Genomic DNA, 144,179 nt, shown 5'->3' on the forward strand with positions numbered 1-144,179 from the left:
TCGTGGAGGCTATGTGATACACTGGCAAAGTTTGGTACAAACCGGTGGTAATATGTGCACAGCACAAGGAAACATCTTAATTCATGCAAGTTCTGTGGTCTCGGCCAATCTTTTACAGCTTCGATCTTTTCATTCGCAGTGCAGATGCCCTCTGTCGTTACATTGTGACCCAAATAATTTACTTCCTTTTTAAAGAGCGAGCATTTTTGGGACTTAGTTTCAGACCAGCGCCAGCTATTCTCTGGAAAATTCCTCCAAATTTTTAAGATGTTCGTCAAAGTTCTTGCCCAATACGATGATGTCGTCCAGGTACACCAAGCATGTTTTCCAATGTAGTCCTTTCAGTACCTGGCCCATGAGTCTCTCAAAAGTAGCTGGTGCATAACAAAGTCCAAAAGGCATCACTGTAAATTGCCAAAGATCATCACCGACACTGAAAGCTGTTTTCTCTTTGTCTTCCTCCTTCCAGTAGCCGCTTTTCAAGTCCAGTGTGGAAAACCATTTCGTACCAGATAGCGATTCCAGAGTATCGTCGATTCTTGGCAATGGGTAGCTATCCTTTTTCGTAACGTCATTTAACTTCCGGTAGTCCACGCAAAACCTCATTTTTCCATCCTTCTTACAGGTACTACCGATGAGCTCCATGGACTAGCTGATGGTTCCATGACGCCGCTGTCGCTCATTTCTTGTATGATTTGACTCACAACTTCCCGCTTCGCCAGTGGAACACTACGTGGAGCTTGACGGATCGGCCTGGCATCTCCAGTGTCAATTTGGTGTTTCACAACGTTGGTGCGGCCTGGTTTGGAAAAATCCTGGTTAAATATGTTTGCGTACTTTAGGAGCAGTTGTTTTGCCTTACTCTGATAGTCTTCCTCTAGCCCCTCCGTCCATGCCATGATGTCATCTGAAAGATTAGTTTTGCTAGTTGAAACGTCTTCCTGGAGCTGTTCACAATTGATTACTACTTCTGCCCCTTGGCATCTTCCCATAATAGCTCCTCTGGTCAGTTTGAGTGGTGACTTGAACTCATTGAGCACTCTTACCGGGATACGTCCATCTTGTTTTGTTATAGCCAGGGTTTTTCCTACAAGTACGTTCAGTGTTGATTTGTTTGCTGCTTCGACAACCCACAATTTGTTTGTCCCACAATCTCCATCAACCTTTGCTCAGATGACTGCTTCTGATTTTGGTGGTATTTGCTGACTTTCTTCCACCAGCACTCGCTTACTGCTGTAGTCTCTCCCGTAGCCGCAGGGCCGCAGAGAGCCGAGCCGGGCAGTTGCAACAGTTCGCGTTTACGGACACCCTAAAAAAAAAACTCAATCCAGTAAAAACAATAACATAACATACAGAAATTTTTCAATTCACATTGTCAGTTTTATTTCATATAAAATAAGATTTACTGGAGCACTTACATAAATGAAATGTTAGATTTCATTGTTTGACTTGCTTACATTAAGTTTTTCTAAATATGTACATTTTAAGAGCTTGAATCAGCCAAGGAAAACCTTCCGTGCTTTTTGGTCTGCGAATATGGAAATTACCGATTCAAAACTAATGCTGCGAGCAAGGCTGGGCTCCAACGCCAATGTTCCAAGGCTTGTTAAGCGATTTTCGCTCATAGTAGAACGTAAACAATTTTTCACGCAAGATAATAGACTAAAAGACCGCTCACCTTCAGCCACACTGACTGGAAGTGTGCAAAATATTCTTAATGCTATGCAGATATTCGGAAATAATACTTCCATCTTCAAGTCATGAAATTTGTTCAGAAGTTGAAATGGTGGCAGCGAATCGCATCCCAAATTTGCTAAGTGGATGGCTTTGAGATGAATGATTTCATCTATTAGATCCGTAGAAATATCGATACCGTAAATTGTGCAGAATGCCGCTGCCTTTTGTCTGAGCTCTTCTTCCAACAGATCCTGATACTTCCACAAAAAACTAAATTTAATAGCAATGTCATTTACGGCTTCGAAACGTCTTGTCATGTTACCAATCAAGCGGTCCAAAAGAACGTAAAAAACTTGCAGTTTGAATTGAGTTTCGGAATCACACTCAGGTGATTCGCCAGGTAATTCATCCAACTGGCGCTTTCTTATCACCCTTCTTTTTCTGCGAAGGTATTCACAACTCCTATACTCCCTGCCAGAACCTTACATTCTTGAAGTATGATCTACCATTGATGCCTGAACTTCTTCAACTCATCAATCAGGCTACGTATATTTTCTGTTTCCACGTCCAGTGTGGCATTTCTAGCTTGCAGTACCAGATTCCGGCGGCCACCGTGGTGTGATGGTAGCGTGCTCCGCCTGCCATACCGTATGCCCTGGGTTCGCACCCCGGGCAAAGCAACATCCAAATTTTAGAAATAAGGTTTTTCAATTAGAAAAAAATTTTTCTAAGCGGAGTCGCCCCCCGGCAGTGTTTGGCAAGCGCTCCGAGTGTATTTCTGCCTTGAAAAGCTCTCAGTGAAAACTCATCTGCCTTGCAGATGCCGTTCGGCATAAAACATGTAGGTCTCGTCTGGCCAATTTATAGGGAAAATCAAGAGGAGCACGACGCAAATTCGAAGAGAAGCTCGGCCTTAAATCTCTTCGGAGGTTATCGCGCCTAACATTTTTTTTTATAGTACCAGATTTCGATGGTTGATTACCGTCAACACTTTGAGCCAAATGGAGGCTAAGAGGATACACTCAAATTTCCCCATATATGCTTCAATACCTTTCAAATCCGTTACTGTTTCTGAACTCAGATTCAAAAGCTTGATTTCATCTATAGCTGTCAATATTTGGAGAATGTGAGTTGCGAAAGGTTTCACACTATCCACACGAGCAGACAATCGTATTTGTGACATGCTGTGCAAGGAGAAATTAGTTCTTTCCTTGAGAATTTCCCATCTCTGAGCGCTTGCGCTAAAGATATTATACAATTTCTGCATAATTCCGAAAAATGTGATGACTTCTGCATAACATTCAGCATCTTGCTGAATGACAAGCACAAGGTGTAAATATTGCTAGGGAGTTATCTCTCAGGATATGACTCTGCGCTCCTTTGCAATGACCGCTCATATTACTGCCATTATCATACCCTTGCCCACGGCAGTAATCCAGGGGAATATTGTGCTTTTTTAGAGTGCTGTGAATCAGATCAGCAATAGCTTCTCCTGTTTTTGCGTTACAATCGACAAACTCTAAGAAGCGTTCTTGGACTTTCTATTTTCCGGAGTCCCTGTCTAATAAAATATAACGCAATATAAAAACAGTCTGCTCAATATGTGCCGAATAAGGGGTTGCATACACTATTACTGTGTACTACTTGACGGACTTTCTCTCGCCTTTTATCTTTCTAATTACTTGACTTGCACAGATTTATATGAAACCATTTTGTATTCCATCAGACAAATAATGTGATTGGAGACGATTCTTTTTCGTTTGAGATTACCTCACCTTCTCCAAATGTTCATGCAATGGGGGCTTATGATGGCTGATCAGTTCCAAAATACCAAGAAAGTATCCATTTTTTGGATTTCCGATCAATGAATTACTTACTTACTTACTTAATTGGCGCTTAACCGTCTAAACTGTTATGTCCATCCAAAAAGGCGCGCTAGTCGCTCATTCGCTCCGCCAACCGGCGCCAATTGGTCACACCAAGGGAGTTTAAATCTTTTTCCACCTGGCCCTTCCAACGGAGTTTGGGCCACCCTCTACCTCTGCTTCGAAAGGCGGGTTCCGATAGAAACACTTTCTTGGCCGGAGTATCATCTTTCATTCGCATAACATGGCCTAGCCAGCGCAGCCGCTGCGTTTTAATTCGCTGGACTATGTCGATGTCTGCGTATATCTCATCATTAAATCTTCTTCGGTACTCGCCATCGCCAACGCGTAGAGGTCCATAAATCTTTCGAAGAACTTTTCTCTCGAACACTCCCAAAGACGCTTCATCTGCTGTTGTTATGGTCCATGCTTCTGCCCCATATAGCAGGACGGGTACGATAAGTGACTTGTAGAGTATAATTTTCGTTCGCCGAGAGAGTACTTTACTTTTCAATTGCCTACCTAGTCCAAAAAATAAAACAACATCAAGAATTCTGCGAAGTATCTCTCTCCAGCGAGCTGCTTCATTTTTAAGGGCTTCCGCTAAGAGAAAATCCACTGAACTTGCATTTCGAATTCTCATTTCATATTTGCGCCACTCTATATAGCAAGTTTTATGATTTTGACTATTTTCATGTTCAGGAATTTTTTCGTGTAATCTCTTTCAACCTTTCTCTTTAGAATAACCTGAAGATTTTGTCAAAGCTGATCGGGTATTTTCGGAAATTTTGCTGAAAAGCCGGCGTCGAAAACAAAAAAGCGCTTCTTTTGTTGCACTCCAACCGAGCCAATCACGCTTTACTTTTTCTCCATTTTTTTAGAGTAGTTTGGAGTATGATTTGAAGGAAAAGGCGACCACTTATGTCGTTTGGAAGTCGAAATAAAATGTGATTTTAAGTTAGTTGAAGCATTTTTGACAGATAGCGCTTATAAAATTGTGTCAAAAACGTTTATCTAACTTAAAATCACATTTTATTTCGACTATGACTATGCCCCATAATATTTGATCGGATGCTTATAATTTTAGTTAAAATATTTTCAATTTTAAAACAATTTTTTGTAGCAACAAAATATTGTGACGAATATTAGCAACACTAAGGGATACTATCATCTATAAGCCGATGCTAAGCAGTGAATTGTATGCACATCAATGGATCAATCATTATGTCTACACATATGTACGTACACGCGGCGGAGAAGAGACGCACAAACACATGCAGATATCTTTTCTGGGATGCTCCCAAAATTATGCAATTATAATTGTGGAAGTGTCACTCCCAAATACACGCGCATATGAGAAGCTATACACGTACATCTGTATTTATAATTTTATAGCAGTAACTAAGTAAATTCTGGAAGGGCCTAGAAGAATGCAAACGAGAAATCACAGAGTATAAAAGGCAGCAACAGTAGAGGCGCGACTATCAGTTTGATTTAAGACGCTATCTGGCGAGCAATAGTACTGTTATTGTGAAGAATTTTAATAAAGGCCATTTTGCATTATTGAATAGTGGAGAGCCGTGGATTGAATACAAGCGGCATTAAACTCGAACTTCAGGCACGACTACGAGATGCAATGGAAGAAGAAGGAATTAACGTGGAAGAGTATGTCTTTCATCACGATGTGGACGGGACAACAACAAAAATTGAAGAGAAAAACGAAACATCGCAGACAGTTACGAGCACAAACTTGAACACGATTTTGGCTGCAATATCTGCTCAAACATCGGCAGTGTCATCTCAACTGGCAGAACAGAAGACATATATGGCATCACAATTGGAATCACAGGAGACACGCATAACATCCAAGATGGAAACACAACTAGAATCCCAGGAGAACCGTATAATATCCAAGATGGAAGCACAAGAAACGCGTATTTCAGAAATGTCGACACAGATTACATCTAAGATGGAAGCACAGTTAGAAGAAGGGAAGCCATATATGGCTGAGCAGTTGAAAGCACAAGAATCTCGCATATCTTCGCAACTGTCAGAACAGGAAGAAAGGTTATCATCAAAACTGGAAGCGCAGGATGCAAAAATCGCTCAATTTCAGACAGAAGTCGATGATTGGAAGAGTCGTATGGAGCAGTTGCAATTAAATCGTCCAACTGTTTCAGCAAGCAATCCAAAGGTAAAAACTGCATCTTTTGACGGCTCTGTCCCTTTCCAGGTGTTTAAGATTCAGTTTGAGAAGACCGCAGCAGTGAACAACTGGAGTGCTGAAGATAAAGTTGCTGCACTATTCGTGGCATTGAAAGGATCTGCTGCTGAAATCCTACAGACTATTCCCGAGGGGCAGCGGAACATCTACGAAACATTGATGAGCTCTCTAGAGAGGCGATACGGAAGCGAACACAGGAAGCAGATATACCAAATAGAGTTGTAAAACCGTTACCAAAAAGCTAATGACACTTTGCAGGAGTTTGCTTCGGATGTTGAAAGATTGGGTCATCTCGCAAATGCAGACGCACCCTTGGAATACACCGAGAGGGTTAAGATTCAGAGCTTTATAAATGACATGCGGAATGTCGAAACAAAGCGAACTACATACGCAGACCCAAATCCAATCGCAGAAACGGTATCGCTTGCTCTGATTCAGGAAACAGCGTCGCTTCTGTGTAAGCTAGTTCTCAAAGCACGCCGTGTCGAAGTAGATAGGCCAGAGTGGGTAGACGCAATTGTAGAAGCTTTAAAAAGAACGCAACAGAAGAATAATGGTGCAATCAAATGTTTCAAGTGCGGTAACCCAGGTCACATTTCCCGTCATTGCAGCACCTGTCCTGGTAGTTCCAACTACGGTGGCCGTAAACGCAAAGCTGGAGGAGATTCAGATGTAAAAAAATTTGCCCCAGCTATTGAATATCCTGTGATATCTGTGTCGCAAATTGGAAGGAAATCAAGCAGTCTTAATGTCAGAGGGAATGTCGATGGCAAAGAACGTGTACTGAATGTAGATACGGACGCATCTCATTCCTTAATCCGATCTGATTTGGTCAATAGGAGAGTAAAGCCATTACCTGGAGCAAGGTTGCGTACGGTCACTGGCGAGTATAAGGAGAAGTGGTATGTGAGGTATTAATTGGGAAGGTCATGGTTCTACACAAATTCATTGTGGCGGAGATTGTTGATCAAGTCATATTGGGAGTGGACTTCTTAGTTGACCATGACATCAGGATCGATATGCGGAGGAAGATTATGCGCTATAAGAACCAGGATATACCACATAACTTTAGTTTGGAGAAAGGGTTCAGCAGTAATAGAGTAGTGGTGGAGAAGACTCGACAAAGACCACGAAAGTCAATGGTAAAGGTTGATGGATCGAATGGGGGCCAAATAAAGAGAAATCAAAAGTACCTGCGAGAGAAACACTGGCATTGACAAACCCTAATGGACGCACTAAAATGACTGAAAGAAAGGATGCAAGGGTGGTTTCAAGCCAGCGCGCACTATTGTTGTGAAACGTCAAGACGATACTGATGATGCAAAGTCAATCCGTCAAGATCAAGATTTGCGAAGTATTTCTTCATTGGCCAAACAACAGAGTACGAAGGAATGATCCAGGATAACGAGTAGTAAGATGAAGCGCAGGTACGATGAGAACAATAATTCGGAAGGTTTCTTGGAGGGAGACTTGCTACTCTTATACAACCCTCACCGGCGGAAAGGTGTTCCATCCAAATTTCGGTGCAGTTGGGACGGCCCGTACACAGTTGTGAAGAAGATCAGTGATACCATCCGCCGCATACAAACCATTGGGAAACCACGAAGTAGAAGAGTGGTACATTTGGAGATGCCGGCGGCGATTAGATCGAGAGATTTGTCTGATCGGGACGATCAGACTTAGGTGGAGGGCAGTGTGAAGAATATTAGCAACACTAAGGGATACTATCATATATAAGCCGATGCTAAGCAGTGACTTGTATGCACATAAATATATCAATCATTGTGTCTGCACATATGTACGTACACGGAGCGGAGAAGAGACGCACAAACACATGCAGATATCTTATCTGAAATGCTCCCGAAAGTATGCAATTATAATTGTGGAATTGTCGCTCATATATACACGTGCATCTGTAGTTATAATTATATAGCAGTAACTAAGTAAATTCTGGAAGAGCCTAGAAGTATGCAAACGAGAAATCACAGAGTATAAAAGCCAGCAACAGTAGAGGCGCGACAATCAATTTGATTTGAGACGCTATTTGGCGAGCAATAGTAGTGTTATAGTGAAGAACTTTAATAAAGGCCATTTTGCATTATTGAATAGTGGAGTTATTTATTCAACAGTTTAGTGATTCGAACGTTAGCAGAAGGGCAAATAAGAGGATTTGCACTAAATTTGTTACAATATGTATGTATCTATGAAATCCTAGTTAGAGTACGGTCAATACTGCTTTGCCTTGTCGGGCCCCCAAAAACCTTCCGGACCCCAGGGCAATTGTCCTGGCTGCCCTTCCCCCCTCTCCGCGGCCCTGCGTAGCCGTAAGTGGCACATCCATGTTCTTATATCGCATCGTCTTGCTTTGCATGTCGATCTTGTCCACTCCAATTATGATTTAATCAACAATCTCTGCCACTATAAAATTGTGTACTACCGTGACGTTCCCAATCTCTGCCACTATAAAATTGTGTAGTACCGTGATGTTCCCAATTGCGACTTCACATGATACTTCTCCTAGAACTGTGGTGTCTTCTCCAGTGGCTGTACGCAATCTTGCTCCATGCAATGGTCTTATTTTCTTGTTGACTAAATCCGCTCAGTAAACATTCCTTTCCATCCACATGTCCTCCGACAGTAAGATTGTTTGACCTTCGTCCAAATTGTGAGATAGAGATTATGGGGTATTCAATTGAGGGAGCCAGCTTTCGCCCCTTGCGGCTGACTCGCTTCAGTTTAACGACTGATTGGTCTTGGAGATTTGCTCATCTCTTTCAGCTCTGCGTTTACGACCACCCACCTTGTTGGAAGTGTTAGGGTTGGTGTTGCAATAACGCGCAATGTGCCCTGGCTTTTCGCACTTAAAGCATTTGACTGCCTGCATCATTATTCTTCTGCTGTGTACACTTCAATGCTTCCAAAATTGTGTCTACGCACTCTGGTCTTTCTACTTCCACACGACGAGCTTTATATGATGGTTTACTCAATAGGGGGGCAGTTTCCTGAGTCGATGCATGTGATACCGTTTCTGCGAATGTGGGTTTTGGGTTTGCATATGTGGCTCGCTTCGTTTCCACGTTCCTTATGCCATTTTTAAAACTCTGGATTTTTACCCTTTCAGTGCATTCCACGGGTGCGTCCGCATTTGCTAGATGAGCCAATCTTTCAACAATCGAGGTAAACTCCTGCAAAGTCTCGTTAGCTTTTTGGTAGCGGTTTTGCAATTCTATCTGGTTGATCTGTCTCCTGTGTTTGCTTCCGTACCGTCGTTCTACAGCAGCCATCAATGCTTCATAACTGTTCCGTTCGTACTTTGGGATGGTCTGTAAGATTTCCGCAGCTGGTCCTATTAAAGTCACGAAAAATGCAGCAACTTTATCTTCAGCATTTCAGTTGTTCACTGTTGCGGTCTTCTCAAATTGAAGCTTAAACACCTGGAAAGGAACATAACCGTCAAAGGATGGTGTTTTACCTTCGGATTACTCGCTGAAACTGCTGGGCGATTTAGTTGTAATTGCTCCATACGACCTTTTAAATCATCGACTTCTGCCTGAAATTGAGCTATTTTTGCATTCTGCGCTTCCAGCTTTGATGTTCCCTTGCTACCTGTGGTTCTAACTGCAAAGACATTTGTACCACCTGCAATGATAAGCGCTCCTCTTGTTCTTCCATCTTGGATGTCATGCATGTCTCCTGCGATTCCAGTTGGGATGCCATATATGTCTTCTGTTCTTCCAGTTGAGTTTCCATCTTGGATGTAATCTGTGTCGACATTTCTGAAATACGCGTTTCTTGTGCTTGAATCTTCGATGTTATGCGTGTATCTTGGGATTCTAGTTGTGTTTCCATCTTGGATGTTACTGTCGACATTTGTGCAGATATTGCAGCTAATATCGTGTTCAAGTCTGTGTTCGCCATTGTCTATGGTGTTTCATTTTTCTCCTCCAATTTCGTTGTTTCATCGCCATCAAGATGAAAGACATACTCTTTCACGTTAATTCCTTCTGCTTCCATTGCCTCTCGTAGTCGTGCCTGAAGTTCGAGTTCATTGCCCGTAGTATTCAGTCCACGGCTCTCCAACTCCTTCTTCAATTGCTGGATCATCAATTCACTCCACTTTGCCATGTCCTTGTTGTATTCAAAATCTTCGGAATTTATTCAACAATTCCTCTTCTGACACCAATTGTAACGAATTTAGGAAACTCCGCTTATTTCACACCTTCTACTAACGTTCGTATCGCTAAACTATTGAATATATAACTCCAATATTGAATAATGCAAAATGGTCTTTATTAAAGTACTTCACAATAACACTTATACTTCGCAAGCAATAGCGTCCTTAAATCAAACTGATTGCTCCTGCCTCAGCTGGTGCTGCCTTTATACTCTTCGGTTTCCTCATTCGCATATTTTTAGGCGTTTCTCCTTCTAGAATTTACTAGTTCGCTGAAGATTGTATACTTTTGTGAGTATCTCAGAAATATGCATGTGTATGTGTGAGAAATACTTTGCTGATGATTGCATACTTTTGTGAGTATTTCTCCGCTGCTGTATGTATATATGTGTAGACATAGTGATTGTGATTTGTTTATGTAGATACAAGTGACTGCTTAGTATCGTCTTAGAGATGATAGTATCCTTTAGTGTTGATAATATTCGTCACAGTATGTATTGATTGGTATAGTGAATGTTTGCATAGTTCATTTCCTGGTTTTTCATTCTCGAACTTTGATGATTGTGCAGTTATTAAGTAAGTGAGTTCTTAGTATTAAGACTAATGCTACTGGCCTAGATGGTATTCACCCCAAGTTTTTTAAGTGCATACTTTCCAAAATTTTACCATACGCCACTTTTGCCCTCAATATTATCCTGACCACATCTATTTTCCCACAATGCTGAAAGGTGACTTAAGTAGTCCCAATTAAAAAAACCAATGGGGAATATAGGCCCATTTGCAATACTGCACTGCAGTTTCTGTCTAAAGTCATCGAACGTTTATTGCATGTGCAAATAAATTCTTTCTTAAGTTGTAATTCTTTTATTAATACAACACAGTCTGGATTTAGAACCAACTGCAGCAGTACAACTGCTCTAATTAAGGTATCTGACGATATTCGACTGAACATAAATAAAGACCTTGTAAACTTTTGACGCTTTTGGATCATTCAAAAGCATTCGACACTGTCAACCATACCATCCTCGCCATGAAGAGCAAAAACTTGTTCAATTTCTCACAGGCAGCGTTACGTTTATTATTCTCATACCTAAGGCATATATTACACTACTTTATTTTCTTGTATTTTTTGTTTGAAAAACTAACTTTAACCTATCGAAAGTCGAAATACAAAAACAATTCGGCAGTAAGCTGAAGAGGGACAAATATGCGATCAAAATTAACTGGGTTGACGTTTAATTGTAAACTGAACGAAAATCAAATTGAAAAAATAATTATTACAGAAAGGAAAAATAATTTGAAATACAATTTAAAAAAAGGAAAAATGAAATTAAGATGGGAAGACAATTACGTCTACCATATTATTAATAAAGTTCAAAACGCGGAATTTATTTGGAACCACACGCTTCCTGCATATAAACTGAAATACAAAAAGCAACAATTTTGAATTGAGCTGGGGAAGGAAATGAATTCAATATTCACTCCCAATGTACCATTCCAATACGGTGAGGTTTCAAGATCAATTTTAATGTTATTTGAGAAGTAGAGAGGTATGTGGTGAGGGTCATCAGCCTATTGTGCCATCATCTCGTTCACAACACCTCGTCCAAGCAATCATCCCACATAATTTTCTTTGGCTTATGGGTTTGTGGGCACGTCTAATTTGGCTATTGCGAGCCAACTATTTGGCCTTGAGCCTGGAAATTGTAACTAAAATAATGGCTTAGAGAGGTATATATACTTTCGAGAAGATTGTGTTGCCCAGATTATCTGACATTTTATTGTCCACACTCATACTCTTGTGGCATTCCAAGTTGACTTATTTCCTAGGTATGCCTTGCGTCTTTTTGGCATGTAACATGTTTTTTAACGGTATCGAGGAATACATAAGATTAATATTTGATAAGATATGGTTTAGTCCCCGGTATAATGTATTTACTTCCCCGATATTCAGATGAAGTTACGCATAAGTGGTGCAACGTAAAATCGTACTTTAGTATAGAGAAGCAGCGGATAGAGAATGCCAGACGGAGCATGCGTTGATGAGAGGAGTCCCTGGAAATTTTATGGCTCCTTGAAGTTCCTGGTCGTCGTGAGCCAGCATACACCGTCGGTAAATAATTTCAATAAAAGAAGTTTGGAGGTAATGCATTTTTCTTTTCTCTATTGTTGTATAGAAGTTTGAGTAGGGTAGAGTAGAGCCCAATGTAGATCCGATCCATATGAGTTTCCTCCCCGCGATAGAGCCTGTCACAAGAGACGACTAAATCTCGTACATGGGAGTAAGTAACCGCTGTTCGGCTTTTTGATATCCTCATGAAGGCATTCAAAAAGCACAATGGAGCATACAAAATAATAGTAATGTCTTCTGGTAAATCTACAATCGCCCATATATTCAAATCCACCAGAGCCATATTTCAGAGCGGAGCTTCCCAAGGCAGCCGGTTCTATGCACCAAAGCTGGTGCATTACAAAGTCCAAAAGGCATCACTGTAAATTGCCAAAGATAATCACCGACACTGAAAGCTGTTTTCTCTTTGTCTTCCTCCTTCACCTCAACTTGCCAGTAGCCGCTTTTCAAGTCCAGTGTGGAAAACCATTTCGTACCAGATAGCAATTCCAGAGTATCGTCGATTCTTGGCAATGGGTAGCTATCCTTTTTCGTAACGTCATTTAACTTCCGGTAGTCCACGCAAAACCTCATTTTTCCATCCTTCTTACAAGTACTACCGGTGAGCTCCATGGACTAGCTGATGGTTCCATGACGCCGCTGTCGCTCATTTCTTGTACGATTTGACTCACAACTTCCCGCTTCGCCAGTGGAACACTACGTGGAGCTTGACGGATCAGGCTGGCATCTCCAGTGTCAATTTGGTGTTTCACAACGTTGGTGCGGCCTGGTTTGGAAAAATCCTGGTTAAATATATTTGCGTACTTTAGGAGCAGTTGTTTTGCCTTACTCTGATAGTCTTCCTCTAGCCCCTCCGTCCATGCCATGATGTCATCTGAAAAATTAATTTTGCTAGTTGAAACGTCTTCCTGGAGCTGTTCACAATTGATTACTACTTCAGCCCCTTGGCATCTTCCCAAAATAGCTCCTCTGGTCAGTTTGAGTGGTGACTTGAACTCATTGAGCACTCTTACCGGGATACGTCCATCTTGTTTTGTTATAGCCAGGGTTTTTCCTACAAGTACCGTCAGTGTTGATTTGTTTGCTGCTTCGACAACCCACAATTTGTTTGTCCCACAATCTCCATCAACCTTTGCTCAGATGACTGCTTCTGACTTTGGTGGTATTTGCTGACTTTCTTCCACCAGCTCTCGCTTACTGCTGTAGTCTCTCTCGTAGCCGCAGGTCCGCAGAGAGCCGAGCCGGGCAGTTGCAACAGTTCGCGTTTACGGACACCTTAAAAAATAAACTCAATCCAGTAAAAACAATAACATAACATACAGAAATTTTTCAATTCACATTGCCAGTTTTATTTCATATAAAATAAGATTTGCTGGAGCACTTAAATAAATGAAATGTTAGATTTCATTGTTTGACTTGCTTACATTAAGTTTTTCTAAATATGTACATTTTAAGAGCTTGAATCAGCCAAGGAAAACCTTCCGTGCTTTTTGGTCTGCGAATATGGAAATTACCGATTCAAAACTAATGCTGCGAGCAACGCTGGGCTCCAACGCCAATGTTTCAAGGCTTGTCAAGCGATTTTCGCTCATAGTAGAACGTAAAAAATTTTTCACGCAAGATAATAGACTAAAAGACCGCTCACCTTCAGCCACACTGACTGGAAGTGTGTAAAATATTCTTAATGCTATGCAGATATTCGGAAATAATACTTCCATCTTCAAGTCATGAAATTAGTTCAGAAGTTGAAATGGTGGCAGCGAATCACATCCCAAATTTGCTAAGTGGATGGCTTTGAGATGAATGATTTAATCTATTAGATCCGTAGAAATATCGATACCGTAAATCGTGCAGAATGCCGCTGCCTTTTCTCTGAGCTCTTCTTCCACCAGATCCTGATACTTCCACAAAAAACTAAATTTAATAGCAATGTCATTTACGGCTTCGAAACGTCTTGACATGTTACCAATCAAGCGGTCCAAAAGAACGTAAAAACTTGCAGTTTGAATTGAGTTTCGGAATCACACTCAGGTGATTCGCCAGGTAATTCATCAAACTGGCGCTTTCTTATCTTCCTTCTTTTTCTGCGAAGGTATTCACAACTCCTCTACTCCCTGTCAGAACCTTACATTCTTGAAGTATGATCTACCATTGATGCCTGAACTTCTTCAACTCATCAATCAGGCTACGTGTTCGGCCTGGGTGCGTCTGAAACCGGCAGTGGGTAGGCGCATACGGGTCGATCTCGGAATGGATGGATCACTCGAAATAAATAAAGAAGAACGCAAAAGAGGATTTCCTCGTTATAAAATAATGTTTAATTCCAAAGTGAAAAGAAAAATATACAATAGGTATAATGTTACCTTAACGTACAAAATGTTGGTGGTGATGATCCTGGGCGATGTGAACTGCTTGGCGGTCAATCGAGAAAGAGGCCGTCCCGTTGAGGACAACCGCTAAGCCGCGAAAAAGTCCTTTGGTGTTAAGGAGGGGAAAGGCCACACATACAACCACCCCCACATATACGTGCATGGGTGCTGACAACCTGCACACACACACGTGCATGTGTATGAAACGCATGCATGTGCATGCATGCACACAAATGCGACGTGAGTGTGGGTGGATGGAAATATTATTAAAACGTTATAGAGGGGCGCCGTCAATCAGGTAAAAGTTAGGCATTAGGCCTAAACATGCCGCCCCCCTTGCGGTGCGCAACGTCACAGTCCGCCAAGGATCACCGACCGTGAAGAAGAGGAAAAACAAAAAACTTATAACTATTTATATCTAACTTAACATAAACGCCGGTCAGTCCGCCGGCTTGGCGGCACGCAAGATGGTTTGCGCAATGTGTGAGCTTGGTTGCTGATGCCTCTGTCATTCGGCACTTTTCCCGTTATGGTTCAAGGCCTAAGCCAGGTTTGCCTAGAGCTAGGGAAAGCGAAAAGAAGTAAGAAGATATACGTGTTCATATTTCTTGCCGTTTATTACAAATTCATTGGAAATTCTATGCTTATGAATTTTGTATGAGGACAATTCAATAAAAAATAACTTATTGTAATGATACAAGATCTTAAACGCACACCTCCATTGTGCATTCATACAAGTGGCGAATTTTCGATAAAACGTTCACAATAGTGAACAGCGAGTGAATATTAATATGTAGTCTGATTTTCTGTATACACATTTAAAGGAAAATGTGCAATTCATGGCACTTCAATTTAATAACGGCGAACACAAGAAAAAGGAACTTTCTTCCATTCTCTGGCCCTTCGCGACAGCCGTCCTCCCTGTCAGCTATGATTTGACACGTAGGTATGGCAATGGAGGGATAGAAAGATTTTTCACTTGTACGAAGTCACAATGCACACCTCTTGTGACTGTGTACAACAGAATTCAATAAAAAATGAATAAAAAAAAGGATAAAAAGTTTAAAAATTCCTGTATTTCGGGCGTTACCGAACATTTTCATGTTAGGCCTTGGTTGTGCCCGAGAGTACCCAACCGAAGATGGTACTCTGAGCCAGCAAAGGGCCAAACGTGGTGGGCAGAATCCCTGGTAATATTATCTCCGCATATACATCTGTTCCTAGGATGAGGCGGATCGGCGCGGATGCATGGAACTGCGGATCCGCCAGACGGAGATGTGCGTACGGGGCTGCGATAGCGCTTTCGATGCTGGTCGTGGGTGTCATGTGCCGAAAATTGGATACGACCGCAGCATGCGTCGCAATCCTTTTGTTCTGTCCGTGCCTTCCTCGGATACGCAGCAGACATCCTGCTTGCCCGCCAATGCTGCCGGTACTAAGTTGGAGCTCCTGGGCGAGCTCATCCGCAATCACTGTGGTGGGGGAGCATCCATCGATTAAGGCGCGAACGAGGTGTAGCTGCCCCCCTGCTTCTATTTTCACGACCGCGGTGGGGGTGATCGCTACCGTCGGTATCATGGTGGCGGTGGCAGCTGAATGCGGGGCTAGGAGCCCTGCCCGGAAGGCGGACACGGTGGTGAGCTGCAGCGAGTTGGATCCGTGACTGCGATCTCGTGGTTGATGATGGGTGTGATGTCGTTGTTGCAGGCGAAGAAGCCTTGTCTCCGCTCTGCGATCTCGCGGTGGTTGTCTTCGTTGAGGGTCCTTAGTTTGCCGGCGAAGAGACCGAGTCTCCGCTCGGCCGTCACAAACATGGCGCTGGACTGTAGATGTGTTGTGCTGGAGTCGCTTCCTTTCATGCTGCAAAAGCGGTCGAAACGATTTGGCTGCTGGTGTTGTGTTCGGGCGAAGAGACCGAGTCTCCGCTCCGGTTCGGTGAATTCGACCTGGACGAAGAGGCCCAGTCTCCGTTCCAGCATCTGACGCATATAACGATATGGAGTCGTCAATCCGCTCACGGGGGGATTCCAGCTCCTCCTCAACTTGTACACTCCATGGCTTGGAGCGGGCTTCGTGGAGTAGCTGTTCCTCTTCATCAATCGAGGAGATGTGAAGCATCGTGTGATGTTTTTCGCCGCATTTTTTACATCGGCCTTGGCTTGGGCACGCGTTAGAGCGGTGGTCTAGAGCCAAGCAATTTCCACAGCAGCTACCGCGGATCACTAAGTAAAGACGCTCCTCGGGTTTTTTGGCCCGAAAGATGGGGCACAGGCGTATGGGATGTTGCTTAAAAGAAGCGCGGCATTCCGACGTATAACGCATGACGTTCCTGGCAGCGTTTCGTTGCATAGCGGCAAAGCGACCCATTTTTCTGAAAGAAATGCAATATGTTTGACTGGGTCGAGTCATTCTCGAAAATGCGGGGGCGGGTGGTCCCTAATTGTATTATTGGGGATTTGGGAAATTTTATTAGCGCGCGCATAAGGGGAAACATCTGTCGCTGCATAAAAAAAATATTCATATGTGGCGTGCATTATGCATGGCCTCTTTCCCCGCACGTTATGTGCCTGGGTCGTTAGTGCCTTATTTTGTTTATTTTGTGTCACCCGGTAGCGCTTTAGTTGGCCACGGGCACACTAGTACTGCAGAAAATGAGCATTTACGATTTTCGGTTCGCACATTCTGGTGCCGAACCGGGTAGAAAGTGTATAGCGTGGGTTCTTTTGAGTCGCTGTTATTTTGTGTTGTTGGTGCTAAAAACCAACAACTTTCCTTCCCGCCGCAAAAAAAATGTTTGGACAGCAAAATCGTATGCTATATAAAGAAGAAATAAAAGAAATGTTCGTTTTGGAAGAGGGGAGAGATTTATAAAATGTATAATTTTTTATTTGTTTGTATTGCCCTTCGCTTATTTGTTCAACCTTCCCCAAGTACGCTTGTAGTCCTGTTTTATTGGTGGCTTTTATCAAAAGGCACGGTTCCCGAAGGGTATTTGACTCCGATACCGATTTCTCAGAAACGGGTTTTTGGGTACCCGTTTGCCTCTTTTTATGCATCCCTAATATAATGTACATTTAAAACTCGGCATATATATGTACGTACGTTGGTATAAGTTTATAGACAGTCAGGGCACGGACTTTACCGCATTGGTATGTTTACTAATTTTACTGGCCCATTTTAATTTTCTACTACTACTACCACCGAGACCCAAAATCTACCAATATTTCAGCATTGTCGCATTGGGAACAACTACTGTGATCATCTTGTCACGTAATGAATTGCTGAGCACAACCAACTAATATTAGGCGGTTACAGTAACCACCCCAACGAAATTTGAACAGAGTTGTGCCGAAATTCAAAACGGAAATGACGGCGTGGGTTTTGTTTATGAAATGAATGTAGTAACTGAGCACGCAAATAATTTTCGGCGCTATTGTCATTTTAATTTTTTTTTTTTTGTGTGTGAATACTTCTCCGAATAATATGCCGAAATCGGTTATTTTGTGGCAATATTTTTGGTTCATTGGAGAATTGTTGTGGTAGTTAGACGTTTTGGTATGTAATTTATTTGGTGATTTGTTTATTTTACAATAAATTGGGAATTTTTTTTTTTTTTTTTGGCACAAATATAGACTGTGGTTATTGTTTTCTTGAGACTTCTCCTACCATTTTTCGTCGACCAACATTTTTCATTTTCAAAAAGGTCCGTGCACTGGTAGTTATACCAGACCAAGAAAGGCGAACATTCCTACGCACAAACGTACATCTCTCTGAATTGAAGTAAACGGTAAATGGATCGTTCGATTCATGGCGCCGTTTTCTTTTTTTTTTTTTTTGTTTTCATTCTTTTCGTTTTACGCGTGGTGGAGTACGCTTGCTGCGAAAATAGAATTCGTCGTACTCGTGGGCTTTACAAACGGCAAGAAGGAAAAAATTCCTTTTTTTTAATACAATAAAATTTTTGTGCGCTACGCTATACACAATTTGAATCGGTCAACAAAATAGCGTTAAAAGGAATTAATAAGGAACTACAAGTATTAAATAGCGAAACTGTGATGAACAATAATTTGTTTGGTGGATAGGTTATGTTTGGCGCTGGATTATCTGTCGGATTGGTGAATCTATTTTGTACTTTTGGGTAATAGGTACTTCGTTTAAATAATTAAATACTTCGCAAAGTTCTTGGAAAACTTTTTTTAGCAAAAGCTGTCTATTGCGCACAATCAGCAAGCGTTTTTTCATACCGAATATAGCCACTTAGTTTTGGACAATTGCTAAAATGAACCACGATAATTTCCTTGAAACTATGATCCGCGCATTGGATAGATATGTGTCAACTCAGCAGAAGGTGTCTTACAATTGTTTGTTGCACAATAAATCCTTTCAGTATGTATGTGAAACTTGTACAATACTAATCTGTGTGAAGTGCATCAAAGAGCATGCAAAACACGTTTACATAAAAATTGATAGCTTTGTACGTAAGGGAAAAAGTACTCTGCACTTGTTATTAGAAAGTAGTCGGGTAGGAGCACAATCTTTTCTAAATAGCATTAACATGGAATTAAATTATACACGATTCATTGAGGAAAATTGTACAGAGATAATGCAAAATATACGCAATTCATTTCGCCCACTCATAACGGCCTTAGAGGACCGCGAATGTTTTCTTTTGGAGTTTGTCGAACGCCTGCATAGTCATCGAATGAATGTGCTTTATGATCAGATGACAACACTCAAGGGAGCTTATTTCGGGTTGATCGATACAGCTGAAATGTTACAAAATCTAGGTGAAAAGGCTCCAGGAATGGACAATGTGGCGATTGCTATGAGACTTGTTGAAGCGCAAAATAGTATTAATGAGTTCTATGCAATATTTAATAGCAATCAACCACAAAAACGGACTATACAAATTTTATTCACCACAAGTCCCTGAGAACATACTATTTAACATAAACCATCAGGGGCTAGTTGCGCTGGATAATGATGGATCATATGCAATAAATGTGAATAAATTTCAGCAACCAGAAAATATAACAACAAATTTGAATTTATGCGAGAAGCTAGATGAGCCAAAGCGTAAGATAAAAGCATCTAAAAGCGGTCCAATGCTAAAAAAGTCTAATAAATATACTTTAGCTGGGAAAACCATTGTAAACGAAAAAAGTGTTGGTGCTGCAATAGCGCTAAGTAGTTTGAAAAAAAATTTCATCTCAAGTATGTGGCATTGGTGCTAGGGAAATCACTGCAAGTGAAAGTAGTTTCGGTTATGCAAAAATGCCAAGTCATTTGAAAAGATTTTTGGAAGTATGTGCTACTGGTGCTGGAAAACCCGTTGCAAATGAAATAAGTTTCGATGTTGCAATAACGCCAAGTAATTTAAAAAAATCGCCTATAGAAGTACGTGCCATTGTTGATGGTATTGGTCAAGCAGTACCAGGTTGGATGGATAAGGTGAAAACTTTTCGTTGCGATGTGCCGTCATTGGCGTGTGCCACTAAAGGCATAAACGATGGTCAAGTTAATCGCCCTTGGGGTGTATGCGTAAATAAATCGGGACATATATTTGTGACAGATCGACGTAATAACAATGTGCAGGCCTTTGCTGCTGATGGACGTTTCTTACACAGATTTGGTGGGAAGGGATCTGCTGATGGTGAATTTGATTCACCTATGGGCATATGCGCAGATAAAAGTGGTCGTCTTATTGTTGCTGATATGAATAGTCATCGCATACAAGTATTTTCATCGACTGGAAAGTTTTTGTTAACTTTTGGAGGTTTGGGTACAAAGGCGGGTGAGTTGAAACTTCCTTTTGATGTTGCTGTAAGTACAAATCTTCAAATAGCCGTTGCGGATAGTTCAAACTATCGCATACAACAATTTGAACAAAACGGTCGCTTTATAAGGCAAATTCATCTGGGCACTTATAACGCTACAGGTTGTGAAATTATCCCACGTGGAATATGCTATACACCCAAAGGAAGGATTATTGTAACGGATTGTGCAAATCATTGTTTGCATCCTGTGGACGTTGGGAGCAGAAAGATCCTATCAACTAAAGGTTCACAGGGCGTAGACAATTTACAATTCAATCGTCCTTCTGGTATTTGCTCCGACGATGAGGGAACAATAATTGTAGCTGATTCACAAAATCAACGCATCAAGGTGTTCAACTCAACTTTGGATTGTTTATGGAGTAACTAATTTTGAAATTCGTGTATGAATATCCCACCAGAAGTTTACTATGGAGAAAACAGTTAAATTGCAGTTATGCAAGTGGGCCTTTCTTGCATGGGATATACTCAATTCACTATTTTATTAAAAATTTTTATAACTATAAATATTGTACGTATACACAATATAAAACAAGTAATACGGGTGCGCCGAATTTCTCAATAAACACATGTATTTAAAACAAGTAAAAAAGAAAAAAAAAATGGGAGCTATTACTAGCTCCTTGAACAACGATATCCAGAACTTGTGCACCGCCAAGAAATGGTATGGCGTGCTACTCAACAAACTTATAATGAAATGGATTGCAAAAAGTCTCCAAAGCGTTCCCGAAAACGTCCTATTCGTGAATCCAAGTCCCAGTCTAGCCGATCATCTCAAGGGTAAGTATCATAAAAACCCTATTGTTGCTTTATTTCCTTTTTAAAAATACTGTCAATATACATATAAATCATATTAGCAAAGATATACGCATACCTGTCTAAAATAGTCAAACAAATTCCAGCAAAACAACGAACCTGTTGTTACGTATGGATCATGGTATGGATATAATTTAAACAGTTTATTAACTTAATAATCTTTTAAGGAATCAATAGATTATGCAAAGTTCATAAGCAGTTTATTAACTTAATAATCTTTTAAGGAATCAATAGATTATGCAAAGTTCATCACATATTCTTAAAAATGTAGACAGCTAATGCGAGAGTTTCGTATTTTATCACATGTTAAATTGACGGGATAAGAGGCCATTATAGGTTTCATTAGAAAGACTCCTAGAGCAAAAAGGTTATTGATTGAATATTTTTTTCTCATTAATAAAATATTGGTGGTTTTCGTTTAAACAGCTAAGATTCTACCTAAACTCTATTTTAAAGATTTAGCAAGAATCTTAAGTCAATACATCCGAATAATATTTAAACGTGATAAAATAGGAAATGCGGACCTACAACTCATTCCATTTTTTCCATAATTATTTTCGTTACTTAACTTCTTTTCTAATTGTTGGTATGTGCCTTGGGCCGTTGGCATGTGCGATCTGTGGCAGACCGTGGGTCTGCGTTAGGGTTATGGTGCCCTCGCTCGGAGTGAGCGAGTGAATTTGTGGGATATTTTTTTTCTTTTTTTTTTTGTATGAACGGAGGGATGTGGAGGAACGGGGGGATTGTTAAGCGAAGCTTTTGGTCCTCGCACAATCGATCTCCGTGGGAAGAAGGATCAGTTTCACCAAAGGTCATCTGACTTGAATCTTCTCGGTTATGAGGTCGACTACACGTACTCGGTTATCTTCGCCGGGGTGTACGTTGACGACTCTGTCTAACCTCCATTCGTTGCGAGATAAGTTGTCCTCTTTGATGACAACTATATCTCCCACGTGTATATTTTGTTTTGACTGTTTCCACTTCACTCGTTTTTGAAGTTCGGAAAGGTATTTGGTTTTCCATCGCCGGCAGAAGGTTTGATGGAGGGCCTTGAGCTTCTGCCATCTATTTATCATGGGGGCAGGACTTTCGTTCGCATCCGGTTCTGGCGGCGCCAGAAGATGGCTGCCAGTTAGGAAGTGTCCTGGGGTTAGTGGCTCCAGATCCGTTGGGTCATTGGACCCTGGACTGAGTGGGCGCGAGTTGAGGCACGCCTCAATCCTGCACAAAAGGGTTTGGAACTCCTCCATGGTGTACTTCTTTTTGAAGTGGCTTTTGAAGCTTTTCACTCCCGCTTCCCACAGGCCGCCCATATGTGGGGCGGCGGCGGGAATAAAATGCCAAGTTAATGCTTGATGGCTATACTTTGAGACTGTTTTGTCTCGGCTTTCGGCCAGAAAGGCTTTAAATTCGGATCGTAAAGATCTTGATCTTCGGACATCCTCTTCTCGCGATAAAACGCGAGAAGGCTGCGAGAAAGCATGGGGTGCTTAGGTCACTAGTGGCCTCTAAGTGAATGGCCTTAGTGGAGAAACAGACTAAAAGGCACACGTAGCCTTTTGACAGTCGACATCCTCTACCGCGGTAGCTTTTGATGTCGAAAGGCCCCGCAAAGTCTACCCCGGTGAAGGCGCGGCTAAAAGTAATCCGTTCGCAGGGAAGGGTACCCATAAGTTGGGACTGTGCCTGCTTTCGATGAATAATGCAGGTTTTGCAATTGTGGATGACGGCTCTGATCATGGTCTTGACATTCGGTATCCAGTATTGGGTTCGGATGAGACGGAGCATGAGCTGGTTCTCGCCATGAAGGGAGTCATGATGAGCCATCATAACTGTGAGGCGAGACAGCCTACAATTGTAAGGCAAGATGATCGGATGACGCTCGTTGTATGACATGTCTTTTGACGCCCCTAGACGCCCCCCTGTTCTCATAATATCATCTTTGTCGATATATGGGTTGAGTGACAGTATTTCACTCTTTCGGTCGATAGGTTCCCTGTTTTTCAATTTTAAATATTCTGTCCCATAAAACTGTTTCTGGCAGACTCGTATTAATGCTTGAGTCGTTGCCTTAATCTCATCGGCTGAGATTATACACGCTTTTTCGTGGAACGAGGCTTTTGTTCTTGGGTGAGTTCTTTTATAAAACCTCCTAACATAGGATAGAACCTTCAAAGCCCTGGGTAAATTTGAAAAACGGTCGAGAATATCTACATGATCTACCCTTGTCGTGGCATATGTTTGTGCCCTCTTCTCCTCAACGGACGTTTTGTATTCGGTCTCTTGTGCTGGCCAGTGGGAATTGTCTTCTTGCAGCCAAGAAGGTCCCTGCCACCACAACGAATTGTTCACCAACTCTGATGCAAGTAGTCCTCTGCTTCCTAGATCCGCTGGATTAGATTCCGAGTCCACGTGAAGCCAGTCCTTGCTACCGACCATATCGATGATCTTAGTGATTCGGTGTGCGACGAAGGTTGACCAGGAACAGGGCGGTTTTCTTATCCATGCGAGTACGATGGTTGAATCCGTCCAGAGGTGAACTTTTGCTAGCCCCAAATGAATGTTTCGGAATATTGATTCCATGATTTCTGCGAGCAGCACGGCGCCGCAAAGTTGTAAACGTGGTAGTGAGATGGTTTTCACTGGGGCTACTCGGGTTTTGGCTAGCAAGAGATTTGTGAAAATTTTATCGTCCCTTTTTACGCGCATGTAGATTGCTGCTGCATATGCCTTTTCCGATGCATCGCAAAACCATGTATTTCGATGTCGTCCTCGGGCGTAAAATTTACCCATCGCGGTATCCTAATGTTATCTATTTCGTTATAGTGTTGGGTGAAATTTTCCCACCGTTCTAAGGTAGTTGGGGAGACAGGTTCGTCCCACCCGGTGGCCTCTAACCAGATATGCTGCATTAGTATTTTTGCCACTATGATCATTGGTGCAAGCCAGCCTAAAGGGTTGAAAAGTTTGGCTATAGCGGATAGGATTACGCGTTTGGTGATGTTCTCGCCACTCTCTAAAGCTCCTGCGGTGAAGTAAAACATGTCTGAATGCGCGTTCCATCGTAGTCCGAGTGCCTTCACCGAGCTAGCCTCTTCAAACGCTAGGAAGTCCTCGCTGAACAGATCCGTTTTGGGAAAGGACTTCCTCACAATTGGATGTCCACTTGCGCAATGGAAAGCCAGCTGAGTGTAATGCTTCGCGAATCTCGTTTCTTGCTCTGATGGTTGACGCTATTGTATGTCCTCCAGATAAAACTTCATCGACATACATACTTTCTCGTAATATACCCGATGCTATTGGGTACGTATTTTCTACAACATCAGCCAATTGTAGAAGTGACCGTATCGCAAGGTAGGGGGCCCAGTTTACACCAAATGTGGCAGTCTTTAGTTCGTAAAAACTGATGAGTTCGTTGGGGGATGTTCGATGGACAATTCTTTGAAATTTGGCGTGATTATCGGCCACCCTAATTTGCCTATACATCTTTTCTATGTCACTATTAAAGACAAAGCGGTACAGTCTCCAACGTAGAATTAAAATGGGCAAGTCTGCTTGGAGTACTGGACCTGGGTGGAGTATGTCGTTTAGACTAATGCCATTTGCTGTCGGACTTGACGCGTTGAAGACGACGCGCACTTTGGTAGTGGTACCTTCCGCTTCTACAACGGCGTGGTGGGGCAGGAAATAACTATCGGAATCGTCGGATGGAATATTGTTTTTGATTTTTCTCATATGTCCAAGCGTTTCGTATTCGGATAACACCCGAACATACTCTTTGCCTAACTTTTGGTTTTTCAGTGATCGTCCCCCATTTCTGAAGAATTGTGAACATGCGCGCTTTAGGGACGGTCCTAATGCAATCTTCTCAGGGTAATCCTGCCTGAATGGTAGCGAAACTGTATATCTTCCACCCTCATCACGTTTTGTTGTGTCCTTAAATAATTGTTCACAATACCTTTCTTCTTCATTAAGCATTTTGTTTTTGGGAACATTTTCTATCTCCCAGAAAGCTTTTAATTGGTTGTTCAATGCAACCTCGCTATAAAATGGCATGATGCTCTTCGTTGGACTCGGTGCTTCGATGCGACCGGTTAGTATCCAACCGAACACTGTCTCTTGGGCCAAAAGTGTATTTAGTACATTCTTTTTCAGACCGCTCAGTATAATTTGGGGATGTATGTCTCCTCCAAGTATGAGGTCTACGTCTTCGTTGATGTAGAACCTTTTGTCTGCCAACACCAAGTCTGGGAATGCCTGCATATTCATGGCGTTGATATGGCAGGATGGAAGATTCCCAGTGAGTTTGGCTAGGACTAGAACGGGTGTAGTCAGGCTGAAGCAGGCATCCACTGGTGAACGTAATTCAATTTTGGATGCCTCTTTCACCTGAGCTGACACCGAATTTGTGATGCCTGAAACTTGGGCATGCATTTTTCTCGCTGGAAAATTGATTCTGCGTTTCAGTCTTTCAGTTATAAAGGAACATTCAGACCCTGAATCAATTAATGCCCGTGCGGAGAAGTCGGTACCATTATGGCGAATGTGTACGCGAGCAATTCCTAATAGCACGCCTGTGCTGGAATTGGCATGACAGGATTTTACATTCTGGTTCGCAGATTGTCGCGCCTGAGCCGAAGTTGTTGGGATGTTATCCGCATCTTTGAAAGGATTGCGTACAGCCGTGTGCTGAGATGTATCCGCATGCAGGAGCGTGTGGTGACGAGAGTGGCATTTGAAACAGTTGTAGGAACTGGTGCACTTCGTCACGGTGTGTCCTGGGGATAAGCAATTCAGGCAGCCACTTGTGGATTTTATAAATTTAATCCTTTCTACTGGGGTTAACTCGCAGAAGCGTGAACAGTTGCGTAATCTGTGTTCAGGGGATTTACACATTTTACAATTTGATTTTATTGTTTGCTTGGATACTTTCGTTTGAAAAGCACCAAGTCTTTTCGTAGGGGTTTCTGACGATTGTCGCGACGGGTTTGGTTTTTGCACTTTCGAAGTGGCATGCCCTGTAAAACCAGACACTGTTTCAAGTGCCTGAAACCGATTAGACAGGAATTTATCCATATCCTCCCACTTGGATATGTCCATTTTATGGTCTATACTTTGCTCCCAAAGAGCCAGCGTGCTCTCTGGGAACTTGGTTGAGCATAGATAGGTCAGGATTGCATCCCAATTGGAAGTGTCAATTTTGTGGCATTTGAGGGACTAAATACAATTATTTATATCATTTTGCAGCTTTTTTATTGAACTGTCATACTCACTTTCCACCTTTTTAAGTTGAATAAAATTTGTAGTTGTGTGTTAACTAAGATACGTTTGTTTTCGTATCTTTCACACAAGTTTTTCCAGGCCATCTCGAAACCTTCATTTGTGAGAGGGCATTTTTTAACGATATCTTTTGCTTCGCCCTGCGTTTTGTTGTTGAGATGGAATAACTTTTCCACCCCTTTCAAACTAGACTTTACCTTCTTCCACAAGAGCCGCAACTCTTCCTGCTGTATTGCAAGGGTGTGTTTGCTATGGTCACTCTCCGGAATAAGGCTGTAATCTTTATCAAACTCTGCGATTGATTCTGCTAAACGGATGTAGGTTTCCATTGTTTTATTTACGTTTATTAACGAGAAAATTGCCGATTATAGAAATGGAACGCTTTAGAGTAACAATACCTGCCCAGCCGTAAATAAACACTATTGAAATTCGAAGTTTATTATTTATTTTTGTTTATTGCAGACTTTTTGTCTTGGTAGCGACAACAACAGAGGTTTATTTTTTAAACTTTTTGTCACAACAGCGACAGCAAAAAGGGTTTATTTTTGGACTTTTCTGTCTCAGTAGCAACAACAAAAGGGGTTTGTCTCATAGACTTTTGCCTCGGCAGTAATAACAGACAAGGGGACCACTCGCTACCTCCACAGATAATGGGTGTATTTTTGACAAAGTGAAAAAATGCGTGCGATATTGCAAAACAAGCGCAAAAAAGAGTGTAAAAAGTGTTTAAAAAGTGAAGTGAGCACCGGATTAATTAATTAAATTGAACTTAATTTCGTGTTTGTGGAGTGCAAAAAAAAACAAAAACAAAAACCAATTTAGTATGGTGCGGAAAGTGAGGTTAGGTTACCCTCTTCCTTGTGTTGTGTCTGGAAAACCTTACCACTGGTGGGGGGATATACCAGATAATCACAAGGACTGCAATAAAGGCTAACAAACCGAGTGATTTAACCTTTGATAATAGAAAATAAATTGGTGCTCACTAAATCACTTCACTGTTTTCACTTTTTTTCTTGATTTTAATTTTTTCGCGCACTACACGGGTTTCTTCTTTATTTTGCAAAAAAAACAACACTCAAAAAAAAAGTGGCAAGAAATATAACACTTACTTCTTAGTTTGTCGTAAGAAAATTTGATTGTGCTGTGCTGTGGTTGGCGAATGTGCTGTGGCTCTGGTCACCTATGTACAATATAAAAACTCCAACTTTTTCCTTGTCAATTTTTGGCTGCTGTGACCTGCTGTGGCAAATAAATTTTTTGTAGGCAAAATCCTTCGGCAAATTGTCTAATTTTAGGCTTTTAGTTCTTTTTTCGGTGCGTAAGGACCAATGTTCGGCCTGGGTGCGTCTGAAACCGGCAGTGGGTAGGCGCACACGGGTCGATCTCGGAATGGATGGATCACACGAAATAAATAAAGAAGAACGCAAAATAGGATTTCCTCGTTATAAAATAATGTTTAATTCCAAAGTGAAAAGAAAAATATACAATAGGTATAATGTTACCTTAACGTACAAAATGCTGGAGGTGATGATCCTGGGCGATGTGAACTGCTTGGCGGTCAATCGAGAAAGAGGCCGGTTATCCCGTTGAGGACAACCGCTAAGCCGCGAAAAAGTCCTCTGGTGTTAAGGAGGTTAAAGGCCACACATACAACCACCCCCACATATACGTGCATGGGTGCTGACAACCTGCACACACACACGTGCATGTGTATAAAACGCATGCATGTGCATGCATGCACAAAAATGCGGCGTGAGTGTGGGTGGCTGGAAATATTATTAAAACGTTAGGGAGGGGCGCCGTCAATCAGGTAAAAGTTAGGCATTAGGCCTAAACACTACGTATATTTTCTGTTTCCACGTCCAGTGTGGCATTTCTAGCTTGCAGTACCAGATTCCGGCGGCCACCGTGGTGTGATGGTAGCGTGCTCCGCCTGCCACACCGTATGCCCTGGGTTCGCACCCCGGGCAAAGCAACATCCAAATTTTATAAATAAGGTTTTTCAATTGGAAACAAAATTTTTAAAGCGGAGTCGCCCCCCGGCAGTGTTTGGCAAGCGCTCCGAGTGTATTTCTGCCTTGAGAAGCTCTCAGTGAAAACTTATCTGCCTTGCAGATGCCGTTCGGCATAAAACATGTAGGTCTCGTCCGGGAAGGGAAAATCAAGAGGAGCACAACGCAAATTGGAAGAGAATCTCGGCCTTAAAAATCTTCGGAGGTTATCGCGCCTAACATTTTTTTTTATAGTACCAGATTTCGATGGTTGATTACCGTCAACACTTTGAGCCAAATGGAGGCTAAGAGGATACACTCAAATTTCCCCATATATGCTTCAATACATTTCAAATCCGTTACTGTTTCTGAACTCAGATTCAAAAGCTTGATTTCATCTATAGCTGTCAATATTTGGGGAATGTGAGTTGCGAAAGGTTTCACACTATCCACACGAGCAGACAATCGTGTTTGTGACATGCTGTGCAAGGAGCAATTAGTTCTTTCCTTGAGAATTTCCCATCTCTGAGGGCTTGCGCTAAAGATATTATACAATTTCTGCATAATTCCGAAAAATGTGATAACTTCTGCACAACATTCAGCATCTTGCTGAATGACAGCACAAGTTGTAAATATTGCTAGGAAGTTATCTCTCAGGATATGACCCTGCGCTCCTTTGCAATGACCGCTCATATTATTGCCATTATCATACCCTTGCCCACGGCAGTCATCCAGGGGAATATTGTGCTTTTTTAGAGTGTTGTGAATCAGATCAGCAATAGCTTCTCCTGTTTTTGCGTTACAATCGACAAACTCTAAGAAGCGTTCTTGGACTTTCTATTTTCCGGAGTCCCTGTCTAATAAAATATAACGCAATATAAAAACAGTCTGCTCAATATGCGCCGAATAAGGGGTTGCATACTCTATTACTGTGTACTACTTTCTCCTTTTATCTTTCTAATTACTTGACTTGCACAGATTTATATGAAACCATTTTGTATTCCATCAGACAAATAATGTGCTTGGAGACGATTCTTTTTCGTTTGAGATTCCCTCACCTTCTCCAAATGTTCATGCAATAGGGGCTCATAATGGCTGATCAGTTCCAAAATACCAAGAAAGTATCCATTTTTTGGATTTCCGATCAATGAATTACTTACTTACTTACTTAATTGGCGCTTATCCGTCTAAACTGTTATGGCCGTCCAACAAGGCGCGCCAGTCGCTCATTCGCTCCGCCAACCGGCGCCAATCGGCCACACGAGTTTAAGGGAGTTTAAATCTTTTTCCACCTGGCCCTTCCAATGGAGTGGGGGCCACCCTCTACCTCTGCTTCGAAAGGCGGGTTCCGATAGAAACACTTTCTTGGCCGGAGTATCATCTTTCATTCGCATAACATGGCCTAGCCAGCGCAGCCGCTGCGTTTTAATTCGCTGGACTATGTCGATGTCTGCGTATATCTCGTATAGCTCGTCATTAAATCTTCTTCGGTATTCGCCATCGCCAACGCGTAGAGGACCATAAATCATTCGAAGAACTTTTCTCTCGAACACTCCCAAAGACGCTTCATCTGCTGTTGTTATGGTCCATGCTTCTGCCCCATATAGCAGGACGGGTACGATAAGTGACTTGTAGAGTATGATTTCCGTTCGCCGAGAGAGGACTTTACTATTCAATTGCCTACCTAGTCCAAAAAATAAAACAACATCAAGAATTCTGCGAAGTATCTCTCTCCAGCGAGCTGCTTCATTTTTAAGGGTTTCCGCTAAGAGAAAATCCACTGAACTTGCATTTCGAATTCTCATTTCATATTTGCGCCACTCTATATAGCAAGTTTTATGATTTTGACTATTTTCATGTTCAGGAATTTTTTCGTGTAATCTCTTTCAACCTTTCTCTTTAGAATAACCTGAAGATTTTGTCAAAGCTGATCGGGTATTTTCGGAAATTTTGCTGAAAAGCCGGCGCCGAAAACAAAAAAGCGCTTCTTTTGTTGCACTCCAACCGAGCCAATCACGCTTTACTTTTTCTCCATTTTTTTAGAGTAGTTTGGAGTATGATTTGAAGGAAAAGGCGACCACTTAAGTCGTTGGGAAGTCGAAATAAAATGTGATTTTAAGTTAGTTGAAGCATTGAGAGTTGTAAAACCGTTACCAAAAAGCTAATGACACTTTGCAGGAGTTTGCTTCGGATGTTGAAAGATTGGGTCATCTCGCAAATGCAGACGCACCCTTGGAATACACCGAGAGGGTTAAGACTCAGAGCTTTATAAATGGCATGCGGAACGTCGAAACAAAGCGAGCTACATACGCAAACCCAAATCCAATCGCAGAAACGGTATCGCTTGCTCTGATTCAGGAAACAGCGTCGCTTCTGTGTAAGCCAGTTCTCAAAGCTCGCCGTGTCGAAATAGATAGGCCAGAGTGGGTAGACGCAATTGTAGAAGCTTTAAAAGGAACGCAACAGAAGAATAATGGTGCAATCAAATGTTTCAAGTTCGGAAACCCAGGTCACATTTCCCGTCATTGCAGCACCTGTCCTGGTAGTTCCAACTACGGTGGCCGTAAACGCAAAGCTGGAGGAGATTCAGATGTAAAGATCGAAAATTTGCCCCGGCTATTGAATTTCCTGTGATATCTGTGTCGCAAATTTGAAGGAAATCAAGCAGTCTTAACGTCAGAGGGAATGTCGATGGAAAAGAACGTGTACTGACTGTAGATACGAGCGCATCTCATTCCTTAATCCGATCTGATTTGGTCAATAGGAGAGTAAAGCCATTACCTGGAGCAAGGTTGCGTACGTTCACTGGCGAGTATAAGGAGAAGTGGTATGTGAGGTATTAATTGGAAAGGTCATGGTTCTACACAAATTCATTGTGGCGGAGATTGTTGATGAAGTCATATTGGGAGTGAACTTCTTAGATAACCATGACATCAGGATCGATATGCGGAGAAAGATTATGCGCTATAAGAACCAGGATATACCACTTAACTTTAGTTTGGAGAAAGGGTTCAGCAGTAATAGAGTACTGGTGGAGAAGACTCGACAAAGACCACGAAAGTCAATGGCAAAGGTTGATGGATCGAATGGGCCAAATAAAGCGAAATCAAAAGTACCTGCGAGAGAAACACTGGCATTGACAAACCCTAATGGACGCACTAAAACGACTGAAAGAAAGGATGCAAGGGTGGTTTCAAGCCAGCAAGCGCACTATTGTTGTGAAACGTCAAGACGATACTGATGACGCAAAGTCAATCCGTCAAGATCAAGTCTGCGAAGTATTTCTTCATACAAACCATTGGGAAACCAGGAAGTAGAAGAATGGTACATTTGGAGATGCCGGCGGCGTTTAGATCGAGAGATTTGTCTGATCGGGACGATCGGGACGATACTATCCTGACCACATCTATTTTCCCACAATGCTGAAAGGTGACTTAAGTAGTCCCAATTAAGAAAACCAATGGGGAATATAGGCACATTGCAATACTGCCGTTTCTGTCTAAAGTCATCGAACGTTTATTGCATGTCCAAATAAATTCTTTCTTAAGTTGTAATTCCTTTATTAATACAACACAGTCTGGATTTAGAAACAACTGCAGCAGTACAACTGCTCTAATTAAGGTATCTGACGATATTCGACTGAACATAAATAACGACATTGTAAAGTTTTTGACGCTTTTGGATCATTCAAAAGCATTCGACACTGTCAACCATACCATCATCGCCATGAAGCGCAAAAACTTGTTCAATTTCTCACAGGCAGCGTTACGTTTATTACTCTCATACCTAAGGCATATATGACACTACTTTATTTTCTTGTATTTTTTGTTTGAAAAACTAACTTTAACCTATCGAAAGTCGAAATACAAAAACAATTCGGCAGTAAGCTGAAGAGGGACAAATATGCGCTCAAAATTAACTGGGTTGACGCTTAATTGTAAACTGAACGAAAATCAAATTGAAAAAATAATTATTACAAAAAGGAAAAATAATTTGAAATACAATTTAAAAAAAGGAAAAATGAAATTAAGATGGGAAGACAATTACGTCTACCATATTATTAATAAAGTTCAAAACGCGGAATTTATTTGGAACCACACGCTTACTGCATATAAACTGAAATACAACAAGTAAGGAAGGTTAAGTTCGGGTGTAACCGAAAATTACATACCCAGTTGAGAGCTATGGTGACAACATAAGGGAAAATAACCATGTAGGAAAATGAACCGAGGGAAACCCTGGAATGTGTTTGTATGACATGTGTATCAAATGAAAGGCATTAAAGAGTATTTTATGAGGGAGTGGGCCATAGTTCTATAGGTGGACGCCATTTAGGGATATAGCCATAAATGTGGATCAGGGTTGACTCTAGAATGCGTTTGTACGTTATGGGTATCAAATGAAAGGTGTTAATGAGTATTTTAAAAGGGAGTAATCCTTAGTTCCATAGGTGGACGCCGTTTCTAGATATCGCCACAAAGGTGGACCAGGGGTGACCCTATAATTTGTTTGTACAATATGGGCATCAAACGAATGGTGTTACTGAGTATTTTAAAAGGGAGTGGGCCTTAGTTCTATAGGTGGTCGCCTTTTCGAGATATCGCCATAAAGGTGGGCCAGGGGTGATTCTAGAATGCGTTTGTACGATATGGGTATCAAATGAAAGGTGTTAATGAGTATTTTAAAAGGGAGTAATCCTTAGTTCCATAGGTGGACGCCGTTTCGAGATACCGCCATAAAGGTGGACCAGGGGTGACCCTAGAATTTCTTTGTACAATATGGGTATCAAAAGAAAGGTGTTAATGAGTATTTTAAAAGTGAGTAATCCTTAGTTCCATAGGTGGACGCCGTTTCGAGATTCGCCATAAAGGTGGACCAGGGGTGACCCTAGAATTTGTTTGTACAATATGGGCATCAAACGAAAGGTGTTAATGAGTATTTTAAAAGGGAGTAATCCTTAGTTCCATAGGTGGACGCCGTTTCGAGATACCGCCATAAAGGTGGACCAGGGGTGACCCTAGAATTTCTTTGTACAATATGGGTATCAAAAGAAAGGTGTTAATGAGTATTTTAAAAGTGAGTAATCCTTAGTTCTATAGGTGGACGCCGTTTTGAAATATCGCCATAAAGGTGGACCAGGGGTGACTCTAGAATGTGTTTGTACGATATGGGTATCAAATTAAAGGTATTAATGAGGGTTTTAAAAGGGAGTGGTGGTTGTTGTATAGGTGGACGCATTTTCGAGATATCGCCATAAAGGTGGACCAGGGGTGACTCTAGAATGTGTTTGTACGATATGGGTATCAAATTAAAGGTATTAATGAGGGTTTTAAAAGGGAGTGGTAGTTGTTGTATAGGTGGTCGCATTTTCGAGATGACCCTAGAAATTGTTTGTATAATATGGGTATCAAAAGAAAGGTGTTAATGAGTATTTTAAAAGGGAGTAATCCTTAGTTCCATAGGTGGACGCCGTTTCGAGATTCGCCATAAAGGTGGACCAGGGGTGACCCTTGAATTTGTTTGTACAATATGGGCATCAAACGAAAGGTGTTAATGAGTATTTTAAAAGGGAGTGGGCCTTAGTTCTATAGGTGGACGCCGTTTCGAAATATCGCCATAAAGGTGGACCAGGGGTGACTCTAGAATGTGTTTGTACGATATGGGTATCAAATTAAAGGTATTAATGAGGGTTTTAAAAGGGAGTGGTGGTTGTTGTATAGGTGGTCGCATTTTCGAGATGACCCTAGAAATTGTTTGTATAATATGGGTATCAAAAGAAAGGTGTTAATGAGTATTTTAAAAGGGAGTAATCCTTAGTTCCATCGGTGGACGCCGTTTCGAGATATCGCCATAAAGGTGGAGCAGGAGTGGCCCTAGAATTTGTTTGTACAATATGAGTATCAAAATAAAGGTGTTAATGAGTATTTTAAAAGGGAGTAATCCATAGTTCCATAGGTGGACGCCGTTTCGAGATATCGCCATAAAGGTGGGCCAGGGGTGATTTAGAATATGTTTGTACGATATGGGTATCAAATGAAAGGTGTTAATGAGTATTTTAAAAGGGAGTTGGCCTTAGTTCTATAGGTGGACGCCTTTTCGAGGTATCGCAATAAAGGTGGACCAGGGGTGACTCTAGACTTTGTTTGTACGATATGGGTATCAAATGAAAGGTGCTAATGAGTATTTTTAAAAGGGAGTGGGCCTTCGTTCTATAGGTGTTCACCATTTCGAGATATCGCCATAAAGGTGGACCAGGGGTGATTTAGAATATGTTTGTACGATATGGGTATCAAATGAAAGGTGTTAATGAGTATTTTAAAAGGGCGTGGGGCTTAGTTCTATAGGTGGCCGCCTTTTCGAGATATCGCCATAAAGGTGGACCAGGAGTGACTCTAGAATGAGTTTGTACGATATGGGTATCAAATTAAAGGTATTAATGAGAGTTTTAAAAGGGAGTGGTGTGAAGGCGTTTTCCAGAAATCGACCAAAATGTGGACCAGGGTGACCCAGAACATCATCTGTTGGATACCGCTAATTTATTTATATATGTAAGGGTTTTTTATTTCGCCCTGCAGAACTTTTTCATTTTCTTCTACTTAATATGGTAGGTGTTACAACCATTTTATAAAGTTTTTTCTAAAGTTATATTTCGCGTCAATAAAACAATCCAATTACCTTACCAAAGATCCTATAAATTGCCATGGTATTCAAGGGACTTAAAGAAATTGAAGAATCTTAGGAACAAATATTTTAAAAAATTCAAAAACTCGAAGAATCATTTGTTTTTTACTAAATACAAGTTTTATCTTAGGAGTTTCAACAATTTGGATAAGTATCTATACACCAATTACATTCGTAACATTGAGTCGAGCATTAAATCGAATCCGAAATCCTTCTGGAATTACATAAAGTCAAAAAAATGCTGCGCCAATGTCCCAACAGGTGTTTTTCTCGATGACAGTTCTGCGAATTCTCCAACTGAAACAGCCAATTTATTTGCGGAGTTTTTCAATTCGAATTTTGACCCAGAAGATAATAATCAAATATTTGAATTTCCGGAGAGTCAGGACTGTGCTGTTAACTTTGGATCGCTATGTCTCTCTCCTGAGGATATTAGTAAAGCCATTAATAAATTAAAATCCTCCTATCGGTCTGATGCTGATGGCTTGTGCCCTATAGTGCTAAAGTGCTGTCCAGCTTTAGTATATCCGTTAAGGCTGATCTTCAATAAATCCTTGTCTTATGGGACGTTCATTAATTATTGGAAAATAACTTCCATTACCCCAGTCTTTAAAAGTGGTAACAAGAACGATATCCGCAACTACAGGCCCATATCCAAGCTGTCTACTATTTCCAAGATTTTTGAGCATGCCGTCAATGCAAAGCTAAGTTTTGCTGTTAAATCTCTCATTTCTCCCTATCAACATGGATTTGTCGCTGGCAGGTCAACTGTTTCTAATCTTGCTGTCTTTAGTGAATATTGTATAGTCATTTTCTGCTGGGTTTCAAGTGGATTGCATCTACACAGATTTCTCTAAAGCTTTTGATAAAGTTTCTCATAGAGTTTTACTAGGAAAATTAGCTTCTCTTGGCTTTCATTCCTCGTTTCTGCTATGGATTGCCTCTTATTTATTTAACAGGCAATGTGTTGTTAATATTGATGGTGTATCCTCCAGGCCTTTTGTTGCCACTTCTGGTGTACCTCAGGGTAGTATATTGGGACCGTTATTTTTTATTCTTTTTATTAACGACATTAGTAGTTGCTTCTCGTTCGCTTTACGCTGATGACCTGAAGCTATTCTCAGCAATTAAGGGGCCAGATGATGCCTCAAGATTACAAAATGACATTAACAAACTTTACCACTGGTGCGAGGAATCTCATCTTTCCTTGAACCCCGCCAAATGTTTCCACATAACTTATGCGAAAACAACTAGTACACTACATACCACTACATACGATTTACAGAATCTCAAATTGTGAGCTTCAGTGTGTTAATGAGATTAAAGATCTTGGTATTATCTTTGATAGTAAGTTCTCGTTTAACAATCACGTAAACTATATGACTGCTAAATCATATTCTATGCTTGGTTTCGTTAGGCGTAATACCATAAAATTCTCAGATCCGTATACGATCAAGTTATTATTCACGGCCTTTGTTAGGTCGCGTTTGGAATATGCAGTTTTTATTTGGAGGCCAAGCCAGCAGACAGCTATAAATAGAATAGAGAAAGATCTTTCTTAAATATGCTCTTGGACCTTTAAACTTCTCTGAACCTATGCCTCCTTATTCTTCTCGTCTCTTGCTATTAAACCTTAAGACCTTGTTGGAACGTAGATCTATTATCTGCTTAAGTTTCGCTTATAACATTATTAATGGGTTTATTGACTGCCCGTACTTGCTGGAGCGGTTTCGATTTAATGTCCCTCAACGTTCTCTCCGAAATTTCTATCCCTTTTATGGTGATAATCTTAGAACTAATTATGCCTGTAATGCTCCTATTGCCCATGCTATACGTGAGTTTAACTCACTGAGCGTTACGGTTTCATTGGAGTTTTCACTACCAAGGTTTAAATTTTTAATTATTTTAAACTCTGCATTTTAAGTTCTCCGGTCCATATATGTATATAAGTTTCATACTTTTAGCTCTAAATTGAATTTAAGAACTATTTAGTATATTTAGTCTGTAAGGATTTATTCCATTGACTGCAAATAAATGAAATGAAATGAAATGAAATGTTTCATCCATTTTTTCGTATTTGGTATAGAATTATGGCATTTTTTTTCATTTTTCGTAATTTTCGATATCGAAAAAGTGGGCGTGGTTATAGTCGGATTTCGTTCGTTTTTCATACCAAGATAAAGTGAGTTCAAGTAAGCACGTGAACTAAGTTCATTAAAGATATGTCGATTTTTGCTCAAGTTATCGTGTTAACGGCCATGCGGAAGGACAGACGGACGACTGTGTATAAAAACTGGGCGTGGCATCAATCGATTTCGCCCATTTTCACAGAAAACAGTTAACGTCATAAAATCTATGCCTCTACCAAATTTCAAAAGGATTGGTTAATTTTTGTTCGACTTATGGCGTTAAAAGTATCCTAGACAAATTAAATGAAAAAGGGCGGAGCCACGCCCATTTTGAAATTTTCTTTTATTTTTGTATTTTGTTGCACCATATCATTACTGGAGTTGAATGTTGACATAATTTACTTATATACTGTAAAGATATTAAATTTTTTGTTAAAATTTGGCTTTCAAAAAATTTTTTTTTTAAAAGTGGGCGTGGTCCTTCTCCGATTTTGCTAATTTTTATTAAGCGTACATATAGTAATAGGTGTAACGTTCCTGCCAAATTTCATCATCATATCTTCAACGACTGCCAAATTACAGCTTGCAGAACTTCTAAATTACCTTCTTTTAAAAGTGGGCAGTGCCACGCCCATTGTCCAATTTTTTACTAATTTTCTATTCTGCGTCATAAGTTCAACTCATTTACCAAGTTTCGTCGCTTTAGCTGTCTTTTGTAATGAATTATCGGTCTTTTTCGGTTTTTCGAAATTTTCGATATCGAAAAAGTGGGCGTGGTTATAGTCCGATATCGTTCATTTTAAATAGCGATCTGAGATGAGTACTCAGGAACCTACATACCAAATTTCATCAAGATACCTCAAAATTTACTCAAGTTATCGTGTTAACGGACGGACGGACGGACGGACATGGCTCAATCAAATTTTGTTTCGATCCTGATTATTTTGATATATGGAAGTCTATATCTATCTCGATTCCTTTATATATGTACAACCAACCGTTATCCAATCAAACTTAATATACTCTGTGAGCTCTGCTCAACTGAATATAAAAAGCAACAATTTTGGATTGAGCTGGTGAAGGAAATGAATTCAATATTCACTCCCTATGTACCATTCCAATACGGTGAGTTTTCAAGATCAATTTTAATGTTATTTGAGAAGTAGAGAGGTATGTGGTGAGGGTCATCAGCCTATTGTGCCATCATATCGTTCACAAAACCTCGTCCAAGCAAACATCCCACATCCCTTTGGCTTATGAGTTTGTGGGCACGTCTAATTTGGCTATTGCGAGCCAAGTATTTGGCCTTGAGCCTGGAAATTGTAACTAAAATAATGGCTTAGAGAGGTATATATACCTTCGAGAAGATTGTGTTGCCCAGATTATCTGACATTTTATTGTCCACACTCATACTCTTGTGGCATTCCAAGTTGACTTATTTCCTAGGTATGCCTTGCGTCTTTTTGGCATGTAACATGTTTTTTAACGGTATCGAGGAATACATAAGATTAATATTTGATAAGATATGGTTTAGTCCGCTGTATAATGTATTTACTTCCCCGATATTCAGATAAAGTTACGCATAAGTGGTGCAACGTAAAATCGTACTTTAGTACAGAGAAGCAGCGGATAGAGAATGCAAGACGGAGCATGCGTTGATGAGAGGAGTCCCTGGAAATTTTATGGCTCCTTGAAGTTCCTGGTCGTCGTGAGCCAGCATACACCGTCGGTGAATAATTTCAATAAAAGAAGTTTGGAGGTAATGCATTTTTCTTTTCTCTATTGTTGTATAGAAGTTTGAGTAGGGTAGAGTAGAGCCCAATGTAGATCCGATCCATATGAGTTTCCTCCCCGCGATAGAGCCTGTCACAAGAGACGACTAAATCTCGTACATGGGAGTAAGTAACCGCTGTTCGGCTTTTTGATATCCTCATGAAGGCATTCAAAAAGCACAATGGAGCATACAAAATAATAGTAATGTCTTCTGGTAAATCTACAATCGCCCATATCTTCAAATCCACCAGAGCCATATTTCAGAGCGGAGCTTCCCAAGGCAGCCGGTTCTATGCATCGGAGCGGCTCGGGATTTTTCCCGACCAGGGGCTGTCATTTTAGTGTAACCCCATTTAATTTGTTGCGGGAAAAGAATCTTTTAAGGACGGTCACACCCTTGTCAGTGTGTCAGTGTGTCACGTGCAAGGGATGGTTGCATCGGACAGGTTGTTCTGGGCTGGACCCCAAAACCCGACGTCCTTGTAACTTTTATAAATCTTTTGTGGCTCCTTACTGTTCACGCCCAAGGGCGTCCCGTAGTCTGCGCCTAAATCACTACCCTCTTAGAAAAACTTTCTTCGATCTGGAAGAACTTGTTTCTTACATTTTGATGTTCTTTTTCCCGATGCCTGAACCCACGGGGATGCTGATGGTTGGCTAACCAAATATTCGCTCCGGTTTCCGGAGTGATATCGGTCGAAACCACCTTCGCCAGCTTGTTTTACACGCTTTGGTAGCGGAATTATCCTTGCCTGTTGGAATGACGTAGGACTTCAGTGACAAATTGAAAACGTGTAGTTTACTCTCTCATCGCCAAGGTGTCGGCATGGCTATACCATCTGGGACAATTGACTTGGTGGCTTGGCCTTTTTAATGCCTTCCTTAACCTTGGTTGAGATTCCATATATGAGGGTCCTGGCCCTTATCGTGATGAGCTCGGCCGTGAAATGAACAACAATGTTCTCGGGAATCATATAATGTCGCCATTTGGGTGTTTAGTCGCCTCTTACAACAGGCATACCTGCCGCGCCTATATTCTTAGCCCTCTAACCCCCTTCTTGTTTGCTTCGCGTCTCCGATATGGTTACCGAGCTTAGAAGAAAAATACACCGGAGGAAACTGCAGGTCTGTCGAAACGCCGCTCTCAGAACTGTCATGGGATATCTTATATTACTGTAACATCATCCACACAGTAAGGCGACACATCACACCAACCTTCTTTTCAACTAAAATGAGAAACCAACGCCTTTAAAACCCCTCTCATTATGGTGTTCTGTTAACACAGCAAGTTTCTTTGGACTCCTATTAGAGGACATTGGTGACAATTTGTTTTTGGTCGCACCTATTGGGTGGGGCGAAGCTCTGCTACAACAACAACAGAGCAGATGATGATATATAACTTTAACTATCATATCGCGTCTTGCATATAAATAATTTTAAATATTTCTTAGGTTCTCAGACAAGAACACAAAGATGATCTCGTCGACTGCATTGAATTCTTAGATGAAGATATCCCCGCGGAACAGTTCAACTCTGCTAGCCAGCCATTAGAAGCCATCGGCGCTACTGATGCAAATAGTTTTAAAATAGTTTCCGTAGTCCTTTCACCATTAGGTACCAATGAAGATAGTGTTCAATTTGTAGAAAAAAATCAAATAAGTTGGGCCATGTTTTAAAAAAACGACGTACTAAAAAGGAAAATGATGCAAATGACAACGCTTCTGCTTTAATCGCAGCATCCCAAAATTTAACTAATGCTTATTGTGCTGCATCCAAAAATGAAAAAGCAAACAGTTTTGCCACCTGCATTGCTGATTAAATATCTTAACTCGATGTTGATCTTCAGCTATCAGCTAGAAAAGATATGCATAATATTTTGATAAATTTGCAAATCGAGCAGCTAAATCGGAACGGCCAATGCGACTAGTATTTACTATTTGCGAGTTTACCTTTTTATTTAACACTGTATGAACTTTAACTATGTACATATACCATTTTTCATATTAGTTTGCTACTGAAAATATAATTAGAGCAGTTTTTGGATGCCTCCACGATGGCAAAAGCTCTTTCAAACCGCATTATATATATCCTTTTTTTTAGTAGGGTGCATCTTAATTGATTATTCTGCTTTACTGTACTTGAAGCATGGTTTGGCACAGTGTACAATAATTAAAATTTAGTTGTAATATATAAATATACCATGTCAATAAATGCAATATAAATTAACTTTTTCTTTGCTTTATTCCATAACTAGCCTTTACCCGCTGCCCCGTCCGCAAGGAGAAAATGGGATATATGGGCTATTCACGTTAGCATGCCTATCGAGGATGGATCCCGAAAACCATCCAGAATTGCCCGGAAGGGTCTCCAAAAGTTGCCGGAATAGTTAAAAAAAAACCCGAAATGACAACGACACGATTCTAGACTTATCCAGAGAACCACACAGAAATGATCCCTGAAGGGTACCAAAATGATCCCGAAAAGATCCAGAAATGACCCTGACGGGCTCCCGGGCGGATCCCAAAAACCATCCAGAAAATATCCAGGAAGGGTCCCTAAATTATCCCGACCTACTCCAGAAAAAGTTCCGAGATGGCTCCAAGGGGATCCACGATGGATCGCGAAAGCCATACAGAAATGATTCCGGAAGGATCCCAAAATGATCCCGAAATAGTCTGGAAATGACCCAGATGTGATCCCGCACGGATCCAGAAATGATCCCAGAAGGGTCCAAAAACTATCCCCGAAAAGTAACAAAAAATCCCGAAATTACTCCTACGGCATCCCGGACGGATCCAGAAATGATCTGGGAAGGGTACCCAAATGATCCCAAAATGGTCCCGAAATGACCCTGATGGATCCGGCAAACCATACAGAAATTATGCCGGAAGGGTCCCCAAATGATCCCGTATTAGTCGAGAAAAAGTCCCGAAATGACCCCGACGGGATGCCGGACGAACCCCTAAAACCATCCAGAAATGGTGCCGGAAGGGACCCCAAATGGAACCGAAAAAGCCCCGCAATGATTCCGAGGGGATCCTGGGGAGGGGATACCGAAAACCATCCAGAAGTGATGCCGGAAAGGTCCTCAAATGATCCCGAAAAAGTCCCCAAATGAGCCCGACGGGATCCCGGACGGATACCGAAAACCATCCCGAAATGATCCCGGAAGGGTCTCGATATGACCCTTACTGGATTACAAATAAGGTGAAGCTAATCATAAAACCATGTTAATAAGGCAGCAGGCACGTTGGAGCGAATGAAGAGTAACATAGAAACATACTGCTAAAGCTAATAAAAGCGTGCTAATAAAAACAATTGAAGGAGGGCGGATGGCGGGAGTAGAAGGAGAGGACCACTGATCGTTCCTCCAAAATTGTTTATATCTCGATCTGTATGTGCCAGATACTAAAAACTATTGACTTAGGAGAAAATGTATATTGAGTTATAACAATTTATAGATTTTACACCAGAGGGGGTGAGGAGGGGGGGGGGATGGGTGGGGGCGGAGGGTGTGACTATTCACTTTGTAAGCCCTCGACTTATTTGACCCATTGAGTCTGTGATATTGGTGAAGGCCAGTATACGTAAAGTTATAATGTGTAAAAATTATTAAAAAGTAATTGCTCGAAGGGGTCGTGGGACCCCAATCCTCTTTCCATCTTCGAAAAAAATTTCGCTAGTAGACTACTGTTTGTGTCCCAAATTTCATCAAAATCCGTGTAGCCGTTCTGGCGTGATTCAGTCAAAAAGACGAAAAAATACAATAATTAAATTATAACTGTTCCTAGCGGGCGGGGAGCTCCCCCCCCCCCCCCGCCCTTTTGAAAAATATATAGCTAGTAGATCCTTCTAGACTATTTGCTATATGCATGCCAAATTTCATACAAATCCGTCCTGCCGTTCTTGCGTGATTGAGTCACAAAGACAAACGTCTGGACAAACATCCAAACTTTCCCATTTATAATATATACTAGCCTTTACCCGCGGCCCCGTCCGCAAGGAGAAAATGGCATATATGGGCTATTCACGTTAGCCTGCTTATCAAGTTATCTGCTTAAACATTTTTTTCTGTCTAATGCAATTTATTTTTGTAATTGAGTAAAAAAAAAAAGAACTAAATGAGCTGATAACCTGATATGTTCCCCAAATGATCCCGAAATTATCCAGAAAAGGCCACGAAATGACTCCGACGCTATCGCGGACGGATCCCGAAAACCATCCAGAAATGCCCCGGAAGGGTTTCCAAAATTTCCCGGAAGAGTCCCAAAAAAAACCCGAAATGATAACGACACGATTCTAGACTTACCCAGAGAACCACACAGAAATGATCCCTGAAGAGTATCAAAATTATCCCGAAATAGTCCCGAAAAAGTTCCGAAATGACCCTGACGGATCTCAAAAACCATCCAGAAAATATCCAAGAAGGGTCCCTAAATTATCCCGACATAGTCCAGAAAAAATTCCGAATTGACCCCGAGGGCATCCACGACGGATCGTGAAAACCATACAGAAATGAATCCGGAAGGGTCCCAAAATGATTCCGAAATAGTCCGGAAATGATCCCTATGGGATCCCGCACTGATCCAGAAATTATCACGGAAGGGTCCCAAAACTATCCCGAAAAAGTAACAAAAAAATCCCGAAATGACTCCTACGGCATCCCGGACGGATCCAGAAATGATCTCGGAAGAGTCCCCAAATGATCACAAAATGGTCCCGAAATAACCCTCATAGATCCGGTAAACCATCAAGTAATTTATGCCGAAATAGTATAGAAAATGTCACGAAATGACCCCTAAAGGGTCCCCAAATGATCCCGAAATAGTCCGTACAGATCCCGAAATCCATCCAGAAATAATACCGGAAGGGTCCCCAAATGATCCCGTATTAGACCCGAAACAGTCCCGAAATGTCCCCTACGGGATACCGGACGGATCCGAAAACCATCCAGAAATGATCCCGAAATAGTCCCTAAGAAGTCGCGAAATTTCTCTGACGGGATCTCAATCGGATCCCTAAGTGAGCCCGACAAATCCCGCACAAACCCCGAAATTCAACCACGAATGATCTTGGCCCAAAATGATCCCGAAATAGTTTCGGAAAAGTTCACAAATTACCCTGACGGGATCCCGGACGAATCCCGAAATTACCCTGGCGGGATCCCTTACGGATCCCGAAAACCGTGCAGAAACGATATCGGAAGGGACCCAAATGATCCCGAAAATCATCCAGAAATGATGCCGGAAAGGTTCCCAAATGATGCCCAAATAGTCCCGAAATGACCCTGAAGGGATCCGTGACTGATCCCGAAAACCATCCAGAAATGATGGCGAAAGGGTCCTCAAATGATCCCGTATTAGTGGCGAACAAATCTCGAAATGACTCCGACGGGATCCCGGACGGATCCAGAAAACCATTTAAAAATGATGCTGGAAGGTACCCCAAATGATCCCGAAAAAGTCCCGAAATGACCCCGACGGGATCCCGGACTGATCCCGAAAACAATCCAGAAAGGATGCCGGAAAGGTTCCCAAATGATGCCCAAATAGTGCCGAAATAACCCTGAAGGGATCCGGGACTGATCCCGAAAACCATCTAGAAATGATGGCGAAAAGGTCCTCAAATGATCCCGTATTAGTAGCGAAAAAATCTCGGAATGACTCCGACGGGATCCCGGACGGATCCAGAAAACCATTTAGAAATGATGCCGGAAGGTACCCCAAATGATCCCGAAATGATCCTGAAATGACCCTGACGGGATCCCGGACGAAACCCGAAAACCATCCAGAAACGATGCCGGAAGGGAACCCAAATGATCCCGAAAAAGTCCCGAAATGACCCCGAGGGGATCCCGAACGGATACAAAAACCATCCAGAAATGATGCCGGAAAGGTCCTCAAATGATCACCTAATAGTCCCGAAATGACCCTGACGGGATCCCGGACGGATTCCGAAAACCACCCAGAAATGATGACGAAAGGGTCCCCAAATGATCCCGTATTAGTCGAAAAAAGTACCGAAATGACCCCGACGGGATCCTGGACGGATCCCGAACACCATCTAGAAATGATGCCGGAGAGGTCCTCAAATCATCCCGCATTAGTCGAGAAAAAGTCCCGAAATGACCCCGACGGAATTCCGGACTGATCCCGAAAACTATCCAGAAATGATGCCGGAAAGGTCCTCAAATGATCCCTTAATAGTCCCGAAATTACCCTGAAGGGATCCCCGACGGATCCCGGAAACTGTCCACAAATGCCGGAAAGGTTCCCAAATGATTCCCAAATAGTGCCGAAATGACCCTGACGGGATCCCGGACGGATCCCGAAAACTATCTAGAAATGATGGCGAAAGGGTCCCCAAAAGATCCCGTATTACTGGCGAAAAAGTCTCGAAATGACCCCGACTGGATCCCGGACGTATCCAGAAAACCATCTAGAAATGATGGTGGCGGAAGGGACCCCAAATGATCCCGAAAAAGTCCTGAAATGACTCCGACGGGATCCCGGACGGATCCCGAAAACCATCCAGAAATGATGCCGGAAGGTACCCCAAATGTTCCCCAAATAGTCCCGAAATGACCCCGACGGGATCCCGGACGGATCCCGAAAACCATCCAGAAATGATGCCAAAATGACCCCATATGATCGCGAAAAAGTCCCGAAATGTCCCCGACGGGATCCCGGAAGGATCCCGAAAACCATCCAAAAATGATGCCGCTAGGTACCCTAAATGATCACGACATAGTCCTGAAATGACCCCGACGGGATCCCGGACGGATCCCGAAAACCATCTAGAAATGTTGCCAAAAGGACCCCATATGATCCCGAAAAAGTCCCGTAATGATCCCGGAAACCACAAGAATTTATCTCTCAAAGGTACGCAAGTGATCCCGAAAATACCCCGACGGTATGCCGAACGGATCCCGAAACCCATCCAGAAATGATGCCGGAAAGGTCCCAAAATGATCGCGAAATAATCCCGAAATGATCCCGGAATAGTCCCGAAAATATGCCAAAATAACCCCGACGGGATCCCGGACGGATCCCGAAAACTATACAGAAATGATCCCGGAAGGGTCCCAAAATGATCCGGAAATAGTACCGAAAGGGTCTCGATATGACGCCTACGGGATTACAAATAAGGCGAAGCTAATTGTAGAACCATTCTAATAAGGCAGCAGGCGCGTTGGAGCGAATGAAGAGTTACAAAGAAACATACAGGTAAAGCTAATAAAAGCGTGCATAGAAACAATTGAAGGAGTGCGCATGGCGGGATATGACGCCAACGGGATTACAAATAAGGCGAAGCTAATTGTAGAACCATTCTAATAAGGCAGCAGGCGCGTTGGAGCGAATGAAGAGTTACAAAGAAACATACAGGTAAAGCTAATAAAAGCATGCTAATAAAAACAATTGAAGGAGGGCGGATGGCGGGAGGAGAAGGACCGCTGCTCGTTTTTCCAAAATTGTTTAGATCTCGATCTGTATGTGCCAGATACCAAAAACTATTGATTTAGGAGAAAATTTATATTGAGTTATAACAATTTATAGATTATACACCAGAGGGGGAGAGAAGGGGGGGGGGTGTCATTGCTCACTTTGTAAGCCCTCGACTTATTTCACCGATTGAGTCTGTAATATTGGTGAAGGCCAGCATACGTAAAGGTATAATGTGTAAAAATTATTAAAAAGTAATTGCTCGAAGGGGTCGTGGGACCCCACCCTTCTTTCCATGTTCGGAAAAAATTTCGCTAGTAGACTACTATCTGTGTCCCAAATTTCATCAAAATCCGCGTAGCCTTTCTGGCATGATTCAGTCGCAAATACTAAAAAAATATAATAATTAAATTATAACTGTTCCTAGGGGCCGGGGACCTCCCCCTTTTGATAAATATATAGCTAGTAGATCCTTCTAGACTATTGGCTATATGTGTGCCAAATTTCATCCAAATCCGTCCAGCCGTTCTTGCGTGATTGAGTCACAAAGGCAAACGTCTGGATAAACATGCAAACTTTCCCATTTATAATATACTAGCCTTTACCCGCGGCCCCGTCCGCAAGGAGAAAATGAAATATGTGGGCTATTCACGTTAGCCTGCTTATAAAGTTATCTGTTTAAAATTTTTTTTCTGTCTAATGCATTTTATTTTTGTAATTGAGTAAAAAAAAGAACTTTATGAGCTGATAACCTGATAGGATCCCAAAATGATAACGAAATTATCCAGAAAAAGCCACGAAATGACCCCGACGCTATCGCGGACGGATCCCGATAACCATCCAGAAACGCCCCGGAAGTGTTTCCAAAAGTTCCCGAAGTAGTCCCAAAAAAACCCGAAATGACAACGACACGATTCTAGACTTATCCAGATAACCACACAGAAATGATGCCTGAAGGGTACCAAATTGATCCCGAAATAGTCCCGAAAAAGTTCCGAAATTACCCTGACGGGCTCCCGGACGGATCTCAGAAACCATCCAGAAAATATCCAGGATGGGTCCCTAAATTATCCCGACTAACTCCAGAAAAAGTTCCGAAATGGCTCCGAGGGGATCCACGATGGATCGCGAAAACCATACAGAAATGATTCCGGAAGGATTCCAAAATGATCCCGAAATAGTCCGGAATTGACCCAGATTGGATCCCGCACAGATCCAGAAATGATCCCGGAAGGGTGCAAAAACTATCCCGGAAAAGTAACAAAAAATCCCAAAATGGCTCCTACGGCATCCCGGACGGATCCAGAAATGATCTCGGAAGGGTCCCAAAATGATCCCAAAATGGTCCCGAAATGACCCTGATGGATTCGGCAAACCATCAAGAAATTATGCCGAAAGGGTCCCAAAATGATCCCGAAATAATACAGAAAAAGTCACGAAACGACCCCTAGAGGATCCCAAATGATCCCGTATTAGCCCCGAAAAGGTCCCGAAATAACCCCGACGGGATCCCGGACAAATCCCGAAAACCATCCAGAAATGATGCCGGAAGGAATCCCAAATGATTCCGTAAAAGTCCCGCATTGATTCCGACGGGATCCCGAACGGATACCGAAAATCATCCAGAAGTGATGCCGGAAAGGTCCTCAAATGATCACCTAATAGTACTGAACGGATCCCATAAACCATCCAGAAATGATCCCGATATATTCCCGAAGAATTCCCGAAATGACCCTGACGGGATCTCGAACGCACCCCTAAATGACCCTGACGGGATCCCGGACAGATCCCGAAATCCATCCAGATATGATCTTGGGAGGGACCCCAAATGATCCCGAAAAAGTCCCGCAATGATTCCGAGGGGATCCTGATCGGATACCGATAACCATCCAGAAGTGATGCCGGAAAGATCCTCAAATGATCACCTAATACCAAAATGACCCTGACGGCATCCCGGACTGATCCCAAAATCCATCCAGAAATGATCTTGGGAAGGTCCCAAAATTATCCCGAAATAGTCTCGGAAAAGTTCAGAAATTACCCTGACGGGTTCCCGGACGAATCCTGAAAGCCATCTCTAAATGATCCCGAAAAAGTCCCGAAATGACCCTGACTGGACCCCGAAAGGATCCCGAAAACTATCCAGAAATTATGCCGGAAATGTCCTCAAATGATCACCTAATAGTTCCGAAAAGACCCTGACGGGATCCCGAACGGATCCCGACAACTATCTAGAAATGATGCCGAAAGGGCCTGCAAATGATCCCGTATTAGTCGAGAAAAAGTCCCGAAATGAACCCGACGGGATGCCGGACGAATCCCAAAAACCAGCCAGAAATGATGCCGGAAGGGACACCAAATGATCCCGAAAAAGTCCCGCAATAATTCCAACGGGATCCTGAGCGGATACCGAAAACCATCCAGAAGTGATGCCGAAAAGGTCCTAAAATGATCACCTAATAGTCCCAAAATGACCCTGACGGCATCCCGGACAGATCCCGAAATCCATCCAGAAATGATCTTGGGAGGGTCCCAAAATTATCCCGAAATAGTCTGGGAAAAGTCCAGAAATTACCCTGACGGATACCGGACGAATCCTGAAAACCAATCTTAAATGATGCCGAAAAAGTCCCGAAATGACCCTGATGGGACCCGGAAAGGATCCCGAAAACTAACCAGAAATGATGCCGGAAAGGTCCTCAAATGATCTCCCAATAGTTCCGAAAAGACCCTGACGGGATCCCGAACGGATCCCGACAACTATCCAGAAATGATACCGAAAGGGCCCTCAAATGATCCCGTATTAGTCGAGAAAAAGTCCCGAAATGACCCCGACGGGATGCCGCACGAATCCCAAAAAACATCCAGAAATGATTTTGGAAGGGACCCCAATGATCCCGAAAAAGTCCCGCAATTATTCCGACGGGAATCTGAACGGATACCGAAAACCATCCAGAAGTGATGCCGGAACGGTCCTCAAATGCTCACCTAATAGTCCCAAAATGACCCTGAGGGCATCCCGGACAAATCCCGAAATCCATCCAGAAATGATCTTGGGAAGGTCCCAAAATGATCCCGAAATAGTCTCGGAAAAGTCCAGAAATTACCCTGACGGGTTCCCGGACGAATCCTGAAAGCCATCCTTAAATGATCCCGAAAAAGCCCCGAAATGACCCTGACGGGATCCCGAAAGGATTCCAAAAACTATCCAGAAATTATGCCGGAAAGGTCCTCAAATGATCCCCTAATAGTTCCGAAATGACCGTGACGGGATCCCGAACGGATCCCGACAACTATCCAGAAATTATGCCGAAAGGGTCCGCAAATGATCACGTATTAGTCGAGAAAAAGTCCCGAAATGACCCCGACGGGATCCCGGACGAATCCCAAAAACCATCCAGAAATGATGCTGGTAGGTATCCCAAATGATCCCGAAATAATCCCGAAATGACCTCGTCGGCATCCCGGACGGATACCGAAAATTATCCAGAAATGATGGCGGGAAGGTCCACAAATGATCCCCTAATAGTCCCGAAATTACCCTGATGGGGTCCCGGACGGATCCCGAAAACCATCCAGAAATGATGCCGGAAGAGCCCCCAAATGATCCCGAAAAAGTCCCCAAATGACCCCGACGATATCCCGGACGGATCCCGAAAACCATCCAGAAATGATGCCGGAAGAGCCCCCAAATAATCCCGAAAAAGTCCCCAAATGACCCCGACGAGATCCCGCACGGATCCCGAAAACCATCCAGAAATGATGCCGGAAGAGCCCCAAATTATCCCGAAAAAGTCCCCAAATGACCCCCACATACTCCAGAAAAGGTTCCGAAATGGCTCCGAGGGAATCCACGACGGATCGCGAAAACCATACAGAAATGATTCCGGAAGGATCCCAAAATGATCCCGAAATAGTCCGGAAATGACCCAGATGGGATCCCGCACAGATCCAGAAATGATCCCGGAAGGGTCCAAAAACTATCCCGGAAAAGTAACAAAAAATCCCGAAATGGCTCCTACGGCATCCCGGACGGATCCAGAAATGATCTCGGAAGGGTCCCCAAATGATCCCAAAATGGTCCCGAAATGACCCTGATGGATCCGGCAAACCATCAAGAAATTATGCCGGAAGGGTCCCCAAATGATCCCGAAATAAAACAGAAAAAGTCACGAAACGACCCCTAGAGGATCCCCAGATGATCCCGTATTAGCCCCAAAAAAGTCCCAAAATGACCCTGACGGGATCCCGAAAGGATTCCGAAAACAATACAGAAATGATGCCGGAAAGGTCCTCAAATTATCCCCTAATAGTCCCGAAATGACCGTGACGGGATCCCGACAACTATCCAGAAATGATGCCGAAAGGGTCCGCAAATGATCCCGTATTAGTCGAAAAAAAGTCCCGAAAGGACCACGACGGGATCCCGACCGAATCCCAAAAACCATCCAGAAATGATGCCGGTAGGTATCCCAAATGATCCCGAAATAGTCCCGAAATGACCTCGTCGGCATCCCGGACGGATCCCGAAAATTATCCAGAAATGATGCCGGAAAGGTTCCCAAATGATCCCCTAATAGTCCCGAAATTACCCTAATGGGATCCCGGACGGATCCCGAAAACCATCCAGAAATGATGCAGAAAGGGTTCCCAAATGATCCCGTATTAGTCGCGAAAAAGTCCCGAAATGACCCCGACGGGATCCCGGACGGATCCCGAAAACCATCCAGAAATGATGCCGAAAGGGTTCCGAAATGATCCCGTATTAGTCGCGAAAAAGTCCCGAAATGACCCCGACGGGATCCCGGACGGATCCCGAAAACCATCCAGAAATGATGCCGGATGAGCCCCAAAATGATCCCGAAAAAGTCCCCAAATGACCCCGACGAGATCCCGGACGGATCCCGAAAACCATCCAGAAATGATGCCTGAAGAGCCCCCAAATGATCCCGAAAAAGTCCCCAAATGACCCCGACGATATCCCGGACGGATCCCGAAAACCATCCAGAAATGATGCCGGAAGAGCCCTCAAATGATCCCGAAAAAGTCCCCATATGACCCCGACGAGATCCCGCACGGATCCCGAAAACCATCCAGAAATGATGCCGGAAGGGTCCCCAAATGATCGCGAAATAGTCCCGAAATGATTCCGGAATAGTCCCGAAAATGTTCCAAAATAACCCCGACGGGATCCCGGACGGATCCCGTAAACTATACAGAAATGATCCCGGAAGGGTCCCAAAATGATCCCGAAATAGTCCCGAAAAAGTCCCGAAATTACCCCGGCGTAATCCCGGACCGATCCCGAAAACCATCCAGAAATGATCCCGGAAGGGTCTCGATATGACCCTTACGGGATTACAAATAAGGTGAAGCTAATTATAAAACCATGTTAATAAGGCAGCAGGCGCATTGGAGCGAATAAAAAGTTAGATAGAAACATACAGGTAAAGCTAATAAAAGCGTGCTAATAAAAACAATTGATGGAGGGCGGATGGCGGGAGTAGAGGAGAGGACCACTGATCGTTCCTCCAAAATTGTCTAGATCTCGTTCTGTATGTACCAGATACCAAAAACTATTGATTTAGGAGAAAATTTAGATTGAGTTATAACAATTTATGGATTTTACACCAGAGGGGGAGATAAAGGGGGGCGGGCGGAGGGTGTCACTGCTTACTTTGTAAGCCCTCGACTTATTTGACCCCTTGAGTCTGTGATATTGGTGAAGGCCAGTATACGTAAAGTTATAATGTGTAAAAATTATGAAAAATAATTTCTCGAAGGGTCGTGGGACCCCCACCCCTCTTTCCATGTTCGAAAAAAATTTCGCTAGTAGACTACTGTCTGTGTCCCAAATTTCATCAAAATCCGTGTAGCCATTCTGGCGTGATTCAGTCGCAAAGACGAAAAAATATAATAATTAAATTATAACTGTTCCTAGGGGGCGGGGACCACGCCCCTTTTGAAAATTATATAGCTAGTAGATCCTTCTAGACTATTGGCTATATGTGTGCAAAATTTCATCCAAATCGGTCCAGCCGTTCTTGCGTTATTGAGTCACAAAGACAAACGTCTGGACAAACATCCAAACATCCAAACATCCAAACATCCAAACATCCAAACATCCAAACATCTAAACATCCAAACATCCAAACATCTTAACATCCAAACTTTCCCATTTATAATATATATTAGATATTAGATAATATATTAGATTAGATTAGATATTAGATATTAGATTAGATTATTTATCTTTATTTTTCTTTCGGTACAAGATGTATCAATATAGAAGTATTATAATAGAACGTTGTCCCTTTATGCACCTGTGCAACAAGCTTGCATGGGTGGGACCATAATTAATTTAACGCTCCGAAATAGTTTTCAAAATTTCGCCTTATTTCATCTGCACCCCTCTTTGGCATATTTCTTTCGCTTGAAGTTGACGTATAATTGCTTCCTATTATTTGGTCAATTTCAGCATCCGAAATCGCGTCAAAACTACTTTTTGTGTGCATGTTTTGGGTTCGTAAAAGATTATGCACACATATGCAAGCGAGCACCATTTGAACGGCTGCAGCTGGAGCTCGGTGTATGGCAGAAAATAAAACACGGAAACGATTTGCCAGAATTCCAAAAGTGTTTTCGACAACACGCCTGTTTCTCGAAACCATGTAATTATATTTAATTTCGGAATCTGTAAGTCTCAGATGAGAGTAAGGCTTCATCAAATACTCCTTGAGAGCAAATGCGTCATCGGCTAATAGTACATACGGTGATAAAGTTGATGATAACGGAAGAAAACTTGGATGAGGTATTTTAACTTCATTTCTTTCTATAGCGTATTTCAATTCCGAGTTTAGCCAAATTCCGGCGTCTCCTACTCTTCTGTTAACACCTACATCTGCATAAATAAAATGGTAATTGGCATCTGCGACTGCCATCAACATAAATGAATGATATCCTTTATAATTAAAGTATGTAGATCCACTTTTCCTCATCGGCAGTATCTTACAATGCTTCCCCTGTCATTATAGCTTGTAATTGAACTCCTTAATAATAAATATATTTTAAAAATCCTTCGCAATATTCAGCCAGTCCTCTTCCGTTGCTGGACATTTTAAATACTCCTCGTTTAAAGCTAAATATAGGGCTGGAATAGATTCCTTTAAAATTTTTGAAATTGTCGATTGCTGAATGCGGAATAGCAATTGAAGAGACATTTGGCTTTCACCTACGATGGTAAAAAGTTGTACAACATTTCAAGGGGAAATCCCACACACTGCTTCTGAACGAACAGTTGGTTGCGTAAAAATGACACCTTAAACTGAAAGCGCCATTACGTTTGGGGTTTTATCCTAGATATATAGGCAGAGCACGCTACCATCACACCAACACCACGGCGGCTTACATCGAAACCGATCAATTATTTCTATCAAAATTGGTTATATTCGGAAAAGATCTCAAAACAAATACCAAATTAGTTAAGAATTTATCCCAAAAACTACACCCAAAAAGTCGTTATTTCGAAGTGATCCGCAAAAGTGGTCGCAGATTGATCCCGAAATAATCTTTGTTAATTCCAGAAATATAAGACTTGCTTCCCCCAGTAAAACCTCAATCGGTCGCCAAAGACCCCAAGTAGTCCACATTATCAGCATAAAAACCCAAATGAAGCGCTGGTTTTTAGTAGTTTTTATGCTATGTCTGCTATTAACCAGTGGCCAAATAGCGCAGAGTCAATTGTAATCGTTCTCCTGGCCCAATACAGCTTCTCATTCTTGTATATTTTTTCGTGATGTACGGACGCACTTTTTGCAGCAGCATCTCGAACTGACCAGGAGTCATTCGTAAGATGTTTCGATATAGCTTGCTGTCTTCGCACTGAATTTCCCTAAATAGCTTACAACTAAATCCTACGACGAAAATAAAGTATAAATATAATGCAAGTAAATTCGTATTTAAGGTAGTGCAGTTTACAATTCTTTGCTGCTCTCCCCATTCCGATGGATGTCCGGCAAGGTGAGCGCGCGAAACTGTAACCCTAGTAAAAAGAACGTGACATGGCGAGGCAACTTAACCCCAGAATCCCTCATGTCAGGAATCTTGAGTTGGATATTATGCGAGTGGTAAATGAACACAAACTTGCCAAATGGGAAGAACATATTAAGAACTGTAGCTTCTCTGCTGGTGTCGGTTAATTCTGGTCAATCGTCAAATCTTTGCCTAACTGGAAAAAATACAATGCTGAAATTTCCATCGCATTTGGCGATCAAACTCTCGACGAAATGCGCTAGCGCTTTCTGCCGGTAATTCATAGTGCATCATTCAATAGACAAGGCTATAAGTCCTACAAATAGACGGACACATAAACACAAGCACGCCCATTACCGTCACCACCACAGAGGCTACCACATCCATGTATATTGTATATTTCTTCTTTGTATTCTTGCAAACTACATTATTAATTAATAAGTTTAGGGCTTACCCTCTGTTTCTCTTTTTAAAAGCCATTGTGCGGCGTATTTCTTTTTCTTTACGTTCTGTTTCCCTCTTATGGTAAGAGCGGAAGCATGCAACAAACAATTTGTTGCAATATTTAAAATTTCCAACTCCATTATTTTTTATTTATTTAGTTTTAATTTATAAAAATAAAAAGTATTGTCAGAAAAAATGAACGAAAATGCCCAAGTGTCACAACATATAAAGAAAAAACGGCCGAATGTCAAAAAAACCTATCGAAATACAAACTGGCTAGTTTGTTTTTAACAGCCTAGATTGTATTTTCTTTGTATTTCGATAGTTTTTTCTTACATAGCTTGCCCGTTTCCACTTACACCAAAATTGTATGTTCCATTTCTTTCGCACAAAATACAGGAAAAAATACAAGAAAATAAAGTAGTGTCATATAGGTATAAGCGATCGATCACAAGCTGTATGTGCCGCTAACAATATATCTGATTATTTAGCGATTAGCAAGGGGTTCCCCAAGGCTCGATTGTGCTCTTTGTGTTATATGTAAATGACCTCGAAAGTGTATTAAAATACTGTGATATTCACGTCTATGGGGATGAATTATATGTAAGTTGTCCCATGGTTTCCATCAATAGCTGTATTAGCGTCCTAAACACCGACCTTGAGAGCGTAAACAATTGGGCCTGAGATAATGGGTTACTTTTGGATCCCAACAAATCCCAGTGCATAATTATTTGTAAGAATATCCGTATATATGAAGACTACGACGAAGTTATATTAAATAACACAGCTATAAAATTTGTAAATACTGCCAAAAACCTAGGAGTAATTTTTAATAGAACTTTGACTTGGAATAACCACATACATAGTGCAATAAGCAGGATCTACGCCATGCTACGTTCACTTTGGACCATCCTGCATTTTACCCCAGTGCAAATTCGACTGCTTTTAGCTAAATAATTTCTGTTACGTACCCTATTTATGGATGTGAACTGTATGCCAGCTGTGATAGCCTGTGCCGTAATAAACTTAATGACCTATACAATAACATCGCAAGATATGTGTACGGTATTAAACGTCACGAACACTTATCTTTAATTTTTTTGTTTAGTTTATGCCATACAACTATCTTCCATAAGTATGTATGTTTGTTTAATGGTGTGTTCAGTTTATACTTATATTTAAGAATTCATGAGCTTAACACCGGCTTATAATAATTGAATTTTCAATTATTGTGTTTTCTAAGAGAAATTGAAAAGAAAGAAACATTTACTGGCATATTACGATGGACCATTTCGAAAACCGCCAACGTAATCATCATCAGGCAAGTTGTAATGTTATCAAAGGTTTCACTGGGATTCGAACCGTGAATCACATGGTGAAACTACAGTAGCCTTTAACAACTAGGCCATCCTGCTGGTATTTGTTTTCATGCTTAATTCAGTTTTTCTCATTTCTACACTAAAAACACAATTGAGACATTTTGTCTCTATATTGATTTGTGTGCCATGTAGATTTGTTTTGGTAAAGTTCTTCTTCGTTGCGAATGAGAAGCTTTGTAAACTCGGGCTCAGTTGTACATATTTATGTATGTTTGTTTAATGGTGTGTTCAGTTTATACTTATATTTAAGAAATCATGAGCTTAACACCGGCTTATAATAATTGAATTTTCAATTATTATATTTTCTAAGAGAAACTGAAAAGAAAGAAACATTTACTGGCATATTGCGATGGACCCATTTCGAAAACCGCCAACGTAATCATCATCAGGCAATTTTGTAATGTTATCAAAGGTTTCACTGGCTCAAAGCTATACAAAACCCACTGCGCTTCATAAACGAGCTGCGGCATTACTTTGCTCAATAAAAGATATGCATATATGGTTCCTTTATTCAACTTCATTTGCCTTCCTTCTATTTTCCCTATATTAACACCTTTCCTTCCAAAACTTTTTCCACTACGCTTCTACGTTATTTTCCTACATTTATTGTAATGTTATAATTGCTGGAATTAAGTTAAGCTCAACTTACTTTATTTTAGTTTAAGATCAAACACTGTAAAGTAACTTAAGGTTGTGTGTTTGAAATAAATAAAATAAACAAATTATCCAATTGGAAAGCGTCGTATGGCAGGGATCTGGGGAGAAGTAGATCTTTGATGGGGTAGAAATCGTTTTTTCAACTCGAGATTATTTCAATACTATAAAAATGGTGTTTTTTTGGTTTGAAAAAAACTACAAATTCGCTAAATTTCACAGCCCATGGTTTATTTTTGATTTTTGCTTTTCTGTGGGTTTTTGAAAGTTATATTAAATAAGAAAAATTAACTGTTATCAATTATTTTATATATAATGTTGCACACTAAATGCATACGGTTGTAAAATATTTCAAATGGAACGTGGGGTTCTCAGAGTTATCCAATTCGGGCGCAATTACGCACAACCACATCTCTATATCTGTTTTGAGCTTAGCAGATGATCGCACTATAGCACGGTATTATAATGTACATATTTGTATGTTTTGCAAAGAAATGGAAGAGCAAGAACTTCCCTATTATAAGTAACAATTAAGGGTGTCTTCGGGTGTAACCGAACAGATAAATTGCTTTTATAATCCTACTGAGGCATATTTTAAATACAAACTATTCCGCAAAAGGGAGTCTAAGTTCGGGTAAAAAGGAATTGATGGGAGTGCCCGCGTACGCGTACATAGGTTAATATTGTAACGAATTTTAGGAAATTCTTATTATTTTGCAGCTTCTGTTAATGTGCGAATTTCTAAACTGTCGAATAAATAACTCAAATATTCAGTATAGCAAAACATTCTTTATTAAGACTACTTTGTGAGCAGTACTTCACAATTGCAGTTATCGCGTACTCCACTAATAGCGTTTTTAAATCAAACTTATTGATTATTCCTCAGGAGGCGCTGCTTTTATACTCTCTGTTGCCTAGTTCGCAAATCTCTCCAAGGGTCTAGACTTTTCACGAACTACTACTTATTTATTTCCTTTTATATATCTGGTATTTACATTTGTCTTTTAATTATATTCGTGTATATGTGTCAATAATAATAACTTCTGCTATGTGAACGAATCTCCGGGCTGTTTGCATATATGTTGTGGCTGCTTGCTTTAATGTTTACATGCACATATGTGTGGTTGCTTACTTTGCTGAAGACGTATCCAAATTGCTAACATTCACCACTGCCCCCCATCTAAGTCGGATCAGACGAATTTCGCGATCTAAACGTTGCCAGCCTTTCCAAATGAAGAACTTTTATTTTGTTTCGTAGTTTTTATGCGGTAAACAACATCGTTGATCCGTTTTTCAACTTTGTATGGGCCTTCCCAGTTACACTGAAACTTTGGGGAAAAATCTTTATTTCGTTGTGTGTTGTATAACAGCACCGAATCTCCTTCCAGAAAACCTTCCGAATGAATTGCTTCATCATATCTGGCTTTCATCTTGTCACCCATAATACAGGTTCGTTGTCTTGCAAGATCGTGTATATCCCTCATCTCTTCCTCCAAAACACCAGTAGATTTCCTGGCGTTTCTTTCCTCATCGGTATTTATCCCGTCAAATCCGCTGGTAGTCCAAGGTTCTATTGAATCGTTCTAGCACACCATAGGGCTAAGGATGCAATATAGTTGTCCATGTTTTTCGAATACCCAGTGTCATATGGTGGCCACCGTGGTGTGATGGTAGCGTGCTCCGCCTACCACACCGTATGCCCTGGGTTCGCACCCCGGGCAAAGCAACATCAAAATTTTAGAAATAAGGTTTTTAAATTAGAAGAAAATTTTTCTAGGCGGGGTCGCCCCTCGACAGTGTTTGGCAAGCGCTCCGGGTGTATTTCTGCCATGAAAAGCTCTCAGTGAAAACTCATCTGCCTTGCAGATGCCGTTCGGTGTCGGCATAAAACATGTAGGTCCCGTCCGGCCAATTTGTAGGGAAAATCAAGAGGAGCACGACGCAAATTGGAAGAGAAGTTCGGCCTTAGATCTCTTCGGAGGTTATCGCGCCTTACATTTATTTATTTATTTAATGTCATACACATTTCTTCGAACAAAGCTGATTCAAAATTCCTGCCTTGGTCAGAATGTAACTCCATTGGTACACCATACCTTGCAACCCAATTGTTTGTAAACACGTCTGCTACCGTTTCCGCTTCTTAATTTGGGATTGCATATTCCTTTGGCAATTTCTGAAATAATCCAAAAGTCGTATTTTTTTCCGCGGTTGCTAGTAGGTAATGGACATCAGTGACCGACTGACGCTTCCCAAGGCAGTCGGTTCTATGTACCGGAGCGACTCGGGATTTTTCCCGACCAAGGACTGTCATTTCAGTGTAACCCCATTTAATTTGTTGCGTCCCTCCCACAAATTGTCACCCTCCCAGCAGCTCCTTGCAGCGGGGCTGCTCCATATTCCTTACTCCGGGAAGGTATCGAATCCAATCCGGGTCCGTCTCCTGACCCCGGTCCTGAGAAATGGTTTTGCTGCATCTGCCGGAAAAGAATCTTTTTAGGAGGATCATACTCTGTTCAGTGTGTCTCGTGTAAGGGATGGTTGCATCGGACAGGTTGTTCTGGGCTTGACCCCAAAACCCGACGTCCACGTAACTTTTATAAATCTTTTGTGGCTCCTTGCTGTTCACGCCCAAGGCCGTCCCGCAGTCTACCCCTAAGCGTTCTCCCACTACCTGCCAGCAGCCCCGATGCTCAGCAAGCCACAACAAGTACCCGGTGCTGCTCGCGCCCCACGGCGCCAACAAATCAAACAGCTGCTACCACTCATAACTACTACCTTCGTAGTAGAGTCGGTAGCAATGCTGAGCATCAGCACCTGCCCCCGTCTTCTCCCCCCCCCCCCCTCTTTTCCGGCAGCAATCGTGTAGGTCAGGGAAACAGACTCTTCGTCCCTACCTCCGTTTGCACCGTTTGCCAGCAGAGAATATATATATTTGCGACATCCGCCCAATGCAGCTCCCGCCTTGCGTGGTGCCACTTTCCTAGATGTTCTGGTCTCCGCGACGGCAACCCTCCGACGGGTTTCATCGCGCCATGTTGCCCAAGGACGCCCAGTCCCAGGGCCATAACAGCAATTGCGTCCTAGCCTTCCCCAACCCAGGCGTAGTCACCCGTCACTTACCCCCAGAGTGGCGACGTCTCCCCCTATGCACTTCAGAATTCTGCAGTTAAACTCTAATGGACTAACTGGGAAGATTACGGAGATAGTCGATTTCATGAAGCGGCATAACATCCGCATTGCTGCGACTAAACTCACAGCAAGATCTGCATTGCAGATCTGCTCTGGGTATAATGTCCACAGAAAAGATCGCGAGAGCGGAAATGGAGGCGGCCTCGCGTTTATCATACACCACTGTGTGCAATATTATATATTTGATCCTGGCATTGACCACAGGGACAATGTCTTAGAACGTCAAGGCCTATCTGTCCGGTCAGGCGATGCAAACCTAGAAATCATCAACATCTACATCCCTCCTGCCACCTGTTTCCCCAGTGGACACCGCCCTAATATCAGCGCCTTACTCACTGGCAACAATCGCATTATCCTAATCGATTTCAACGCCCATCACGATCTATGGCATTCAAATTTGCGGGCGGACAGTAGGGGTGAGATGTTGCCGGATCAAATAGAAGTAACGACGTTCTGCACAATAAACGAAGACGCCCCCACACGTATGGTAGGAAGCTGTCACAGTTCGCCAGATATCTCAATCGTGAGCGCAGAACTCGTAAACTGCGTCAACTGGCAGCCGATGGTAATATTGGCATCCGACCACCTGCCTATACTTATTTCGCTCGAGCGTACCGCCGACTTCATCGTCACAGAAAAACGCACTTTCATAAACTTCAAAAAAGGAAAGTGGGACGAATATAAATCTTTTACAGACAACCTCTTTGCTGCCCTCCCTATCCCAACTGATGCCCGCCAAGGGGAGCGTGCCTTTCGCAAGGTCATTGAATCCGCCTCGGCACGTTTCATTCCCGCCGGGAGAATTCCCGAAAATCGGCCCCACTTCCCGGCACACAGACAAAGTTTCCATCGCCTTTGGCGATAAAGTGCTGCCGGATGCGAAAAAATGCGCGAGCGCTTTCTGCCGACAATATATAATGCATTCTACGGTCGACAAAGATAGACAGAGGGCCAACAGACACGCACATAAACACAAATTCAGCGCGTCACCAATCGCCATCACCGCTAAAGAGGTTGAGGACGCCATTGGTCACGCTAAACCATCCAAAGCAGAGGGCCCAGACGGCATAGCCATGCCGATGCTTAAAAGCCTAGGGAAAGAGGGTTTCAAATATTTAGCGCATGTCTTCAACCTGTCTTTTTCCACCTTTGTCATATCCGAAAAAGGTAAAATGGCCAAGGTGGTCCCGCTACTAAAGCCTGGGAAACCAGCTAACATAGGAGAGTCGTATAGTCCGATATCTCTCCTATCGCCAGTAGCAAAGACGCTTGAATCCATTTTGCTCCCCTATTTACAAGCAAATTTGCAGCTAGCCTGTCAGCAGCATGGCTTCAGAAAATTCCATATCATTACCACCGCGCTAAATGCCATTGGCACCCAGATAAATTGCGGTATAATCAAAACCCCCACCATAGAACAGTACTCGTAGCGCTAGACCTATTAAAAGCGTTTGATACGGTCAACCATGGCTCGTTACTGTAAGACCTGGAAGGGTCTACCCTTCCCCCATGTCTTAAAAGGTGGACCGCAAATTATATGGGTGGTCGGCAGGCATCGGTGCAATTTAGAAACGAAACATCAAAACCAAGAAGGATTAAACAAGGGGTGCCACAGGGTGGTGTCCTGTCCCCACTTTTCTTTAATTTCTACATATCTAAGCTACCTTCACCACCGGAAGGAGTCACAATCGTTGCCTACGCCGATGACTGCACAATAATGGCCTCAGGCCCAAGCCCACAGATCGATGAGCTATGCAATAGAATAAACGGCTACCCCCCCCCCCCCCCCCCTGATCTCTTCAGTTTTTTCGCCTCGCGAAACCTGGCTTTATTACCGACTAAATCTTCCGTGACCTTATTTACAACATGGACGTCCCAAATGTCGACCATTTTGAAAATCCACGTCGATGGCACTACGCTACCGACTGTCGTACACCCCAAAATCTTGGGTGTGACGTTTGATCAGGATCTACATTTTGGTGAGCACGCAGCCGCAATTGTTCCGAGAATTCAGAGCCGTAACAAAATCCTCAAATCCCTCGCTGGCAGTACTTGGGGAAAACATAAAGAAACGCTCATGACTACATACAAAGCAATTAGCCAGCCGATTACGTGCTACGCGTCACCCATATGGTCGCCAAGCCTAAAAATCACCCACTGGAAGAAACTACAGGCCTGCCAAATACAGCTCTCAGAATCGCCACGGGCTGTCTTCTTATGTCCCCAGAACACCATCTGCATAATGAGGCGAGAATACTCCCCATCAGGGAGAGAAATGAGATGCTGACCAAACAGTTCCTGTTGAATACCCAGAAACCTGGGCATCCCAACAGACATCTGATTGATGAGCCAGCACCGCCTAGGGGCTTAAGGAGTCATCTCCGTAAGCATTTTGAGGAAATACGGCACCTGAGAACCCAGCCGTATGAAGTGAAAAAACACAAGCAGGTCCTTGGTGAACTCCATAAACAGGCGTCGGACCTTTATGCCGGGAATTGCCCGGTGAATCCAGTACTTAACGAAAATTATCCAAAACTTGCGGAAGAGGAACGCATACTCCCCAGGGAAACGCGTGTTACTCTTGCTCAACTTCGTTCTGGATACTGTAACAGGTTAAACTCTTACCTATCCAGAATCAACCCCGACATACAAAATGTATGCCCCGCTTGCAATGTGTCCCCACATGACACCAAGCATCTCTTCAATTGTAATGTGGAACCAACGCCTCTAACACCACTTTCCTTATGGTCCACCCCTGTTGAAACGGCAAGTTTCCTTGGACTCCCGTTAGAGGATATTGATGACAATTTGTGATCGGTCGCGGCTATTAGGTGGGGCGAGCATTGCTACAACAACAACAACTGACGGCAACCAACCCAGTAGAGTCTCTGCTTAATTTTGTCGAGCGTTTTCGTGATTCCAAGATGACCACTACTTGGACTGTTATGTAGCGCACTGAGAACTTCAGTAATTCATTTCCTTGAACAACTATCAGTTTCCTCTTACATTGACCATCCTCACTCATCCTGAAGGCAACCGGATATCAATTGTAAACTGTTCCACTGTGTGATTTCGCAATAGGACTTTCTGCTGACATCTCTTCTCTCTTTGGTCTTTCGTTTCATTCAAGCCCATGCATAACATGTGACAGATCTGTATCTTCCAGCTGACACCTTCTTAGTTCTTCCATGTCCCATTCATCGGTACATGTTATAGTCATATATCTTAGTATCAGCTTTCGAACAGTCTTTGCATTCCATGTTACATGGTTTTCGTGACCATGGGTACTACCTTTTTGATGCTCAATAGAAAAGTCATAGCTTTGTAGTAGCTCGACCCACCGTGCTAACTGACCTTCTGGATAACGAAACTGCAGGAGCCATTTCAACGCCGTAGAGTTTAATGCACTCTACCAATGCCAACAGCTCCCTCTGTGTAACGCAATAGTTCCTCTCTAAATGAGCGGCTGTATTAGGCAACTACATTCTCGTCTCCATCGACCAGTTGGGACAAGAACCCTACTATAGCATATCCACTTGCATCTGTATCTAGAATAAACGTTGCTCCTGGAATCGGATATGCCAACATTGGGGCAGGGCATAAACGGTCTTTCAATGATTGGAAAGCCACTTCTTGCTCTTTCCCTTCAAAGGCTTTATTTTTCCTTGGGATCTCGTGAAGGCTATGGGCTACGCTGGCAAAGTTTGAGTTTGGTACAAATCTACGGTAATATGTGCAGAGTCCAAGGAAATTTCTTAGTTCATGCAGGTTCTGTGGCCTTAGCCAATCCTTTATAACTCCTATATTTTCGTACGCAGTGCAGATGCCCACTAGCTGATGGTTCGATTACGCCGCTGTCGCCCATTTCTTGTATGATTTGACTCACAACTTCTCGCTTGGCCAATGGAACACTACAAGGAACTTTATGGATTGGGGTCGCAACTCCAGTGTCAACTTGATGTTTCAAAACGTTCGTGCGGCCTGGTTTGGAACCATCCTGGACAAATATGTTTGCGTACTTTAGGAGCAGTTGTTTTGCCTTACTCTGATAGTCTTCCTCTAGCCCCTCCGTCCATGCCGTGATGCCATTTGAAAGATCAATTTTGCTAGTTGAAACATTTTCCTGGAGCTATTCACAATTAATTTCTACTTTAGCCTCTTGACATCTTCTCACTATACTTCTTTTGATCAGTTTGAGTAGTGACTTAAACTAATTGAGTACTCTTACTGGACTACGCGCATCTTGTTTTGTCATACCCATGGTTTTCCCTACAAGTACATGCGGTGTTGATTTGTTTGCTGCTTCGACAAGCCACAATTTGTTTGTCCCATAATCTCCATCAAACTTTACCCAGATGATTGCCGCCGATTTTGTTGGTATTTACTGATTCTCCTCCACCAAAACTAGTTTACTGCTGTAGCCTTTCTCGTAGCCATCCACATGTCCTCCGACAGTATGATTGCTCGACCTTCTTTCGAGGTAGAGATTATGGGTCATTCAATTGCAGGAGCCAGCTGTTGCCCCTTGCGGCTGACTCGCTTTAGTTTAACGACTGAGTAGACTTGGAGAATTATGTCTACCCACTCTGGCCTTTCCACTTCCAAGCGATGCTGGCTTACGCAAAAGTGACGCGGTTTTCTGAGATAATGCATGTGATACCGTTTCAACAAATGTTGGCTTGGGTTTGCGTATGTAGATCGCTTTGTTTCACCGTACCGCATTCCTTTTATGAAGCTCTGAATGTTTACCCTCTCGGTGTATTCCACGGCTGCATTCGCATTGGCGAGATGAGCCAATCTTTTAATGTCCGACGCGAATCCTGCAATGTTTCATTAGGCTTCTGGAAGCGGCTCTGCATTTCAAATTGTTATATCTGTTTCCTATGATCGCTTCCGTATCGTCTTTCCAATGCTGCAATCAATGCTTCATAATTGTTTCGTTCTCCCTCTGGAATGGTCTGTAAGATTTCAGCAGCAGGTCCTTTCAACGCCACGAACAATGCAGCAACTTTGTCTTTAGAATTCCAGTTGTTCTTCTCAAATTGGAGCTTAAAAGGAACAGAGCCGTCAAACGTTTGGGATTTTACCTTCAGAGTATACGTTGAACTAATTGGACGGTTCAATTCTAATTCCTGGATTCGACCTTTCAAAGCATCCATCTCGGGGTGAGCTGCCAGTATGTGGGCAATGGTGAAGCCGTTTGTGCTGTCAAATTGGAAAAACAAAAACATATTTTGTACATTTGCATATCAAACGTACAAGCTTATTTTGTGTTTAAGTAATGCTTGTCATGTGAAGCTTTAAAATGACATTTGTGTGAGAGTTCTCTCACTACTGTTATGAGCTACAGACGTGCTACGGATCGCGAAAACTATTATACTACAAAACTTTTAAAACCACAAATCACAAGAAAGCACCACAAAATCGAAAAGTGCAAATAATATGCATGAACAGCATGCTAAAAGTTCAAATAACTTAATGGTCTCAGACCACATGTACTCAAAAAAAGTGCAAACCAATAACAAAAGAAAATGCAACAATGTGGAAGTGCCATCAGCTTCCAAACTCATCAACAATAATTATAACGCAGCTCTCGATCTCGAAAGTTACGATGAAGAGTGCGTAAACAAGTTCAAAGAATATGTTACACAAAAACAAAACAAACCATGTGACATGCAAATAAGCTCCAAAAACAAAACGTCACATACGGAAAATAGAGGTGAAAATAACATTACGCGGAGACAAACAAATCTTCGGCAAATACCGAAACCGACAATAAAAACAAAAACAAAGTGCCACCGATCATAATTCACGGCATAGAGCCAGACAAACTAATTGAAGTGCTAATCAAAGGCTTAAAAATTGAAAACAGAGAAAACAAGGAACAAAAATAAACTCTCTACATTCAAGACTTAAACACATTCCTATAGGTAAAACGAATGTTCATTTCTTCAAATACTGTCCAAAATCTTTGAAAAATAAAACATATTTATTCAAAGGGTTAAATGCAGATCCGATTCTAATTCTAAAAGAATTACAACAATACCAAAATTACAGCTTAAAATGTATTAAAGTATCGCAGTTTTCTACAAACAAATCTAGAAAAAACTTTACTGCGTTACCGATTTTCATGATACAAATAACACCCGAAAACAGCATAAATACACTTAAAAACAATAAAAAACATTTTATATAGATGTATAAACTGTGAACCCCTGAAAAAGAGGGTATTGCACAATGTCGCAATTGCCAAGGATTCTTCCATAGCGCAGCCAACTGCCATTTACCACCCAAATGTGTCAAATGTCATCAACCACACAACAGCAAAGAATGTAAAATAGAACAAGTAAGAAAGGCTAAGTTCGGGTGTAACCGGACATTACATACTCAGCTGCCAAATTACAGCTTGCAAAACTTTTAAATTACCTTCTTTTAGAAGTGGGCGGTGCCACGCCCATTGCCCAAAATTTTCTACTCTTTTATTCTGCGTCATAAGGTCAACCCACCTACCAAGTTTCATCGCTTTATCCATCTTTGGTAATGAATTATCGCACTTTTTCGGTTTTTCGAAATTTTCGGTATCGAAAAAGTGGGCGTGGTTATAGTTCGATTTCATTCATTTTAAATAGCGATCTGAGATGAGTGCCCAGGATCTTACATACCAAATTTCATTAAGACACCTCAAAATTTACTCAAGTTATCGTGTTTACGGGCAGACGGACGGACGGACATGGCTAAATGAATTTTTTTTTTTCGCCCAGATCGTTTTGATATATAGAAGTCTATATCTATCTCGATTAGTTTATGCCGTTACGGGGTAACGTTATGCGAACAAAATTAATATACTCTGTGAGCTCTGCTCAGCTGAGTATAAAAACATGATGATAAAGACAAAAGCAAGCTCTATTGTGCTCAATGCAAAAAGTATGGGCATTCACCTTCATACAAGGGATGCGAAAAAATATACTAGTCTTAAACTAAAACTTATGGAAAAGAAAAAAATATCATTCATAAAAATTCATTAGTCAGCAAAACTTTATTAATCCAAATGTAAAATTTGCCGATCTTTTTGAAAAATCGACTCCACCTCAAAATATTTCCAACTTAACTATTAGTAATGAAAAGATAACCAATAACTTATTCTTAGAACTTAAAAAGGTAAAGGATAACTTAAAAGATCAATTGTCAATTCTCCAGAAATGACAGTAAGATCAAGCATCTCACATCCATGTTCTTTTTTCATTACTAGATGTATAATATAACTAACACTTTTGTTAAAACCACTCTTAATATAATATCCATTAATGTTAACTCCTTAGTCACCAAACCTTGAAGGTATGATCTCGAAAAGTTCTTAATGAAACACACACCAAACATCGTTCTTTTGAACGAAACTAAACTATATAGAAAACCCAAACTTTGGTTTAGAAACTATGTATTTATCCGCAAGGATAGAGCCAACTCAAAATTAGGAGGAGGCACAGGTATACTAATTCGAAACAATATCAAATAAGCAATTGTCACAGGCTCACAAAACTAGCATGTCTTGAAGCATGTGCTATAAAAATACCGTTATATGTCGTAGCTGCTTATTACCCAAGCGGAAATAACAACAAGGATTTCGAAAAGGATTTAAGTACATTATTTGAAAAATTAAGTCTAGAAAACCCAGACAACCTTTTCTTAATAGCAGGTGACCTCAATAGTAAACATTGTAATTAGGGGAACGCAATTGGCAACCAAAAAGGCAAAACTCTTCAACAATGGATAGATGAAAACCAAATAAAGTATAAAGTATAATGCAATCCAAATAGACGTCTCAAGAGACATTAACCTTAAACCCTTTGAGATGTTTATAGAAAATGCAACTATGAATTACGATTACAATAGAACAAACTGGGAGAAATTCAATAGCAAAATTCTACAAAAATTGTCTAATGGCAAGTCGGTACCCAAAGAAAGAAATCTAGAAAACTTAGAAATAGACAATCATTTAAGCGCTTTATTTGAAATAATTTTAGATACTATCGAAGAATTGTCCCCAAATTTCCGAATAACGGCGTAAATAAAATATACCACAATACCATTATCACAAAATTGCATACAGAAAAGAGTAAATTCTTCACACACATTAAAAAACATAATAGAAGAGAAATAATACTCAGGGACGAAATACTATCATAGCTTAAATCTAGACTTAATTAATTAAAATTTTAAAGAAACTATGCACAAAGTATGGAACGACTAATATAAAAAAATTGATTTCAATAGACCATCAAGACTCACTATATATGTTTAAGAAAATAACAAAAAAAATTCAAGCCTTATACCGCCCTAGAACTCAACGAAATTAAAATATTTCTCAACTATCAACACACATTATAGAGGCCAATATCGAATAAAGTGAAATAGAAAAGACTTCCGATTTTTTGTACTCAATTGACCAGAGCTCACAGAGTATATTAACTTTGATTGGATAACGGTTGGTTGTACAGGTATAAAGGAATCGAGATAGATATAGACTTCCATATATCAAAATCATCAGTAAAAAATTCGATTGAGCCATGTCCGTCCGTCCGTTAACACGATAACTTGAGTAAATTTTGAGGTATCTTGATGAAATTTGGTATGTAGGTTCCTGGGCACTCATCTCAGATCGCTACTTAAAATTAACGATATCGGACTATAACCACGCCCACTTTTTCGATATCGAAAATTTCGAAAAATCGAAAATGTGCGATAATTCATTACCAAATACGGATTTAGCGATGAAACCTAGTAGGTGAGTTGAACTTATGGCGCAGAATAGAAAACTAGTAAAATTTTGGACAATGGGCGTGGCACCGCCCACTTTTAAAAGAAGGTAATTTAGAAGTTTTGCAAGCTGTAATTTGGCAGTCGTTGAAGATATCATGATGAAATTTGGCAGGAGCATTACTCTTATTACTATATGTCTGGTTAATAAAAATTAGCAAAATCGGAGAGCGACCACGCCCACTTTTTAAAAAAAATTTTGTTTAAATTCAAATTTTAAAAGAAAAGTTAATATCTTTACAGTATATAAGTAAATTATGTCAACATTCAACTCCAGTAATGATATGTTGCAACAAAATACAAAATTAAAAGAAAATTTCAAAATGGGCGTGGCTCCGCCCTTTTTCATTTAATTTGTCTAGGATACTTTTAATGCCATAAGTCGAACAAAAATTTACCAATCCTTGTGAAATTTGGTAGAGGCTTAGATTCTAGGACGATAACTGTTTTCTGTGAAAAAGGGCGAAATCGGTTGAAGCCACGCCCAGTTTTTGTACACAGTCTTTCCGCTCTGCCGTTAACAGGATAACTTGAGAAAAATCGATATATCTTTACTAAACTCAGTTCACGTACTTATCTGAACTCACTTTGTATTGGTGTAAAAAATGGCCGAAATCCGACCATGACCACGCCCACTTTTTCGATATCGAAAATTACGAAAAATGAAAAAAATGCCATAATTATATACCAAATACGATAAAAGGGATGAAACATGGTAATTGTATTGGTATATTGACGCAAAATATAACTTTAGAAAAAAAACTTGATAAAATGGGTGTGACACCTACCATATTAAGTAGAAGAAAATGAAAAAGTTTTGCAGGGCGAAATCAAAAGCCCTTGGAATCTTGGAAGGAATATTGTTCGTGGTATTACATATATAAATAAATTAGCGGTACCCGACAGATGATGTTCTGGATCACCCTGGTCCACATTTTGGTCGATATCTCGAAAACGCCTTCACATATACAACTAAGGGCCACTCCCTTTTAAAACCCTCATTAATACCTTTAATTTGATACCCATATCGTACAAACACATTCTAGAATCACCCCTGGTTCACGTTTATGGCGATATCTCGAAAAGGCGTCCACATATAGAACTAAGGCCCACTCCTTTTTAAAACACTCATTAACACCTTTCATTTGATACCCATATCGTACAAAAAAAATCAGGAGTCACCCCTGGCCAACCTTTATGGCGATATCTCGAAAAGGCATCCACCTATAGAACTAAGGCCCACTCCCTTTTAAAATACTCATTAACAACTTTCATTTGATACCCATATCGTACAAACAAATTCTAGAGTCACCCCTGGTCCACCTTTATGGCGATATCTCGAAAAGGCGTCCACCTATAGAACTAAGGCCCACGCCCTTTTAAAATACTCATTAACACCTTTCATTTGATACCCATATTGTACAAACGCATTCTAGAGTCACCCCTGGTCCACGTTTATGGCGATATCCCGAAAAGGCGTCCACCCATAGAACTAAGGCCCGCTCCCTTTTAAAATACTCATTAACACCTTTCATTTGATACCCATATCGTACAAACAAATTCTAGAGTCACCCCTGGTCCACCTTTATGGCGATATCTCGAAAAGGCGTCCACCTATAGAACTAAGGCCCATTCCCTTTTAAAATACTCATTAACACCTTTCATTTGATACCCATATACTACAAACAAATTCTAGAGTCACCCCTGGTCCACCTTTATGGCGATATCTCGAAAAGGCGTCCACATATAGAACTAAGGCCCACGCCCTCTTAAAATATTCATTAACACCTTTCATTTGATACTCATATCGTACAAACAAATTCTAGAGTCACTCCTGGTCCATCTTTATGGCGATATCTCGAAAAGGCGTCCATCTATAGAACTTAGGCCCACGCCCTTTTAAAATACTCATTAATACCTTTCATTTGATACCCATATCGTACAAACAAATTCTAGAGTCAGGCCTGGTCCACCTTTATGGCGATATCCCTAAATGGCGTCCATCTATAGAACTATGGCCCACTTCCTCTTAAAATACTCTTTAATACCTTCCATTTGATACACATGTCATACAAACACATTCCAGGGTTACCCTAGGTTCTTTTTACAACATGGTGATTTTCCCTTACTTTGTCTCCACAGCTCTCAACTGAGTATGTAATGTTCGGTTACACCCGAACTTAGCCTTCCTTACTAGTTTTTTAATAAGAGAACAAAACCTCATACTTAACGCTATAGGTTCATATATGCAATCAGTTCACACCATAAAGCAGAATGATCCTGATAATGGAACTCACCATATAGTAATGCAGAGTTTCAATAAGTTTTTAGAAATAAAAGCCAAAGCCCTCCATTACACAAAAACCACATTTAACGTAAATACTAAATCAAATATGCTTGAGGACCACCAATACAAAATTACTTCTCAACACCGGAAGCAGTAATTAACATTTTTAGAAACATTCCAGCAAAGTTATCATCTGGTTGGGACGGGATACCAAATATAGTTTTGAAAAATTTTCCACCCATAATGATACTAGGATACGTCTCGTTATTTAATAACATGTTGAATATTGCTTACTTCACCCAAAATTGGAAAAGAGCGAAAACCATCGTCCTACCCAAAAAAGGCAAAGATACTACTATCATAAATAACCTACGCCCCATAAGTCTTTTTCCGAGTATCAGCAAGGTATTTAGAGTACTAGTAAGTAACAATATAACACAGTTCTGTAGTGAAAATGATTTTGTAAGTAAAAAACAATTTGGGTTTAAATACCAACATTCTACCACGCAAGCATTTCACTGTCTGGATCATACATCAACTGGAACTGGCATAAAAAATATTGTACAGATGCATGCATGCCTGATTAATTCAGAAACAGCATTTGATGGACTATGGTTGAATGGTCTAATATTTAAATTAATGAAATAAAAATTTCCTCTGCATCTGTTAATTTTAACTTACAACATGATATACGAAAAGCGATTCACAATATCTAATTGTAAAAAGCAAAGTTACCAAAATTGCAAAATGGAAAATGGGTTGCAACAAGGAACAGTAAACTCTCCAATACTCTTTAACATTTTTATTTTGGACCTCATAAATAATATTGCAAATATCATCTCATGCGCTAATGATCTCGTCATCTATCATGCAGAGAATAATATTGTAACGAATTTTGGGAAATTCCGCTTATTTGCAACCTTCTACTAACGTTCGAATCACTAAACTGTTGAATACATAACTCCACAATTCAATAATGCAAAATGGCCTTTATTAAAGTACAACAACACTTCTACTTCTCAACAGATAGCGTGCTTAAATCAAACTGATTACTGCTTACTCAGCTTTAACTCCTTTTATACTCTGTAATGTCTCGTTCGCATATTTCTAGGCGTTTCTATTTCTAGAATTTACTACTCGCTATAACTACAGATGCACGATTATTATAGCTTCTTGCATAGCCCATGCGCATGTATATGTGAGTGATATTTCCACAAATGATTGCCTACTTTTGGGAGTATCTCAGATATATGCATGCGTTTGTACGTTGCTCTTCGCTGCTTGTATGGACTTATTTATAGACATAACGATTGATTTCTTCATGTGCATACAAGTCACTGCTTAGTATTGGCTTACAGATGATAGTATCTCTAAGTGTTGCTAATATTAGTCAGAATATATATGCCATAAACTCAAATCTTCAAAAAACCTTTGATGAGATAGAAACATACACAAAAAATTGGCACCTTAAAATAAACACAAACAAGTGCGAAACAATCCTAAACAAAAGTTAAAGAGTATAGCCAAGACATACGGAAAAATTTTTAAAAATTCGGAATAAAAGCAAGCACAAGCGGCTCAAATATTTCGATGCGGGGCAATGTAAAATATCTAGGAATAAACCTAGTCAAGTTCCTATACTTTAATAATCATGTAAATAAACAGTTGGAGCGAGCCAGAAGTGCATTCTTTTCATATAAGAATTTATTCTATTCACGACATGTATCATCTAGAGTCAAGATAATCATGTACCAATGCTTAATACGACCCATAATTACATACGCCGCCCCTATATGGTTCAACATATCTCCATCCTACATGGAAATAATTAGAATTTTTGAGCGCAAATGTCTAAGAGTATGCACATCACTTTATAGGAAATCACAAAGTGATCACAAATAATACTGTTCAAATAGCCAACTAGTTATATAATAAATCCAAAGTTAACAGGATAGATAATTACATAATTAATCTTATAAGAAGACACATACAAAGATGCTTGAATTGCGATATGAATACCCTTATAAATGGGCCATTATACACCAACGAAAATTATATAAAAGAGTCTCTGGAGTTAGGATTTACTCCACCAGGGGCATTTATCTACCTTTACAAAAATAATTTGGTGCAAAATGATGACGCTGTACCACAGATACCGCAGAGCGACAGATAAACTTATTAAACTTTCCCAACCTGAAGAAAGCGAGCTTGGATTCGAGTATACCTTTCAGAGATGTGAAAACCCAATGATCCCTTAAAATTTTGGTGGCTAGAGGACTATCCTAAATATGTAGTTTTAATTTTTTATCAGCTTTATATCATATTACATTTATATACTGTTATTTTTTTTTTTATTATATTCCCAAAATGTTATCTAGGTTTGCATAATTATTGAATAACATATAAACTTTCTTAGAAATATCTGTTACCACAAAAGTATATGTACGAATAATATTTATCATAAATTCTGAGAGCTCCTCTTAAGACATTGTTTATTATATGTGCAACTGAATTTTTAGTCTATTTTATTTGGATTGAGAAAACTTATCTATGAAACTTTAATAATAAACAACTTAAAAAAAAACACAAAACAAGCATCCATCTCGGCCTCAAAAAAAGCTTCCAGCTGCGAAGAAACCTTTGTTTCTAGTGCCTCCAGCTTTGATGAGATACGCTCTTTGTTCGGCCGGGGTGCGTCTGATCCTTGCGAGAGGTGGGCGCACCGGGTCGATCTCAGTGGGAATATACGTATGGAAATAAAAATAAGAGAATGCGAGATTTCTCGTTATAATGGTATGTTTTATTGGGTAGATAAGAAATATACAGGAAAAATATATTACCTTGTGAATATGTGACTACGGCAGAGATCGTTGGCGGCAGATGCGTGCTGTATGGCTGTTGAAATCCAAGAGGCCGGTTGTATAGCAAGCTACAACCGTTGACCCGCAAAATCCTCCGTTTTGGAGGGGAAAGGCACCCACACATCAACCCCGACATGCATATACATGAGTGCTGACAAAAAGCACACATACACGTGCATGTACATGCATGCACATGCATGAGGTTGATGGTGTGGGTGGTTATAAATTAAGTCGAGTATCGAGTATCGATTTGCAGAGTTGCATTGGGGGGATCGCAATCAGATGCGGAAAAGTTAGGCATCCTGCCTAAACATGCCGGCCCCCTTGCGATACGCAACATCGTTTTTCGCCAATGTCCTCCGCTGAAACGAGAAAAAAAAAATGAATATAAGACTTACACACTAAACTTAATCTAGATGAGGAGTTCGCCAGCTGCGCGGGTGGCCGGCAGTCCGTCCCGACTTGTTCAGCATGCCACCTAAGCTAGGATGAAACGGTAACGGTTATGAACAGATATAAGTGAATATTTCTTGCCATTGAATTATACATAATTCTTAAATATAGAAATTCATAGAGTGATATGACGTAGAAGGTCAATAGTGCTGGACGAAGAGGCCGAGGTCTCCGTTCCAGACTGGAAAATTTATTTTTTTTTTCCTTTTGTTGAACGGAGAGGCCGATGTCTCCGTTCCAGATTCGCATTATTTTTGTTTGGTTGGACGAAGAGGCCGAGGTCTCCGTTCCAGACTCGCATTTTTTCGTTTTAGGTTTATTCTGGGCTGGACGAAGAGGCCGAGGTCTTCGTTCCAGCGTCTAATGTATCGTGTTGCTCTAGGGGCGACTGCCTTTTTTTGTTGGAGAAGGTGTGGCATCTTTTTAGGTGCCAGGGCGAGTGACCGTGAGGTTGGTTGGGTGAAACGGAGGTGTTTTATTACAAAACGTATGTTAAAAAATGTAAAGCTAGTTTAAAACGAAGCGTAGGGGCCGACGAAGGTATGGATTTAATTTTGTGCGACAGCTCATGACGAACAGCGCAAATCGTAATTAAATTCGAAAGTGTACCAACTGCCGGTGCTTGCATGCAGATTGGCGATGCGTTCTCCACGACGCGTTCTATCTGCCCGTACCATTCTGAGACTGCATGCAACCCTGTCGTATATTTATTGGTTAGCTGACAGCTGGTATGGTGAATTTGTGGCGTACGAGTACATATATACATATATGTAATTGCTTGCCCTTGAAAAAAAAACTAGGTCACTGGGGAAGTGGCACACTAAGCCAGTAGAAACAGTTGACTTTTTTCCATTTCGGGATTTTGTCGTGTCGGGATTCTTTTATTTCGGGACCCGGATTGTTTTTGTACCGAGCCCTTATAATGACTGTTTGTGATGTTTGTTGTTGAAAAACAACAATTCCTGCCCCAGCCAACAAAAAATCACGCAGTACCGATGGCAAGAAAACAAAAAAAAAAACAAATTTTTTGTTTGTTTTTTTTTTTTTTTTGTAAATGGGAACATAATTATTTTTAAATGAGGTGTTGGCCGTTATTTTGTGCGTTAGTATTTTTTGGGGCTGCCCGAGGCGTCAGTATGGGTCAAAAAGCCGATCCCGAATTTGTTTCCTTTGCGGGTATTCGGTACCAGCGTGCGTTATTTGACGCAGCACTAAAAAAATAAGCAAATATATATACATAAGTTGGTATAAGTATATGGACAGTCAGTGCACGGACCTTACCGCATTGGTAGATTTACTAACTTTCCGACCCATTTTTATTTTCTACTACTAATACCACCGAGGCCCAAAATCTACCAATATTTCTGTATTTTCGCTTTGAAAACGCATACTGCGATCATTTTTAAGTATTTAATTGCCGAGCCCACCCAACTAACATTAGGAGGTGATATTGACATATCAGTAAATTTTAAAAGATTTGTGAACAAATTTAAACAAGAAATAAATTTTTTGATGAGATTAATGTAGTAACTGAGCACGCGAAAATTTTCTGCGCTGTTTTGATCAGTTTTTTTTTTTGAATATTTTTGAACGAAAATAAAAAGTTTAACGTAAACGATAACATGCCAAAATCGTTTATTTTGTGGCAGTACTTTTGGTACATTGGTAAAATTGGTAAGCATACCAGCTGCAAAGCAAAAACGAAAAAAATCCTCGAGAACATTTATACATACCCTGCAAAAATCGTTGGACCATGTGGTCCACTGGAGTACTTACCATTGTACTCCACTGTAATGCAGCGATGGACCAACTCATGTTTCTGCACGAACATGTTGTAAGCCGATCATTGCTCGTTTTTAACGATTGTTATCACTACACGATGTTTATTGGACTGTGGGTACTCCATGGATTACTCCGATGTAATGCGGAGCTGGAGTATATGGTCCGGTCCTAGGACATCGCAATGTTAATTGGACCATATTTTTTGTATGAATTGTGGTTAATTTTGGAGCACTCGCTTGGTCCATAGCGAGTACTCCATACATACATGCATGGAGTACTCGCGATTTTTGCAGGGTACTTATGTATAGAATGTGAAATTCCTAAGAATTGAAAACAAACGGGACTAAAATCGAACGATTTTTCCCGTTGGTATATTCTTTTACTACGGCGCGTGGAAAATATGTGGATATGAGCATCGCTACAAAAGTAAAATTGTATACTGATGTAATTACTTCATCAGCTTAAGGTAAAAGGTAAAATGAGAGTAGAAAAAATTCGAATTGAAAATAAAAATGGCAGCAATGTGGAAATCTAATGAGAAGAATCTCGAAAACTGCTTTTCTTATAAAAAAAATTGCAACAATTTTTTAAAAAAATATAAGAAAAGGTTACGGTGTTTTCGTATATATTGTTAAATAAATAAATAATCGTGCCTGAACGGTTCTAGTGAGTTTTTTTTGGTTAAAACTTGATCAAGTTTTTTTTCTTTACACTTTTGTTCCCCAATCAAATATTCATCATTCAGTACCTTACAAAGTCCTTGAGTGCGGCGCAATTTTCAATGGCGAACAACAATATAATTTCGCTAAAGTCGATGAATAAGCGAAACCAGGGAGGCGATGTCGCACTCACAAATGAATGCCTGGATAAATGTGGAAACGATAAACAATGGTAATGGCTATTTTGTTTTCCTCAAGTTCAGCAAGCGGTGGTTCCGCTGGAGGTAGTAGTTCATACATATGTTTGTTCAACTGGAGCAGCTGCAACAAATCAGTCAAATAATTCCACAGCAAATGCTAATGATACAGCTGATCCTAATTGGCAGGCCATGAAAGCGACTGTACTTGAGAGAAATGCGGCAATGTTTAATAACGAATGAATGTCAGATGTGAAATTTGTTGTTGGTGGAGAGTTTGCAGATTGTGTGCAAACAATACCGGCGCATAAGTATATTCTAGCCACGGGTATCTCAGTGTTCTCTGCTATGTTTGGTGGGCTAGCGGAAAATAAACAAGAAATAAAGTGCCTGATGTGGAGCCATCAGCGTTTTTAACGTTGTTAAGATACCTATATTGTGGTGAGATTCAATTGGAACCTGATAACATATTGGCCACATTGTATGCGGCTAAAAAATATACTGTACCACAGTTAGCACGCGCATGCGTCAATTATTTAGAAGTTAAATTGACGGCAAAAAACGCCTGTCTACTTCTCAGTCAATCGCGTCTATTCGAAGAGTCCGAATTGATACAGCGTTGCTGGGAAGTACTCGATGCACAAGCCGAAAGGCAATTAAATCGGAAGATTTTGTCGCCATCGATCTCAAAACTTTTGAATCGATATTGTCGCGTGAGACGCTCAACTGCAAGGAGATACCTCTCTTTGAGGCAGCGCTCAATTGGGCTATAAATGCTTGCCAAAAAATGGGCATTGATGTGTCTGCACAAAATAAACGTAGGATGTTAGACAAGCATTGCATTTAATAAGTATACCGACAATGACGTTGGAAGAGTTCGCTAATGGCGTTGCACAGACAGGCATATTAACATCACAAGAAACTATTGATATATTTTTAAATTTTAGTGCAAAATCTAAACCGCATTTAAGTTTTCCAACACGCGCACGTGCTGGCCTCAAGACACAAGTATGTCATCGTTTTCAATCGTGCGCATATCGTTCAAATCAGTGGCCGTGGACGATGTGATTCAATACAATTCTCAGTGGATTGTAGAATTTTCATTGTTGGCTTTGGCTTGTATGGTTCCTCAACTAGTGCTGCTAATTATAATGCTAAAATCGAACTTAAACGTCTGGGGCGTACACTCGCCGAAAATGATACCAAATTTTTCTCGGATGGCTCAAGCAATACCTTCCATGTATTCTTTGAACATCCCATACAAATTGAACCCGAATGTGACTATACCGCCTTTGTAATACTATATGGTAATGAGTTAAGTTTCTTCGGTCAGGAGGGCATGTCTGAGGTTTGCATGGGCGATGTAACATCCCAGTTTCAATGTTCATCCGAAAGCGCTAATGGTACTGGCGTACAAGGTGGTCAAATACCTGATCTGATATTTTATGGCCCAACCACAATGACCGGCCTGAATTCGCCAACTAATTCACTATGTGCTACACCAAATGGTGGCGCTGGCGCTAGTGGCTTATCGAGCAGCGGTGGCGGCTTGCTCGAACGGTTTGACTTAGTCGAGCCAAAAGTACTTTGGTAGGTTGATAATTTTTATTAATGGCTTTGCTAGAATCACACTATCATTATCAGTCAAGCATTGAGGAATCGGTTGTTGTCAATTGTGCTACATAAGGTCCGAACGTGGCTTGCTATGTTGGAGAATTATCACTTAACACCGCAAGCTGTACACCTGTATAAGGGTGGTGACTTTACGCCTAACCCCCGACGAAATTGGAAAGTACGAGGACGTCTAAGCCCGCTGATATAGGTCATGATGGTCCCGTCTTTGATGCTACGGGATATTCCTGTGCGCGAATGGAGGAATTAGGACGAAAAAGGACTCGGATGATCATTACGAGAGACAAAAAAGGGGAGCAATAGAGCCTACGGCTTTACTGGTAACATATCGGGTAAGACAGAGCTTCATTTAAAATATAAATCATTTGAGTTAACTGTAATCAGTTTTAGGACTATAATTCTCCTTGCGCTAACGTGAAGATAATTGTACACGGAGCAAATTGTTATTTGCTCAAACAGATGAAGTGCGGGACGAAAAGAAACAACATTTGCGAACACTAAGGGTAGTGCTAATACAAATAACCGAAGAATGTGTGCTGGAAGATATTTGAACTAAACTGAACGAAGACTATAATAAAAAGAGAGTGAGTAAGTATTTGAATTTCTATTTCGATATGCATTTTATATAGCGGGTTTCTTCATAAATAAATGCTGTTAAATTCAATATGTCTACATACATAGATAAATGCGAATGCATACAATCATTTGGTTTAATGCATCATTAACAGAATGAATTATTAAAACCATGTTTTATTTTATGCGACAGTAGTCGTGCTTGTGGTGGCACTACACTGAACGTCCACTATATTATTCTTCTGCTACGCTTTGCTTTAGTTGTTCAGCAGATTCAGACGGACTAGTTGCGTCTCAATAAAAGAGTTCATACATGTTGTAGCTGTCTGTGATATTAATGTCGAATGTGACATTTCCCTTGACCAGCGTCTCATTGTTTAATACGGCACTGATTTGACTATCCCAATGGATTGCTTCTTCTGCACAAGCTTCAATTGGTTCACCATTGATAATAGTAACAATAAGAATGTCTTCATTGCCATTTTCCACATCTCCTTCAATAGATGTTTTAATGTCTGATCGTCGTCAGTAATGTCAGGTCGTCTGACTTGTCCCTTCTTCTTCTCGGTTTTGAGGTCGACTACGCGTACTCGGTCATCTTCGCCGGGGTGTACGTTGACAACTCGACCTAACCTCCATTCGGTTGGAGATAAGTTGTCCTCTTTGAGGACAGCGAGATCTCCCACTTTTATATTTTGTCTGGGATGCTTCCACTTCACTCGTTTTTGAAGTTCGTATAAATATTCGGTTTTCCATCGCTTGCAGAAAGTGTGATGGAGGGCCTTGAGTTTCTGCCACCGATTGATCATCGAGGCAGAGCTCTCACTAGCATTCGGTTCTGGCGGAGCCATTAGGTGGCTTCCCGTGAGGAAATGGCCTGGGGTAAGCGGCTCTAGGTCCGTTGAGTCGTTGGACGCCGGGCTGAGCGGCCACGAGTTCAGGCATGCCTCGATTCGGCACAAGAGTGTGTGGAATTCCTCGAAGGTGAGTTTGTGTGGTGAGGCTATCTTTTTGAAGTGGCTTTTGAAGCTTTTCACTCCAGCCTCCCACAGCCCTCCCATATGGGGAGCGCCCGCAGGGATGAAATGCCAAGTGAGTGATTGGTGGCTGTACTTCGAGACAGCATTGTCTCGGGCTTGTGAAATGAAAGTTTTGAATTCCGATCGTAGGGATCGTGAAGCTCCGAAAAAGTTTGTCCCGTTGTCGGAGTAGACGTTTTTGGGACATCCGCGTCTAGATATGAAACGGGCAAAAGCCGCAAGAAATGATGGGGTGCTGAGGTCAGTAGTGGCCTCCAGATGAATTGCTCGTGTGGAAAAACACACGAAAAGGCAAACATAGCCTTTGGATAGGCGACACCCCCTGTCAAAGGGCCCGGCGAAGTCGACTCCAGTATTCGTGAATGCACGGCTGAATGTCGTGCGTTCGCGAGGGAGAATACCCATAAGTTGGGTCTGAGCACGCTTTCGGTGTATAGTGCAAACTTTGCAATTATGAATGGTTGCCCTAATCATGGTTTTAATGTTAGGTATCCAGTATTGGGTGCGTACCAGACGCAACATGAGTTGATTTTCCCCATGCAGACTTTGTTGATGAAACATTAAAACTATCAGACGGGATAACCTGCAGTTGTATGGGAGGAGGATTGGGTGGCGTTCATTAACAGCTAAGTCGTTTGACGCCCCGAGTCGCCCTCCTACCCGAATGATGCCATGTTGGTCTAGGTAGGGATTAAGTGAGAGTATTGTACTTTTCCCTCCAATTGGTTTTCCGGCCTTAAAGTCTCTATATTCTGAACTTTAATGTTGTTTCTGATATATTTTAATTAAAAGTCGTGTAGTGGCCTTAATTTCAACAGGGGAGATTAAGTGCGACATGACCTGGAATGAATTTTTTGTTTCGGGGTGGGTTCTTCGGTAGAACCTTATAACGTATGATAAGACCCGTAGAGCCCTAGGTATGTCGGAAAAGCGTTGAAGAATATCGGTAGGATTTACGGTTGTTGTTGCGCAGGTCTTCGCCCTCTTTTCTTCTACGGAGGTGATGTAGTCACATTCTTGTGCTGGCCATTGGGAAGTGTCTTCTTGCAGCCAAGAAGGTCCCTGCTACCACAACGAATTGTTGACCAATTCAGATGCCGGTAATCCTCTGCTACCTAAATCTGCTGGGTTAGACTCTGAGTTCACGTGCAACCAGTCCTTATTTCCGATCATGTCGATGATCTTGGTGATCCGATGTGCGACGAAAGTGGACCAGGAACAGGGCGGTTTCCTTATCCATGCGAGGACGATCGTTGAATCCGTCCACAGGTGAATTCTCACTGGTCCCAATTTCGGCGACTTCCGCTAACAGCACGGCTCCGCAAAGTTCCAATCGTGGAAGAGACAGGGTTTTCACCGGGGCTACTCGGGTTTTTGCTAGCAGCAGGTTTGTCCATATGCCGTTATCCGTTTTCAAGCGCATGTAAACGGCTGCTGCGTAAGCCTTCTCGGATGCGTCACAAAATCCATGGATCTCGATGTCGGTTCCTGGAGAAAAGTTGACCCATCTAGGTATCCTGATTTTATCGATTTTATGGTATTGGTCGGTGAAGGTTTTCCATCGTTCCAGCGTACTGGTAGATACTGGTTCGTCCCAAGCGGTGCCTTCCAACCAAATACTCTGCATGAGTATTTTTGCCACAATGCCCATTGGTGCCAGCCACTCTAATGGATCGAAAAGTTTGGCGATTGCTGATAGTATCGCTCTCTTGGTAATGTTTTCCGGGTTGTCCAGCGTCCCTGCTTTAAAATAAAATAAATCGGAGAGGGCACTCCATTGAATTCCTAATGCTTTAACTGAACTGGTATCTTCGAAGGAAGTTTTCACTGAGCAGGTCTGCTTTGGGGATGTCCCTTAGAATGTCCTCTGAATTGGATGTCCATTTGCGAAGTGGAAAGCCCGCGGAGTGTAGGACTTGACGAATTTCATCTCTGGCTTTAATGGTCGATGTGATCGTATGTCCACCTGCTAACACGTCATCTACATACATGTATTCTCGCAGTATGCTAGCCGCTGTAGGGTGTGAATTTGAGACGTCGTCTGCTAGTTGGAGAAGCGTTCTTATCGCGAGATATGGAGCGCAATTCACTCCGAAGGTAACCGTCTTTAATTCGTAGAGACTAATAGGGCCATTCGGGGAAGTGCGATATACAATGCGTTGAAATTTGGTATGATTTTCGTTCACCCAAATTGACGATACATCTTTTCGATGTCGCTATTGAAGACAAAACGGTATAGTCTCCATCGTAATATAAGGATGGGTAGATCGGCTCGTAGAACTGGGCCTGGGAGGAGAATATCGTTTAGGCTATTACCGTTGGCCGTAGGGCTCGAGGCATTAAATACTACGCGTACCTTTGTAGTAGTACTTTCCGCTTTAATAACGGCGTGGTGGGGCAGGAAGTAATGATCGAATCGTCGGATGGGATATTCTTTTTCAATTTTCTCATATGTCCGAGTGTTTCATATTCTGATAACACTCGAACATATTCTTTATCTAAATCTGGGTTTTTTATTAGCCGCCCCTCATTCCGGAAGAATTGAGAGCGTGCTCGTTTCAGGGACGGTCCTAAATTAATGTTATTAGGGTAATCCTGCCTGAATGGTAGTGATACGGTGTATCTTCCATCTTCCTCACGTTTCGTTGTTTCTTTAAATAATTTTTCGCAATACCTCTCCTCTTCATTTAATATTTTATTTTTGGGTACATTTTCTACCTCCCAGAAAGCTTTGAGTTGGTTGTCTAACGCAACCTCGTTGTAGAAAGACATAATGCTCTTCGTTGGATTCGGTGATTCGATACGACCGGTTAGTATCCAACCGAACACTGTCTCTTGGGCTAAGAGTGTGTTTAGCACATTCTTTTTTATACCGCCGTGGTGTGATGGTAGCGTGCTCCGCCTATCGCACCGTATGCCCTGGGTTCAACTCCCGGGCAAAGCAACATCAAAATTTTAGAAATAAGATTTTTCAATTAGAAGAAAATTTTTCTAAGCGGGGTCGCCCCTCGGCAGTGTCTGGTAAGTGCTCCGATTGTATTTCTGCCATGAAAAGCTCTCAGTGAAAACTCATCTGCCTTGCAGATGCCGTTCGGAGTCGGCATAAAACATGTAGGTCCCGTCCGGCCAATTTGTAGGGAAAAATCAAGAGGAGCACGACACAAATTGGAAGAGAAGCTCGGCCTTAGATCTCTTCGGAGGTTATCGCGCCTTACTTTTATTTTTATTTTATTATAATTTGGGGATATATGTCTCCGCCAAGTATGAGGTCTACGTCTTCGTTGACGTAGAACCTCTTGTCTGCCAAAACCAAGTCTGGGAATGCCTGCATAGTCATTGTGTTGATATGGCAGAATGGAAGATTCCCAATGAGTTTCGCTAGAACTAGTACGGGTGTAATCAGGCTGAAGCAGGGATCCACTGGTGAACGTAATTCGATGTTGGATGCTTCTTTCACCTGAGCTGACAACGCATTTGTGATGCCTGAAACATGGGCATGCATTTTCCTCGCTGGCAAATTGATTCTGCGTTTCAGTCTTTCAGTTATAAACGAACATTCAGACCCAGAATCAATTAATGCCCGCGCGGAGAAGTCGGTACCATTATGGTGAATGTGTACGCGAGCAGTTCCTAATAGCACACCTGTGCTGGAATTGGCATGGCAGGATTTGACATTCTGGTTCGTAGAGGAAGGTGGTTGTCCCCATTCGTGTCTTTTCCGTGTCTGTACCGAAGTTGATGGGGTATTATCCGCATCTTTGAAAGGGTTGCGCACCGCCGGTTGCTGAAGTGTGTCCGCATGCAGGAGCGTGTGGTGACGAGAGTGGCATTTGGAACAGTTGTACGAACAGGTGCACCTCGTCACTGTGTGTCCTGGGGATAAACAATTCAGGCAGCCATTTGTGGATTTGACGAATTTAATCCTTTCTACCGGGTTTAAATCGCAAAAACGTGAACAGTTGCGTAATCTGTGCTCCGTAGATTTGCACATTTTACACATTGATTTTGTTGTTTGCTTGGTTACTTTTGTTTGAAAAGCACCAAGTCTTTTTGTAGGGGTTTCTGTCGACTGGCGCGACGTGTTTGACTTTTGCACTTTAGAAGTGGCATTCCCTGTAAAACCAGACACGGTTTCAAGTGTCTGAAAACGATTTGACAAGAATTTGTCCATATCCTCCCACTTGGATATGTCCGTTTTGTGGTCGATGCTCTGCTCCCATAGAGCCAACGTATTCTCAGGTAATTTTGTCGAACATAACTAAGTAATAATCGCATCCCAATTTGAAACGTCAATCTGATGTGTTTTTAAGGAAGCTAAACAATTATTTATGTCGCGCTGTAAGGTTTTGATTGAGCTGCCGCACTCGCTATCTATCTTTTTTAGATTAAACAAAATTTGTAGTTGTGAGTTTACGAGAATCCGTTTATTCTCATATCTCTCACATAGGTTTTTCCAGGCTGTTTCGAAGCCTTCATTTGTCAAAGGACATTTCTTGACAATGTCCTTTGCCTCACCTTGGGTTTTTTGGTTAAGGTGGAACAACTTTTCTACCGGGCTTAGGCGACTGTTGTTTTTGTAGATGGCCGTGAACAGGTCACGAAACGTTGGCCAAGATAGGTAGTCGCCCTTGAATACCTCAGTATCGCAAGCTGGCAGGCGGATACTGTGTTCGCGCGCGCCTTCTCCCTCAGGTTTGACTGCCCTATCTTTTTCCTCCTTCAATTTGGCTTGAAGTTCAGCCATGTTCGACATGCATCTCAGGAATACGACATATGCCGCTTTATGCTTGATCTTGACCGCTGCAATTTTCTTTGCGTTGAGCGTGTCAGAGCCAAGCAACTCCTCTAGGGCGTTCTCTGCTTTTTCCCACTTAGCTTGCAACCCTTTTTGCTGTATTGCAAGAGTGTGTACAGTGTGCAGAGCCGCATTGATGTCATTAAAATCGGCCTCGAATTCCATTATTCGATCGGCCAATCTAATATATGATTCCATGTTCATGGATTAAAATTTGTGATCAAATTAAAAAGGGGTTGTAAAACTGAAAAAACCTGTGCGAATCACCCAACCAACAATCATTAAAATATAGAAAAAACTCTTTATTTAACGCTTTCAATTTGTTTATTTTTTCACTGACTTTGCAGCTTATTTGTGCCGAAAAGCAGGGAGAAGGGGAGAGCAACAACAACGTCTTTTGTGGAATTAAAGGGCGCCACTCGCCACTTCAACGTTCAAATTTGTTATAAATAAGTGCCCGTGCTGATATAACAACTCGACGAAAAGTGCAAAAACTCAGTGAAAACTGTTGTAAAAACTGTGTCGATTGAATTAGTGAAAATTAAAGTGCTTGAAAAGAAAATGAAAATTGCCACAGCCGTATGGCGTGAGATTTTAATGTGAATGTGAAGTTATGTGCACCTCTTCCTTGTGCTGTGTCCGGAGAGCCTTACCGCTGGTGGGGGGACAGACCAGATAGTCACAAGGAATGTTAAACGACGTCAATGCAACGCGTTTGCACTTATTTTTCTTTTCGGCACTAAATTTTTTACACTTTTCGCGGTTAATTAGAAATCACTACGCACTTTAAATTGATTTTTCGCACTTTTTATTTATTGCTTTAACCAAAAAAAATGTGGCAAGAAATATTGCACTTACTCAGGTATTTTTTGGTGACTTGTATACTGGTGATGATGTGATGATGTGGCAAGATAACTCGGTGTTGCAGTGGCTTCCGCTCGCTGTCGATTGCTCAGTGTTTGACGCTGGTGTTAAATAATAGCCGTTCTTAAACTTTTTGTGTTATCGCTGTTGATTGTGGCAAAAACTCTCCGTATAACTTTTTATGTGATGAATTTGAAATTTGTGCGGTTAGCTATGGTCGTATTTTGTGGACTGTAATTTAGGTGCTGTATATTCCTTTCTCGGGGAGATAGGACCAAATGTTCGGCCGGGTTGCGTCTGATCCTTGCGAGAGGTGGGCGCACCGGGTCGATCTCAGTGGGAATATACGTATGGAAATAAAAATAAGAGAATGCGAGATTTCTCGTTATAATGGTATGTTTTATTGGGTAGATAAGAAATATACAGGAAAAATATATTACCTTGTGAATATGTGACTACGGCAGAGATCGTTGGCGGCAGATGCGTGCTGTATGGCTGTTGAAATCCAAGAGGCCGGTTGTATAGAAAGCTACAACCGTTGACCCGCAAAATTCTCCGTTTTGGAGGGGAAAGGCACCCACACATCAACCCCGACATGCATATGCATGAGTGCTGACAAAAAGCACACATACACGTGCATGTACATGCATGCACATGCATGAGGGTGATGGTGTGGGTGGTTATAAATTAAGTCGAGTATCGAGTATCGATTTGCAGAGTTGCATTGGGGGGATCGCAATCAGATGCGGAAAAGTTAGGCATCCTGCCTAAACACTCTTCTTGTGCTTCGAGTTGTATTGTTATGCGTGTCTCTTGTCCTTTCAATTGTTCTGCAATCTGTGAAGCCATGTGTGTTTTCTGTTCATCCAATTGAGATGCCATATATGTATGTTTTTTGGTCTTCCAGTTGAGATGACATTTGTGACGATATTTCTGAAATGCGTGCTCCTGTGCTTCAATCTTAGATGTTATGCGTGTCACTTGGGATTCCATGTTGGATGTTAAACGTGTCTCCTGCGATTCCAGTTGAGATGCCATTGTCGACGTTTGTGCAGATATTGCAGCCGTAGAACAGCGCCGAATGTTTCGCATGTGAATCAGATTGGAGTATTTGCTGTCAATGCTACACTCCCAATCGACAGTACTGCATTATTTTTTCGCCATACTAACATCAAGATACACCTCGAAGACAGTAGTGCATTTTCAAAAGCAGCGAATCATTTTTGGTGTTGTATGATTGCTTTGGGGGTATTCCAATTTTTGAGAGAAATTAGCAGTGCATTATTCTCATTATTATTAAATAAATAAATTATAATGAAATAAAATGAAGCGAGCTGAAATTCGTTGTATGGGTATGTATATAAAATTAATTCCGTTCACATAAGCATATATATTCAAATTACCAATATCCCAGGGATAAAAGCACTTATAATATTAATAATCGAGTTTTTAAATACATACATTTATATAGTTAACGCATGTTTTTGTTATCAAACTTGAATACGTACAAACGTTTAGTTACATAGTACTACATTTTACTGTGCCATACATAACGTTTTCTAGTGGTTTAAACAAAAAAAAAAAAAAAAAAATTAAATGTAAGGCGCGATAACCTCCGAATATATCTAAGGCCGAGCTTCTCTTCCAATTTGCGTCGTTCTCCTCTTGATTTTCCCTACAAATTGGCCGGACGGGACCTACACATTTTATGCCGACTCCGAACGGCATCTGCAAGGAAGATGAGTTTTCACTGAGAGATTTTCATGGGAGAAATAAACCCGGAGCGCTTGCCAAACACTGCCGAGGGGCGACTCCGCTTAGAAAAATTTTCTTCTAATTGAAAAATCTTATTTCTAAAATTTTGATGTTGCTTTGCCCGGGGGTTGAACCCAGGGCATACGGTGTGGTAGGCAGAGCACGCTACCATCACACCACGGTTTAAACAATGAAACAGCAAAACCGTATCCTTTTAATCATCATAAATAAGCGAGTGCAAATTTTTCCTCGAAGTCTTCTGTGGGCGGATATAACAATAACTTCCATGCAGTGTTACCTACTTGCGAAAGTAATTAATGGAAACATATAAAATATGTCTATTATAACTTATGAATATATAACATGGATCAGTAAAATACGGTTAACGGGCAAGGCTTACCTACTAAGCTCAAACGAATTCTTTACGAAATTTCAATAATTACTCATTATGTCAATGAGCTGACCCAAATAATAAACTGCCTTTTACATCTTTATTGAACTTGTTAAATCTTATTTTAACTTACTTAATAAAATTTTTTTTAAAATATTTTTGGACTTTAATCTTTAAAATGTATTAAACTATTTTGTGAGCTCGAGGCCTTATCCAAACAAAAATATAGTATAAATATTTTATATTTGTATTTTTATTTTGTATTCGATATTTCGATTTCAGTCTGAAGTCATTATCAGGACTGTGAAACAAAACAAAACAAAAAGCAATAATTATAACATTTTCACAAAATCCAGCATAAAACAAATACCACTTACACAATTGAGTATGTTATACAGACTAACCATATGTGTGAAAATCAAGAATGTTGGAGACAAATAATCATACAAAAATATAAACAATAGGGGGACTCATGAAAGCATATAAACTTATAAGGTGTAAAATTATATTCATTTGCACACACTGTTATATGAACGCACCTAGTAATATTCTTGATAAACTTGATTGTTTATCAGCTGTATTATTGCCAAACAAAATTTTTTTGGTTGTTATACAAATTAGAAAATTCCAAGATTAAATGAAAAATCAAAACTAAAACGTCTTTACTTGCTAATGTTGGAGATTTCTGATGAAAATGCCTGCTGTAATGTCGGCAAGGTTGTATTCCTTTGAGTTTACCGCGTTTACACAATGAAATGTGCGCGTAAATTTATACAAATTATGTAAATGATTTTTCATACAAAATTTGACAGCTCGTTTACGCACTAGATAAATGTATACGTTTATTAAATATTTTCGTCAATTTTGCATATACTCACACCTATTCACATACCGTTGAATTGCCGAGTGTTTTTCATTGTGTTGTTTCTGTTGATAGGCATCAGTTTTAATAGTGTAATTGTTTTTATTTTTGATTTTGCTTGCACACTTCATTTCTCTTGCTTCATTGTCACAGCTGTTTGCGTGGTTTGTTCAGTGTTATCACATTGTATCTCAAACTGCTCAAAGCGTTACCCAATCTAACAGCTATTTTCAAACTGTTTTTATTTTTTCTTATAAACCGCGGTGCTATTTTTCAATTAATCAACTTACTCTCGCTATTTTAGAAATTTTTTTTTTCACCGCTTTATTTATATTAAAATCTTTCGCCTATATGCAAACTGTTTAAGAAAAAGTGAATCCCATCCCTTCGTGCCATGCTGGCTCTGCGATGGGCTCGCCCATATGAAGTGTGCCGGTTTGTCAGCTAGAGTCGTTGACGCACTCAACGATAGTGATAAGGGAGTTTGTTGGACCTGTTTGAAATGTAGACCAACTGAGATTGATCTTTTCAAAGTCTTCAAACAAGTCGCGATGGATTCTCTGGCTGCACTATCCAAGAAAGACGTCACAAACGTGAACATTCCACATAGCAACTGTAATCCAACCAGTGCTTCCTCTAGTGCCCCGACACTTGATGCCGTTGCTGAAGTTCCTGCACCCGTAGTTATTTCACCCCCAACAATGAATTAATAAATCTGACATCCCCAATTCCCTTAAAACCTCAGCCATCTTCATCCAAGGATTCTTTAATAAAACCTAAAAAATCTTCTACAAAAAGTTTTCAGGATCAAAACCCTTCGACGGAATCCGAACCGCTTACTAGAAATCTTATTGTTGTCCCTATTAAAAAATCTATTTTTGTGTCAAGATTTGATAAAGACACTACAGAAGAGGACGTAAAGTCGTACATCATCGATAAGCTTAAATTTGAAAAGGTTACGTTTCGAAAATTCAATTTTAACTATCCTAGAGATATTTCGTCTTTTAGGATTGATGTATCCGCACAACATTTTGAAACTATATTAAGTAATCCCAGGGATAAAAGCACTTATAATATTAATAATCGAGTTTTTAAATACATACATTTATATAGTTAACGCATGTTTTTGTTATCAAACTTGAATACGTACAAATGTTTAGTTACATAGTACTACATTTTACTGTGCCATACATAACGTTTTCTAGTGGTTTAAACAAAAAAAAAAAAAAATTAAATGTAAGGCGCGATAACCTCCGAATATATCTAAGGCCGAGCTTCTCTTCCAATTTGCGTCGTTCTCCTCTTGATTTTCCCTACAAATTGGCCGGACGGGACCTACACATTTTATGCCGACTCCGAACGGCATCTGCAAGGAAGATGAGTTTTCACTGAGAGATTTTCATGGGAGAAATAAACCCGGAGCGCTTGCCAAACACTGCCGAGGGGCGACTCCGCTTAGAAAAATTTTCTTCTAATTGAAAAATCTTATTTCTAAAATTTTGATGTTGCTTTGCCCGGGGGTTGAACCCAGGGCATACGGTGTGGTAGGCAGAGCACGCTACCATCACACCACGGTTTAAACAATGAAACAGCAAAACCGTATCCTTTTAATCATCATAAATAAGCGAGTGCAAATTTTTCCTCGAAGTCTTCTGTGGGCGGATATAACAATAACTTCCATGCAGTGTTACCTACTTGCGAAAGTAATTAATGGAAACATATAAAATATGTCTATTATAACTTATGAATATATAACATGGATCAGTAAAATACGGTTAACGGGCAAGGCTTACCTACTAAGCTCAAACGAATTCTTTACGAAATTTCAATAATTACTCATTATGTCAATGAGCTGACCCAAATAATAAACTGCCTTTTACATCTTTATTGAACTTGTTAAATCTTATTTTAACTTACTTAATAAAATTTTTTTAAAAATATTATTGGACTTTAATCTTTAAAATTTATTAAACTATTTTGTGAACTCGAGGCCTTATCCAAACAAAAATATAGTATAAATATTTTATATTTGTATTTTTATTTTGTATTCGATATTTCGATTTCAGTCTGAAGTCATTATCAGGACTGTGAAACAAAACAAAACAAAAAGCAATAATTATAACATTTTCAAAAAAACCAGCATAAAACAAATACCACTTACACAATTGAGTATGTTATACAGACTAACCATATGTGTGAAAATCAAGAATGTTGGAGACAAATAATCATACAAAAATATAAACAATAGGGGGACTCATGAAAGCATATAAACTTATAAGGTGTAAAATTATATTCATTTGCACACACTGTTATATGAACGCACCTAGTACTATTCTTGATAAACTTGATTGTTTATCAGCTGTATTATTGCCAAACAAAATTTTTTTGGTTGTTATACAAATTAGAAAATTCCAAGATTAAATGAAAAATCAAAACTAAAACGTCTTTACTTGCTAATGTTGGAGATTTCTGATGAAAATGCCTGCTGTAATGTCGGCAAGGTTGTATTCCTTTGAGTTTACCGCGTTTACACAATGAAATGTGCGCGTAAATTTATACAAATTATGTAAATGATTTTTCATACAAAATTTGACAGCTCGTTTACGCACTAGATAAATGTATACGTTTATTAAATATTTTCGTCAATTTTGCATATACTCACACCTATTCACATACCGTTGAATTGCCGAGTGTTTTTCATTGTGTTGTTTCTGTTGATAGGCATCAGTTTTAATAGTGTAATTGTTTTTATTTTTGATTTTGCTTGCACACTTCATTTCTCTTGCTTCATTGTCACAGCTGTTTGCGTGGTTTGTTCAGTGTTATCACATTGTATCTCAAACTGCTCAAAGCGTTACCCAATCTAACAGCTATTTTCAAACTGTTTTTATTTTTTCTTATAAACCGCGGTGCTATTTTTCAATTAATCAACTTACTCTCGCTATTTTAGAAATTTTTTTTTTCACCGCTTTATTTATATTAAAATCTTTTGCCTATATGCAAACTGTTTAAGAAAAAGTGAATCCCATCCCTTCGTGCCATGCTGGCTCTGCGATGGGCTCGCCCATATGAAGTGTGCCGGTTTTTCAGCAAGAGTCGTTGACGCACTCAACGATAGTGATAAGGGAGTTTGTTGGACCTGTTTGAAATGTAGACAAACTGAGATTGATCTTTTCAAAGTCTTCAAACAAGTCGCGATGGATTCTCTGGCTGCACTATCCAAGAAAGACGTCACAAACGTGAACATTCCACATAGCAACTGTAATCCAGCCAGTGCTTCCTCTAGTGCCCCGACACTTGATGCCGTTGCTGAAGTTCCTGCACCCGTAGTTATTTCACCCCCAAAAATGAATTAATAAATCTGACATCCCCAATTCCCTTAAAACCTCAGCCATCTTCATCCAAGGATTCTTTAATAAAACCTAAAAAATCTTCTACAAAAAGTTTTCAGGATCAAAACCCTTCGACGGAATCCGAACCGCTTACTAGAAATCTTATTGTTGTCCCTATTAAAAAATATATTTTTGTGTCAAGATTTGATAAAGACACTACAGAAGAGGACGTAAAGTCGTACATCATCGATAAGCTTAAATTTGAAAAGGTTACGGTTCGAAAATTCAATTTTAACTATCCTAGAGATATTTCGTCTTTTAGGATTGATGTATCCGCACAACATTTTGAAACTATATTAAGTAATTCTTTTTGGCCGCCTGCTGCTTTTGTGAGGGAACTCGAGCGTAGGCGTAACACTAATAAAAAATTAAAAATCTCTCTACACTTCCTCATAACAATATTGCGTCAAAAAACTGAATGCTAAATCGGCCCTTAATTTGTTTTATAAAAATGTTAAAGGTTTAAACACTAAACTAACAGAATTGTATTTGAAATCGTTTAATTGCAATTACAACATTGCAGCTTTAACTGAAACTTGGCTAAAACCTCATGTATTTAACTCAGAGATTCTTTGTCATGATTACCAAATATACAGAAATTACCACTTGAACAGAATTGGAGGTGGAGTTTTGCTTGCGGTACATTCTTCTGTACCTTCAGCTCAGGTTAATTTACCCGTTATCGATTCTACAGAATCAACCTCGGAATGGCTTGTGTCTATATTGCCGTCTGCTATATCCCACCTTCTTCTGATCCATCGGTGTATATGGATCGTATTTCACTGCTGAAAATTGTTAATTCAATATTGAATCCCATTGATTCGATGATAGTCCTGGGTGAATTTAATCTCCCGATATATTATGGACCATATCTGACGGGGATATTGTATTTCTTCAAAACTGTCCAACAACGAATTTTTATCCGAAATGAATAAACTTTGCCTTAACCAGATAAATATACTTCCTAATATGTTCGGGAGGACCCTTGATTTGGTATTTGTTGACGATACATCAAAATGTACTCTTAGCCGGGGTGAACCTCTAATTGTACTTGAAGACCCTTACCATCCTTCCCTGGAAATTCCGCTATTCCAAACGTTCTGGTAACATTCGAATCGCTAAACTTTTGAATAAATAACTCCAATATTCAATAATGCCAAATTGTCTTTACTAGACTACTTTGAGTGTACTTCACAATAACACTTATACTCCATAACCAATAGCGTGTCAAACTGATTACTGATTACTCAGCTGGTGCTGATTTTATACTCTCCGTTGCCTCATTCGCATATTTCTACTAAGGTCTAGTAATTTCTCGAACTCCATGCTTGGTTACCAGCCATATACAGGTATACTTGTTGTTTGTAACAATATGCGTGGGTATATGTGAGTACTATTTCGTCTGATGATTACATGTGTTTGTGCGTATCTCTCCGTTGCCTTGTATGAATGTGAGAAAATGATGATAAATTTGTTTACGTACACAGGAGTATCAGCTGGCTTTACTGTTGTTGTGCCTTTATTTAATAACCTTAGTGATGTGAGTATCACTTAGTGATGGTAATATTCGTCACAATACGAATTCCAAACAAATTCTCTGAGTAGCGCTGTTTCTAAATACGACTCTAGTTTCAGATTTGACTCTGCGAAGGCTAATTTTAACTTAATCAAACTTTATCTACAGTGGCGTGGCCCACATACGGTGTAGATATTGACAAAAATTTTTCTGACTTTTATACCATCATTTACGGTATTTTGGAAAAACACGTACCTAAGCGAAAACATGTGTCTACCGAACCAGTCCAAATATGATTCACTAAAGAGCTGAAGCCCTTAAAAAACAGAAAATCGCACTTCTTCAAATTATTCAAAAGGTCAGGCTCTCACTCCGATTATTTGCATTCCACCAATATGTCCTGATGAAGTTTTTTCATATTTAACGTCTTTGAAGGAATCTTACAAGTACGGTCCTGACTTAATTCCCACTTGGTTTCTTAAAAAATGTGCTGAACATATTTATCAGCCTCTAACTGGTTTATTAAATCTGTCCCTAAAACGAGTTTTTCCTTCTGCTTGGAAGGAATCTTTTCTCATACCCCTCCACAAAACTGGCAGCAGGTCGTGTTTAGAAAACTATCGAAGAATTCATTCCTGGGGGCTAAGATACCTGGCTTGGATATCACACGTGGTTCCAGGCTCTGTATCAGGGACTGTTATCAGTCTTAGACCGGCCATAGTGACGAAGTGTCACGCGTGATTAGTTATAACGTCCTGCACGAGGTGCCCCTGCTTCTATTGAAAATAGCGGATCTAGAGAGGACAACTTGATAAAACCCGCACCCCCGAGTCATTGTGACGAGCTCAGTGGAGGGAAGACTTTCTTTAGTGTCAAGAACGGTACACAACGTTGACGAACTGGATTGTTAGGGCTCTTGATTTTGACTTTGATTTTGGACTTGATTACTTTGGGCTGGTAGGTGCGGTATTCTACTACCCTAGTAGGTCGGGGTGAAACCCTATCGAAATGGCTGCTAGGCTAATGCTGCACCTGTCCCTTTAAAACCGTGGCGGGCCTCACGGTACGTTCCGGCTCCGCCGCCATTAAGTTGGTGGTGTAGGTGCGGTTGAAAAATGATCCCGCTTTGCGTCCGGTCTGGCTCTCAACGCATTACCCATAAGGTAATGCGCCAACCCTCACGTAGCCTCCCTGCGTAGCACAGATAACCACGAGACCATTGAAGGACGACTATGCAATCGGCTCCGGATAGCGGCCTTGAGCGTACATGCCCAATGGGACATAGCGGGACAACCACCTCCGATACTGGGCGAAAGCACCGCTGAAGCAAGGCGGAGAGGGGTTGGCGTGATCATCGGAGCCGATGCTAATGCCCATCGTAGCATCTGGGAAGCTCGAATACCAACACTAGAGGTGATTCTTTATTTACTTTTATTTCAGATAAGGGACATTGTATATATAATAGGGGGAATGACCCGACTTTTATTACTGCAGTAAGGGAGGAGGTCCTGGTTAGTAGAGAATTGGAAGATGGGATATCTGGCTGGAGGGTTCTCAACGAGCACTTCTTCTGAGATCACCGATATAATTCAGTTCTCGGTGAACGAAGAACGTCCCAGTAAAATATCTAACCCTAGTATTTAACCCCAAAAGTACTAACTGGGACTTGTATTGTAGTAAGCTTGGAGAGCTATTGCCTGCGGCGCCTACCATTACTTCGGACCTGTCCGAAACTGAGGGAGACGTTCTGGTGGAAAACTTCACCTTGGCAAGCAATAGCGCCTTTCAACTGTCCTGTTCATTGAAAACTTACAGGGGGAAGAGCGAGCCGCCCTGGTGGTCGGATTCTCTTGACAACCTAAGAGCGTCCAGTAGATGGCTATTCAAGAGAGCCAGGAGGAGTAAATTACCCTCGGGAAAGAATTCCTCGGGGGTTACTGTCGGCTTCACAGCATGCCTACTGCAAGGCAGATCGACGAAAACGGCTCTCCATTCGATTGTAAGGCAAATAGAGGGGTCCCTAGAACACAAAGAGTTGGCTCTGGGTGCCTTTCTGGACATCGAGGGGCTTTTAACAATGTCTTACCGGGTGCAATAATTGTCTCAGCGGAGTGGGGAAAGGCCATAATTGAGATGAAGGTGAGCAGGGGCACGCCACAGGGTGTGTCCTATCTTCTCTGCTCTGGGTTGTGGTAGTCAACGAGCTTCTTGTGGAGCTCGAAGTCAATGGCTGTCGGGTGGTTGCCTATGCAGATGACCTCGCTTATCCTAGTCAGAGGTAAATTTATGGGCACCCTGCGCGATGTTCTGCAGGGCTACCTGGATACTGTGGCTAGGTAGGCGGAATCATGTGGATTGGCGGTCAACCCGGGAAAAACGGAATTGGTTCTTTTTACAAGGAGATATAAGATGCCCGATTCCAGAACTCCCTCGATTGGAGGGGTACCGTTGGTACTTTCTGATAGGGTTAAATATTTGGAGATTGATTTGGACAAGAAACTGTTCTGTAGACCCAATTTGGATGATAGGGCCAGGAAGACCGTAGTTGCCTTGTACTGCTGCAGGGCGGCTGTCGGAAAGAAATGGGGGCTCTCGCCAGAAGTAGTACACTGGCTTTATGAGACGGTGGTCAAACCGATTCTGTTCTATGGGGTGCTGGTCAGGTGGAAAGCACTGGACACGGCGAGCACCTCCAAAATATTAGTATCAGTGCAACCGACGGCGCTGATCGGTATCAGTGGCGCTATAAAAGATTAAAAATGAAATAACCGGTTTCAACATCAATGAGCAAATGCTTCTTTATTCAAATATTGTCAGCTTATTTATACTAAATTATCCTAAACATGTTCTTACATACAAATTTACTTTAAGCATACATACTTGCATACCTACATACAACTCGACACAAAATATGTACCTACACACCTGGGTTGAGTTGTGACTTCTGTGGGAAATGCAACTTCCGCAAATTTGCCGGAATGCAAATTTGGTTTGGTTGTGCGCTGTACACACACCTGTATTAAATCGTATTAATGGCTATGTCAGCAACAATTATCAGATGCCTTCCTTTGGGTTGATGAAAATTTAGACTCTTTTTGTTACAGGGTAGCATATTAACTGATTTACATATTTGGCATTGAAATTGTTGGCTGTTTTCACTACATCTCCCTTTTTTTCAGAATACTTATGCATTTGGAGAATGCATTCTGTTTTTATTTAGTTAAGTATAAATTAGTTCTATATTTTGTATTTTATGTTTGTAGGTTGAGATTTTACTTATTCTATTAATTTAAGTCTATTTTTGTGCATTATTATTTTCTTATTATTTATGATATTGCTATTCTCTATGTTACTGGGAAATTTTTGCTTATGCTCATTTCCTATTCTAGATGGGATTAAAGTGTCGTTATTTTTATTATCAATATTTTCTACTTTATAGGGTATTAGAGTAAAATTATTATTTTTATCGATTTTTTCTACCTTATAGGGCTCTTTATATCTACTATCTAACTTATGACCTGCTTCATTTTTTACTAACACTATATCTCCTATATTTATTTCCTTATGGTGAATATTTGTATCATAACTAATCTTTTGTTTTTCTTTATCCTCTTCTACTAATTTAAAGGCTCTATCCTGTGCTATTTGTAACGTATATTTAATTTCTTTATCGTAAACATCATAATTGTATAATGGGCTTACCGTATTTTCTTGTAAAAATTCGTAAGTCTGGGGTTTTTTGCCAAAGACCAATTCGAATGGGCAATAGTTATGGACTGTAGATGGGGTAGTACTGTCATCTTTGCTAATGAATATATATGAACGCACATATTCATTGAAAGTTCTATGGCTACGTTCAACAGTGCTTAAAGTTTGGTGGTGATACGGCGTAGATGTTTGTGCTTAATATTGAGAAGCTAACATAGTTCTTCAAACAAGCTATTTCTATATTCAGATCCCATATCCGTTATTATTGTTTTCATACTTCCATAAATTAAGATGAAATTTTCGAATATGGCTCTGGCTACTGTTTTTGCATGCTTGCTCCGTATAGGAATTGCAACTAAGTATTTAGTCAAATCACATATCAGAGTGACAGCTTATTCGTTTCCATTTATTGATCTTGGTAAAGGTCCAATTGTATCTATTTGTATTGTTTCGAACGCCTTCGGTGGTGTTTCAGTCAAAATCATTGGTTCTTTTAAATTTTTATAAATTTTTTTTTATTACAATTTACACATTTCTTTATATATTTTCTTATATCATTTTTAATATTTTTCCAGTAATATTTTTGTCTTATTTTTATAGTTGTACGATTGATTCCTGGGTGGCCACCATTAACAAGATCATCGTGATATTTTTGAAGAATCTTTTTAATTTTTTCATTTTCTGTCACATGCACAACCTCCGGAGTTAATGCAATAGTTAAATTTTTGAGAACTTTGGTACTTATATCCTTAAATGTGTCTACTCGAGTATAATTAAACAATTTGTCTCCTAAGGACAACTGTATTTTCTTAATTCCCAAATTGTCGGCTTTTTCCATAAGCCTGGTAAAGAATTGGCCTAAGTCAATCTTCGCCTCAACAATTTGATTCTCTATATTTATTTCACAACAAATTTTCTTTCCTTTTTTGAAATATAATTTCGGAGGATCGAAAACAAGCTGGACTAGTCTTTTTACTTCACATTTATTAAGCGCTTCGTATATTATAGGGTTCTCTTTGTGACTTTTGTTCTCTTCATTTCTATTACTGTTATTACTGGAATTCTTTTTAGTTTGCGATCTTGTCGTGACTTTCATTATTTCACATGCCTGTACTGACATTTCTTTCAAATCATTGATATCTATTCGTGACAGAGCGTCTGCCACGTAATTTTCTTTTCCGGCTATGTACTCCACCCCAAAGTCATACTCTTCCAAATCTAACCTGATTCTAGTTAATTTAGATGAAGGGTTTTTCATTGAGAATAAATACGTTAAAAGTCGATGATCCGTTTTCACTGTGAATTTTCTGCCATAAACATATGGTCTAAAATATATAATTGCCCAATGTATGGCCGATCTTTCTCGATCGTGGCTTTATTTATTTCGCCTTTTGTAAATTATCTTGAGGCGTAGGCAATGGGTAATTGTTTTCCTTCATACTCTCGGCTTAGCACAGCACCGCAAGCATAACCACTTGCGTCGGTTGTAATAAAGAACCCTCTATCAAAATTGGGATATTGTAGGATATTTGGACTAATTAATGCATTTTTTAGGTAGTTTAAAGATTTCTGGCAGTCGTCTGTCCAATTGAAAAATACATTTTTCTTACTAAGTCTTGTTAGAATCCTGGCGTATTCCGCGATATTTGGTATGAATCTTCTATAATAATTACAAAATGCGACAAATCTTTTTGCTTCATCGGCATTTTTGGGAGTTGGGTAATTTTGAACAATTTTAAATTTATTTGGGTCTGGTAAAATTCCAGTACTTTGCATTTATGTCCAAGATAAGTAACTTCTTGACTGAAAAATAAAAATTTTTCCGGATGTAATTTTAAATTATATTTTCTGCATGTGGAGAATACATCCCGTAAATTTTTAATCATATGTTTTTCGGAGCATCCTAATACGACTAAATCGTCCATGTATAAGAATGCTTGTGATGGTTTTAGACCTGCGAATACCAATGTCATCATCCTCTGGAATGAGTTTGCAGCTACTTTTAGGCCATAAGTAATCTTTTAAAACGAGCTGTTGGTCGTAATTGGTTATGTTTCTAATGAGAATATATCAACGAATTCTGATCATAATGTGTTGAGTGATTTACTGGCGAATGGCGGAAAATTTTTATTCAATCTTTCTAACTTTTCGTTATTATTAGCTTTACACTGAGGTGTATTTTCAATTATTAGTAGTGTTTAGATGCAAGTTGAATGTACATATTGTAACGAATTTACTTGCAAATCCTCTTATTTGCCCTTTTGCTAAGTTCGTATCACTAAACTGTTGAATAAATAACTCCAATATTGAATAATGAAAAAATGGCCTTTATTAAAGTACTTCACAATAACACTTATACTTTGCAACTACCTGGCTTAATAACCAAACTGATAGCTCTAATGAAACTGACTTTCAAAATAATACTGCTATGGCCCGCTAGATAGCGTCTTAATCGAAACTGCTTGATAGCTCAAATCAAACTGAATTCCAGCGCCTTTACATTTGCTGCCTTTTATACTCTCTGATTTCAACGTTCGCATCTTCTAGGCGCTTCCAGAATCTACTAGTTGCCATCAGCTCTCAAACTTTTCAGCTGTAACTACAATTGCACGATTTTATAGCTTCTATCATTGCATACTTTCAGGAGTATCTCAGATATATGCATGTGTTTATGCATTGATTCTCCGCTGCTCGTATACGTACATGGTACATATGTGTAGACGCAATTATTGTTTCGTTTATGTAGATACATAATGATTGATCTATGGATGTGCATGATATCACTGTTTAGATTCGGCTTAGAGATAGCAGCACACCTTAGTTTTGCTAATATTCGTAACAATATTTTATTACCGTTAGAATTTATTGTTGGAGTGGAGTTTGCTGGTTTTCCTGTTGGTTTATACTACGGAGATTGCTCGTGTTACTCTGATTGGATAATCTTGACTGACCTCCAAAATTGCGTCTTGGCAAATTATTATTTTGTCTATTGCTATTATAAAAAGCAATCCGAAATGGAAAGCGATCCTCCTGGAGGGATTTCTGCGGCAGGATTGAATCCACATCCGCGGTCTCCCGGTTAAGGAAGGTGCTATCGAAATCTCCAACTCAGCTAAGTTACGTCCAAAAGCCGGATGGGCACTGGACGGACTCCAGCGCTGAAACCATAAACTTTCTAATGGATACGCACTTCCCAGCAATTGCGGGCGTGTCTTCAAGTATTGTCAGCGGAGGGTCACCTAATGATCAGCTGATAAGCGAAATGACAGATGATAAAAAGGTAGATTGGGCTTTACAGACCTTCAAGCCCTATAAATTGCCGGGCCCGGATGGAATTTTTCCGGCTCAGCTACAGTATACTGCCGAACTTATAAGGCCCTGGATTAAAGGGATGTTTATAGGTTGTCTTAGGCTCAATTACGTACCAGTATCGTGGAGGGAAGTCAACGTGGTCTTTATCCCGAAGGCAGGGAAACCCTCCCACTCTAAACCAAATGATTATAGGCCTATAAGCTTATCTTCTTTTCTGCTTAAAGCACTCGAGAGACTCCTAGAGGACTACATCAGGAGGATCATTGAGCCGTCGCTTCTTTCGCAAGCTCAGCATGCCTATACTATGGGCAGGTCAACTGACATGGCCTTGCATTCACTGGTATCCGTTATCGAAAGGTCACTAGACCTCAAAGAATACACATTGGTGGCATTTCTAGATATAGCAGGTGCCTTCAACAACGTTCTCCCGGAGGTCATTACCTCGGCGCTGACCGATCTGGGGGTGGACGCGTGCTTGGTGGAATTTATATACAATCTGCTTAGGCGTAGGCAGATTAAAGCTGAGCTAGGTGGATGCGTGATCCGCAGACCGGTCGGCAGAGGCACTCTGCAGGGAGGTGTTCTCTCTCCTCTACTTTGGGTGGTTACCGTCAACCAACTACTACGCCTCATGGAATCAGAAGGTCACCAAGTGATCGCGTATGCAGATGACGTCTGCGTCACCATGCGGGGAAAATTTCCGCAAACTCTTTGCAACCTAATGGAAGGGGCACTATCCAAAATTTCGCACTGGACCACAGCCACAGGTTTGGAAGTCAAACCGTATAAAACCGAGCTTGTCCTCTTCACGAGGAGGTACAAAGTACCAAATCTAACATCGCGAAGAATTGAGGGTACGTATTTAGCGTTTAGCGATCAAGTATTTGGGAGTCATTCTGGATAGGAAGCTATTATGGAGTGACCATATAGTGGAGCTATGCAAGAAGGCAGCAGCAGCGCTGTTCACCTGCAAGAGGGCAATTGGCACCTCCTGGGGACTCTCCCCTACTACTGGATTTATATATGGTACGGTACCGGGTGCCATCAACATATTCACGGATGGTTCTAAGCTCGACGGGAAGGTGGGAGCAGGCCTCTTTTCGCCGGATCTGGGTCTAGAGGTCTCTTTTCGCCTACCAGATCACTGTAGTGTTTACCAAGCGGAAATGCTGGCAATACACAGGGCTGTGAACAATCTCGGGTCTATGCCTAAGGATGGTAAACGGGTGTTTATTTTCTCACCCAGCCAGACCGCATTAAGGGCCCTGGACTCATTCGTCGACAACGCAAAGTCGGTCACTGAATGTCGCAGATCTCTTAACAAGATGGCTCAGCACTTCACTATCAGCCTTATATGGGTACCTGGGCACAGGGATATTAAAGGCAATTGCAGAGCAGACGAGCTGGCCAGAAGAGGCACCACCGACCACATCCTTCCGGGAAATGATTCGGTAGGTATACCCATTGCCACTTTCAGGCTTCGTGTGAACACAAGCACTATAAGAATTGCAAATGCGGCGTAGGTTGGACATCCTTTGTAAACCTTTTCTACATGACCTCGGTGGGGTCTAGTTGAAGTAAAGGCTCTAGCAAAATTTATAATCTCCATGAGGTGGTTAGACCCGCTTTAGGCAGGGTAGGGGTCCTCTTTGAGACCGTATAGGGTATTACAATGGGCCAATTGGTGGCCTAAGTAGTGAGCTGTTACCATAGTGTCCAGCTCAACCCGTGCAACCTAAACTAACCTAACCATTATTATTATTATATCTGTTAGTATTACCGTAATATCTTCGGTATTGGGGACCTCGATAATTATTATTTTGGTAGCTTTTTCGGAAGTTACCTCGGTAATTGACCTCGAGCCGGCAAAAATATATATTAAATATGAAAGGTCGCCAAACAATTTACAATTACCTTGTGAGCGCGTCAGGCGTAACACTGTATTTGGGTTACCAGTGACTTCAGTACAGCTATTCGTGAATTTTGAAATAGCCTCGTTTATAGATGTGAACGTTCCTGCTTGCATTATCAGTTTAACTCTTTCGTTAGCCGAGTTCTTACACATGGCCTTTACAGCTGATTGTGTTGCATATTTGGTTGCCACATAAGGTGCAAGACCGTCAGATATGTAAGCACCCTCCAACGATTTTGTTAATTTTTCGATTTCGGCAGTGTACTGGTTAGCTGCTTTACTGCGCTGTTGGAGGTTTAGGAGTTTTGCCGTCAAAACTTCTACAGATTCACCTTTAATTGCTGAAGTCAACTTTTGCCTTATTGCTAGTATTGAATTTTCAGTGCTCAAAAGGTTTCTAGCTGTTCCCTTGAGCTTAGTTTTTAACATGGAGACCGCTATGTTCTCGTGAGTATCCTTAATTTGTTCTAGGATATCTAGTGCATCTAAGAAGCTATATAAGTTCTCATGTTTACCGTCAAACTCAGGTAGAATTGACGAAGCCGTTTTTAATAATTCTACTGTGGTTTGTGCCAGTTTGTCTTTTCTTGTTTGGTGTCTCTATTAAAATTTTCTTTTGTTCCTGTTTTTCTTCTTCTTTTTGCTCTACTTCTGGTTCCTCTTCTAAATCGGAGGGTGACTCCAGCAGGAATGTGCTAAAGTCTATTTCTATTTCCTTCTTGAAACTCGTTGGTACTATGAATTCTATATCATAACTTGCCAGTGAGGACACCAATCTGTTTCTAACGCTGGCAAAAATTTGATATGCTTTTGTTTTTATACTGAGTTGAGCAGAGCTCACAGAGTATATTAAGTTTGATTGGATAACGGTTGGTTGTACATATATAAAGGAATCGAGATAGATATAGACTTCCATATATCAAAATAATCAGGATCGAAAAAAAATCTGATTGAGCCATGTCTGTCCATCCGTTAACACGATAACTTGAGTAAATTTTGAGGTATCTTGATGAAATTTGGTATGTAGGTTCCTGAGCACTCATCTCAGATCGCTATTTAAACTGAATGATATCGGACTATAACCACGCCCACTTTTTCGATATCGAAAATTTCGAAAAACCGAAAAAATGCGATAATTCATTACAAAAGACAGCTAAAGCGACGAAACTTGGTAGATGAGTTGAACTTATGACGCAGAATAGAAAATTAGTAAAATTTTGGACAATGGGCGTGGCGCCGCCCACTTTTAAAAGAAGGTAATTTAGAAGTTCTGCAAGCTGTAATTTGGCAGTCGTTGAAGATATCATGATGAAATTTGGCAGGAACGTTACACCTATTACTATATGTACGCTTAATAAAAATTAGCAAAATCGGAGAAGGACCACGCCCACTTTTAAAAAAAAATTTTATATCTTTACAGTATATAAGTAAATTATGTCAACATTCAACTCCAGTAATGATATGGTGCAACAAAATACAAAAATAAAAGAAAATTTCAAAATGGGCGTGGCTCCGCCCTTTTTCATTTAATTTGTCTACGATACTTTTAACGCCATAAGTCGAACAAAAATTAACCAATCCTTTTGAAATTTGGTAGGGGCATAGATTTTATGACGTTAACTGTTTTCTGTGAAAATGGGCGAAATCGGTTGATGCCACACCCAGTTTTTATACACAGTCGTCCGTCCGTCCTTCCGCATGGCCATTAACACGATAACTCGAGCAAAAATCGATATATCTTTAATGAACTTAGTTCACGTGCTTACTTGAACTCACTTTATCTTGGTATGAAAAACGAACGAAATCCGACTATGACCACGCCCACTTTTTCGATATCGAAAATTACGAAAAATGAAAAAAATGCCATAATTCTATACCAAATACGAAAAAAGGGATGAAACATGGTAAGGTAATTGGATTGTTTTATTGACGCGAAATATAACTTTAGAAAAAACTTTATAAAATGGTTGTAACACCTACCCTATCAAGTAGAAGAAAATGAAAAGTTCTGCAGGACGAAATAAAAAACCCTTAAAATCTTGGCAGGTATTACATATATAAATAAATTAGCGGTATCCAACAGATGATGTTCTGGGTCACCCTGGTCCACATTTTGGTCGATTTCTGGAAAACGCCTTCACACCACTCCCTTTTAAAACTCTCATTAATACCTTTAAATTGATACCCATATCGTACAAACTCATTCTAGAGTCACCCCTGGTCCACCTTTATGGCGATATCTCGAAAAGGCGGCCACCTATAGAACTAATCCCCACGCCCTTTTAAAATACTCATTAACACCTTTCATTTGATACCCATATCGTACAAACATATTCTAAAGTCACCACTGGTCCACCTTTATGGCGATATCTCGAAAAGGCGAACACCTATAGAACGAAGGCCCACTCCCTTTTAAAAATACTCATTAGCACCTTTCATTTGATACCCATATCGTACAAACAAAGTCTAGAGTCACCCCTGGTCCACCTTTATTGCGATATCTCGAAAAGGAGTCCACCTATAGAACTAAGGCCCACTCCCTTTTAAAATACTCATTAGCACCTTTCATTTGATACCCATAACGTACAAACAAAGTCTAGAGTCACCCCTGGTCCACCTTTATTGCGATACCTCGAAAAGGAGTCCACCTATAGAACTAAGGCCCACTCCCTTTTAAAATACTCATTAACACCATTCGTTTGATGCCCATATTGTACAAACAAATTCTAGGGTCACCCCTGGTCCACCTTTGTGGCGATATCTCGAAACGGCGTCCACCTATAGAACTAAGGATTACTCCCTTTTAAAATACTCATTAACACCTTTCATTTGATACCCATAACGTACAAACGCATTCTAGAGTCAACCCTGATCCACTTTTATGGCTATATCCCTAAATGGCGTCCACCTATAGAACTATGGCCCACTCCCTCATAAAATACTCTTTAATGCCTTTCATTTGATACACATGTCATACAAACACATTCCAGGTTGCCCTCGGTTCATTTTCCTACATGGTTATTTTCCCTTATGTTGTCACCATAGCTCTCAACTGAGTATGTAATGTTCGGTTACACCCGAACTTAATCTTCCTTACTTGTTTATACTCAGTTGAGCAGAGCTCACAGAGTATATTAAGTTTGATTGGATAACGGTTGGTTGTACATATATAAAGGAATCGAGATAGATATAGACTTCCATATATCAAAATAATCAGGATCGAAAAAAAATTTGATTGAGCCATGTCCGTCCGTCCATCCGTCCGTTAACACGATAACTTGAGTAAATTTTGAGGCTTCTTGATGAAGTTTGGTATGTAGCTTCCTGAGCACTCATCTCAGATCGCTATTTAATATGAACGATATCGGACTATAACCACGCCCACTTTTTCGATATCGAAAATTTCGAAAAACCGAAAAAGTGCGATAATTCATTACAAAAGACAGCTAAAGCGACGAAACTTGGTAGATAAGTTGAACTTATGACGCAAAATAGAAAATTAGTAAAATTTTGGACAATAGGCGTGGCACCGCCCACTTTTAAAAGAAGGTAATTTAGAAGTTCTGCAAGCTGTAATTTGGCAGTCGTTGAAGATATCATGATGAAATTTGGCAGGAACGTTACACCTATTACTATATGTACGCTTAATAAAAATTAGCAAAATCGGAGAAGGACCACGACCACTTTTAAAAAAAATAGTTTTGAAAGTCAAATTTTAACAAAAAATTTAATATCTTTACAGTATATAAGTAAATTATGTCAACATTCAACTCCAGTAATGATATGGTGCAACAAAATACAAAAATAAAAGAAAATTCCAAAATGGGCGTGGCTCCGCCCTTTTTCATTTAATTTGTCTAGAATACTTTTAACGCCATAAGTCGAACAAAAATTAACCAATCCTTTTGAAATTTGGTAGGGGCATAGATTTTATGACGTTAACTGTTTTCTGTGAAAATGGGCGAAATCGGTTGATGCCACGCCCAGTTTTTATACACAGTCGTCCGTCTGTCCTTCCGCATGGCCGTTAACACGATAACTTGAGCAAAAATCGACATATCTTTAATGAACTTAGTTCACGTGCTTACTTGAACTCACTTTATCTTGGTATGAAAAACGAACGAAATCCGACTATGCCCACGCCCACTTTTTCGATATCGAAAATTACGAAAAATGAAAAAAATGCCATAATTCTATACCAAATACGAAAAAAAGGATGAAACATGGTAAGGTAATTGGATTGTTTTATTGACGCGAAATATAACTTTAGAAAAAACTTTACAAAATGGTTGTAACATCTACCCTATTAAGTAGAAGAAAATGAAAAAGTTCTGCAGGGCGAAATAAAAAACCCTTAAAATCTTGGCAGGTATTACATATATAAATAAATGAGCGGTATCCAACAGATGATGTTCTGGGTCACCCTGGTCCACATTTTGGTCGATTTCTGGAAAACGCCTTCACACCACTGCCTTTTAAAACTCTCATTAATACCTTTAATTTGATACCCATATCGTACAAACTCATTCTAGAGTCACCACTGGTCCACCTTTATGGCGATATTTCGAAACGGCATCCACCTATAGAACTAAGGCCCACTCCCTTTTAAAATACTCATTAACACCATTCGTTTGATGCCCATATTGTACAAACAAATTCTAGGGTCACCCCTGGTCCACCTTTGTAGCGATATCTCGAAACGGCGTCCACCTATAGAACTAAGGATTACTCCCTTTTAAAATACTCATTAACACCTTTATTTTGTTACCCATATTATACAAACAAATTCTAGGGCCACCCCTGGTCCACCTTTATGGCGATATCTCGAAAATGCGACCACCTATACAACAACCACCACTCACTTTTAAAACCCTCATTAATACCTTTAATTTTATACCCATATCGTACAAACACATTCTAGAGTCACCACTGGTCCACCTTTATGGCGATATTTCGAAACGGCATCCACCTATAGAACTAAGGCCCACTCCCTTTTAAAATACTCATTAACACCATTCGTTTGATGCCCATATTGTACAAACAAATTCTAGGGTCACCCCTGGTCCACCTTTGTGGCGATATCTCGAAACGGCGTCCACCTATAGAACTAAGGATTACTCCGTTTTAAAATACTTATTAACACCTTTCATTTGATACCCATATCGTACAAACATATTCTAAAGTCACCTTTATGGCGATATCTCGAAAAGGCGAACACCTATAGAACGAAGGCCCACTCCCTTTTAAAAATACTCATTAGCACCTTTCATTTGATACCCATATCGTACAAACAAAGTCTAGAGTCACCCCTGGTCCACCTTTATTGCGATACCTCGAAAAGGAGTCCACCTATAGAACTAAGGCCCACTCCCTTTTAAAATACTCATTAACTCCTTTCGTTTGATACCCATATTGCACAAACGAATTCTAGAGTCACCCCTGGCCCACCTTTATGGCGATATCTCGAAACGGCGTCCACCTATAGAACTAAGGATTACTCCCTTTTAAAATACTCATTAACACCTTTATTTTGTTACCCATATTATACAAACAAATTCTAGGGCCACCCCTGGTCCACCTTTATGGCGATATCTCGAAAATGCGACCACCTATACAACAACCACCACTCCCTTTTAAAACCGTCATTAATACCTTTAATTTGATACCCATATCGTACAAACACATTCTAGAGTCACCCCTGGTCCACCTTTATGGCGATATTTCGAAACGGCGTCCACCTATAGAACTAAGGCCCACTCCCTTTTAAAATACTCATTAACACCTTTCGTTTGATGTCCATATTATACAAACAAATTCTAGGGTCACCCCTGGTCCACCTTTATGGCGATATCTCGAAACGGCGCCCACCTATGGAACTAGGGATTACTCACTTTTAAAATACTCATTAACACCTTTCTTTTGATACCCATATTGTACAAAGAAATTCTAGGGTCACCCTGCTCCACCTTTATGGCGATATCTCGAAACGGCGTCCACCTATGGAACTAAGGATTACTCCCTTTCAAAATACTCATTAACACCTTTCATTTGATACCCATATCGTACAAACGCATTCTAGAGTCACCCCTGGCCCACCTCTATGGCGATATCTCGAAAAGGCGACCACCTATACCACAACCACCACTCCCTTTTAAAACCCTCATTAATACCTTTAATTTTAATTTATTTATTAGCAAACTTCTATGCGGCAGAATTGTCGCAGCGGAGTGGGGAGGGGCCATAATTAAGAGGAAGGTGTGCAGGGGCACGCCACAGGGGGGTGTCCTATCTCCTCTCCTCTGGGTTGTGGTAGTCAACGAGCTTCTTGTGGAGCTGGAAGCCAATGGTTGTCGGGTGGTTGCCTATGCAGATGACCTCGCTATCCTAGTCAGAGGCAAATTTCTGGGCGCCCTGCGCGATGTTCTTCAGGGCTACCTGGATACTGTGGCTAGGTGGGCTGAATCATGTGGATTGGCGGTCAACCCGGGAAAAACGGAATTGGTCCTTTTCACAAGAAGATATAAGGTGCCCGATTTCAGAACTCCCTCGATTGCAGGGGTACCGTTGGTACTTTCTGATAGGGTTAAATATTTGGGGATTGTTTTGGACAAGAAACTGTCCTGGAGACCCAATGCGGAAGATCGGGCCAGGAAGGCCGCCATTGCCTTGTACTGCTGCAGAGGAGCTATCGGAAAGAGATTGGGACTCTCGCCAAGAATAGTACACTGGCTTTATGAGATGGTGGTCAAACCGATTCTGCTATATGGGGTGCTGGTCTGGTGGAAAGCACTGGACACGGCGAGCACCTCCAAAATGTTAGTGTCAGTGCAACGGACGGCGCTGATCGGTATCAGTGGCGCTCTCAGAACAACGCCTACCTTGGCACTGAACGTCATGCTGAACATACACCCAGTAGATATTGCGGGAAAGGCGGCCGCGGCAAGGTCGTTGGTCAGGCTTCGTGATATGGGATATAGACTTTCTGACCGCGGACACTCTAGCCTTCTTACCAGTTTCGACTTCATCCCGGACAGAACGGACTACTGTATGCCGATAACAGCTCCCTATACAACCTTCACCCCAGTTATTCCAGAGAGAGAGGATTGGGGAAGAGGAATTATCTGGGGCATGGGACCGGTTAACTTGTTCACGGATGGGTCAAAGCTGGATGGAAAGGTTGGTGGGGGGGTCTTTTGTCAAGAGCTAAATTTAAGCCGCAAGTTTAAGTTGGCTGATCACTGCAGTGTATTCCAAGCGGAAATTGCTGCGATTAAGGATGCGGTGGATGGAATGCTATCCAGTGCTACCACGGTTAGGGAATTTAACATCTACTCTGATAGCCAATCGGCTATCAAGGCCTTGAGCTCAACTACAGTGCGATCGAGGGTGGTCTGGGAGTGCCTGACCTCGCTTGCGATTGCATCGAATTATTTTACAATTAAGATTATCTGGGTCCCGGGCCATAGTGATATCCCGGGTAACTGTCAAGCGGATCTCTTAGCCCGCATCGGTACAACTGAACCGGATGAAGATGGCTGTAGGGACTTCGGGATCCCGCTGGCCACCTGTGGATTGCTCCTCCATAGCTGGGCCTCGAATCAGCTCAGCAAACGTTGGGCGGATACCACGTCTTGCAGGGTAGCAAGATCTTTCTGGCCGAAAGTGGATGGCAGGAGGTCTGCTGAAATAATTGGGTTCACTAAGGCTCACCTATCAATGGTCATTGGGGTTTTGACAGGGCACTGTCCCATGGGTATCCATGCGGTACGTCTCAATATACTGGAAACTCCATCCTGCTGCAGCTGTATGGAGGATGATGAGGTGGAATCACCAAATCACTTTATGCTTGATTGTCCAGCTTTTGCCAGAATTAGGCGAAAGTACTTCGGTCGCGACTCACTTGGATCTCCCGAGGATATATCCAAAGTTGAGATCGGTATCATTCGGAGCTTTATCGTTGCTACCCAACGATTCTCTAAGTAGCTGGATCTAGGTCACCGTTATTTTTGGTGTATGTGGTATCACAACGGACCTTCGTGTTGTCCAAGCGAGCTATCCTTATCAGGGCAGCTACCACCTAACCTATCCTATCCTATCCTACCTTTAATTTGATACCCATATCGTACAAACACATTCTAGAGTCACCACTGGTCCACCTTTATGGCGATATTTCGAAACGGCATCCACCTATAGAACTAAGGCCCACTCCCTTTTAAAATACTCATTAACACCATTCGTTTGATGCCCATATTGTACAAACAAATTCTAGGGTCACCCCTGGTCCACCTTTGTGGCGATATCTCGAAACGGCGTCCACCTATGGAACTAAGGATTACTCCCTTTTAAAATACTCATTAGCACCTTTAATTTGATACCCATAACGTACAAACGCATTCTAGAGTCAACCCTGATCCACCTTTATGGATATATCCCTAAATGGCGTCCACCTATAGAACTATGGCCCACTCCCTCATAAAATACTCTTTAATGCCTTTCATTTGATACACATGTCATACAAACACATTCCATGGTTTCCCTCGGTTCATTTTCCTACATGGTTATTTTCTCTTATGTTGTCACCATAGCTCTCAACTGAGTATGTAATGTTCGGTTACACCCGAACTTAACCTTCCTTACTTGTTTAATAATACATTTGTAAGATTTTTCTTTTATCGTTTTCTCTTCTATGAGTAGTTTAACGATATCTTCCCATTTTCCCATTGGGGATGGCAGTTAAAATTTAGTTAAACCTTATCTAAACCGTCGGCGCGTCTGGCATATCGCTTTTTTAGGAATTTGTTGTGGGTTGAGTAGAGTTTCAGAATCAAACTGATGCAATTAACTACGCAGATGATTAGAAACGCATGGTCTTAATAGTACCTAGTGCCTCAGTATAAAATAAATAAAATAAATGTAAGGCGCGATAACCTCCGAAGAGATCTAAGGCCGAGCTTCTCTTCCAATTTGCGTCGTGCTCCTCTTGATTTTCCCTACAAAGTGGCCGGACGGGACCTACATGATTTTATGCCGACTCCGAACGGCATCTGCAAGGCAGATGAGTTTTCACTGAGAGCTTTTCATGGCAGAAATACACCCGGAGCGCTTGCCAAACACTGCCAAGGGGCGACCCCGCTTAGAAAAATGTTTCTTCTAATTGAAAAACCTTATTTCTAAAATTTTTGATGTTGCTTTGCCCGGGGTTTGAACCCAGGGCATCCGGTGTGGTAGGCGGAGCACGCTACCATCACACCACGGTGGCCGCCTATGGTCTACTGTGCCTCAGTATGGTCTACTACTAGGACTGAGTTTAAAACATTTGCCGTTGGTTTTTTTATTTTTGATTCGTGGCCTCCCATTGTAAAAAAAATATAAACGATTTTTTTTTTTCTTTTATTAATTTTTTTTCAATATTTTAAAAATATTTTTATTTGCCTTCAAATATTATAATTTATTAAATTTCAATGAGCTCGGGGCAGTTTAAAAAATTGAAACAGTTTATATTTTTATATTTCAATTTTATTTGGTCGATATTTCAATTTTTTAAACTGCCTCGAGCTCATTGAACAGTCGGTAAAACATATTCAATTGTTTCCTGAGGATGATCTCAGAATGAGATCGAAATATCGACCAAATAAAATTGAAATATAAAAATATAAACTTTTTTTTCAATATTTTAATCTGTTCTTCCCATAAATTTGACTTCGAACCTATATAATTCTTCAGGTGTTGTTGCTTGTGGGTTTCTTACATTCCACATTGTGGGTTTCCCAGGCATATCAATAAGTTTCCAATGACATTTCAACCAAATTAGAATTTTTTCCTCATCTACAATTTCAATTTCATTTTTAAGGTCCTCAAGTGGGCCTTTTACACAAGTTTTAATTTTCCTTTGTCTTTCCATAATTTAAAATCAGCAGTTTTACAAAATTGTATTTTATTTTTTGTTGTCAACACCCTAATGTTTATATTACTGGCCTTGGTTTTTTTATTTTTATAATTAATATTCCTTAATCCCTTAATTTCTTGTTTTAGTTGAATTTTTTCTTCCTGATTATTGCTTCAATTTATTTTTTCATAGATCTTGGCTATTGTTTTTCGAATGCCAAATTGCTTTCCTCCTCTTTTTCTTTTCAATTTGACCGGCTTTGGTACTTTAGGTTCCTCAATTTTTTGAATCCTATTTCTCTTTCTGTACTCCTCGATTGTTATTGGCTTAGGGCCTTGCTTGGTTTTCACCTCCTTGCAAATTTAAATTTAGTTGAACTAATTTATCGAAAATTTGGTCAAATTGACTTTGATTTTGTATGTCCTCTTCTGGGAACATAAATGAATATTAGTAACAAAAAGTTTTTACAGCAGAAATTTAAAGAGGCAGCCGTTAGCTTGCCCGAATATTTTCCTGCTTAAAAATAATGTCTAAATTGTCAAAATGACTTCATAATTAAGCTAATATACTGTCAGTCCAGTTGGTTATATCATTTTATCACCAATAAAAATGTGGAACGCTTCACGATTTCGGTGTCATCCTTGCGCAGGGGCCATGCTAATCTTCTCTGTACCGTTCCAATTTTAGTGTATGTTCTGTCGAAGTTTTTCAATTGCCGCAATTTTTATTGTTGGTGCCCGAATTAAATTCAACTTCTCTCTTTTTTTTTTTTTCTTTTACAAGGCTTAGCCTGTAATCAGGCAGTAAAATCCTTACCAATGAATTAGGCTGAGTAATCAGCCAGTATAATCAAGGCAGGATCGCCATATAAAATATTAAAAATTGAAATAATCGGTTTTGAGAGGTTTCAACATCAATGAGCGAATGCTTCGTTATTCAAATATTGTAAGTTTATTTATACTAAATTTTTCTAAACATATTCTTACACACATATTTACTTTAAGCATACATACTTACATATTTACCTTAAGCATACATACTTACATACCTACATACAACTCTACACAAAATATGTACCTACACTGGAATGCAAATTTGGTTTGGTTGTGCGTTATATACACACCTGTATTAAATCGTGTGAATGGCTATGTCAGCAATCAGCATCAGATGCCTTCTTTTGTGTTGATAAAAATTTAGACTCTTTTTGTTACAGGGTAGCATATTGACTGATTTAAATATTTGGCATTGAAATTGTTGGCTGTGTACACTACAGCGCTCTCAGAACAACACCATGCTGAACATGCATCCAGTAGATATTGCGGGAAAAGCAGCCGCGGCCCGGTCGTTGGTCAGGCTCCGGGATATGGGCTATGGGCTTTCTGACTTCGGACACTATAGCCTTCTTACCAGTTTCGACTTTATCCCGGACACGACGGACTATTGTATGCAGACAACTGCTCCCTATACAACCTTCACCCCAGTCGTTCCCCCGAGAGAGGAGTGGGGAAAAGGAATTATCTGGGGCAGGGGACCGGTCAACTTGTTCACGAATGGGTCGAAGTGGGATGGATAGGGTGGTGAGGAGGTCTTTTGTCAAGAGCTAAATTTAAGCCGCAAGTTTAAGTTGGCTGATCACTGCGGTGTATTCCAAGCGGAAGCTGCTGTGATTAAGGATGCGGTGGATGAAATGCTATCCAGTGCTACTACGGTTAGGGAATTTAACATCTACTCTGATAGCCAAGTGGCTATCAAGGCCTTGAGCTCACCTACAGTGCGATCGAGGTTGTCTGGTCTGATCTTGCGATTGCATCGACTTATTTTATAATTAAGATTATCTGGGCCCAGGCCATAGTGATATCCCGGGTAACTGTCAGGCGGATCTCTTAGAAGCGGTACAAATGAACCGGAGGAAGATGGCTGTAGGGATTTCGGAACTCCGCTGGCCACCTGTGGTTTGCTCCTCCATAGCTGGGCCTCGAATCAGCTCAGCAAACGTTGGGCGGACACCACCTCTTGAAGGGTAGCAAAATCTTTCTGGCCGAAAGTGGATGGCAGGAGGTCTGCCGAAATAATTGGGTTCACTAAAGCTCACCTATCAATGGTCATTAGGGTTTTGACATGGCACTGTCCCATGGGTATCCATGCGGTGCGTCTCAATATACTGGAAACTCCATCCTGCTGTATCTGTATGGAGGATGATGAGGTGGAATCACCAAATCACATTATGCTTCATTGCCCAGCTGTTGCCAGAACTAGGCGAAAGTACTTCGGTCGCGACTAACTTGGATCTCCCGAGGATTTTTCCAAGGTTGAGATCGGTATCACTCGTAACTTTATCGTTGCTACCCAACGATTCTGTAAGTAGCTAGATCTACGTCACCTTTATTTTTGTTGTATGTGGTATCACAACGGACCTTCATGTTGGCTAAGTGAGCTTTCCTTATCAGGGCAGCTACCACCTAACCTAACCTTGTGCATTCCTGCAGGCAGTGCACCATCTGCACCAATGAGTTTTTTCACTCGCGGGAAATATTATAACTGACAAGAGCAATCGCTTAGGACCAAAAAGCTTAAATAATTCATTATTCTTAAATTATTCAAGTAATTTTAAAAATAATATTAACTAAATATATAATTAGATGTATATGAATTTTTTGTATCAAGAAAAACTCAATCAACTTAATTTTAAGATTTTGTACCTTTGTACGTGAAACTATTATAGCTTTAGAAAAAAATTATTTAAAACATATTAAATTTTTTTCAATCTATAAATCTTATGAAATAAAGTCGGTAAATGCCATGTATGCACGGTTTTTTGCATTTGAAAGCTTAGCTAGGTGAGATGGTACAGTTAATATAATTTCAAGATATATATTATAGGGGCGTGGCAAATTACCAAAATGTATTAAAAAATCATAAAATTTTTGTGTACACAGCTATAACTCAAAACGGATGGATGGATTTAAAAAATTCTACTTTTTAGTAAAACTTTGAAATATTTACCTTCGATCTGCATACAAAAAAATACTTGATTCATTTCTTATATCAACCAATTATTTAAACAAAAGTAATATTTTTACCAAAAAATGTGTTTGTGTGGTTGTTCGCTGTGAACTGTGCGCGCTAATTGCTTTGGAGTGAGGCATGATGCGACACATACATACGTACATATATAGCATTCGCTGCGTTATTTAAGCTCGGGCGTAGGTTTATAGGTATGTATGGATGTATATCACTACATAGTATAAAACAAAGTCGCTTTTTCTGTCCCTATGTCCCTTTGAATGCGTAAACCTTTAAAAATACGCAACGGATTTCGATGCGCTTTTTTTTAATGGGTAAGGAGTGATGGAAAAGGAAGGAACGGATGAACATATTTGGTTGGTCGCTTAGAACCAGGAGACAGACATAGGATAATTTTTTTCCCATTCTGGCTAGGGTCTTGAGATCAAAATATGGAACTGGGTAATCCTGGGATATGTTTGTACAATATGGGTATCAATTGGAAGCTGTTTATGAGTACTTTGATACGTGGTATTTTTCGTACCCGCGGGTAACTAGAGTCTCGAGATATAAGCGAAAACGTGGACGCGGGTACCCCTAGAATGTGTTTATAGAATATGGATAACAAATGAAAGCTGAGTGCTTTAGTACAGGGTAGTTTTCATACCTATTGGTGACTGGGGTCTCGAGATTGATGCCAAAACGTGGACCCGGGTACCCCTAGAAAGTGTTTATATAATATGGATAATAAATGAAAGCTGTTGATGAGTGCTTTAGTACAGCGTAGTTTTCATACCTATTTGTGTATAGGCCAACACGTAGATCACGGTAACACTAGGATGTGTTTTTACATTATGGTTATCAAATTGAAGCTGTTGTGATGATGAGTGCTTTAGTACAGAGTAATTTTTATACCGCTGGGTGACTAGGTTGTCAAGATATAGGCCAAAACCTGGACCCGGATACCCCTAGAATATGTGTGTAATAGGGATATCAAATGGAAGCTGTTACTGAGAACTTTAAAGTAATTTTCATTGTGATATTCGAGGGTAGGGAGCAGAGATAGACGGAAAAAGCTTATTAAAATTTATGCATAAAGACCAAATTTAGGGAAGAATAACGTCTGACGGGTCCGCTAGTTAAGATATACGTTTGATAGGAAGAATTGGTTTTTTGATAAAATATGAGAATATTATTTTAGTAATAATCCTTGCAAAAAATAGTGCAACTAAAAAGAGAGCGGTCTCCGATTGATCTATTTTGACTACATTGGGACATAATTGATCCCCTCTAGTCCCTTTTGGAAACAGTTGCGATTAGTCAGGTTGAAATCTATGTAGCCCATTTTAAGAAACTAAAAAAGGCGGCAATAAAGTGTGTTAAATAAAAACGATTATAGGTGATTGAACCTAAATGACATGGACCATATGTTCCATTATCGCCGACCCATACCTCCTGGAATGAGTTGGCGACTTAATAATTTTTTTTACATAGATGTATCTAAAAATTTTTCAAGTTTTAATATTGCGTTTAAAATGTACATAGCCTCGACCATACGAAAACTAACAGTTTTTTATGATAAAAGAGATTATTAGTCTTCATTCGATCCCATATGGGTACAAAGGTCCTATCGTTCCTGTTCAGTAAAATAAATCGTATTCAAATATAGCAGACTATTGAACGTTCAAGTGTTATGATTTTATGAATTAGGCAAAGCCACGAAAAAAGTGGACATTAGGCCGGGTCGATTTGTAGGGAGGCAAAAAAATCGCCCATTGCTCTGTGAAAATCATATTCTAGGGATCAAAATAAGAAACTTTGCCGAAGGAACCATACCTCTAAGACGAGTTCTGATGTCCCCCCCTTTGGGTCGTAGGGGCAAATTTTGAAAAATCCCACTTAGAAATGCCTATGTTTTTTCTTTTTGGATTTTATTTTTCTCTTTAGAAATTTATTTAGTCAGAACATATATAAATGAAAAAATTAATTTAACTTAGTAATAGAAAAGAAATTAAAAAAAATTATTAGAAATTAGCGTTTTTACAACCCCCTTTTAAAACCAAGGCATCACTGTGATGCATTTGCATGTCGTAAACATAGTTGTGTGGGTTTTTTATTCAACCGTTTTAAAAAATGAAGGTATCACTGTGACACAATTGCAGATCGTAAAATTGCTTGTGTTGTTTTTTTAAGCCACCACAAGACACAGCAAGTATAATTGAAATTGCCCCTACCCAAAATTTCGACCCAAAGGGGGGGACATCAGAATTCGTTTTAGAGGTATGGTTCCTTCGGCAAAGTTTCTTATTTTGATGCCTAAAATACGATTTTCACAAGAGCAATGAGCGATTTTTAAATCGACCCGCCCTAGTGGACATATAATAAAAAAAAATTCAACTCGTCTACGCAACTATTAATTATATCATATAATGCGTTAATTTAAGGATGCAATACGGACGAGATGTATTGCGTGTTGTACTCTCCTGGTCTCAAGCCCTTTCCTATCGCTTAGAAAACAAATGAGTTTGCTTAAATGCGAACTACAAAAGATCGTGTAGTGCCTATACCTGTTAAAGCAGAACTCTTTTGATCAACATCTTTTGCTTACAGCTTGTGGTAACGAAATGGCAGCAATTTCCTTAATGGAAATATAATTCCAAGGCAGTCGGTTCTATGTACCGGAGCGACTCGGGATTTTCCCGACCAAGGACTGTCATTTCAGTGTAACTCCATTTAATTTGTTGCGTCCCTCCCACAAATTGTCATCCTCCTAGCAGCTCCTTGCAGCGGGACTGCTCCATATTCTCTTGCTCCGGGAAGGTATCGAACCCAATCCGGTTCCGTCTCCTGACTCCGGTCCTGAGAAATGGTTTTGCTGCATCTGCCGGAAAATAATCTTTTTAGGATGGTCATACTCTTGTCAGTGTGTCTCGTGTAAGGGATGGTTGCATCGGACAGGTTGTTCTGGGCTAGATCCCAAAACCAGACGTCCACGTAACTTCTATAAATCTTTTGTGGCTCCTAGCTGTTCACGCCCTAGGGCGTCCCGTAGTCTATGCCTTAGCGCCCCCCGCCCCCACTATCTTCCAGCAGCCCCGCTGCTCAGCAAGCCAAAACAAGTACCCGCTGCTGCTCGCGTCCCACGGCGGCACCAACTCATACGGCTGCTCCCACTCATACCTACAATCTCCGTAGTAGAGTCGGGAGCAATGCCGAACATCAGCCCCTGCCCCCGTCTTCTTCCCCCCTCTTTTCCGGCAGCAATTGTGTAGGTCAGAGAAACAGACTCTTAGTCCCTACCTCCCTTTACACGTTTGCCAGCACAGAATATATATGTTTGCGACATCCGCCCAATGCAGATCCTGCCATGGACGGTGCCACTTTCCTATATGTTTTGGTCTCCGCGACGGCAACCCCCGACGGGTTTCATTGCGCCATGTTGCCAGGACGCATACCCAATTACACCGGGTACCCCAATGCTTACCCAAGGACGTCCAGTCCCAGGGCCACAACAGCAGTTGCGTCCCAGCCGTCCACAACCCAGGCGTAGTCACTCGTCACTTACTCCCAGAGTGACGACGTCTCCCCCCATTCAGTTCAGAATTCTTCAGTTAAACTGTAATGGATTAACTGGGAAGATCACGGGGATAGTCGATTTCATGAAGCGGCACAACATCCGCATTTCTGCGATTCAAGAGACTAAACTCACAGCAAGATCTGCTCTGAAGAACTGTTCTGAGTATAATGTCCACAGAAAAGATCACGAGAGCGGAAATGGAGGCGACCCCGCGTTTATCATACACCACTCTGTCCGATATCATATATTTGATCCCGACATCGGCCGCAGGGACAGCGTCTTAGAACTTCCAGGCCTATCTGTCCGGTCAGGCGATGCAAACCTAGAAATCATCAACATCTACATCCCTCCTGCCACCTGTTGCCCCAGTGGATACCGCCCTAATATCAGCGCCTTACTCACTGGCAACAATCGCATTATCTTAGGCGATTTCAATGCCCATCATGATCTATGGCATTCAAACTTGCGGGCGGACAGTAGGGGTGAGATTTTAGCGGATCAAATAGAAGTAACGAAATTCTGCACAATAAAAGGAGACGCCCCCACACGTATGGTAGGAAGCTGTCACAGTTCGCCGGATATATCAATCGTGAGCGCAGAAATCGTAAACTGCGTCCATTGGCAGCTGGTGGTAACATTAGCATCCAACCATCTGCCTATACTTATTTCGCTCGAGCATACCGCCGACGTAATCGTCACAGAAAAACGCACTTTCATAAACTTTAAAAAAGGAAAGTGGGACGAATACAAATCCTTTACAGACAACCGCTTTGCTGCCCTTCCTATCCCGACTGATGCCCGCCAAGGGGAGCGAGCTTTCGGCAAGGTCGTAGAATTCCCGAAATTCGGCCCCACTTTCCGGCGGAGTCCGCAAATTTAGCGAGTGAACGTGACCTTATAAAGCAGCTCGATCCCGGCGACCTCCAAATAAGGGATATAAACCAACGCATCAGACTGCTTGTGGATGAACACAAGCGGGCGAAATGGGAGGAGCACCTAAGCGGTTGTAACCTCTCTGACGGTGTAGTTAAACTTTGGTCCACCGTAAAGTCCCTATCGAATCCGTCTAGTCACAATGGCAAAGTTTCCATCGCCTTTGGCGATAAAGTGCTGTCGGATGCGAAAAAATGTGCGAGCGCTTTCTGCCGGCAATATTTAATGCATTCTACGGTCGACAAAGATAGATGGAGGGGAAACAGACACACACATAAACATAAATTCAGCGCGCCACCAATTACCATCACCGCCAAAGAGGTTGAGGATGCCATCGGTCATGCTAAACCATCCAAAGCAGTGGGCCCAGACGGCATAGCCATGCCGATGCTTAAATGCCTAGGGAAAGAGGGTTTCAAATATTTAGCGCATGTCATCAAACTGTCACTTTACATTTTTGTCATTCCCGAAAAATGGAAAATGGCCAAGGTTGTCCCGCTACTAAAGCCTGGGAAACCAGCTAACATAGGAGAGTCATGTCGCCCGATATCTCTCCTATCGCCAGAAGCCGAGACGCTTTAAGCCATTTTGCTCCCCTACTTCAAAGCAAATTTGCAGCTAGCCTGTCATCAGCATGGCTTCATAGCACCATCACCGCGCTAAATGCCATTAGCACCCAGATAAATTGCGGTTTAAATCAAAACCCCCACCATAGAACAGTACTCGTTGCGCTAGACCTATCAAAAGCTTTTGATACGGTCAGCCATGGCACATTACTGCATAGCACATGTCTTCAACCTGTCTCTTTACATTTTTGTCATTCCCGAAAAATGGAAAATGGCCAAAGTTGTCCCGCTACTAAAGCCTGGGAAACCAGCTAACATAGGAGAGTCATGTCGCCCGATATCTCTCCTATCGCCAGAAGCCGAGACGCTTTAAGCCATTTTGCTCCCCTACTTCAAAGCAAATTTGCAGCTAGCCTGTCATCAGCATGGCTTCATAGCACCACCACCGCGCTAAATGCCATTAGCACCCAGATAAATTGCGGTTTAAATCAAAACCCCCACCATAGAACAGTACTCGTTGCGCTAGACCTATCAAAAGCTTTTGATACAGTCAGCCATGGCACATTACTGCAAGACCTGGAAGGGTCTACCCTTCCCCCATGTCTTAAAAGGTGGACCGCAAATTATCTGGGTGGTCGGCAGGGATCGGTGCAATTTAGAAACGAAACATCAAAACCAAGAAGAATTAAACAAGGGATGCCACAGTGTGGTGTCCTATCTCCATCTTTCTTTAATTTCTACATATCTAAGCTACCTTCGCCACCAAAAGGAGTTACTATCGTTTCCTAAGCCGATGACTGCACAATAATGGCCACAGGCCCAGGCCCACAGATCGATGAGCTTTGCAACAGAATAAACGGCTACCTCCCTGATCTCTCCAGTTTTTTCGCCCCGTGAAACCTGGCATTATCACCGACTAAATCCTCCGCGACCTTATTTACAACATGAACGTCCCAAATGTCGACCATTTTGAACATCCACGTCGATGACACTACGCTGCCGACTGTTCTACACCCCAAAATCTTGGGTGTGACGTTTGATCAGGATCTACATTTTGGTGAGCACGCAGCCGCAATTGTACCGAAAATCCACAGCCGTAATAAAATCTTCAAATCCCTTGCTGGCAGTACTTGGGGAAAAGACAAAGAACGCTCATTACCACATACAAAGCAATTGGCTAGCCGATTGCATGCTGCGCGTCCCCTATATGGTCGCCAAGCCTAAAAACTATTCACTGGAAGAAGCTAAAGGCCTGCCAAAATACCACTCTCAGAACCGCCACGGGCTGTCTTCTTATGTCCCCTGAACACCATCTGCATAATGAGGCGAGAATACTCCCCATCAGGGAGAGAAATGAGATGCTAAGCAAACAGTTCCTGTTGAATACCCAGAAACCTGGGCAGACCAACAGACATCTTATTGATGAGCCAACACCGCCTAAGGGCTTAGAGAGTCATCTCCGTAAGCATTTTGAGGAAATACGGCACCTGATAACTCAGCCATATGAAGCAAAAAAACACAAGCAGGTCCTCAGTGCACTCTAAAAACAGGCGTCCGACCTTTGTGCCAGGAATTTCCCGGTGAATCCAGTACTCAAAGAACAAAACCCAAAACTTGCGGAAGAGGAACGCATACTCCGCAGGGAAACGCGAGTCACTCTAGCTCAACTTCTTTCTGGATACTGTAACAGGCTAAACTTTTACCTATCCATAATCAACCCCGACATACAAAATGTATGCCCTGCTTGCAATGTGTCCCCACATGACACCAATCATCTCTTTAATTGTAATGTGGAACCAACGCCTCTAACACCCCTCTCATTATGGTCCACCCCTGTTGAAACTCAAGTTTGCTTGGACTCCCGTTAGAGGACATTGATGAAAATTAGTGATCGGTCGCACCTATTAGGTCGGGCGAAGCACTGCTACAACAACAATAACGGAAATATAATCAAATACACTTTTGCAATAGTAGAAGGCGTGGTAAAGTGATATAAGTGTGAAAATAATAATAATATTAGCCGTGTTTTTTTTTACAAGCGTATACGTTTACGTTTGCGCGTAAAAAAAAGCTTATCCTCGCTTAGATACTTGGATTTACAAACAAAAATGAACAATTATTTTATTATTCCACGAAGATTCTAGAAATTCATACACATACAAATACAAATAAAATACAATACAATAGCATCCACAAATTGCATCAGCTGTTTACATAAACATTTCATGACGGCTTCGTGACTTCGCAGATAAATGGCGGTGTGAGCCGCCACATCTACCCCCTTTCCAGTGACCAGGCCGGGAGCGAACTTTTTTCTTTTTGAGCGATCATGTGTCCTAAACGGCTTCACAACTTCTGTGGCATACGAAGCATCGATGAAAAATGCAGGCTTAAGGCGCTCCGTTGAGACTGCAACTTCTTTTCCCTTGATTTTGATAACATAAACACGATCAGTTGAACGCTTCACCACCTCGTAGGGCCCAGAATAGGACCCCAGCGGGTTAGGGGATCAGAATATACACGCGGTAGGTATGCCTGTCGTAAGAGGCGACTAAAATACCCGATTCAAGGGGCTGTGTAGCGCAACCTCAGGTTGCCAGCGCAATATATAGCTTCTCCAAACCCAATTTTCAACCTCACCTATCCGCGGCGAATCCTCTTTCACTAACAGACGGGGCTCTGGCGACCCCAAGCTCCTCATGGAAATTGGGGGCGGGGAGGGAGGTAATGGCCTGAAGGTTTAATGTGGCCACATAAATCGTTCCCGAGATGGTCGGGCTAGCACCTTAATGGTGCTATGGTACCGGAGCGTTTCGGATTTGTATCCGGCAAAGGACCATCACATCGATAACACTCCCCCAAAGCCTTCGGGGAGCAACCTTGTCGCTACAACAACAAAAACAACAGCCCAGAATAAGGTGGCTCAAGAGTTTCGCGCACTGCGTGTGTCCTTAACAAAACATGAGTACATTTTGTTAAATGCTTATTAGTGAACAAACTCCTCTTGATATGATGGGCTGTTGGAGCTGGCCGTACCATTCTCATGTAGTTTCGAAATTTCTTAGCAAAATCGGTGGTATTAACTGGTTTATCCAAATCGTCGTAGAACTCGTTTGGTAAGCTTTTGTGACTCCCGTAAAGTAAATCCGAAGCCGATGCGTCGATATCTTCTTTATAACAGGTTCTCAACCCCAACAAAATGGTTGGCAATAGTTCTGTCCAATTTGCTCCGGAATTACCCTTCAAGGCCGCTTTAAATGATCGGTGCCAACGTTCAATCAAACCATTCGACCGCGGATGGTATGCAGTTGTGTAGATGTGCTAACTACCCAACATTTTGGCTAACAATTTGAATAAATCGGACTCGAATTGTGCCCCTTGGTCAGTAGGTATCGTTTTAGGGCAACCAAAACGTACCACCCAACATGTCCAAAATGCATTTGACACCGTTTCGGCAGGCGTGTCCTTCAGTGGTACTGCTTCTGGGCATCGTGAAAAACGGTCGATCATCGTCATGCAGCACCGATAGCCATTAACCAATGGCATGAAAACAAGGTCCAAATGCACGTGATCAGAACGGTTGTCTGGCATATCTACTTTGTTGGGTAGTTGTGAATTATGTCGATGAATTTAGGCCCGCTGACATGTAAGGCAGTTACGAGCCGAAAAGGTTACATCCTTTCTCATCGATGGCCACACGTATTTTTGTCGCACTTGCTGTAGCGTCGCTCTTCCACTGGGATGAGATAAACCGTGCACTAAAATGAAAACAGAATATCACAAAGTTTGAGGAATATAGACCCTTACGGAACCTGTAGATAGGTCACAATACAATTTAAATTATTGCAAAGCTCGCCCTGTTGCAATTTATTTTTTATTTTGGCTGATTCCAATTGCTACAACCTGGACGACATTTACGCACATCTGCACTGAACTTTTTGTGAGAATAGCATATTCCACCTTCACCGCATTTGTGAACGCAATCCTGTGGTGCTTTTTGACATCAGCTTGCAGTTTACTAATATTTTCGAGGACCTCTTTCATCATGTCTCTAATACACCCTGATGCTGCACGAGAAAGCGTTTCTACAGAGTCCGAAGTTGTCTGCTGAAAATCTGATACTGCGCAAACAGGGTCCGTATCAGCTGATTCCAGCATTTTATCAGCAATCTTGGCTAATTGCGTCAAATCCGTTATGATAATGGCATTTGATTCATGAAAAGCGTACGTATTACTGGCTCGCACCCCGGATTTGGTGCTAATCGTTTCATGTATGCCAGAATATCACTGGGTTTCATACCTGATGTTGCTCCACCCTGCAGCAAACGTTTCATTTTGTTTTCGGAGAATTCCGAGTATTTATCAAGTAAACGCGATTTAGTGTTACATATCGATTTTTATCCGGCGGTGCAGAAACGAGATCCTCAATACTGAGAATTATATCCTCATCTAAATTGATCCTAACTAAATCAAACATATCGATGTCGTCTGTAATATTGCTAAGCCGAAAAGAAAGCTCAAGCTGCGCAAACCATTTGTGTGGGTTTTCCTTATTGAATTTTGGTACGTGAACACTTTGTACATTAGAGCGACGATTTGCTTGCATAAGCAATGTTTTTTGTTGTAACTCGTTTTGCATTAATTGCAATTATGAATTTACGTTATTTGGCTTCATTTCGATACTGCGACTATCATAAAAATTCTCTTTATCGTCTGCTGGCCCGACGTTATTTGATCTTAAATTGTAATGCGGCATTATATCTATGCTTGCCGATTCTTTGTGCCTGCTACTAGGCTGAATCTATATAAGCACGTACTTAGTTGCGCTCGTTCGAAATTCGGTAGTCACCAATTTGGATTTGCAAATAAGAATGAACAATTCTTTTATTATTCCACGAAGATTCTAGAAATTCATACGCATAAAAATACAAATAAAATACAATACAATAAAATCCACAAATTGAATCAGCTGTTTACGTAAACATTTCATGACAGTTTCGTGACTTCACGGATAGATGGCGGTGTGAGGCCCCACAGGTAATGCTCAGGAGATCCATCTAGCGGCAGTGGTTAAATAACTTGCTACAGAACAGGGTGTACCTAAAATCAGAGACACACACCTCTGGTGGCCAAAATGTATAACATATAGCTGAATTGGTTGCGATGAATAGTGGATACAGATAATTTTTAGAGGTGAAACATAGAATTAGTGTCGAGGTGAAACATACACACATATTTTAGTTACATTTGAGTTAATGCGTATTGAAATTTAGTAGGACAAATTTTATGCGCAGCAATTTCCGAGGTGCATTTAAAGTTTGACGCTTAGCAGTCGATATAAAGTTAAAGCGTAAACGTCTATGGATCTAAAAAAACACAGCTATTAGTGCGAAAGCTGTAAGCGAAATTAAACTTTAATCGTAACATCCCGACGAAGAGGATGGGCTTATTGTCTTATTTAGAAAACATTAAAGGCGTGAAAAGTTGTGAAATATATTTAGGGAGGTATATGTTTGGATACAGAGTTTTAAAATAAAAGTAAAGCACAACTTCTTTACCAGTCACGCTTCGTAAACGACAACAAATTATCTTACGAACATCGTGTTTACGAACTGTAAGAACAAGGCGAGTATTAGTGACTGATGATTAAAGAGCTGCAAGAAACGATGAAAACCGTTTACTCACTTCTTAATTGCGTTATCACGAAACTGCCACAGAACGGTCAACAAGGAACGAAGGCATTCGTTTACAAACTGTTGGAATGCGTTCCACAGAAACGGTTGCTCAAAGACCTTTCTGAAATATGTCAAACCGTTTGCAGACTACCCTATAGCGTTCTACAGAAACAGTTCAACAATCTTCATTGAGAAGAGAGCCGATTGCGGATTTATCAATAGCGCTCCACTGAAACCATTATTAAGCGAACCTTTAGAGTTGAAACTAATCGTGTACGAACTTCCTTTTCAAGACGAACACTTCATGCAGACTTAAAGCTTGAAGCATTTTGTTGCTGTTGTTGTATTAACAGTGATTCGCCCATTCAATTGGCACGACCACTCACAAATTGTCATCAAAGTCCTCTAACGGGAGTCCAAGGAAACTGGCTGTTTCAACAGGGGCGGTTCACAGGGAGATAGGTATTAGAGACGTAGGTTCTACATTACAATTAAAAAGATAGTTGGTGTCATGTGGGGACACATCACATGCAGGACAGAACTCGTGTACGGAACATAGTGGCAAAGGTGGGATCAACTTACGCTAATACAAAAACGCGGTTTATCTAGCACAATTCAAGTCCAGATGAACACTAAATTACAAAGTACAAAGTGACGGGGCCCGCTGAATTCCACACAGCACCAGCAATGGGAAGCAGCAGCTTTACAGTGCGTTCTCCAGACCCTTTTACATTTAGTAATCCGAAGGAATAATATTTCCTTATCCTTTCCCTTATCGCAAGCAAACAAGGAAAAATATGCGGAGGTACTGAAAGCATTCACAAATCATTTTGTCGTCAAAACGAATGTCATATATGAGCGGCCAAAATTTAACCTTCGGAGCCAACTGGAAAGTGAACTTAGCGAAGACTTCATCACAGATTTATACATACTTTCCGAAAACTGTAACTATAGTACATTACGCGATGAAATGATTAGAGACAAAATTGTTGTTGGGGTACGCGACCGCCGATTGTTTGAAAAATTACAACTATTGACCGATTTCACATTTGAAAAAGCAATCACCAAAGTAAGGCAGCATCAAGCAGTGAGAAAGCAGTAGGTAGATCTCACCAACTCTTCTATACATAAAATCAGCGCGGAGGCAAACACACAAAAAACAGAAGCACAAGCAAGAACATGGGAGGTAAAAAGGGGCAAAAGAAATGCATTTGGTGCGGCTTTCAGGATGTACACGTGAACCAGAAGAATCATCCAGCTAAGGGGAAGTGGTGCAACAAATGTAAAAAAATGAATCACTTTGCAAGGGTATGCAAATCAATCGAAGCAAAAAGTAAGCCCAGAGTCAACCAATTAAACACCTCACTTCACGATTTACCTTCAGGAAAAGCGGAATTTTTAGGAATGCACTCAGTAAATAACATAAACGAATGCCGCTCTTTGCAAGTAGAAATAAACGTAAACCAAGGTATCATTAATTTTATGATAGACACCGGTTCGCCGATTGACGCGATTTCATACGAGACGTATGGAAATACATTTTCAAATACAAAGCTATACGAATCTGAAAAAGCTATTTCGGGACCATTAATATTAAAGGAAAATGTTTCAGGCACACATGAAATTTTAGCAAAATGAAACAAAAAGCAACATTTATGTAATCGATGGCCTGCAGAAACATTTGCTTAGCTTGAGCACGAGTATGAGGTTAGGGTTCATTACGAAAAATACCATATCATACTGTAACGAATTTACTGCAAATCCTCTTATTTGCAACCTTCTGCTAAGTTCAAATCACTAAACTGTTGAATAAATAACTCCAATCTTCAATAATGCAAAAGTGGCCTTTATTAAAGTACTTCACAAAAACACTTATACTTCGTTTACTGATAGCTTGCTTAACTCAACTGATTGATAGCTTAAATGAAACTAAACTCTCGCGCCTCTACTGTCGCGGCCTTGTATACTTTTTGATTTCTCGTTGCATACTTCTAGGCTTTTCCATTCCAGAACTAACTAGTTAGTTATCAGCTACAAAATCACCAGCCGCAACTACGTTTATGGCTTCTCATATGCGCGTGAGTAATACTTGCACAAATTATTGCCCTCTCTTGTGAGCACCTCAGATAAGATATATGCATGTGTTTGTGCGTTGCTTCTCTGCTGCGTGTACGTACATATGTGTAGATACATAATGATTGATTTATGGATGTGCATGATATCACTGTTTAGCATCGGCTTAGAGATGACAGTACCCCTTAGTGTTGCTAATATTCGTAACACTGCCCTCCACCTAAGTCTGATCGTCCCGATCAGAGAAATCTCTCGATCTAACCACTGCTGGCATCTCCAAATGTACCACTCTTCTATTTCGTGGTTTCCCAATTGCTTGTATGCGGTAGATGCCATCACTGATCCTCTTCACAACTCTGTACGGGCCTTCCCAACTGCACCGATATTTGGATGGAACACCTTTCCGCCGGTGAGGGTTGTATAGCAGTACCAAATCTCCCTTCCGGAAACCTTCCGAATTGTTTTCCTTGTCGTACCTATGTTTCATCTTACTACTCATTACCCTGGGCCGTTCCTTCACACTCTGTTGTTTGGCCAATGAACTACTTCGTAGAGCTTGCGCTTGACGGATTGGCTTCGCATAATCAGTATCGTTCCCACGTTTCACAATAGTAGTGCGCCCGGCTTGAAACTACCCTCGCATTCTTTCTGGAAAATTCTTTCCTTCGTTTTGGTGGTTCCGTTCGGATTTGTCAATGCCAGTGTTTCTCTAGCAGGTATCTTTGATTTTGTTTTGTTTGGCTTATTCGTTCCATCAACTTTTACCTTTGACTTTCGTGGTCTTTGTCGAATTTTCTCAACCAGTACTCGATTACTGCTGAACCCCATTTCCAAACTGAAGCTAAGTGGCACATCCTGGTTCTTATAGCGCATAATCTTTCTCCGCGTATCGATCCTGATGTCATGGTCACCTAAGAAGTCAACTCCCAACATGACTTCATCAACAATTTCCGCTGCAATGAATTTGTGTAGAACCATGACCTTTTCAATTAATACCCCTGGACTTTGTTGTACTCGCATGTGCCGTATGCAACCTTGCTCCAGGTAACGGTTTTACGCTCCTGTTGACTAAATCAGACCGAATCAAGGAATGAGATGCGCCCGTATCTACAGTCAGTACACGCTCCTTGCCCTCCACATTCCCTCTGACGCTAATACTGCTTGATTTCTTTTCAATTTGCCACACAGATATCACAGGACATTCAATAGCTGGATATAGCTCTCGATCTTTACATCTGGAGCGCTCTTGCTCATCTCCTCCAGCTTTGCGTTTACGGCCACCCACATTGTTGGAACTATTAGGACCAAGATCGCAATGACGTGCAATGTGACCGGGCTTCCCTAATTTGAAGCATTTGATAACTCGCTTTTGTGATCCTTTCAGCGCCTCCAATATTGCGTCTACCCACTCTGGCCTTTCTACTTCCACAAGGCGTGCTTTGAAAACTGGCATACACAGAAGCGACGCTGTTTCCTGAATCAGAGCTTGTCATACCGTTTCTGCGAATGTTGGCTTTGGGTTTCCGTATGTAGCTCGCTTTGTTTCGACGTCCCGTATGCCATTTATAAAGCTCTGAATCTTTACCCTTCCGGTGTTTTCCACGGGTGCGTCCGCATTCGCTAAATGTTACAGCCTTTCAACATCCGATGCAAACTCTTGCTCTGTCTCCTATGCTCAGTTCCGTATCGTCTCTCTAGAGCACCCATCAATGCTTCATAACAGTTCCGTTCGCCCTCTGGAATGGTTTGCAAAATCTCAGCTGCAGGCTCTTTCAATGCCATGAACAGTGCAGCAAATTTATCTTCAGCATTCCAGTTGTTCGCTGCTGCGGTCTTCTCAAACTGAAGCTTAAAGACCTGGAAAGGAACAGAACCGTCAAAGGATGGTGCTTATACCTTTGGATTGCTTGCTGAAACAGCTGGGCGATTTAATTGCAACTCCTGTATACGACCTCTCAAAGCATCCACCTCGGCTTCGATTTTTTCCTCAAACTGCGTTATTTTCTCGTCCATACGCGCTTCGAGCTTTGGTGATATACGCGCCTCCTGCGTTTCTAGTTGTACTGTTATGCGTGCCTCTTGTTCTTTCAGTTGTGTTTCCATCTTTGATGTAATCTGTGTCGACATTTCTGAAATACGCGTTTCTTGTGCTTGGATCTTTGATGTTATTCGTGTCTCTTGGGATTCCATCTTGGATGTTGTACGGCTCTCCTGCGATTCCATATATGTCTTCTTTTCTGCCAGCTGAGATGACACTGTCGATGTTTGAGCAGATATTGCAGCTAAAATCATGTTCAAGTCTGTGCTCGTAACTGTCTGCGATGTTTAATTTTTCTCTTCAATTTTTGTTGTCTCCTCGCCATCAAGAGGAAAGACATACTCTTCCACGTTAATTCCTTCTGCTTCCATTGCCTCTCGTAGTCGTGCCTGAAGTTCGAGTTTAATGCCGGTTGTATTCAATCCACGGCTTTCCAACTCCTTCTTCAGTTGCTGGATCTTCAATTTACTGAACGTTGCCATGTCCTTGTTGTCCTCTGGAATTTATTTAACTGTTCCTCTTCTGACACCAATTGTAACGAATTTACTGCAAATTCTCTTATTTGCAACCTTCTGCTAAGTTCGCATCACTAAACTGTTAAATAAATAACTCCAATCTTCAATAATGCAAACATGGTCTTTATTAAAGTACTTCACAATAACACTTATACTTCGCTTACTGATAGTTTGCTTAACTTAACTGATTGATAGCTTAAATAAAACTAAACTCTCGTGCCTCTACTGTTGCGGCCTTTTATACTTTTTGATTTCTCGTTGCATACTTCTAGGCTTTTCCATTCCAGAACTTACTAGTTAATTATCAGCTACAAAATCACCACCCACAACTATGTTTATGGCTTCTCATATGCGCGTGAGTAATACTTGCACAAATTATTGCCCTCTCTTGTGAGCACCTCAGATAAGATATATGCATGTGTTTGTGCGTTCCTCTCTGCTGCGTGTACGTACATATGTGTAGATACATAATGATTGATTTATGGATGTGCATGATATCACTGTTTAGCATCGGCTTAGAGATGACAGTACCCCTTAGTGTTGCTAATATTCGTAACAATACATAGGCGACGAAGATCGTACACAAATAAAAGCACAAAAATCATCAATTGACATCAAGAAAGAATTTTCATCACTTTTCAATGCGCTGGGTTGCTTAAAGGACTTCGAATGTAACATCAAATTGAAAAATGATGCTAAGCCGTTTCAAATATTTACGGAACGTAGGGTACCTGTAGCCCTTCACAATGTTTTGAAGTCCAAGCTAAACGAAATGGTTAAGAAAGGTAGTAAAGGAAGTGGACGAGCGCACACCCTGGTGCTCCCCTATGGTAATTACTACACAAAGTAATGTTGACATTCGCCTATGCGTTGATTTAACTAAGCTAAAAAAATGCAAACGTCAATGTAGCTGTGTAGTTGTATTTACATTTTGCTGTGCTAATTTGTAAAATTTAAATTGGTTTACCTAATTTTTTAATTGTGCTTTGTATAAAAATTGAAAGCATTAATCGTAGTGATCAAAATAAAGCAAATGGCTTGTTTTTAGTATTAATATTTCTTGATTTTAATTCAATTTGTGTTTCGAATTGTGTTTGCGGAGTCATTTTGCATTGTGTATTTGTTGCAGCTTGATTGGCAGTCGTCCTATCTCTTTTGCAAATTGTTTTTGTGCGCACTTTTTGTTTTATTGCAATTTTCACTTTTATCGCAGCTGTTTGCGTTGGTTTTGTCAATATAAAGTGGCTCTAAAACAGCTCGCTGATAGTTCTAAAACTGTCCGCTCGTATTTCAAACTTTCAGGGTTGCTCTAATTACCACAAATTTTAGTGCTGTATACTAATTCATTATATATGTGGGAATATAGAACAATCTACTTCAATAGTATTACACTGTACAGACTTTGATGTAATCGAGTGAGCGGATACTGAAATTTTCATGAACAGAAAAGATATAAATAGAGGAACAAGCAATCATTGAAGGGAGTTTCAATTTTTAAAATTTTCAAATTCATTTCAAACTCTGTCACATTTTTTCAATTTTTTAATAAAAAACTAATAATTGTAATAAACATTTATTCAAGTGACCATATATTGGGGGCTCAACCTAAAAAATAAAGCTATATACAAGAAATGTCGCAGATTACCATGTCGTTAGGTGCGATTCCGGAAGTTCGCGAAAATTTAAAACGCAGTAAGAAAGAGTGCATAGCGGCGCTGCACAAATACGTGTTTGAGTTCGAAGGTGACCGAAACAATCGACAACGATTACGCGAGTTTGTAGGATTCGAATTTGACGAAAACACCGCGGAATATGAAAATAAAATAAAATACATCGATGCTAATCTAAGCGAAAGCGATCTTGCTGCAATATGTAACGTCTTAAGATTGAATTATAGAGAAGAAAACTTTAAATTTCATATTTTTAAAAATTTGCGAAAAGGCCATTTGCTGTATGCTATTTCAAACGACGAAGACGATGGCAATGTTGAAGACGATGATGAACGTGGCGACGGTGGCGGCGTGAGAACAATTGACGGTTCAAGCGGTGCTGTAAGCCAAATCAATAACAGCGATGTAAATCGACGAGCGGATCGAGCGAATGTGCCACAGCAGAGAAATGACGATTGCTATTTGTCTTGTAATGGTGTCGAAGAGACAAATAATAATGACGTAGCAGGCGCGGTAGGCTTTTCGGATATTACCGGAAACTATAACGCCAACGGAAATAAGCAAACAAGTGTAAATGTAGCTAACGAAAATAATGAGATGGCTAGAAGTAATGCAATGACACATTTTGTGCCTCGTTTTGCAATTAACTTTCGCGATGTTGAAGATAGTATAAAATCATTTGACGGGTCTGAAAAATTGTGCGTTGAGACTTGGGTAGAAGAATTTGAGGAAACGGCAGCGTTGATGTACTAGGACGACTTCCAGAAATTTATTTTTGCCAAAAAATCGCTTAAAGGGTTGGCAAAGCTCTTTATATCGAAATTGTGGGAATATAGAACAATCTACTTCAATAGTATTACACTGTACAGACTTTGATGTAATCGAGTGAGCGGATACTGAAATTTTCATGAACAGAAAAGATATAAATAGAGGAACAAGCAAACATTGAAGGGAGTTTCAATTTTTAAAATTTTCAAATTCATTTCAAACTCTGTCAAATTTTTTCAATTTTTTAATAAAAAACCAATAATTGTAATAAACATTTATTCAAGTGACCATATACATATATTAAATTTTTCTTTTTTAGTTTTTGAAAATGATCTGCATTTACAACAGCTGCCAGGTAAAAGGCGAGTTAGAACGCTTTGTGTCTTGCTGGCTTTGTGATGGTCTCGCCCATTCGAAGTGCGCGGGATTGACAGGTAGAGTTGTGGACAACATCAATGATCCTACCAAAGGAGTACGCTGGTCATGTCCTAAATGCAGATCAACTGAAGTAGATCTTTTTAGGCTGTTTAAGCAAACGCGCAATGCCTTTTCTGAAATATCCAAAGAGTTTTCCGTAATAAGTGAAAAGTTTAGGCATTGCGATAACTTGTTCAATTCATTTACGTGTTTAGATGAGTTTTCACACTCCTCCAATAAAGAAAAGGATAGCCGTAACAAAAAACCAAAGGGCAACAAAAGCCCACCCAACGCTTTGAGTCTGATCCCCTCTTAAAGTGATACTTCACCCCAAGTGCATGAGTTTAGACCTAGCTTCCCCAAATCCGCAAGTTGTAGTGCCTTCCACTTCAAAGGTCACGAATACAACGATCCCGGAGTCTCAAACTGCACCTTTTCTAGCAGAAACATCCGTTAAGAAGCTGGTTGTAGTCCCGCAAAAAAAACTATTTATGTGTCTAGATTAAACCTGTTGATGACATTAAGTCCCATGTTACCTCAAAAATAAAGGCTGACGGCATGACGATAAGAAAATTCAAGTTTAATTATGAAATGAATATTTCCTCTTTTAGAATTGATGTTTATTTAAAAGATTTCGAAACCCTTTTAAATAGCTCATTTTGGCCGCCCGGGGCTTTTGTTCGCGAGTTCCTTCATAAGACAAATGAGGATGTCGCCGAATTTCCTCGTCAAAGCTCTGTTCCAAAAAAACTGAATTTTAAATCTACCTTCAGTATATATTACCAGAACTTTAGAGGTTTAAACTCAATGTTATCCGATCTGTATTTAAAATCGTTTCACTGTAATTACAAAATTATTGCTTTTACTGAAACTTGGTTGAAACCACATGTCTTTGATTCCGAAATTCTTTGTGACGAGTATCAGTCTTATAGAAATTATCGCTTAAACAGAATCGGGGGTGGTGTTTTGCTGGCTGTACATTCTTCAATACCATCCGAGGAGTTTAATTTACCAGCTACTGATGACATCGAATTTAAATGCGTCCTAATCCTGCTGCTATGCAGCATGTTTCACCGAAAAAAATGCTTATACGATGATGAAGCCATGCGACTCAATGCTTGTCTTGGGCGATTTTAACCTGCCGCATATATCATGGAACACCTATTATCATAATATTTTACCAGTCTCATCTAAGACGTGTAATAGCGACTTTTTGCATGAAATATCCGACCTTTGTCTTATTCAGATCAATATTTTTCCAAATAAGTACGGAAAATTTTTAGATTTAGCCTTTGTAGATAACATATCTAAATTCTCTGTGAACCGTTGTGAGCCTCTAGTGTTACCTGAAGATGTTTACCATCCTTCCCTCGAGATAATTTACGAAACCATGTGCAACCTTTATGGATGCATGAATAAACCGGGTGTTTATACCAGTCGTTTGGATTTTTCGAGAGCCAATTTCTAAACATTAAATGAGGAACTTTCTAAAATTACCTGGCCTCAACATAATGTGGACGTGGATCAGATCGTTTTTATACTCAGTTGAGCAGAGCTCACAGAGTATATTAAGTTTGATTGTATAACGGTTGGTTGTACATATATAAAGGAATCGAGATAGATATAGACTTCCATATATCAAAATAATCAGGATCGAAAAAAAATTTGATTGAGCCATGTCCGACCGTCCGTCCGTTAACACGATAACTTGAGTAAATTTTGAGGTATCTTGATGAAATTTGGTATGTATGTTCCTGAGCTTTCATCTCAGATTGCTATTTAAAATGAACGATATCGGACTATAACCACGCCCACTTTTTCGATATCGAAAATTTCGAAAAACCGAAAAAGTGCGATAATTCATTACAAAAGACAGCTAAAGCGACGAAACTTGGTAGATGAGTTGAACTTATGACGCAGAATAGAAAGTTAGTAAAATTTTGGACAATGGGCGTGGCACCGCCCACTTTTAAAAGAAAGTAATTTAGAAGTTCTGGAAGCTGTAATTTGGCAGTCGTTGAAGATATCATGATGAAATTTGGCAGGAACTTTACACCTATTACTATATGTACGCTTAATAAAAATTAGCAAAATCGGAGAAGGACCACGCCCACTTTTATAAAAAAAATTGTTTGAAAGTCAAATTTTAACAAAAAATTTAATATCTTTACAGTATATAAGTAAATTATGTCAACATTCAACTCCAGTAATGATATGGTGCAACAAAATACAAAAATAAAAGAAAATTTCAAAATGGGCGTGGCTCCGCCCTTTTTCATTTAATTTGTCTAGGATACTTTTAACGCCATAAGTCGAACAAAAATTAACTAATCCTTTTGAAATTTGGTAGGGGCATAGATTTTATGACGTTAACTGTTTTCTGTGAAAATGGGCGAAATCGGTTGATGCCATGCCCAGTTTTTATACACAGTCGTCCGTCTGGCCTTCCGCATGGCCGTTAACACGATAACTTGAGCAAAAATCGACATATCTTTAATGAACTTAGTTCACGTGCTTACTTGAACTCACTTTATCTTGGTATGAAAAACGAACGAAATCCGACTATGACCACGCCCACTTTTTCGATATCGAAAATTACGAAAAATGAAAAAAATGCCATAATTCTATACCAAATACGAAAAAAGGGATGAAACATGGTAAGGTAATTGGATTGTTTTATTGACGCGAAACATAACTTTAGCAAAACCTTTATAAAATGGTTGTAACACCTACCATATTAAGTAGAAGAAAATGAAAAATTTCTGCAGGGCGAAATAAAAAACCCTTAAAATCTTGGCAGGTATTACATATATAAATAAATTAGCGGTATCCAACAGATGATGTTCTGGGTCACCCTGGTCCACATTTTGGTCGATTTCTGGAAAACGCCTTCACACCACTCCCTTTTAAAACTCTCATTAATACCTCTAATTTGATACCCATATCGTACAAACTCATTCTAGAGTCACCCCTGGTCCACCTTTATGGCGATATCTCGAAAAGGCGGCCACCTATAGAACTAAGCCCCACGCCCTTTTAAAATACTCATTAACACCTTTCATTTGATACCCATATCGTACAAACATATTCTAAAGTCACCCCTGGTCCACCTTTATGGCGATATCCCGAAAAGGCGAACACCTATAGAACGAAGGCCCACTCCCTTTTAAAAATACTCATTAGCACCTTTCATTTGATACCCATATCGTGCAAACAAAGTCTAGAGTCACCCCTGATCCACCTTTATTGCGATACCTCGAAAAGGCGTCCACCTATAGAACTAAGGCCCACTCCCTTTTAAAATACTCATTAACTTCTTTCGTTTGATACCCATATTGCACAAACGAATTCTAGAGTCACCCCTGGCCCACCTTTATGGCGATATCTCGAAACGGCGTCCACCTATGGAACTATGGATTACTCCCTTTTAAAATACTCAATAACACCTTTATTTTGATACTCATATTGTACAAACAAATTCTAGGGCCACCCCTGCTCCACCTTTATGGCGATATCTCGAAACGCCGTCCACCTATGGAACTAAGGATTACTTCCTTTTAAAATACTCATTAACACCTTTATTTTGATACCCATATTATACAAACAAATTCTAGGGTCACCCCTGGTTCACCTTTATGGCGATATCTCATAAATGCGACCACCTATACAACAACCACCACTCCCTTTTAAAACCCTCATTAATACCTTTAATTTGATACCCATATCGTACAAACACATTCTAAAGTCACCCCTGGTCCACCTTTATGGCGATATTTCGAAACGGCGTCCACCTATAGAACTAAGGCCCACTCCCTTTTAAAATACTCATTAACACCTTTCGTTTGATGCCCATATTGTACAAACAAATTCTAGGGTCACCCCTGGTCCACCTTTATGGCAATATCTCGAAACGGCGTCCACGTATGGAACTAAGGATTACTCACTTTTAAAATACTCATTAACACCTTTCTTTTGATACCCATATTCTACAAAGAAATTCTAGGGTCACCCCTGGTCCACCTTTATGGCGATATCTCGAAACGGCGTCCACCTATGGAACTAAGGATTACTCCCTTTTAAAATACTCATTAACACCTTTATTTTGATACCCATATTATACAAACAAATTCTAGGGTCACCCCTGGTTCACCTTTATGGCGATATCTCATAAATGCGACCACCTATACAACAACCACCACTCCCTTTTAAAACCCTCATTAATACCTTTAATTTGATACCCATATCGTACAAACACATTCTAGAGTCACCCCTGGTCCACCTTTATGACGATATTTCGAAACGGCGTCCACCTATAGAACTAAAGCCCACTCCCTTTTAAAATACTCATTAACACCTTTCGTTTGATGCCCATATTGTACAAACAAATTCTAGGGTCACCCCTGGTCCACCTTTATGGCAATATCTCGAAACGGCGTCCACGTATGGAACTAAGGATTACTCACTTTTAAAATATTCATTAACACCTTTCTTTTGATACCCATATTGTACAAAGAAATTCTAGCGTCACCCCTGGTCCACCTTTATGGCGATATCTCGAAACGGCGTCCACCTATGGAACTATGGATTACTCCCTTTTAAAATACTCATTAACACCTTTATTTTGATACTCATATTGTACAAACAAATTCTAGGGCCACCCCTGCTCCACCTTTATGGCGATATCTCGAAACGGCATCCACCTATGGCACCCCTGGTCCACCTTTATGGCAATATCTCGAAACGGCGTCCACGTATGGAACTAAGGATTACTCACTTTTAAAATACTCATTAACACCTTTCTTTTGATACCCATATCGTACAAACACATTCTAGAGTCACCCCTGGCCCACCTTTATGGCGATATCTCGAAAAGGCGACCACCTATACAACAACCACCACTCCCTTTTAAAACCCTCATTAATACCTTTAATTTGATACCCATATCGTACAAACACATTCTAGAGTCACCACTGGTCCACCTTTATGGCGATATTTCGAATCGGCATCCACCTATAGATCTAAGGCCCACTCCCTTTTAAAATACTCATTAACACCATTCGTTTGATGCCCATATTGTACAAACAAATTCTAGGGTCACCCCTGGTCCACCTTTGTGGCGATATCTCGAAACGGCGTCCACCTATGGAACTAAGGATTACTCCCTTTTAAAATACTCACTAACACCTTTCATTTGATACCCATAACGTTCAAACGCATTCTAGAGTCAACCCTGATCCACCTTTATGGCTATATCCCTAAATGGCGTCGAACTATGGCCCACTCCCTCATAAAATACTCTTTAATGCCTTTCATTTGATACACATGTCATACAAACACATTCCAGGGTTTCCCTCGGTTCATTTTCCTACATGGTTATTTTCCCTTATGTTGCACCATAGCTCTCAACTGAGTATGTAATGTTCGGTTACACCCGAACTTAACCTTCCTTACTTGTTTATTTTAATAATATCATTTATAACTTGTTTGAAAAGTATGTGCCTAAACGTATTTGTTTATATGATGAACCAATGCAAGCCTGGATCACTAAAGAACTAAGATCTATGAAAAACAAAAAGTCACGTTACTTCAAATTATATATGAAGACTGGGTTACATTCCGATTACGTTCGTTATGCTATTCTGCGTCATAAGTATTTTTAACTTAATAAAAATTTTTCAAATCTAATTATTCCGAGACTGCTTTGCCACCTGCGAAATATCCTTATGAACTGCATTCAAGTAATTCAATCCCTGCTCCACTCTTATTACCTGAAGATGTATTGTTGTACCTAAAGACCCTAAAATAATCTTTTACATACGGCCCTGATCTAATTCCCACATGCTTTCTTAAAAAATGTGCAGAATTCATCTACAAACCTCTTACTGATCTGTTTAACCTATCTTTGAAGTATGGAACTTTCCCGACGGCATGCAAGGAATCCTTTCTCATCCCTCTCCATAAAAGTGGCATTAAGTCGTCCATTTAAAACGATCGTGGCATAGCTAGACTGTCCGCTATTCCAAAGTTGTTTGAAGCAATCTTTACAAATCACCTAACATTTTCGATTTCAACATTAATTGCAAGTTCTTAGCATGGGTTTTGTAAGGGATAATCAACCATAACTAATTTACGTGAGTTTGCAACACATATTTCGCACGGGTTCAGAGAAAATCTTCACACCGACGTTATATACACCGATTTTAGTAAAGTATTCGATAAAGTATGCCACCCTTTACTTGTATATAAACTCGACTCCTCCTATCTCTGTGGCAGAACACAAAGAGTAATCTTTAACGATATGTTTTCGAGTATCATTAGTGTCACCTCTGGGGTTCCTCAGGGCAGCCATCTTGGCCCGATTCTGTTTTTGCTATTTATAAACGATATCTCGACAACTATAAAATATTCTAAAATCTTGATGTATGCTGATGATGTAAAACTTTTTAAGACTTACGCTTCGATTGAAGAACGTTCTTTACTTCACACGGATTCAAATTGCTTAGCTACTTGGTGCAATGTGAACCACATTCCGCTTAATCTTCAGAATTATAAATTTATGTGTTTTTCACGCAGAAGTTTACAACCAGCTTTTTACACAATTAACAACCAAAACCTTGAAAGTGCTACTGTTTTTGTAGACTTGGGAGTCACAATGAACTGCAAACTAAGCTTCAACACTCATATAAGTGTCACTGTCAATAGATCTAAAGGTGTCTTAGAATTTGTGAAAAGGTGGTCAAAAGAGTTTAGCAACCCCTACGTTACGAAAACCCTCTTCCCAACATTGGTTAGACCGATATTAGAGTATGGATCAATAGTCTGGAATCCGCGTTTTCAAGTCCATACTGACAGGCTCGAATCAATACAAAAACAGTTTTTACTATTTGCCTTAAGGAATTTTCAATGGGACTCTTCATTTAATCTTCCACCTTATACTAATCGATTAAAACTTATCAATCTTCCAACTCTTGCTAGTCGTAGAGAAATGCTTGGCGTAATATTTATGACAAAACTACTGAATGGATCGATTTCAAACCCATTTCTTCTGAACGAAGTGAACTTTAGTGTTCCCTGTCGCACTACGAGACACTACAAACCTCTTCTTTTAAAACAATGTAGAACGAATTTCGAACTTAACGAACCTTTCCGGTGTTTGTGCCAAGATTATAACTTTAACTCAAACACATTTGATAGGTCGGACTCCCTTTTTTCTATAAAAGACTGTACTTATCTCTCTCAACGGTTAATGCTGTATATGCTTGTTTCTATATTCTATTAATTTAAGTTATACATAAGCTGATGATATTTCTCCTGTAGCTGAGGAGTTTTAGATCTCGACGCATGACAAACCACTACCCATCAATGACTCGGCCAAAAAAAACAAAATAAATAAATAAATAAAAAAAAAATAATAATAATAAATAAATAAATAAATATTGAACAGGATTAGCCTGGTGTCATTGGGCCACTTGCGGGCAGTGCACTGCCACAACGTCCAATTATTATTATTATTAATCGCATCCGTTGAAAGGGAAATACACCCAATGCCGGTTGCTGACCACACTCTGGCACAATTAGCAGGAGCAAAACTTTTCTCCAAAATAGACGCTAATTCGGGAATTTAGCAAGTATAATTAAACGAGGCCTCCCAATTATTGACAACATTTTTACCCCGTTTGGCATTATCTCGGCTCCCGAGATGTATCAAAAGCGAATGCAGTATATACTGCGCGATATTAAGGGGGCAGTCTGCCAAATGGACGACATCTTGGTGTTCGGCTCGGATACCAAATCACATGATGATATTTTACGTATAGTTTTAAGAAGATTACAAGAGAATGGCGCTACATTAAACAGAGACAAATGCGAAATTGGTACTAGTTCCCTGAAGTTTCTAGGTAACGTTGTCGATGCCGGCGGAATCCGGCCAAACTATTCATGAATAGCGGCCATCGAAAACAATCCAACGCCCACCTCAGTAACAGAATTGAAAAGGTTTTTGGGAATGGTAAGCTTCCTTGGTAAGTTCATTCCATTATTGTCAGACTGTACACAAGCGCTTAATGAGTTACTTCGAAGTACAACAGAATGGGGTCACAGCCAAGAAGCATCTTTTCGGCAGTTGAAAAATATGCTCACCCAATCACCGGTCCTTAAGCTTTACGATCCATCACACAAAACCATTCCTTTAACAGATGCATCGTCATACGGCCTAGGTGCAGTTTTGCTACAAATAGGCGAAGGGGACATTCTCCAGTAGCGTACGCATCAAGGTCGCTCTCGCTAGCAGAACGAGACTACGCACAGATAGAAAAAAAGAGGCTTTGGCGATTACCTGGGCTGCAGTCGTAAAGTTTCAAGAACTACTCACTGGAATAAGGTTCAGCATAGAGACCGACCACAAGCCGTTGATACCTATTTCTACTTCGAAAAATCTGGACGAACTCATACCAAGATTACAAAGATTCAGAATGCCGATGATGAAATACCAATATGAAAGTATAGCAGCATATGAGGACTGTCTTGAAGAAGACGCAGGACATATGTCAACAGTGTTGTTGCCAGTTTGCCCATGAACCAAGGTAAATCAAATATTTATGAATACTCTCAAAAGAAAGATGCAGTTTTACAAAAAGTAGTGAAGTATTGTTTAGAGGGTTGGCCTGACCGATACCGAATTGAATCACAGGTCCGTCCATACTATAACGAGAAACAAAGTTTATCACTGAATAATAATCTGCTTAAGCATGGCTGTCGCGTGGTAGTTCCGGTGGAGCTTCGTCAGGAAGTCTTAGAAAAGATACAAGCGAGCCACTTGGGAATCGCAAAATGTAAGACATGGGCCCAACAATCTGTGTGGTGGCCAGGCTGTGGAAAAGATATCGAAACCCACATAAAGAAATGCCCTATCTGCATACAAAATACCATACCGCGACATGAAAGCTTGATGAGCAGCGCAACACCGGAGCGTCCTTGGAAAATGGTAGGGACAGACTTTTTTCCACAACTCGAACAGCTATTTAATAGTCAGTGACTATTTCTCGCGATACCCAGAAATAGCCAAACTTGAGAATCAAACTACAAGCTGCGTCATAAATCATCTTGGATCAATTTTTTGTAGACATGGCATACCAGAGATAGTCCGATCCGATAACGGACCACAGTGTCAGTGTTTTAATCAATCAGCTTTCGCGATGTTTGCCAAACAATGGGGATTTCAACATATAACTTCGTCACCACGATATCCGCAAAGCAACGGCCTCATTGAGTCTTCGGTGAAACCCGTAAAGTCACTGTTGAAGAAGAATAAGCACCCATATTTAGCGCGATATCGAGCAACGCCATTAGCAAACGGCTTTTCACCGTGGGGTCGCATTAAACAACGTGCAGAAACACCTCGCTCATACATCGTTAGCACAAGCAACGGGGGCAGAAATTTGTTCCATCTTGTGTCCGCCAGACGCAAATATGTTCCATATGAACCTGGGAGGTAAGAGAGATTCCAATGAAAAGTACCAAGAGTGCTGCTGAAGTTTCCGAAACCAAAAATCTCAGCTCCAATGAATCAGGTGCACCTACGACGGCATCACCACGCACCATACCGAGATATGTAACTACCACGAAATTGGGTCGCATAATTAAGCATCCCGACAGGTATCAGATATAAGCAAATATCTTATGATAATAACTTTAAATGAGTTAATAACGTAATATGTAATCAAAGATAGCCAAAGTTTTGTTCATTAATAACCAACTACTTTAAATGATATGCACTATTTTATATTGTAATATTTCAGGTGTTTTTCTTTAAAGGGGGAGATGTGGAGTATTCCAAAAACATTAACTGTTTATTCTTTTGTTACTCATATGTTCTCTTTAATAGACGTAATCGATTCACTCTGTGACTTACGTATAACAATGAACTGAATTAATAAACCAGTTTTGAATTCGAACTCGTGTACGTAACAGGCGTCACTATGTAGGTGGTGTTCGGGGGTCATAAGGAGACATACGGTGGCAGTTCTGATTGCAACATTTTTTCATGTAGCCTTTTCCAGTATGTATTTTTAAGACCAGGCGACGAAACTGGTGACGCGTAGCTCATGAGCAGCCGGCCAGTTGCTTTGTACATAGTTAGCAACTTTTTTTTATCCTTTCACCAGGTGCGAC

The 144,179-nt window shown here is 40.7% G+C and overlaps 1 non-coding gene and 1 pseudogene across 1 annotated transcript; one reads left to right on the forward strand and one right to left on the reverse strand.

Annotated features, from left to right (window-relative positions):
• Nucleotides 1-20,935: 20,935 nt before the first annotated feature.
• LOC137235050 (BTB/POZ domain-containing protein 6-B-like) lies at nt 20,936-78,730 on the forward strand (annotated as a pseudogene).
• Nucleotides 78,731-113,379: 34,649 nt separating this feature from the next.
• Nucleotides 113,380-113,487, reverse strand: LOC137235590 (U6 spliceosomal RNA). Its single transcript, XR_010947999.1, has one exon. It is a non-coding gene; the product is annotated as a U6 spliceosomal RNA (small nuclear RNA).
• Nucleotides 113,488-144,179: the final 30,692 nt, after the last annotated feature.

This window comes from Eurosta solidaginis, chromosome X (genome assembly GCF_040869045.1).
Source record: "Eurosta solidaginis isolate ZX-2024a chromosome X, ASM4086904v1, whole genome shotgun sequence".
NCBI lineage: Eukaryota > Metazoa > Arthropoda > Insecta > Diptera > Tephritidae > Eurosta > Eurosta solidaginis.